Source organism: Narcine bancroftii, chromosome 7, assembly GCF_036971445.1.
Source record: "Narcine bancroftii isolate sNarBan1 chromosome 7, sNarBan1.hap1, whole genome shotgun sequence".
In the NCBI taxonomy this organism is placed as follows: domain Eukaryota; kingdom Metazoa; phylum Chordata; class Chondrichthyes; order Torpediniformes; family Narcinidae; genus Narcine; species Narcine bancroftii.
In genome coordinates, this window is record NC_091475.1 from 216,029,844 (window position 1) to 216,142,099 (window position 112,256).

General features: G+C 45.2%; 3 protein-coding genes and 1 long non-coding RNA gene across 5 annotated transcripts in view; 2 read left to right on the top strand and 2 right to left on the bottom strand.

Moving 5' to 3' along the window:
• The first annotated feature begins 9,845 nt into the window (after positions 1-9,845).
• Positions 9,846-32,345, top strand: LOC138739719 (zinc finger protein 229-like). The gene is made up of 3 exons (XM_069892324.1): positions 9,846-10,177; positions 13,392-14,542; positions 29,532-32,345. The coding sequence occupies exons 2-3, from the start codon at positions 13,584-13,586 to the stop codon at positions 30,346-30,348; spliced, it is 1,776 nt and encodes a 591-aa protein (XP_069748425.1). The 5' UTR covers positions 9,846-10,177; positions 13,392-13,583; the 3' UTR covers positions 30,349-32,345.
• Positions 32,346-39,210: 6,865 nt separating this feature from the next.
• Positions 39,211-74,333, bottom strand: LOC138739717 (zinc finger protein 229-like). The gene is made up of 2 exons (XM_069892318.1): positions 74,095-74,333; positions 39,211-49,722 (listed from the first exon to the last, which is right to left on the bottom strand). Exon 2 carries the CDS (start codon positions 49,538-49,540, stop codon positions 47,981-47,983), a length of 1,560 nt encoding a protein of 519 aa, XP_069748419.1. The 5' UTR covers positions 49,541-49,722; positions 74,095-74,333; the 3' UTR covers positions 39,211-47,980.
• Positions 74,334-78,884: 4,551 nt separating this feature from the next.
• LOC138740102 (uncharacterized) lies at positions 78,885-81,022 on the bottom strand. The gene is made up of 3 exons (XM_069892517.1): positions 80,323-81,022; positions 79,381-80,085; positions 78,885-79,261 (listed from the first exon to the last, which is right to left on the bottom strand). Exons 1-3 carry the CDS (start codon positions 81,020-81,022, stop codon positions 78,885-78,887), a joined length of 1,782 nt encoding a protein of 593 aa, XP_069748618.1.
• A 21,102-nt stretch (positions 81,023-102,124) lies between these two features.
• LOC138740170 (uncharacterized) overlaps positions 102,125-112,256 on the top strand; it is a 53,638-nt gene continuing 43,506 nt past the window's right edge. For both annotated transcript variants that reach the window (XR_011342716.1, XR_011342717.1), the window contains exons 1-2: positions 102,125-102,210; positions 103,183-103,265. This is a non-coding gene — a long non-coding RNA (uncharacterized lncRNA). The remainder of the gene's footprint in view (positions 102,211-103,182; positions 103,266-112,256) is intronic.

Here is a 112,256-nt window from a genome sequence, read left to right on the forward strand (position 1 = left end):
CTTTTCCCCTATTTTATCTAATTCTAACCTAGTCCAATCTGGCTTTTCCCTTGTTTGATAAAAATCTGATAGGTATCTTAATTGCGCGGCTCTGTAATAATTTTTAAAGTTTGGCAGTTGTAAGCCTCCTTGTTTATACCATTCTGTTAATTTATCTAGTGCTATCCTCGGTTTCCCCCTTTCCATAAAAATTTCCTTATTATTTTCTTTAACTCCTTGAAGAATTTCTCTGTCAGTTGTATTGGCAATGCCTGAAATAGGTATAATATCCTTGGAAAAATGTTCATTTTAATACAGTTTATCCTTCCTATTAGTGTTAGTGGTAAATCTTTCCAATGCTCTAAATCGTCTTGTAATTTTTTCATTAGTGGATAATAATTGAGTTTATATAGTTGGCTGAGATTTTTGTTTATTTGTACACCTAGGTATCTTATTGCTTGCATTTGCCATCTAAATGGTGATTCCTTCTTAAATTTTGAGAAATCCGCATTATTCATAGGCATTGCTTCACTTTTATTTACATTGATCTTGTAACCCGACACTTCTCCATATTCCTTCAATTTCTTATATAATTCTTTTATTGATAGTTCTGGTTCTGTTAAGTACACTATAACATCATCCGCAAATAGACTGATTTTATATTCCTTGTCTTTTATTTTTATCCCTTTTATATTATTTTCTGTTCTTATCAATTCTGCTAGTGGTTCTATAGCTAACGCAAACAATAAAGGTGATAGTGGGCATCCCTGCCGTGTTGACCTGCTTAAGTTAAATTGCTTTGATACATGTCCATTTACTGTCACTTTCGCTAATGGTCCCTTATATAATGCTTTAATCCAATTAATATACTTCTCCAGTAAACTGAATTTTTGCAATACTTTGAACAAATAATTCCATTCGACTCTGTCAAAGGCCTTCTCTGCGTCTAAAGCAACTGCTACTGTTGGTGCTTTATTCCCTTCTACTGCATGAATTAAGTTAATAAATTTACAAATATTGTCTGTTGTGCGTATTTTTTTGATAAATCCAGTTTGGTCTAGATTTACCATTTTCGGTACATACTCTGCTAATCTGTTTGCTAATAGTTTAGCTATTATCCTATAATCTGTATTAAGTCTATAAGACGCTGGTGTGAGTGGATCTTTCCCTGTCTTTGGTATTACTGCAATTATTGCTGTTTTACATGAATCTAGTAAGCTTTGTGTTTTATCAATCTGGTTGATTACTTCCAGGAGGGGCGGAATTAATAAGTCTTTAAATGTTTTATAAAATTCTATTGGGAATCCATCCTCTCCTGGTGTCTTATTATTTGATATTTTTTTTATTATCTCTTGTATTTCTACTATTCCAAATGGCTCTGTTAATTTATTTTGTTCCTCTATTTGTAGTTTTGGTAGTTCAATTTTAGTTAGAAATTCATCTATTTTCCCTTCTTTCCCTTCGTTTTCAGTTCGGTATAATTGTTCATAGAATTCTCTAAAGTTTTCCTTAATTACTTTTGGATTATATGTAATTTGTTTGTCTTTTTTCCTTGATGCCAATACCATTTTCTTAGCTTGTTCTGTCTTAAGCTGCCATGCTAGGATTTTGTGCGTTTTTTCACCTAGTTCATAATATTTCTGTTTTGTCTTCATTATATTCTTCTCCACCTTATATATTTGTACTGTTTCATATTTTATTTTTTTATCCACCAATTCTCTTCTTTTAGTTGTATCTTCCTTCATTGCTAATTCTTTTTCTATATTTACTATTTCCCTTTCCAACTGCTCTGTTTCCTGATTATAGTCCTTCTTCATCTTGGTTACATAACTTATTATTTGCCCTCTAATGAATGCTTTCATTGCATCCCATAGTATAAACTTATCTTCCACTGATTTCGTATTTATTTCAAAATACATTTTAATTTGTTTTTCAATAAATTCTCTAAAATCCTGCCTTTTAAGTAACATGGGGTTTAATCTCCATCTATACATTCTTGGAGGGATGTCCTCTAACTTTACTGTCAATATTAAGGGTGAATGGTCCGATAGTATTCTAGCTTTATATTCTGTTTTTTTTTACTCTATCTTGCATACGAGCTGATAACAAAAATATTCTTGAGTATGTTTTATGTCTAGCCAAGTAATATGAATACTCCTTTTCCTTTGGGTGTTGTTTCCTCCATATATCCAAAAGTTGCATTTCTTCCATCGATTTAATTATAAATTTGGTTACTTTGTTCTTTCTGTTAATTTTTTTCCCAGTTTTGTCCATATTTGAATCCAAATTCAGGTTGAAATCCCCTCCTATTAATATGTTCCCTTGCGTATCTGCTATCTTCAAAAAGATATCTTGCATAAACTTTTGATCTTCTTCGATAGGTGAATATACATTGAATAGATTCCAAAACTCCGAATATATCTGACATTTTATCATTACATATCTCCCTGATGGATCTATTATTTCCTCTTCTATTTTAAATGGCACATTTTTACTAATTAATATAGCTACTCCTCTTGCTTTTGAATTATACGATGCTGCTGTTACGTGTCCTACCCAATCTCTCTTTAATTTCTTGTGCTCCAATTCAGTTAAATGTGTTTCTTGCACAAATGCTATATCAATTTTTTCTTTTTTCAGTAAATTTAGCAGTTTCTTCCTTTGAATTTGGTCATGTATTCCATTAATATTTAAAGTCATATAGTTCAACATAGCCATATTATACTTTGTTTATCTTCCCTTTCCGTTTCTCGATCATTACCTTTCCTTCTTATCCATTTCTGTTTTCTTGTTTTGAACCCTTTATAAGACAACATTCCTAAAACATCAAACATTTTCCTTATTCTCCTATTTAAAACTTCTTTAGCCCCAATCCCCCCTTCCCCTCCTGAGTTGTCCTTTATCCCTTGTCGGACAACCACATCTCCCCTCTCCATTTGGATTTGCGAATTCACTCGCAAGCGTCAGCTGATTTTGCAGTGACCGTAACTCCTCCCCACCCAGCCCCCCCAGAAAAGATTTCACTTTTCATATGTAACAAAGGTCACTCTTTTAATTCCCTCCTTATTCCCTCTATTCCATTTCCTTCCCTTACTAATTCTTGTCTATACTATCTATATTTTCCTCTAAATACGGATACATTCATGTATGCACATTATACATATACACACATATACCTCTTTACCCACATACATATAAATCGTGGTCATTTTTACTCTTATTACATGTCTTCATCTCTCTGTTTGTTTTGTAGTTGTTCTGCAAATTTCCTTGCTTCCTCTGGATCCGAGAATAGTTTTTTTCCATAAGATCGTTTTCGATGTATTGAACTCATTCCTCTTCTTCAGGAGTTCAAAACTTATGTGTCTTTTTAGTTCGCAGTCTTTTGTACTCTCGTTACACGTCTTCATCTCTCAGTCTATTTTGTAATTGTTCTGCAAATTTTCGTGCTTCCTCTGGATCCGAGAATAGTCTGTTTTGCTGTCCTGGAATAAATATTTTCAATACCGCTGGATGCTTTAGAATAAATTTATACCCTTTCTTCCATAAAATCGCCTTTGCTGTATTGAACTCCTTTCTCTTCTTCAGGAGTTCAAAACTTATATCTGGATAAATGAAGATTTTTTGCCCTTTGTACTCCAGTGGCTTGTTGCCCTCTCTTACTTTTTCCATTGTTTTCTCCAGTACCTTTTCTCTTGTAGTATATCTTAGGAATTTTACTAAAATAGATCTTGGCTTTTGCTGTGGTTGTGGTTTAAAGGCCAATGCTCTATGTGCCCTTTCTATTTCCATTTCTTGCTGTAGTTCTGGACATCCTAGGATCCTAGGGATCCAATCTTTTATAAACTCTCTTATATTCTTGCCTTCTTCATCTTCCTTAAGGCCCACTATCTTTATGTTATTTCTTCTGTTATAATTTTCCATTATATCTATTTTCTGAGCTAACAATTCTTGTGTCTCTTTAACTTTTTTATTAGATTCCTCTAATTTCTTTTTTAAGTCCTCTACCTCCATTTCTACTGCTGCTTCTCGTTCTTCCACCTTGTCCATTTTTTCCCCATTTCTGATGTCATATCTATTTTATTCATTTTCTCTTCTGTATTGTTTATTCTTCTTCTTAAATCATTAAATTCTTGCGCTTGCCATTCTTTAAATGACTCCATGTATTCTTTAATAAGAGAAAGTATATCCTTTGTCTTGCCTTTCCCTTCTTCTTCTATTTCACTGTACTCTTCCTCTTCCTCTGGGTTGGCCATCTGTTGTTTCTTTGTTGTCCTTTTCTTCTCTTCTTTCTTGTTTTCGTTGTCTTCTGTGTTCTCCTCTTGCTGCAGGTGTTCTGCAGCTGTCATTGCCGGCTGTGGAGATCGACTCCCCAGCTGGTCACCCCTCCCGTCGGTGTGTTTTTTTGCATGCGCGGTTGCGCACTTTTACTCAGCTCAGCGAGCCATTTTTGTAGTCCACTTTCTACCGACCTGAGGGAGTGGGTTTCTCTCTCCACCGTGGGCCTCTTCGAACAGGTAAGGCCTTCTCCTTCTTCTTCCGTTGTCTTCTCTTCCTCTCTTCTTACCGTTGGTTTTGATTTTTCTTTTTTCGTCGCCATCTTCTTTCCACCTTTATACTCACTTTACTTTAATTTTTATTTTTGTGCCTTTGTGTTTTCCTTTGTTTTTTCCGACTTTTCTGGAGAGGGCTGGAGTTCACCATCCGGCCACTACTCCATCACGTGACTCAAGTTTAAAACTTCTTGAAGAATGTTCTGTATCTCCTGATGATTGTTGGTGCTCAACAAACCACGACATCAGCCAATGAAGTATTTTGCCAAACAAACCTGCCACCTCTTGGGTTTTTCCTCAAAAGATAACCTCTACTTCCAGGTTACCACATGGAGTTCTTCTTTTTCCCCTAATCTAGGAGAAACACAATAACCAGCCACAGCCTCTGCAATTGACAACAAAGATTTCGAACAGGCTGAACTCAGAACTCAAAACCAGTCTTGAAAATGGGGTCTTGCAGCAGGTCTGCAAACTTCCTGTCTTCAAGACCAACTGCTGCTGAGTCTCTCAGTCACTCTCTTTCCACCACTTTCGGATTCAAATGCTGAGGATGAGGCCCATCTGGTCCAGGATATCACCTGGCTCAAGGGGATCACATAGGATGTGCCCTCACCCACATCTCCATTCCAGCCCTGCTCCTTCCCACCCCTCCCCACCACCCCTCCCCACCACCCCCCACAATATAACAAAGACAGGATTCACCTCGTCCTTACCTCCCGGCCCATATATTTTACACAACTCCTGCCAACCACAATGGGATCCCACCACCAGACACATCCTCCCCTTTATGTTGTGATTGCTCCATCAGTGACTTGAAGGGGGGTGAGGAGGGGGGAGGGATGAAAGGGGGGGGAAAAGAAGAAATGTCACTGTGTATATATTTGTGATAATAATTTGTGAATGTTGTTATTAATATGACTCATAGTGCAAAGAAATTTTTTAAAAATTTTGGAAAAAAAAGGATGCCATACAGATGATATGTAGACCACAATGATATGGGAAATTGTGCTCCATTGCATTTCTGTTCCTTCACCTGCCCTCCCACACCCTTCCACCCAAATCATCCTCCCAGCAGCCTGCCAACTCCTCCATTGTCCCAATGCAGGCCCAATTGCAATTCAGCCATTACCTGCAGGCCATCCCACAGCAGGAGGTCATTCCTGCTGCTGTGGTTGCCAACCAGTCCCAAGGGGAGATTGTCTACATCCTTTCCTCCTCCCCTCTTCCTTTCAGCAGTGCTATCATGGTCAGTCAATAAGAGTTTTGTATTTCAATGTCCTCTTGATGTGCAAAGTTGTTCATTATTAGCAGGTAATATGTTTACGTGGGGAAACAGACACACAGCGGTGTTGGCAAAACAAATGCTGGCTTTTCCTAGGTCCCATTGCTGCAACTACATGAAATGTATTGAGGTTCATAAGGTTTTGCGCTGGTGGGATTGAAATAATGCCCAGGTCAATTAAAGGAGGGAAAGTTGTGTACTGTATTCTGTTTAAATTTTATTGTGTATTACTTTTTACTGATCTTCTGCGCGGAGCATTAATGAGAGGAAAAGGTTTACTTGTCTGTTTTGTGAAATGACTGATATGCTCTGGTGTCAGATGCAATGTTTTTATTAGGTATCAAACATTTATTGAGGCACACGTAAAGAATGTAAGGCATTAAATCATCATATGTTTACATTAGATGTTAATTGTACATGGCAGTAATGCACAGTGAATGGAGACAGTGAATGGCCACTTTTCAATTGTACATTTGCACTGGTAGTTTAACACATTGCTCTACAAGCCTTGTTATTTACTCCAATAAAGCTGAACTTTGACTTGATCTCACAGGTTCCAATGACCAACGTTACATAGTTGACACAATGGCATCACTGATGGCATGGACATCACCCTCTGTAGAACCACACAAAGGATTTCTCTCTGGCTGAGGGAGCTCCTGCTCTGGAGTGATTTTCCACTCCAGGCAAGTAGTTATCCTTGTTATTCTCACAAAAGTTATACAGGACACAGCAAGCAAAAGCAACATCAGACACAAACAGCGTACTGACATCCATCTGCTTGCTCAAATGCCTCCATCACCCCTTGATCTGACCAAAGGCATTCTCAATCACTATCTGTGGCAAGTTCAGACAATGGTTGTACATCCATTTCTGGTGGTTGAGAGCATGATGCTGTGTGAACCCCTTCATTAGCCAGTTCCTGAGGGAGTAAGCAGGGTCCCTGACCAGATGTGCTGGAATCTCCATGTTGTCAACGTGCATCCAAATCAGATGTGTGAGTATCGCATTTAGCTCACCCATTGTTTAATACATCCACATATTTAATATCCATTCTGCTGTCTGTCCACGTGTGTCATGGTGGACCAATTCATTTCTTTCAGCCCCGCACACTATCTGTCCATTGTGGTCTAGATATGTACCTCCTGTGAGAAGAGATATCCACCTGCATCCTCTGCCTTCCTGTAAAGGGGTGAGCTGGCAAACACCCAAGCATGGTGAGTGCGGCTGGGCCATCCCACAAACACGTCTGTGAACCTGAAAGTAAACAGCTCAATGTAATGAGTGACAACCTGTGGGCATCTACTGCCGCAGGCAGACGAGATTACAGAGTGCATAACTCCCTTACTGTCCTTTGTGTTCCACAACAGCTTGAAGAATTGTAGAGTGCCATCCCTATGGTTGTAGGAGGATGATTTGTAATCTTTTGGGGCCATGATGGGAATATGTGCCAATGATGGCCTTATCACAAATTGGATATTCTTTCTTGCCATACTCCTGCAGGCGTGTCCCACTTGGTAGCTGAATGTAATGTTTCATGAGGGTTCATCTCAAGGCCCGAGTCACCTGTGTGATGAACTTCCACACATTGGATAAACCAACACCACCTCAAGGCAATGGCAAGTCAGACATGAGGTTCCAGAGCAACCTGATGCCTCAAATCTGGCTCAAGGGGATCACATAGGATGTTGAAGGGGCACTTTGACATTTGGAAATGAGTTTGCCACTCCACATCATCAAATTTGGTCACGATGTTCCCCAACAGTACTGGCCCCTGTACTCTATCTATCTTCCTCCTCTCACTGGTTTCGAACAGGAGGTGAAAGAAGCTTACATAAACCAGCAGCCTATGTGTCAGTCTGCCAATGGCAGTCTGCCTATCCCGTGTCCTCATCCAGCCATCTACTGCTCCTCAACTGACTGTAGCATTCACCTGACACCGGTGGTCAGTGTGGTGATATGACCACCAGTCGACTGCAGGGGACAATCTCTGTACCTAGAGGAAGTCCACCTAAGGGGCTGACTCCACCTGGCCAGCTGTCAATCAGTCGACCTGAATAGACCCCCAAGGGGGATGACTCCACCTGGCCAGCTGTCAATCAGTCGACCTGAATAGACCCCCAAGGGGGATGACTCCACCTGGCCAGCTGTCAATCAGTCGACCTGAATAGACCCCCAAGGGGGATGACTCCACCTGGCCAGCTGTCAATCAGTCGACCTGAATAGACCCCCAAGGGGGATGACTCCACCTGGCCAGCTGTCAATCAGTCGACCTGAATAGACCCCCAAGGGGGATGACTCCACCTGGCCAGCTGTCAATCAGTCGACCTGAATAGACCCCCAAGGGGGATGACTCCACCTGGCCAGCTGTCAATCAGTCGACCTGAATAGACCCCCAAGGGGGATGACTCCACCTGGCCAGCTGTCAATCAGTCGACCTGAATAGACCCCCAAGGGGGATGACTCCACCTGGCCAGCTGTCAATCAGTCGACCTGAATAGACCCCCAAGGGGGATGACTCCACCTGGCCAGCTGTCAATCAGTCGACCTGAATAGACCCCCAAGGGGGATGACTCCACCTGGCCAGCTGTCAATCAGTCGACCTGAATAGACCCCCAAGGGGGATGACTCCACCTGGCCAGCTGTCAATCAGTCGACCTGAATAGACCCCCAAGGGGGATGACTCCACCTGGCCAGCTGTCAATCAGTCGACCTGAATAGACCCCCAAGGGGGATGACTCCACCTGGCCAGCTGTCAATCAGTCGACCTGAATAGACCCCCAAGGGGGATGACTCCACCTGGCCAGCTGTCAATCAGTCGACCTGAATAGACCCCCAAGGGGGATGACTCCACCTGGCCAGCTGTCAATCAGTCGACCTGAATAGACCCCCAAGGGGGATGACTCCACCTGGCCAGCTGTCAATCAGTCGACCTGAATAGACCCCCAAGGGGGATGACTCCACCTGGCCAGCTGTCAATCAGTCGACCTGAATAGACCCCCAAGGGGGATGACTCCACCTGGCCAGCTGTCAATCAGTCGACCTGAATAGACCCCCAAGGGGGATGACTCCACCTGGCCAGCTGTCAATCAGGCATCTTGGGAGCCAGGAGGCATGAACTGGTGTTCAGACTTTTAGTGGAATAAAGCCTGTTACAGTTTTGTGTTTGCTCGCTGCTACTTCAGCACCACAATTTAGTCCAGTCACATTTTGAAGAGAAACCATGGGGAAGTTTCCGATTATCGGAAGCCTGGAGATGGAACCTCAACACCCGGATGCCCAGACATGCTTTGAGATCTGGAGGCACGCGATGGAGGAGATCAACGCGAAGCCAAACCGGCTCACGGTGCTGATCAGCAAGCCGGGCCCCTGAGCTGTGCAGGCCGTCGAGACTGCTGGACTAGGAAGCTGCGACAGCCATCCCAGAGAGCATGTACAAGCCCCTTGGGGGACCTGCTCAGCATCACGCTCCAGCAGCCAGGGGAGATGGCAGATGCCTCTCCGGGCCTTGCGGGCGCTCGCCCTCCCGTGCCTGACTGAGACCCGAGTGACCGAAGGGAGGTGGAGCAATTGATCCAAGACGCCTGCGTGCGAGGGCCGCACTCAAGGGGCTCAGGGCAGAAATCGCCTCACTCGCCAGGACAATGGAGGTGCTCCGCTCCCTGGAGCCTCCGTCCTTCATGCTGAGGCTTTCAATGCCCGACTCCCCTCACCCCAATGTGGCAGGTGCGGCCGAAGGGCTCGACGTGGAGGACGTGATGGCAGCTGCAGGTCCTGGTGCGGTCACGAACGCTGCCCAGCGAGAGCTCGTGATATTGCTGACGCGGGAAGAAAGTGTTCCTTACCAGGCCGGTCAGGAGTGCGGTGGCCACCGCCACCAGCTGGACAGGGTCACGTGTGCTGACGCGTCACCTGCGCCCGCACTGCCAACGTCACGGATGGCCCAGCCGCCAACCCTGCCCCGCCGACCGCCATCTCCCCCCCCCACGCTGATGACGTCACTTCCATCCACACCAACATGTCACTTCCGCTCGCTCAGATGACCTGACCTCCAGCTTCACTGCCGCTCGAGTCGCCCGACTGCACTGACGCCATGTGTGTCCACCAGGCCCCGTCATCTGGTGCCAGCCGGGCACTGACAGCTCATCGATGGGACAACGGGGTCAACGTGAGCGCAGACCTGAATTGCCGACCCGACGCACCCCATGCCTGGGAAGGAAGCTGCTGCCCACTGTTTCCCTCGTCCATGGGGGAGCAGTGACCTCGCGTCCACTACCTTAAAAAGGGACTTTCCCCAGGGACTTGGCTGCTGAATGATGGACATTGCTGTCGACAGGAAGGTCATAAAAGTCCAGTCCTAGAGGTCGTACCGAGAGCTTCATGCATCCGACAGTGGCCCTGACACGAAAGCTCAAAATCTAGCCCATGAACTTGCCCATTGCTATCGCAGCCTAGGACCACTCCATCACAGCCCTCGGATGCTGCTCATGGATTTGACCTTGGGTTCAGGCTCTTGGTCAATCCCCAGCTCTGTGGCCCAGTCATCTTAGCGCTGGATTTCCAGTGCCATCTCCAAAGCCTTACCCTCGCTTTCAGCAAGTCCCTTCCCTTCCCGGGTGGGATCTAGGAGGGATTGCGGGATCAGGGGGGGACCAGCGTGAGATCGGGGGGGGGGGGAACAGGGGAGACGCGGGTGAGATCGGGGAGGGGCGGGATCAGGGTGAGATCGGGCAGGTGGGCGACGAGGGGAGACCCGGGTGGGATCTGGGAGGGATTGGGGGGGATGAGGAGGGGACCAGCGTGAGATCAGTCGGGGCGGGGGGACCAGGGGAGACGCGGGTGGAATCTGGGAGGGAATGGGGGATCAGGGGGGGGGGACCAGGGTGAGATCGGGGGGGTGGACCAGGGGAGACCCGGGTGGGATCGGGGGGGGGGGGAACCAAAGGAGACCCAGGTGGAATCTGGGATTGGGGGGATCAGGGGGGGACCAGGGTGAGATGGGGGGACCAGCGTAGACCCGGGTGGGATCGGGGGGGGGGTGGGACCAGGGTGAGATCGGGGAGGTAGGCGACGAGGGGAAACCCGGGTGGGATCTGGGAGGGATTGGGGGAGATGAGGAGGGGACCAGCGTGAGATCAGTCGGGGCGGGGGGACCAGGGGAGACGCGGGTGGGATCTGGGAGGGATTTGGGGATCAGGGGGGGACCAGGGTGAGATCTGGGGGGGGGGGAACAGGGGAGACCCGGGTGAGATCGGGTGGGATCTGGGAGGGATTGGGGGGGATGAGGAGGGAACCAGCGTGAGATCGGTCGGGGCGGGGGGACCAGGGGAGACGCGGGTGGGATCGGGGAGGGGCGGGATCAGGGTGACAGAGGGAGATGATCTGAGGAGAGATCCGGGGAAGGTGACGTCACTGGTGGTTCTCAGCTCCACCTGCTGACCGCCTGCTGTATGTGCAGGTCAGGTTGACCATTTATCTGATTGGCCCATTGTGGTCACGTGTCTGAGCAGTCATGTTGGATCCCTGCAACCTGTGTGTGAGGAAGGGTTTGCTGGTGAGTCGGAAATTTGGGGAAGTTCTGTCCAGGCTGAAGACCATGAATATGTATGAGGGCGGAGAGCAGCTGCTGGGGCTGGAGCTGCTCCTGGGCCGTGTTTGTTGTGGAGGAGTCGCAAGAGCCAACAATGGGCCGGACCAGATTGGGGCCGAAAGGCCGGGAAACGGACCCATTGGGGCCAACGGGGACCAGCAGGAGGGGGGTGGGGGTGAAACCCTCACTGAGGGCAGAATCAATCATAATAATGGGGACAAAAGGCCCTGGTGTGGCAAGTCACAGGTTCCTGGTGGGGGTTGTCCATTGGTCATGGTTCTCTGGTGGGGGTTGTCCATTGGTCACAGGTCCCTGGTGAGGGTTGTCCATTGGTCATGGTTCTCTGGTGGGGATTGTCCATTGGTCACAGGTCCCTGGTGAGGGTTGTCCATTGGTCATGGTTCTCTGGTGGGGGTTGTCCATTGGTCACGGGTCCCTGGTGGGGGTTGTCCATTGGTCACAGATCCCTGGTGGGGGTTGTCCATTGGTCACATGGTCCCTGTTGGGTGTTGTCCATTGGTCACAGGTCCCTGGTGGGGGTTGTCCATTGGTCATGGTTCTCTGGTGGGGGTTATCCATTGGTCATGGTTCTCTGGTGGGGTTTGTCCATTGGTCATGGTTCTCTGGTGGGGGTTGTCCATTGGTCATGGTTCTCTGGTGGGGGTTGTCCATTGGTCACGGATCCCTGGTGGGGGTTGTCCATTGGTCATGGTTCTCTGGTGGGGGTTGTCCATTGGTCACGGGTCCCTGGTGGGGGTTGTCCATTGGTCACAGATCCCTGGTGGGTGTTGTCCATTGGTCACATGGTCCCTGGTGGGTGTTGTCCATTGGTCACAGGTCCCTGGTGGGGGTTGTCCATTGGTCATGGTTCTCTGGTGGGGGTTGTCCATTGGTCACAGGTCCCTGGTGAGGGTTGTCCATTGGTCATGGTTCTCTGGTGGGGGTTGTCCATTGGTCACAGGTCCCTGGTGAGGGTTGTCCATTGGTCACGGATCCCTGGTGGGGGTTGTCCATTGGTCATGGTTCCTGGTGGGGGTTGTCCATTGGTCATGGTTCTCTGGTGGGGGTTGTCCATTGGTCACAGATCCCTGGTGGGGGTTGTCCATTGGTCACATGGTCCCTGGTGGGTGTTGTCCATTGGTCACAGGTCCCTGGTGGGGGTTGTCCATTGGTCACGGGTCCCTGGTGGAGGTTGTCCACTAATTTGTCCTCGGCTGAGTTGGTATACAGGGCCCTTTTGATGCTCCCTGGAGAATTCCTCCCCACCACCAAGGGCACAGACACAGCAGGAGGGGCAGCACTGCAGAAACTAAGAGACAGGTTGGGCTCCCTCACATCCCAGCCACCCTCCCACAACAGATGCCACCCCACCTTGATTCCCGCAGACTTAAAGACAACTGTGTGTGTTCGTCAAGGGGGGCATTCCTTCTGCTCTTCAGTGACCCTATGATGGCCCCTACAAGGTGAACTACAGGTGCAGCAACGTGTTCAAACTCGACCTTAGGGGAACAATACTGGCTCTTTGGCCCTCGACATTGAGCCGACCTACATATTCTTACCAAAAAATACTAAGCACTTCCTACCTTGTAACCATCTATTTTTCTGTTACCCCTGTTGCACGTTCATTCCTTGCCGGGGACCTCATTTCTGTAAGAGGTGCTGGACAAAGTGGCGACTCTCTGTCTTCCTTATGGTTGACAAAGTTTACAAATTTCATGTGTGTTTAGAAGGAAAGAAAAGGCAGGGGGAAGAGGACAGACCAACAGACAAATGGTGATAATTGGATATAGTTGGCAGGAGAGGAGAGAGAAGTGGTGAGAATTGATTGGGGGAGGGGGATTTATGGTTCTGACATCATGTGTCTACTTGTCCATATTGATCCTCCTCACAGTTCAGGACCCTTTCATGCCTCCAGGGTCTGTTGTCCTGGAACACTGGCTGCAGAGAATGCCTTGCTCCCTCTCACTCTGCCATCTTCTCTCCACAGGGTTAAGAATGCGATGCGTTTCCAGATAGAAAGCATCAGACAACGCCAGGTTGTGGTCTGACACTCCGACTGGATGCCTCGGGACTGTACTATCAGCCAGATTTATCATTGGGTTGGAATCACTGAGATCACTGAACAGAGAAACCTCACACCCATTGAGTGTGTGAACTGGACTTCAGCCAATAGGCTGAAATGGAGGGTCAGCTGACCAGTGATCCGGCAGATAAAACATTCCAGAGTAAAGTGTGTGGTGAGGAGGGGCTTTCTCTGGACTTGTTGGAATCGCATCCCTGCGCTCACCCTGGAGAGAGATCATTCGCCTGTTCTGAGTGTGGGGAGGGATTCACCAGCTCTGACACACTGGAGCAACACCAGTGTGTCCCCACTAGGGGGAGATCATTCCCCTGTTCTGACTGTGAGAAGAGCTTTCAAACCTCCAAGGAGATGGAGGAGCATGGGTGTGTTCCCCCTGGGGAAGGTCCATTCACCTGCTGCGTGTGTAGGAAGGGGTTCACCCAATCCTCTAACTTGCTGAGGCACCAGAGAGTTCACACTGGGGAGAAACCATTCACCTGCCACATATGTGGGAAGCGATTCTCTCAATCCTCTAGCCTCCAGATACACCAGCGGATTCACACTGGGGAGAAACCATTCATTTGCTCATTGTGTGGGAAGGAGTTCTCTCGCTCCTCCGGCCTTAGAGCCCACCAGAGTGTTCACACTGGGGAGAGTCCGTTCACCTGCCGCGTGTGCGGGAAGGGGTTCTCTCGGCCTTCTGTCCTGCAGGCACATCAGAGAATTCACACTGGGGAGAAACCATTCACTTGCTCCCTATGTGGGAAGGGGTTCTCTGATCCCTCCAGCCTTCGGGCCCACCAACGGGTCCACACTGGGGAGAAACCGTTCACCTGCTCCCTGTGTGGGAAGAGGTTCTCTCAGCCGTCCAACCTGCAGGCACACCAGCGGGTTCACACCGGAGAAAAACCGTTCACTTGCTCCCTGTGTGGGATTGGATTCACTCGATCCTCTAGCCTACTGATGCACCAGAGGGTTCACACCGGGGAGAAACCCTTCACCTGCTCTCTATGTGGGAAGGGGTTCTCTCAGTCCTCCAATCTGCGGACACATCAGCGGGTTCACACCAGGGAGAGGCCTGTCTCTGGTAGCAAGGGATTTGCACAGTCCTCTCAACAGGACCACCAAAAAATTTAGATCAGGGAGTCTTTGTTCACCTGCTTCCCATGTGACAAGGTGTTCTCTCAGCTCTCGGGACACCAGTGAGTTCACATGGGGATAGTGAATATTCAGGATAGACAGTCAGCATTTTCTCTCTCCATTAAAGCATCACACGTTAATGTTTAACGTGAAGTGGGAAGGTTAAGAGTGATGTTCGGGGCAAATATTTTACCCTGAGGGCAGTGAACATTGGGAACGGGCTACCAGGTGTGTAGTTCTTGACAGACCTATGAATACAGAGGGAGGTGGACAATGTGCAGGGGGGCAGCAGCACTGAGTCACTGGTCAGAGGTCATAGGTGGATATTGGTGGGAATGGAGAAGAGAAAGAGGCTGAGAAGTGACAGGGAGAGGGCAGAGGGTCTCTGACAGGAGATGGAGGAAAGGGGGACAGAGAGATAGGCAAAGAGACACTCGGAAAGGGGTGAACAGAAATTGGAAGTCAATGTTCACGCAGTCTGGTTGAAGATTGAGGGGATGGAATATAAGTTTGCCGTGGGGTCAATAATTGGGGTCCAGATTGTTGTTCCGATGGCGATTTTCCTTGCAACTTCAGCTCTTCATGTGTTTGTATAATCCCCAAATGGCCTGTTACACCTGTTCATCGAATTTTTCATCTAAACTGCTTCATATTCACTTTGTACTTGCTGGGCTGGCTGGTATGGATGGACTCTGACCTGGACCTTGGTGGACATTGAATAAAAATGGCTGTGACCAGAAGATTTTGACCTCCTTCTTCTGTTCTGAGATGCCTTCTGGGTGACGTTATCTTCACATCCAATCAGAATTAAAATTTATTGTCATTAACAAGACAAGAAATTTGGTGTTTTGCGGCAGCATCAAAGTGTAAACATTCATATCATAACCATTTTACAGCATTCCGATAAAAAAGTAAAAATAACAGTGTACAAAAAGTTCATTGATCATTAGGAACCTGATGGCGGAGAGGAAGAAGTTGTCCTTGTGCTTGTCTTTAGGCTCCTGTAACTTTTCCCCGATGGTAACAGAGTGAAAGGGGGACGGCCTGGGTGGTATGGACTTTTAGGATAGAAGCCACTTTTTTAAGACACCTCCTCATGTAGATGTCCTTAATGGAGTGAAGTCTGGTCCCCATGATGTTGGCCAGGTTAATAACCCTCTGGAGTTTATTCTTCTCCCAAGAGTTGGCACCTCCATACCAGATAGTGATGCAACCAGCCAGAATGCTCTCCACAGTTTACCCGTAGATTAATGTTCTTGCAACAATGTGACAAGACCAAGGAGCTGAATGTAGACTTTAGAAGAGGAAAACCAGAGGTGATTGGTCAAGTTATCATTGGGGAAATCAAAAGTGAAAAGGGTGAGCAAATTTAAATTCCTGGCTGTCTCTATCTTGGAGGACATTTCCTCGACCCATCACACCAATGTCTTCTTGAAGAAAGCACTTCCTCAGATGATTGGGGAGGTTCAGCATTATGAAGTTGGAGTAGGAAGAGATCTAATGGGGCATCAGGGTAACCAGGGTGAGGGGGCTGAAGAACTCACAGCTGGAGGGGGGGGAAGGGACCAGGTGCCATCACTACCATGGACTCTTTCCCCCCCAACCTCCCTCCATCCCTCCCTTTCCCTATCCCCTCCCTTCCCCTTCCCCATGTTATTTGGGATGCATCTTAAATAACTTAGAGATGCAAGCTTCAAATAACAAAACAGATTTTACTTGCTGATCCCTTCCACCATCTCAGGAAAGTGTTCACACTCTCTCTCTCACTCTCACTCTCTCTCACACACCCGCGCGTACACACACACACACACACACACACACACAGAGTGGTGCATTATAGTTACTACAGTAAAAAGGTGTATTCTTATGCAGTTACAAAATAGTTCACATTAACCTGACTATATAACATCTATCCTTCTCAAGTTAAAGAAAAACTTTTCTTTACCTTTCTTTCCAGTGCAACTTAAGTAACTGAACTTGTACACTTGTTTATTTACACAAAACTATTTTTAAATAGTTTGTATCGATATTGCACTGTGTGTGTGTGTCTGCGTGAACTGATACTTCACCATCTGGTGGATTTGGCTGCGACCATCGGGCTCTGTGTTGCTGGTACACATGTAGGTGATGTGAAACTTGTTGTGCTTCACCTGACAATTGCTGTGTAGATGTTTCAGTGTTAATGGTTGTGGTCTCTTCACTTGATATTGGTGTTGCAGGCTTTGCTGGTATATCACACCTTGTGTTGACAGGATGTGAATTCTATTCCTCTTCAGCTGTTTGCCAGAGTCTGTCTTGACAATGTCTGATCTTGGTTTCTCAGCTTCACTGAAGACTTTTGCTCGGGTCCATATTTTCAACATCAGCTCTTGAATATGCACATGCTGCCCTCTGAAGAGTTCTGGCAATGTTTGTTATAATGCTGGCGTCCTTCATCTTGTGTGACAGCCAGTCTTCTTTTGGTTTCCTCCTGGTCTTCTGGAAGGTGTATTTTGCTTGACAGAGTTGTTTTATATCTCCTGCCATTTAGAAGTTCTGCCAGGGACTTCATGTCAGCCCTTAAAGGTGTTTCTCGTAATGAAGAGTCAGATATGGGTCTTCTTTTGTTTTGCGACACTTAACTAATGTGTGTTTCACAGTTTGCACTTGTCTTTGGAATTCTTGTTACGTGAACCGTGTTCCATTGTCACACATTACTTGCTCGGGTATTCCTTGTTCAGCAAGCAGTGCTCTCATTTCTGATGTGATACTTGACATTCTTTTGATGAATGGAACAGGCTACTATTAAATACCACTCTTGATTCTTGGTGAACAAGTCTGCTCCCACTGTGTGCCATGGCCTGCCAGGTACTTTTGTGGAAATCATTTCCTCTTTTTGTTGTGTGTTTCTGTACTTTTGGCATATTTGACATGTAGCCACCATATTTTTGATGTCATATATACCAGTCCAGTACATGGCTGACTTCATTCTGAGTTTGCATTTCTCCATTCCTATGTGACCTTCATGTATTTTCTGGAGAATCTCTTCCTGCATTGTTTCAGGTATAATCAGTCTTGATCCAGCCAGCAGAACACCATTCTCCAACGATATGTTGCCTCTCATAGACCTATACTGATGTCTTGAAGGCTGTATCTGCTTTATCTGCTCTGGCCATCCTTGTATGACTTGTTGAGAAAGCATTTCCAAAACATCGTCCTTTCTCTGATCTGGCTTAGTTTATTACTGGTCACACTGACGAGATCATGTCTCTTGATCCCCACGTCTTCCATTTCATATTTTCCATTCTGGAAAAGTTGTGACAAGGTTTCAGCAAGCACCATCTCTTTGCCTGGTATGTATTTTAAGTCGTAGTAGTAATCTCTGCAGTCGAACTGGTGCCTTGTTTAGGGTCTTTCTCTGGATATGTTCCAGTGGGCGATGATCATTTTCCACGATACACTTTCTTCCATACAGAAACTTGTGAAACTTCTCGCATCTGTATACGACCACCAATAGTTTTCTCTCAGTATTGGAATATCTAGTCTCTGCTGTTGTTAGTGTTTTTGAGCCAAAAGCTATTTGTTTTTCTTCTTGTACTAATGCTGTTAGGATGCATCTACTTGCAGATTGAGAGTTTTTTTAAATCTCAACTCCACTTCTCTTCAAATTATTTCTTTCAGCTGGTCAAATTTTCTCTGATGTGATGGTGACCAGTGAAAGTCCAGGTCATTTGGCCCATTTATTCTGTGGTGAAACTATTATTCGACCCAGTCCCATTGACTGTAAGGTGTGACAGATTATATTGTGTTTGTATTGATTTTATATATGTTTTATAACCATACAACAATTTACAGTACGGAAACAGGTCATATCAGCCCTTCCAGTCAGCACCGTTTTATGTGAAACTCCACTAGTTCTGCCTACCCACTCCCATGCCCATAACCCTCCAACCCCCTATCATCCATGTACTCATCTAGCCTCTTAAATGACAGAATTGACCCTGAAACTACCTCTTCCGGAAGTTCATTCCACTCAGCCACCACTCTCTGAGTGAAGAAGCATCCTCTTATATTACACCTAAAGTTTTGCCCCCTAACCCTTAATTTATAACCCCTTGTTCCAATCTTCCCTACCCTCAGGGGAAAGAGCCTAGTCACATCAACTCTATCTATTCCTTTCATAATTTTAAATACCTCTATCAAATCCCCCCTCAACCTTCTACGCTCCAATGAATAAAGTCCCAGACTACTCAATCTTTCTCCATATTCAAGATACTGCAATCCAGGCAACATTTTTGTATACCTTCTTTGCACCCTCTCAATCTTATTTAGATCCCTCCTATAATTTGGAGACCAGAACTGCACACAATACTCCAAACTTGGCCTCACCAAGGCCTTAAACAGTCTCAACATCAACCCCAGCTCCTATATTCTATGCTATGATTTATACAGGCCAGCAAACCAAAAGCCTTCTTCACCACCCTATCGACTTGAGAATCCACCTTCAAGGAATGCTGACCCATTATTCCAAGATCCCTCTGTTCCTCTGCATTTCTCAATGCCCTCCCCTTCACTGTATACATCCTATTTTGGTTATTCCTCCAAAAATGAGATAAATTGGGGCTGGTTTTTTAGTGTAGGTCACACTAACAAACACTTCAAAACAGATCTCATTTAAAATGCTGGAGCTCTGCTGAAGCCAGACAGGGTGGCTCCTGGGGGCTTTTGCAAAAACTTTGGGGAGTGTCCAAGAGACTTCACTAATAGATTGTTGTTTTGAAAAGCAACAGATGAAAGAGATTGGAGGAACTGCAGGCTCTCTGGAGTGCAGTTTGCTGTTCTAAGAGGGTCATGTGGATTTTGCAAGCAGAGAGAGTTGAACATTTTTTTCTCAGAGAGATCAGTTTTGTAGTGCTATTGTCAGCAGCAGTAGCTGGGACTGAAACAGGACAAGCTGGAAAGCTTGTGGAAAAACCCCATTTAGAAGCTGGGTTGTGAGTGCTTAGTTCAGCCTGGTCAAAGCCCTTGTGGTTTATGCAAGAGGAGAGGACTGCCTGCCTAATATTTCACTTGATGCAAGAAAAACAAAAAAGAATTCTCTTGGTGACCTGAAAGAATGAGGTTATCATCTGGAGAATCCTGATGGGGCAAGTTTCTTCAGCAAGACACTGAAGTGGCTGATTAAAATAAATCAGTTGTGGGTATCCAGCAAACAACAAATCCCCAAAAATGTTACAAGCCCAAAGGACCCCAAAACCCAGCAGCAATAGATATTCACCAAGACAAATAGTTACTTAAACAAAAGTTGCTTTTAATTATCCTTAAACATGAAATCAGAATCACACTTTAACATATCACTATTAACTTAACTACCCTAACTTAACCCCCTTCTAATTCTAAGTGCACATGTATGTAATGTGTGTGTAAGTTCAGAAAAGTTCTTTGGTTCAAAGTCCAATCTCACTTCTCATTCCTCCAAGTTCACTGGTGTCTTGGGTAAACTTATACCTCTCATTTTGTTCATTTTAGATTGGTCACAATGTTTGAGCTACTGAAAGAAAATAGACACACACACTGAGAGCAGTTCAGTTTATACAAGGCTTTATTAATAAATCTAAAGCTGAATACAATATGCAAGCCCTTCCCAATTATACTTATCAACACCTGGACTGGTCCCAACTGCTGAAGCGAGGCAAGGACTGCACACTTGTAGTAGGTTGTCTGGGTGCCGATAGCAGCTTCTCCACCTCCCCGGACCGGGACGTTGGTTTGGAATCTTGAAGTTCTTCTTCTTGCTGAGAAATGTTGCCACCTCTTGGAGAGTCTCCAACTTCAGCAGTGGGACCATGGCTTATATTACCCAACAGTTGTTTACTTCAGATCTTATCTCTTTGAACACATGATTTAATTTTCTTCAAGGTCTCCTGACAGTCTGCGACCAACAAAAGACAACTGCATCTCTTGGCCTCATGGTGGAAGTTGGATAATATCTACTGATTCATATGCATCCCTGGGCCCCATAGTGTAAATTTAGATAATGTCTTCCTATCAACTGCATCCCTTCTTGCATAAGTTGGTCTAAATCCTCCATTACAACTGGTTGCAGGCAATTCTTAGACTGCACAGAATTGAATATTTATAAAGTTCACCAGGCTTTAGCGCCTGAAGGGAAATGATTACCGCTCAGGAAGGTTCTATAAACATAACAAAAAAGGAATATTACATACAAAAGAAAACAAAACTTCCTTTCCCCACTCCCCTCATCTAAACTATCCCCTCCCAACCCACCCCCCTCCCTCAGAGCCTTAAATTGTTTTTATCCGGGTATTTAATATTAACTGTTTGGTGTGCCAACTCTGTACATATCATTTACTTAAGATCTATGGCCATATGTTCTAAATATAAGCTCCACATTTTAACAAAAAAAGTAATTATTTTGCAAATTATAAGTTATTTTTTCCTAATAAAATCACGATTGTAATTCACTATGCCATCTTTGTCTATTCAACTCTGCGCTGTTTTTCCATGTAACAGCTATACATTTTCTCGCTACTGTAATGGATTATAAATATTTGGGATTTTGGTAAGATTACTAGGTTACATATATACACACATTTTAAAACAGATCTTATTTGAAAATCTGAAGGATTCATATTCAATAACATTGCAGGATCTCTGGAGAATGTGATGCACATTTCGCAAGTAGGTGCTAATTGAACTGATGTCATAAAATGAATGGACTAGAGACCCTCTGGCTGTTGGAAGCTCTTTTCAAGGGTTTTGACAGAGTGCACAGAAAAGTCGGTCCTGGGTTTTGTTGATCTAAGACAACATCTTGACCAAGGAGAAGAACTCCTGTTGTTCGCTGAAGAAGGTGGGGGTTTTGCAAGTGAGAGAGTCACATGGCCTCTCTGGCAGTTCAGATGAAATAAAGAGAGGGAGAGGAGGAGAAAACAAGCCCTCTCAACTAGTGGGTGTGACACTGAACAGTCACGGTTGAACCAAGCCAGGAAGAGCTGATTGGAAACAGAAAGTTCCAAAGCAGTGGATGGCTGGAAGCGCTATCTGTCTGATGTTTCTCTTAGAATAAGAGGAATAAATGGAACTCTGTAGTGGTAGCCTACAGAAAGAGGTTACCATCTGGAAAATCCTGATGGGGCTAGTTTAATCAGCGAGAGCTTGAGGTGACTAATGATGGTACCTCAGTTGTGGAAATCCTGGAATAACAAACCTCTCTCTGCAAATGCCATTCTCCTGAATGGTAAACATTTATCTTTTGAGCACCAAAGCCTGGTGAACTTTATACATGTTAAATTCTGTGCACAGCATAAGCATAATCCGCATAAACCATTACCCCAAAATATTTAATTTTCTTAGCCCATCTAAACTGTGTAATCTGTTTACAAGTCATACACCGTAAGTATTCGTGTAGAATGTGAAAAATTTGGCACTGAATTCGAGCTCAAAGTAGGGGGCGGTCGCATTATACAGAAAGTTATTATTTAAATTTTTTTCTGCCAGGTTTAACAATAGGTAAGACCATCAGCAGCTGCCTAGTTTCGGGGGGGGGGGGGGGGGAGAGACAGCAGCATGACTCAGGCAGGTGAGGGGGGAGAGAGATGCCAGCACGACTTGAGCGGGTGAGGGGGAGAGAGACAACAGCGCAAATCAGGTGGGCAAGGGAGGAGAGTGACACATCAGCCCAACTCGGGCGGGCGAGTGGGGGATATGGCAGTACGAATCGGGCAGGCAAGGGGAGTGGGTCGTATTATACACAGGGTTAAAATTTTTCTCCCTTTTCCCCTAAAAAATGGTGGAAGGGTCGCATAATACATGAAACATGCATTATACACAAATATTTATGGGATAATCTTCCTCTGTAATTGGTAATATTTCACTCTTATCTAAATTAACATTATAACCAGACATTTCTCCATATTGTACCAAACAGTTTTGCAGATATGGTAACGATTGTTGAGGATTTGTTAAATATATTAATACATCACCTGCAAACAAATTAATCTTGTATTCCTCTTCATTTTTTTTTAATCCCACTAATTTTATCATTTTGTCTTATAGCTTGGGCTAATGGTTCTATTACCAATGCAAACAAGGCTGGTGACGAAAGACAACCTTGCCTAGTAGAATGTGTTAAATTAAACGTATCCAAGATTTGCCCATTCATCACCCTAGCTGTAGGATTTTTATACAAAGCTTTAACCCAACCAATAAAAAAAAGGTTGAAACTGAAATCTTTCAAGTACTTTAAATACAAAATACCATTCAACTCGATCAAGTGCCTTTTCCGCATCTAATGCTACTATCAATGACTGATTCAAACAATGTCTTGACACATTAATCAACGTCAACAATCTAACAATATTATCGAAAGAAAATTTGTTCTTAATGAAACCTGCTTGATCAACATGTATTAAACACAGTAAATAATTCGCAAGTCTGTTTGACAATACCTTAGCTACTATCTTATAATCTACATTTAATAAAGATTTTGGATGATATGATGCAACTTTCATCAGATCTCTTTATTTGGAATAACTATAATTATAGCTCTAGAAAAGGTTTCTGGAAATGCTTGCTCTTCTGTAGATTGTTTAAGAACATCCATAAAAACAGGAGACAAAACATAAAATTCTTTATAAAACTCTACCATAAACCCATCTTTTTCAGGCGATTTTCCATTTGGCATATTCAATATAGCTTCTTTAATTTCTAAATCAGTAAAAGGAACTTCCAATTCTAACCTATCTTGATCGTCCAAAGCAGCTAAAAATGTTCCTCATCCTGACTTACTTCAGAAGCATATCTTTGGCTTGGCTTCGCGGACGAAGATTTATGGAGGGGGTAAAAGTCCACGTCAGCTGCAGGCTCGATTGTGGCTGACAAGTCCGATGCGGGACAGGCAGACACGGTTGCAGCGGTTGCAGGGGAAAATTGGTTGGTTGGGGTTGGGTGTTGGGTTTTTAAAATGAGTGAAAGTCATCATTAATTTTGTGAGGTTTAAAATAACTCCTGTATTATTTCTTATAGCATTTATTGTCCTCGATGCCTGTTCATTCTTTAATTGCCAAACTAAAACCTTGTGTGCTCGTTCTCCTAACTCATAATAATGCTGTTTGGATCTCTGTATTAATTTTTCATATTCATATGTTTGCATTGTATTATAATGTAATTTCAACTTAGTCAAAAAGCCTTTTTATCCTCAGTCAAGTTTCGCTGTAATTCCTTTTCTCTAATAGTTATCTACTTCTCCAAATTTTGATTCTCTGCCAAGTGTTGTTTCTTAATTCTTGCAGAATAACTGATCATCAGACCTCTTAAATAAGCTTTTAACGCATCCCACAAAACAAATTTACTTTGTACTGAATTTGTATTCTTTTGCAAATAAGACTGAATATGATCTTTAATATAACTTATTGCTATATAATTGTTTCAGAAACATCCCATTAAACCTCCATTGATAAAGGGTCTATACATTATCCAGACCCGAACATGTATTTAACAAAATCCTACTCTTATACTCCGCATATATAAATCTACCCTGCAACTATACTGAATCTAAGAAAAAGTCAATTCTAGAAAAAGAATCACGTCTGGGTGAATAAAAAGAAGTCTTTTTCTGTCAGATTTAAGTTCCTCCAAATTTCCACCACTTTCAAATCTTTCATAACATCTAACATCCGTTTAGCAGTTTTTGGAGATTTATCCAATAATGGATCCAACACACAATTAGAATTACCACTAACCAAAATATTTCCATTAGCTTGACCTAAATTTTAAAAAGTTTCAGAGATGAATTCTTCATCATCTTCATTGGGTGCATAAATATTCATCAAAAATTTCACCACAAGCACTCTACCCGATATGCCAGAGAATGATTCCAACTGAAATTGTATCTTCTTATGGTTTAAAATAGCAAACCTCTAGATTTAGAATTAAATGAAGATGCAAAAACATGTCCTACCCAATCTCTTTTCAATTTCATATGTTCTTTCTCAGTCAAATGAGTCTCTTGCAAAAAAGCAATATCAACCTTCATTTTCTTTATATATTGAGATTGACCCTTCACACAGCAATTAGTTAGATATATAAAAACCCTTAAAAAACCTTTCAAACAATAAAAAAAAAACCTTCTAAAACAATTTTTAAAATGTACTACTACAATAGTAGGACCTCCCTCTGTTAACCAGGTGCAGTCAATACCGCAAGTGGCAATTGAGTTTAAAAGGAGCAGAATCAACCCCTCCCCCCAAACCGAACATTAAAATACACAAGTCCCTTTTATTCATCCCAATGATTCCACGCTACATCAAGCTTCATCTTCAACATCAATCAGCGATTCTGATTCCAACTTCTTTTTCCCATTCCTAATCTTAATCTCAAACATTTTCCCCACCGATTTCTTCAAATCTGGTAAGGAATTAACAAAAGTTAATGCACCATAAGGATTCTCAAAAAATTGAGACTGATTTGGCACACAAAACACCTTAAGTGCCACCAGATACCAAAAAGTAAACTTATACCCTTGCTTCCACAGCACTGCTTTGACCAGATTAAACTTTTTCCATCTCTTAATAATCTCCTGACTTAAATCAGCATAAAAAAAAGATCCTATTGCCCTGAATCATCATAGGGCCTTTGATCAAGGTGAGCTTTCTGAACTGCATAATCATTTCTCTATCCTGATATTGCAAACATCTGAAAAGAACCGTTCTCAGCAATTGATCCAGAAAAGGTTTTCTCCTTAACACTTTATGAGCTTGATCTAATTCCAGTCTGTCCAGAAAAAAAATTCAACTCCCAACATTTCTGGAATCCATTTCCGAAAAAAATCTAACAGGATCTGAACCTTCAATATCTTCCGGCAGTCCAACTATCTTAATATTATTACGACGACTTTGATTTTCCAACGAATCAATTTTTTGTAGCAGATCTCTCTTCTGAACATCCCAGCCTGTAAACTAATCCTCAATATGGTCCATTCTCTCCACATAATGGTCCACACGGTACTTAGAGTCATAAAAGCTTCTTCTATCTTCTTAAATTTATCTTGTGCAGTGTCCACTGCTGTTAAACACTTATTAACATCAACTTTAACAGATGTAATTTCTACACATATACCAGCCATTTTTTCCTTCATACCAGAAAATTGATCATTTAAAGTTTCAAAGCCTTGAGTCATACAAGACATATTTTCATTTTGTTTGATAAGTTCTTCAAATATAAGATTAACTTCCATCCCTGCTACAGGGGCCTTTAAGACTGGGGAAGATGTCTTTGGTGAAACAACAACTTTAATTGGAGAAGTAGGTTTTCCTAAAGCCTTAGGCCTAGGCCTACCTTCAATGAGTCTAGCTGCAGAAAGTAACAATTCTTCTTCTTCTAAAGCTTCTGGGTTGTATTCATCTTCCTCTTCTTCTTCCACCTCATACCTGACAGCCCTACTGTGGGTTTGGACACACTGCCACACCGCTCCGACCTCGCCGGATTGATGTGTCGGGTCCCCCCGCAGTTCAGGCCTGATCCAGAATCTCTGTGGCCCAGTCATCTTAGGGCTGGATTTCCAGTGCCATCTCCAAAGTCTTACCCTCGCTTTCAGCAAGTCGCATCCCTGCTCACATTCAACAGCACACTGCCCAGTGACTGCCCCCATCCACGCCAAAGGTAACCCCTTCCGCAGTCTTCAGATTGCAAGCCCATAGCCACCAGGAGCAGGTGCCATTGCGCGGCCGACAGGGCCTTCATTAACGCAGAAGTGAGGGATCAGGGTGTGACCAGGAAGGATCAGGATGGGAACCGGGTGGGATGGGGATGAACCAGGGGAGACACGGGTGGGATCAGGGGGGGACCAGGGGAGACCCAATGGGATCTGAGAGGGATTGGGGGATCAGTGGGGGACCAGGGTGCGATCGGGGGGCGGACCAGGAGAGACCTGGGCGGGATCTGGGAGGGATTGGGGGAATCAGTGGGGAACCAGAGTGAGATCGGGGTGGGGGACCAAGGGAGACCTGGGTGGAATCTGGGAGGGAATGGGGGATCAGGGGGGGGGACCAGGGTGAGATCGGGGGGGTGGACCAGGGGAGACCCGGGTGGGATCGGGGGGGGGGGGGGAAACCAAAGGAGACCCAGGTGGAATCTGGGATTGGGGGGATCAGGGGGGGACCAGGGTGAGATGGGGGGACCAGCGTAGACCCGGGTGAGATCGGGGAGGGGGGGGGGGAACCAAAGGAGACCCAGGTGGAATCTGGGATTGGGGGGATCAGGGGGGGACCAGGGTGAGATGGGGGGACCAGCGTAGACCCGGGTGAGATCGGGGAGGGGGGGGGGGAACCAAAGGAGACCCAGGTGGAATCTGGGATTGGGGGGATCAGGGGGGGACCAGGGTGAGATGGGGGGACCAGCGTAGACCCGGGTGAGATCGGGGAGGTAGGCGACGAGGGGAAACCCGGGTGGGATCTGGGAGGGATTGCGGGATCAGGGGGAGACCCGGGTGAGATCGGGTGGGATCTGGGAGGGATTGGGGGAGATGAGGAGGGGACCAGCGTGAGATCAGTCGGGGCGGGGGGACCAGGGGAGACGCGGGTGGGATCGGGGAGGGGCGGGATCAGGGTGACAGAGGGAGATGATCTGAGGAGAGATCCGGGGAAGGTGACGTCACTGGTGGTTCTCAGCTCCACCTGCTGACCGCCTGCTGTATGTGCAGGTCAGGTTGACCATTTATCTGATTGGCCCATTGTGGTCACGTGTCTGAGCAGTCATGTTGGATCCCTGCAACCTGTGTGTGAGGAAGGGTTTGCTGGTGAGTCGGAAATTTGGGGAAGTTCTGTCCAGGCTGAAGACCATGAATATGTATGAGGGCGGGGAGCAGCTGCTGGGGCTGGAGCTGCTCCTGGGCCGTGTTTGTTGTGGAGGAGTCGCAAGAGCCCACAATGGGCCGGACCAGATTGGGGCCGAAAGGCCGGGAAACGGACCCATTGGGGCCAACGGGGACCAGCAGGAGGGGGGTGGGGGTGAAACCCTCACTGAGGGCAGAATCAATCATAATAATGGGGACAAAAGGCCCTGGTGGGGCAAGTCACAGGTTCCTGGTGGGGGTTGTCCATTGGTCATGGTTCTCTGGTGGGGGTTGTCCATTGGTCACGGGTCCCTGGTGGGGGTTGTCCATTGGTCACAGATCCCTGGTGGGGGTTGTCCATTGGTCACATGGTCCCTGGTGGGTGTTGTCCATTGGTCACAGGTCCCTGGTGGGGGTTGTCCATTGGTCATGGTTCTCTGGTGGGGGTTGTCCATTGGTCATGGTTCTCTGGTGGGGTTTGTCCATTGGTCATGGTTCTCTGGTGGGGGTTGTCCATTGGTCATGGTTCTCTGGTGGGGGTTGTCCATTGGTCACGGATCCCTGGTGGGGGTTGTCCATTGGTCACGGTTCTCTGGTGGGGGTTGTCCATTGGTCACGGGTCCCTGGTGGGGGTTGTCCATTGGTCACAGATCCCTGGTGGGTGTTGTCCATTGGTCACATGGTCCCTGGTGGGTGTTGTCCATTGGTCACAGGTCCCTGGTGGGGGTTGTCCATTGGTCATGGTTCTCTGGTGGGGGTTGTCCATTGGTCATGGTTCTCTGGTGGGGTTTGTCCATTGGTCATGGTTCTCTGGTGGGGGTTGTCCATTGGTCATGGTTCTCTGGTGGGTGTTGTCCATTGGTCACGGATCCCTGGTGGAAGTTGTCCACTGGTTGTCCTCGGCTGAGTTGGTATATAGGGCCCTTTTGATGCTCCCTGGAGAATTCCTCCCCACCACCAAGGGCACAGACACAGCAGGAGGGGCAGCACTGCAGAAACTAAGGGACAGGTTGGGCTCCCTCACATCCCAGCCACCCTCCCACCACAAATGCCACCCCACCTTGATTCCCGCAGACTTAAAGACAACTGTGTTTGTTCGCCCAGGTGGGCATTCCTCCTGCTCTTCAGTGACCCTATGATGGCCCCTACAAGGTGAACTACAGGAGCAGCAACATGTTCACACTCGACCTTAGGGGAACAGTACTGGCTTTTGGCCCTTGACATTGAGCCGATCTACATATACTTACCAAAAAAATTCTAAGCACTTCCTACCTTGTAACCATCTATTTTTCCGTTATCCCTGTTGCACGTTCATTCCTTGCCGGGGACCTCATTTCTGTAAGAGGTGCTGGACAAAGTGGCGTCTCTCTGTCTTCTTTATGGTTGACAAAGTTAACAAATTTCATGTGTGTTTAGAAGGGAAGAAAAGGCAGGGGGAAGAGGACAGACCGACAGACAAATGGTGATAATTGGATATAGTTGGCAGGAGAGGAGAGAGAAGTGGTGAGAATTGATTGGGGGAGGGGGATTTATGGTTCTGACATCATGTGTCTACTTGTCCATATTGATCCTCCTCACAGTTTAGGACCCTTTCATGGTTTGTCATGTTACTGGCTATGCCTCCAGGGTCTATTGTCCGGGAACACTGGCTGCAGAGAATGCCTTGCTCCCTCTCACTCCGCCATCTTCTCTCCACAGGGTTAAGAAAGCGATGCGTTTCCAGACAGAAAGCATCAGACAACGCCAGGTTGTGGTCTGACACTCCGTCTGGATTCCTTGGGACTGTACTATCAGCCAGATTTATCATTGAGTTGGAATCACTGAGATCACTGAACAGAGAAACCTCACACCCATTGAGTGTGTGAACTGGACTTCAGCGAATAGGCTGACATGGAGGGTCAGCTGACCAGTGATCCGGCAGATAAAACATTCCAGAGTAAAGTGTGTGGTGAGGAGGGGCTTTCTCTGGACTTGTTGGAATCGCATCCCTGCGCTCACCCTGGAGAGAGATCATTCGCCTGTTCTGAGTGTGGGGAGGGATTCACCAGCTCTGACACACTGGAGCAACACCAGTGTGTCCCCACTAGGGGGAGATCATTCCCCTGTTCTGACTGTGTGAAGAGCTTTCAAACCTCCAAGGAGCTGGAGGAGCACGGGTGTATTCCCCCTGGGGAAGGTCCATTCATCTGCTGCATGTGTGGGAAGGGGTTCACCCAATCTTCTAACTTGCTGATGCACCATAGAGTTCACACTGGGGAGAAACCGTTCACCTGCCACATATGTGGGAAGCGATTCTCTCAATCCTCCAGCCTCCAGATACACCAGCGGATTCACACTGGGGAGAAACCATTCATTTGCTCCTTGTGTGGGAAGGAGTTCTCTCGCTCCTCCGGCCTTAGAGCCCACCAGAGTGTTCACACTGGGGAGAGTCCGTTCACCTGCCGCGTGTGCGGGAAGGGGTTCTCTTGGCCCTCTGTCCTGCAAGGACATCAGAGAATTCACACTGGGGAGAAACCATTCACTTGCTCCCTGTGTGGGAAGGGGTTCTCTGATCCCTCCAGCCTTCGGGCCCACCAACGGGTCCACACTGGGGAGAAACCGTTCACCTGCTCCCTGTGTGGGAAGAGGTTCTCTCAGCCGTCCAACCTGCAGGCACACCAGCGGGTTCACACCGGAGAAAAACCGTTCACTTGCTCCCTGTGTGGGATTGGATTCACTCGATCCTCTAGCCTACTGATGCACCAGAGGGTTCACACCGGGGAGAAACCCTTCACCTGCTCTCTATGTGGGAAGGGGTTCTCTCAGTCCTCCAATCTGCGGACACATCAGCGGGTTCACACCAGGGAGAGGCCTGTCTCTGGTAGCAAGGGATTTGCACAGTCCTCTCAACAGGACCACCAAAAAATTTAGATCAGGGAGACTTTGTTCACCTGCTTCCCATGTGACAAGGTGTTCTCTCAGCTCTCCGGACACCAGTAAGTTCACATGGGGATAGTGAAGTCAGCCTGAAGAAAACTGAGGTCCTCCATCAGCCAGCTCCCCACCATGACTACCAGCCCCCCCACATCTCCATCAGGCACACAAAACTCAAAACGGTCAACCAGTTTACCTATCTCGGCTGCACCATTTCATCAGCTGCAAGGATCGACAATGAGATAGACAACAGACTCGCCAAGGCAAATAGCGCCTTTGGAAGACTATACAAAAGAGTCTGGAAAAACAACCAACTGAAAAACCTCACAAAGATAAGCGTATACAGAGCCGTTGTCATACCCACACTCCTGTTCAGCTCCGAATCATGGGTCCTCTACCGGCACCACCTACGGCTCCTAGAACGCTTCCACCAGCGTTGTCTCCGCTCCATCCTCAACATCCATTGGAGCGCTTACATCCCTAACGTCGAAGTACTCGAGATGGCAGAGGTCGACAGCATCGAGTCCACGATGCTGAAGATCCAGCTGCGCTGGATGGGTCACGTCTCCAGAATGGAGGACCATCGCCTTCCCAAGATCGTGTTATATGGCGAGCTCTCCACTGGCCACCGTGACAGAGGTGCACCAAAGAAAAGGTACAAGGACTGCCTAAAGAAATCTCTTGGTGCCTGCCACATTGACCACTGCCAGTGGGCTGATAACGCCTCAAACCGTGCATCTTGGCGCCTCACAGTTTGGCGGGCAGCAACCTCCTTTGAAGAAGACCGCAGAGCCCACCTCACTGACAAAAGGCAAAGGAGGAAAAACCCAACACCCAACCCCAACCAACCAATTTTCCCCTGCAACCGTGTCTGCCTGTCCCGCATCGGACTTGTCAGCCACAAACGAGCCTGCAGCTGACGTGGACTTTTTACCCCCTCCATAAATCTTCGTCCGCGAAGCCAAGCCAAAGAAAAAAAAAGTGAATATTCAGGATAGACAGTCAGCATTTTCTCTCTCCATTAAAGCATCACACGTTAATGTTTAACGTGAAGTGGGAAGGTTAAGAGTGATGTTCGGGGCAAATATTTTACCCTGAGGGCAGTGAACATTGGGAACGGGCTACCAGGTGTGTAGTTCTTGACAGACCTATGAATACAGAGGGAGGTGGACAATGTGCAGGGGGGCAGCAGCACTGAGTCACTGGTCAGAGGTCATAGGTGGATATTGGTGGGAATGGAGAAGAGAAAGAGGCTGAGAAGTGACAGGGAGAGGGCAGAGGGTCTCTCTGACAGGAGATGGAGGAAAGGGGGACAGAGAGATAGGCAGCTGGAGGGGGGGGAAGGGACCAGGTGCCATCACTACCATGGACTCTTTCCCCCCCAACCTCCCTCCATCCCTCCCTTCCCCTTCCCCATGTTATTTGGGATGCATCTTAAATAACTTAGAGATGCAAGCTTCAAATAACAAAACAGATTTTACTTGCTGATCCCTTCCACCATCTCAGGAAAGTGTTCACACTCTCTCTCTCACACACTCTCACTCTCTCTCACACACTCGCGCGTACACACACACACACACACACACACACAGAGTGGTGCATTATAGTTATTACAGTAAAAAGGTGTATTCTTATGCAGTTACAAAATAGTTCACATTAACCTGACTATATAACATCTATCCTTCTCAAGAAAAGGGGGTGAACAGAAATTGGAAGTCAATGTTCACGCGGTCTGGTTGAAGATTGAGGGGATGGAATATAAGTTTGCCGTGGGGTCAATGATTGGGGTCCAGATTGTTGTTCCGATGGCGATTTTCCTTGCAACTTCAGCTCTCCATGTGTTTGTATAATCCCCAAATGGCCTGTTACACCTGTTCATCGAATTTTTCATCTAAACTGCTTCATATTCACTTTGTACTTGCTGGGCTGGCTGGTATGGATGGACTCTGACCTGGACCTTGGTGGACATTGAATAAAAATGGCTGTGACCAGAAGATTTTGACCTCCTTCTTCTGTTCTGAGATGCCTTCTGGGTGACGTTATCTTCACATCCAATCAGAATTAAAATTTATTGTCATTAACAAGACAAGAAATTTGGTGTTTTGCGGCAGCATCAAAGTGTAAACATTCATATCATAACCATTTTACAGCATTCTGATAAAAAAGTAAAAATAACAGTGTACAAAAAGTTCATTGATCATTAGGAACCTGATGGCGGAGAGGAAGAAGTTGTCCTTGTGCTTGTCTTTAGGCTCCTGTAACTTTTCCCCGATAGTAACAGAGTGAAAGGGGGACGGCCTGGGTGGTATGGACTTTTAGGATAGAAGCCACTTTTTTAAGACACCTCCTCATGTAGATGTCCTTAATGGAGTGAAGTCTGGTCCCCATGATGTTGTTGGCCGAGTTAATGACCCTCTGGAGTTTATTCTTCTCCCAAGAGTTGGCACCTTCATACCAGATAGTGATGCAACCAGCCAGAATGCTCTCCACAGTTTACCCGTAGATTAATGTTCTTGCAACAATGTGACAAGACCAAGGAGCTGAATGTAGACTTTAGAAGAGGAAAACCAGAGGTGATTGGTCAAGTTATCATTGGGGAAATCAAAAGTGAAAAGGGTGAGCAAATTTAAATTCCTGGCTGTCTCTATCTTGGAGGACATTTCCTCGACCCATCACACCAATGTCTTCATGAAGAAAGCACTTCCTTAGATGATTGGGGAGGTTCAGCATTATGAAGTTGGAGTAGGAAGAGATCTAATGGGGCATCAGGGTAACCAGGGTGAGGGGGCTGAAGAACTCACAGCTGGAGGGGGGGGAAGGGACCAGGTGCCATCACTACCACGGACTCTTTCCCCCCCAACCTCCCTCCATCCCTCCCTTTCCCTATCCCCTCCCTTCCCCATGTTATTTGGGATGCATCTTAAATAACTTAGAGATGCAAGCTTCAAATAACAAAACAGATTTTACTTGCTGATCCCTTCCACCATCTCAGGAAAGTGTTCACACTCTCTCTCTCACTCTCACTCTCTCTCACACACCCGCGCGTACACACACACACACACACACACACACACACACACACACACAGAGTGGTGCATTATAGTTACTACAGTAAAAAGGTGTATTCTTATGCAGTTACAAAATAGTTCACATTAACCTGACTATATAACATCTATCCTTCTCAAGTTAAAGAAAAACTTTTCTTTACCTTTCTTTCCAGTGCAACTTAAGTAACTGAACTTGTACACTTGTTTATTTACACAAAACTATTTTTAAATAGTTTGTATCGATATTGCACTGTGTGTGTGTGTCTGCGTGAACTGATACTTCACCATCTGGTGGATTTGGCTGCAACCATCGGGCTCTGTGTTGCTGGTACACATGTAGGTGATGTGAAGCTTGTTGTGCTTCACCTGACAATTGCTGTGTAGATGTTTCAGTGTTAATGGTTGTGGTCTCTTCACTTGATATTGGTGTTGCAGGCTTTGCTGGTATTGAAGCTTTCTGCTTCATCACACCTTGTGTTGACAGGATGTGAATTCTATTCCTCTTCAGCTGTTTGCCAGAGTCTGTCTTGACAATGTCTGATCTTGGTTTCTCAGCTTCACTGAAGACTTTTGCTCGGGTCCATATTTTCAACATCAGCTCTTGAATATGCACATGCTGCCCTCTGAAGAGTTCTGGCAATGTTTGTTATAATGCTGGCGTCCTTCATCTTGTGTGACAGCCAGTCTTCTTTTGGTTTCCTCCTGGTCTTCTGGAAGGTGTATTTTGCTTGACAGAGTTGTTTTATATCTCCTGCCATTTAGAAGTTCTGCCAGGGACTTCATGTCAGCCCTTAAAGGTGTTTCTCGTAATGAAGAGTCAGATATGGGTCTTCTTTTGTTTTGCGACACTTAACTAATGTGTGTTTCACAGTTTGCACTTGTCTTTGGAATTCTTGTTACGTGAACCGTGTTCCATTGTCACACATTACTTGCTCGGGTATTCCTTGTTCAGCAAGCAGTGCTCTCATTTCTGATGTGATACTTGACATTCTTTTGATGAATGGAACAGGCTACTATTAAATACCACTCTTGATTCTTGGTGAACAAGTCTGCTCCCACTGTGTGCCATGGCCTGCCAGGTACTTTTGTGGAAATCATTTCCTCTTTTTGTTGTGTGTTTCTGTACTTTTGGCATATTTGACATGTAGCCACCATATTTTTGATGTCATATATACCAGTCCAGTACATGGCTGACTTCATTCTGAGTTTGCATTTCTCCATTCCTATGTGACCTTCATGTATTTTCTGGAGAATCTCTTCCTGCATTGTTTCAGGTATAATCAGTCTTGATCCAGCCAGCAGAACACCATTCTCCAACGATATGTTGCCTCTCATAGACCTATACTGATGTCTTGAAGGCTGTATCTGCTTTATCTGCTCTGGCCATCCTTGTATGACTTGTTGAGAAAGCATTTCCAAAACATCGTCCTTTCTCTGATCTGGCTTAGTTTATTACTGGTCACACTGACGAGATCATGTCTCTTGATCCCCACGTCTTCCATTTCATATTTTCCATTCTGGAAAAGTTGTGACAAGGTTTCAGCAAGCACCATCTCTTTGCCTGGTATGTATTTTAAGTCGTAGTAGTAATCTCTGCAGTCGAACTGGTGCCTTGTTTAGGGTCTTTCTCTGGATATGTTCCAGTGGGCGATGATCATTTTCCATGATACACTTTCTTCCATACAGAAACTTGTGAAACTTCTCGCATCTGTATACGACCACCAATAGTTTTCTCTCAGTATTGGAATATCTAGTCTCTGCTGTTGTTAGTGTTTTTGAGCCAAAAGCTATTTGTTTTTCTTCTTGTACTGATGCTGTTAGGATGCATCTACTTGCAGAGTGAGAGTTTTTTTAAATCTCAACTCCACTTCTCTTCAAATTATTTCTTTCAGCTGGTCAAATTTTCTCTGATGTGATGGTGACCAGTGAAAGTCCAGGTCATTTGGCCCATTTATTCTGTGGTGAAACTATTATTCGACCCAGTCCCATTGACTGTAAGGTGTGACAGATTATATTGTGTTTGTATTGATTTTATATATGTTTTATAACCATACAACAATTTACAGTACGGAAACAGGTCATATCAGCCCTTCCAGTCAGCACCGTTTTATGTGAAACTCCACTAGTTCTGCCTACCCACTCCCATGCCCATAACCCTCCAACCCCCTATCATCCATGTACTCATCTAGCCTCTTAAATGACAGAATTGACCCTGAAACTACCTCTTCCGGAAGTTCATTCCACTCAGCCACCACTCTCTGAGTGAAGAAGCATCCTCTTATATTACACCTAAAGTTTTGCCCCCTAACCCTTAATTTATAACCCCTTGTTCCAATCTTCCCTACCCTCAGGGGAAAGAGCCTAGTCACATCAACTCTATCTATTCCTTTCATAATTTTAAATACCTCTATCAAATCCCCCCTCAACCTTCTACGCTCCAATGAATAAAGTCCCAGACTACTCAATCTTTCTCCATATTCAAGATACTGCAATCCAGGCAACATTTTTGTATACCTTCTTTGCACCCTCTCAATCTTATTTAGATCCCTCCTATAATTTGGAGACCAGAACTGCACACAATACTCCAAACTTGGCCTCACCAAGGCCTTAAACAGTCTCAACATCAACCCCAGCTCCTATATTCTATGCTATGATTTATACAGGCCAGCAAACCAAAAGCCTTCTTCACCACCCTATCGACTTGAGAATCCACCTTCAAGGAATGCTGACCCATTATTCCAAGATCCCTCTGTTCCTCTGCATTTCTCAATGCCCTCCCCTTCACTGTATACATCCTATTTTGGTTATTCCTCCAAAAATGAGATAAATTGGGGCTGGTTTTTTAGTGTAGGTCACACTAACAAACACTTCAAAACAGATCTCATTTAAAATGCTGGAGCTCTGCTGAAGCCAGACAGGGTGGCTCCTGGGGGCTTTTGCAAAAACTTTGGGGAGTGTCCAAGAGACTTCACTAATAGATTGTTGTTTTGAAAAGCAACAGATGAAAGAGATTGGAGGAACTGCAGGCTCTCTGGAGTGCAGTTTGCTGTTCTAAGAGGGTCATGTGGATTTTGCAAGCAGAGAGAGTTGAACATTTTTTTCTCAGAGAGATCAGTTTTGTAGTGCTATTGTCAGCAGCAGTAGCTGGGACTGAAACAGGACAAGCTGGAAAGCTTGTGGAAAAACCCCATTTAGAAGCTGGGTTGTGAGTGCTTAGTTCAGCCTGGTCAAAGCCCTTGTGGTTTATGCAAGAGGAGAGGACTGCCTGCCTAATATTTCACTTGATGCAAGAAAAACAAAAAAGAATTCTCTTGGTGACCTGAAAGAATGAGGTTATCATCTGGAGAATCCTGATGGGGCAAGTTTCTTCAGCAAGACACTGAAGTGGCTGATTAAAATAAATCAGTTGTGGGTATCCAGCAAACAACAAATCCCCAAAAATGTTACAAGCCCAAAGGACCCCAAAACCCAGCAGCAATAGATATTCACCAAGACAAATAGTTACTTAAACAAAAGTTGCTTTTAATTATCCTTAAACATGAAATCAGAATCACACTTTAACATATCACTATTAACTTAACTACCCTAACTTAACCCCCTTCTAATTCTAAGTGCACATGTATGTAATGTGTGTGTAAGTTCAGAAAAGTTCTTTGGTTCAAAGTCCAATCTCACTTCTCATTCCTCCAAGTTCACTGGTGTCTTGGGTAAACTTATACCTCTCATTTTGTTCATTTTAGATTGGTCACAATGTTTGAGCTACTGAAAGAAAATAGACACACACACTGAGAGCAGTTCAGTTTATACAAGGCTTTATTAATAAATCTAAAGCTGAATACAATATGCAAGCCCTTCCCAATTATACTTATCAACACCTGGACTGGTCCCAACTGCTGAAGCGAGGCAAGGACTGCACACTTGTAGTAGGTTGTCTGGGTGCCGATAGCAGCTTCTCCACCTCCCCGGACCGGGACGTTGGTTTGGAATCTTGAAGTTCTTCTTCTTGCTGAGAAATGTTGCCACCTCTTGGAGAGTCTCCAACTTCAGCAGTGGGACCATGGCTTATATTACCCAACAGTTGTTTACTTCAGATCTTATCTCTTTGAACACATGATTTAATTTTCTTCAAGGTCTCCTGACAGTCTGCGACCAACAAAAGACAACTGCATCTCTTGGCCTCATGGTGGAAGTTGGATAATATCTACTGATTCATATGCATCCCTGGGCCCCATAGTGTAAATTTAGATAATGTCTTCCTATCAACTGCATCCCTTCTTGCATAAGTTGGTCTAAATCCTCCATTACAACTGGTTGCAGGCAATTCTTAGACTGCACAGAATTGAATATTTATAAAGTTCACCAGGCTTTAGCGCCTGAAGGGAAATGATTACCGCTCAGGAAGGTTCTATAAACATAACAAAAAAGGAATATTACATACAAAAGAAAACAAAACTTCCTTTCCCCACTCCCCTCATCTAAACTATCCCCTCCCAACCCACCCCCCTCCCTCAGAGCCTTAAATTGTTTTTATCCGGGTATTTAATATTAACTGTTTGGTGTGCCAACTCTGTACATATCATTTACTTAAGATCTATGGCCATATGTTCTAAATATAAGCTCCACATTTTAACAAAAAAAGTAATTATTTTGCAAATTATAAGTTATTTTTTCCTAATAAAATCACGATTGTAATTCACTATGCCATCTTTGTCTATTCAACTCTGCGCTGTTTTTCCATGTAACAGCTATACATTTTCTCGCTACTGTAATGGATTATAAATATTTGGGATTTTGGTAAGATTACTAGGTTACATATATACACACATTTTAAAACAGATCTTATTTGAAAATCTGAAGGATTCATATTCAATAACATTGCAGGATCTCTGGAGAATGTGATGCACATTTCGCAAGTAGGTGCTAATTGAACTGATGTCATAAAATGAATGGACTAGAGACCCTCTGGCTGTTGGAAGCTCTTTTCAAGGGTTTTGACAGAGTGCACAGAAAAGTCGGTCCTGGGTTTTGTTGATCTAAGACAACATCTTGACCAAGGAGAAGAACTCCTGTTGTTCGCTGAAGAAGGTGGGGGTTTTGCAAGTGAGAGAGTCACATGGCCTCTCTGGCAGTTCAGATGAAATAAAGAGAGGGAGAGGAGGAGAAAACAAGCCCTCTCAACTAGTGGGTGTGACACTGAACAGTCACGGTTGAACCAAGCCAGGAAGAGCTGATTGGAAACAGAAAGTTCCAAAGCAGTGGATGGCTGGAAGCGCTATCTGTCTGATGTTTCTCTTAGAATAAGAGGAATAAATGGAACTCTGTAGTGGTAGCCTACAGAAAGAGGTTACCATCTGGAAAATCCTGATGGGGCTAGTTTAATCAGCGAGAGCTTGAGGTGACTAATGATGGTACCTCAGTTGTGGAAATCCTGGAATAACAAACCTCTCTCTGCAAATGCCATTCTCCTGAATGGTAAACATTTATCTTTTGAGCACCAAAGCCTGGTGAACTTTATACATGTTAAATTCTGTGCACAGCATAAGCATAATCCGCATAAACCATTACCCCAAAATATTTAATTTTCTTAGCCCATCTAAACTGTGTAATCTGTTTACAAGTCATACACCGTAAGTATTCGTGTAGAATGTGAAAAATTTGGCACTGAATTCGAGCTCAAAGTAGGGGGCGGTCGCATTATACAGAAAGTTATTATTTAAATTTTTTTCTGCCAGGTTTAACAATAGGTAAGACCATCAGCAGCTGCCTAGTTTCGGGGGGGGGGGGGGGGGGGAGAGACAGCAGCATGACTCAGGCAGGTGAGGGGGGAGAGAGATGCCAGCACGACTTGAGCGGGTGAGGGGGAGAGAGACAACAGCGCAAATCAGGTGGGCAAGGGAGGAGAGTGACACATCAGCCCAACTCGGGCGGGCGAGTGGGGGATATGGCAGTACGAATCGGGCAGGCAAGGGGAGTGGGTCGTATTATACACAGGGTTAAAATTTTTCTCCCTTTTCCCCTAAAAAATGGTGGAAGGGTCGCATAATACATGAAACATGCATTATACACAAATATTTATGGGATAATCTTCCTCTGTAATTGGTAATATTTCACTCTTATCTAAATTAACATTATAACCAGACATTTCTCCATATTGTACCAAACAGTTTTGCAGATATGGTAACGATTGTTGAGGATTTGTTAAATATATTAATACATCACCTGCAAACAAATTAATCTTGTATTCCTCTTCATTTTTTTTTAATCCCACTAATTTTATCATTTTGTCTTATAGCTTGGGCTAATGGTTCTATTACCAATGCAAACAAGGCTGGTGACGAAAGACAACCTTGCCTAGTAGAATGTGTTAAATTAAACGTATCCAAGATTTGCCCATTCATCACCCTAGCTGTAGGATTTTTATACAAAGCTTTAACCCAACCAATAAAAAAAAGGTTGAAACTGAAATCTTTCAAGTACTTTAAATACAAAATATCATTCAACTCGATCAAGTGCCTTTTCCGCATCTAATGCTACTATCAATGACTGATTCAAACAATGTCTTGACACATTAATCAACGTCAACAATCTAACAATATTATCGAAAGAAAATTTGTTCTTAATGAAACCTGCTTGATCAACATGTATTAAACACAGTAAATAATTCGCAAGTCTGTTTGACAATACCTTAGCTACTATCTTATAATCTACATTTAATAAAGATTTTGGATGATATGATGCAACTTTCATCAGATCTCTTTATTTGGAATAACTATAATTATAGCTCGAGAAAAGGTTTCTGGAAATGCTTGCTCTTCTGTAGATTGTTTAAGAACATCCATAAAAACAGGAGACAAAACATAAAATTCTTTATAAAACTCTACCATAAACCCATCTTTTTCAGGCGATTTTCCATTTGGCATATTCAATATAGCTTCTTTAATTTCTAAATCAGTAAAAGGAACTTCCAATTCTAACCTATCTTGATCGTCCAAAGCAGCTAAAAATGTTCCTCATCCTGACTTACTTCAGAAGCATATCTTTGGCTTGGCTTCGCGGACGAAGATTTATGGAGGGGGTAAAAGTCCACGTCAGTTGCAGGCTCGATTGTGGCTGACAAGTCCGATGCGGGACAGGCAGACACGGTTGCAGCGGTTGCAGGGGAAAATTGGTTGGTTGGGGTTGGGTGTTGGGTTTTTAAAATGAGTGAAAGTCATCATTAATTTTGTGAGGTTTAAAATAACTCCTGTATTATTTCTTATAGCATTTATTGTCCTCGATGCCTGTTCATTCTTTAATTGCCAAACTAAAACCTTGTGTGCTCGTTCTCCTAACTCATAATAATGCTGCTTGGATCTCTGTATTAATTTTTCATATTCATATGTTTGCATTGTATTATAATGTAATTTCAACTTAGTCAAAAAGCCTTTTTATCCTCAGTCAAGTTTCGCTGTAATTCCTTTTCTCTAATAGTTATCTACTTCTCCAAATTTTGATTCTCTGCCAAGTGTTGTTTCTTAATTCTTGCGGAATAACTGATCATCAGACCTCTTAAATAAGCTTTTAACGCATCCCACAAAACAAATTTACTTTGTACTGAATTTGTATTCTTTTGCAAATAAGACTGAATATGATCTTTAATATAACTTATTGCTATATAATTGTTTCAGAAACATCCCATTAAACCTCCATTGATAAAGGGTCTATACATTATCCAGACCCGAACATGTATTTAACAAAATCCTACTCTTATACTCCGCATATATAAATCTACCCTGCAACTATACTGAATCTAAGAAAAAGTCAATTCTAGAAAAAGAATCACGTCTGGGTGAATAAAAAGAAGTCTTTTTCTGTCAGATTTAAGTTCCTCCAAATTTCCACCACTTTCAAATCTTTCATAACATCTAACATCCGTTTAGCAGTTTTTGGAGATTTATCCAATAATGGATCCAACACACAATTAGAATTACCACTAACCAAAATATTTCCATTAGCTTGACCTAAATTTTAAAAAGTTTCAGAGATGAATTCTTCATCATCTTCATTGGGTGCATAAATATTCATCAAAAATTTCACCACAAGCACTCTACCCGATATGCCAGAGAATGATTCCAACTGAAATTGTATCTTCTTATGGTTTAAAATAGCAATACCTCTAGATTTAGAATTAAATGAAGATGCAAAAACATGTCCTACCCAATCTCTTTTCAATTTCATATGTTCTTTCTCAGTCAAATGAGTCTCTTGCAAAAAAGCAGTATCAACCTTCATTTTCTTTATATATTGAGATTGACCCTTCACACAGCAATTAGTTAGATATATAAAAACCCTTAAAAAACCTTTCAAACAATAAAAAAAACCTTCTAAAACAATTTTTAAAATGTACTACTACAAAAGTAGGACCTCCCTCTGTTAACCAGGTGCAGTCAATACCGCAAGTGGCAATTGAGTTTAAAAGGAGCAGAATCAACCCCTCCCCCCAAACCGAACATTAAAATACACAAGTCCCTTTTATTCATCCCAATGATTCCACGCTACATCAAGCTTCATCTTCAACATCAATCAGCGATTCTGATTCCAACTTCTTTTTCCCATTCCTAATCTTAATCTCAAACATTTTCCCCACCGATTTCTTCAAATCTGGTAAGGAATTAACAAAAGTTAATGCACCATAAGGATTCTCAAAAAATTGAGACTGATTTGGCACACAAAACACCTTAAATGCCACCAGATACCAAAAAGTAAACTTATACCCTTGCTTCCACAGCACTGCTTTGACCAGATTAAACTTTTTCCATCTCTTAATAATCTCCTGACTTAAATCAGCATAAAAAAAAAGATCCTATTGCCCTGAATCATCATAGGGCCTTTGATCAAGGTGAGCTTTCTGAACTGCATAATCATTTCTCTATCCTGATATTGCAAACATCTGAAAAGAACCGCTCTCAGCAATTGATCCAGAAAAGGTTTTCTCCTTAACACTTTATGAGCTTGATCTAATTCCAGTCTGTCCAGAAAAAAAATTCAACTCCCAACATTTCTGGAATCCATTTCCGAAAAAAATCTAACAGGATCTGAACCTTCAATATCTTCCGGCAGACCAACTATCCTAATATTATTACGACGACTTTGATTTTCCAACGAATCAATTTTTTGCAGCAGATCTCTCTTCTGAACATCCCAGCCTGTAAACTAATCCTCAATATGGTCCATTCTCTCCACATAATGGTCCACACGGTACTTAGAGTCATAAAAGCTTCTTCTATCTTCTTAAATTTATCTTGTGCAGTCCACTGCTGTTAAACACTTATTAACATCAACTTTAACAGATGTAATTTCTACATATATACCAGCCATTTATTCCTTCATACCAGAAAATTGATCATTTAAAGTTTCAAAGCCTTGAGTCATACAAGACATATTTTCATTTTGTTTGATAAGTTCTTCAAATATAAGATTAACTTCCATCCCTGCTACAGGGGCCTTTAAGACTGGGGAAGATGTCTTTGGTGAAACAACAACTTTAATTGGAGAAGTAGGTTTTCCTAAAGCCTTAGGCCTAGGCCTACCTTCAATGAGTCTAGCTGCAGAAAGTAACAATTCTTCTTCTTCTAAAGCTTCTGGGTTGTATTCATCTTCCTCTTCTTCTTCCACCTCATACCTGACAGCCCTACTGTGGGTTTGGACACACTGCCACACCGCTCCGACCTCGCCGGATTGATGTGTCGGGTCCCCCCGCAGTTCAGGCCTGATCCAGAATCTCTGTGGCCCAGTCATCTTAGGGCTGGATTTCCAGTGCCATCTCCAAAGTCTTACCCTCGCTTTCAGCAAGTCGCATCCCTGCTCACATTCAACAGCACACTGCCCAGTTCAGGCCTGATCCAGAATCTCGTGCATGCGTGAACTTCCAATCACACTCCAGCGCCTGCCCCGCGGTCCTCAGTCAAACCTGGTGCGCGTCGAACCCCACGCTCATGCTCCTCCTGGCCTGCCACCAGACCAAGGATGTCAGTGCCATCTTGTGTTTCCTGATGCATAAAGACTCCAACGTTTCTTCCAGCTGATCCCGACTTCCACATTGAGGTTTCAGATCCATCTCCAACTGCTCCCAAGGTTCCTTCTGTAAGGTAGGCCTTTCTTCTGCACTTTTCACAGGCTTAAAAACTAATTTTTTATAAGCTGCTTTTTTCCTTTTTTCATTTCCAAGATCCTCAGATATTAAATTACTGCTCAAAATATTTATAGTTATGTCAGTGTCTCCTCATGTCCTCTTCCTATGCCATCTTGCCATGCCCCCATTAAGGGAATTCTTATGGATAGGCAGGAAGATATTGGGGGGGGGGGGGGTAAGCCCTGTTGATTCAGGGGGAGATGATCTAGTTTGTGGGGAGATGAGGGAGGTAGGGAAGCCCTGTCGATTTAGGGGAGATTATCTAGTTTGTGTGGAGAGATGAGTGTTGGATATGGGGAAGCCCTGTTGATTTAGGAGATCAGGGTGACCTTGGGAGATGATTTAGTTTGTGGGGAAGTGAATGTTGGAGATGGAGGGTGGGGAAGCCCCATTGATTAAGGATGAGAATAGGGTGACAGTGGGAGATGATAGTTTCTGAGGAGCACAATGTTGAATGATTTGGGTAGAGATGAGGAATAATAAGGGGATATAAATCACTGTGGGATTAGCCCACTGGTCACTAAATAACAGCATCATGGTGGCACAGGTTGAAGTGTTTTACAGCAAATTCAGGCAGCGATATGCTGTTGAGACTGGAGATAATGTCACCCAGAAGGTGTTTTGGAAGTCAAGAATGAGGCCAAAATCTTCTGGTCGCAGCCATTTTTATTCAATGTTCATCCATACCAGCCAGCCCAGGAGATCTAATACAGTTTAAATTAAAAATCTGATGAACATAAAAACATAAGGGGAATTAGCAATCCTGCCCATCTGATCATTGACTGAACTCCACCTACCTGCCTTTTCCCCAAATCCCTTTTATATGTAAAAATGTAACTGAATCTTAAATATGTTTAATGAAGTCACCTCAACTGCTTCCCTGGGCAGAGAATTCCAGATTCACAACTTTCTGGGAGAGGTTTTCCTCATCTCCATCTTAAATGTACTCCCCTGAATCTTCACCCTGTTCTGGTCACACCTACCAGTGAAAACAAATTTCCTGCCTCTATCTTATCAATGCCTTTCATAATTTCTATAAGATCTCCTCTCATTTTTCTGAATTCGAGTGAGTATAATCCCAGGTGATTTAGTCTCTCCTTGTAGGTCAACCCCCTCATCTCCAGGATCAACCTGGTGAACCTCCTCTGGACTGCCACCAAGGCCAGTATATCCTTCCTCAAGTATGGAGACCAGAACTGCACACAGTTCTCCAGGTTCAACCTCACCAATACCTTGTACAGTTGTAGCATGACCTCCCTGCTCTTGAATTCAATTTCTCTAGCGATGAAGGCCAACATTCCATTTGCCTTTTTAATAACCTGTGGTACCTGCAACCCAACCTTTTGCAATTCATGCACGAGCCCTCCCCAGTCCTTCTGCATGACACCATGCTGCAGTCTTTCACCATTTAAATAATCTGCTATTTTTCCTGCCAAAGTGGATGACCTCACATCTACTAACGTTGTCCTCCATCTGCCAGACCTTTACCCACTCACCTAACTTAACTAGATCCTTCTGCAGCCTCTCCACATCCTCTGTACAATTTGCTTTTCCACTCAATTTAGTATCATCTGCAAACATGGCTACATGACCCTCTGTCTCCTCTTCCAAATCATTAGTGTAAATGATGAACAGCTGCAGGCCCAGTATTGACCCCTGCTGCACTCCACTTACCCCTGTCTGCTAATCAGAAAAACACCCATACATCCTGACTCTCTGCCTTCTGTCAGTGAACCAATCCTCACTCCATGCCAATAGACTTCCCCTGACTCCATTCATCTGTTATCTTATTGATAAGTCTCTTGTGTGGCACCTTATCAAACTCCTTCTGGAAATCCAAATATACATCAACCTGTCCCCCTCTATCTACCACACCCATTATCTCCTCAAAGAACTTCAGCAAGTTTGTCAAACAAGACCTGGCCTTTCTGAAACCATGCTGGGTCTGCCTGATGAAACCCCCTCATTCAAAATGTCTCACTATTTCATCCTTAATGACAGCTTCAAGGATTTTCCCGACTTCAGACGTCAAGATAACTGGCCGACAGTTACCCATCTTCAGCCTACATCCCTTTATAAAAAGTAGTGTGACATTTGCTGTCTTCCATTCTGCTGGGACCTACCCAGAATCCAAAGAATTTTGATAAATGACGAGAAACGCATTGACTATAACTCCTGCCATTTCCCTCAGTTCCCTGGGATGCATCCCATCAGGACCAGACTTGCCCACTTCTAGTCCCATTAGTTTGCTCATCACTCTCTTTTGTAACAATTATTTTATTGAGGCCCTCACCTCCCTTTGCATCCTATGACCCTTTCACATGCTGGATGTGTCTTCCACCATGAAGATTGACACAAAATATCTGTTCAATGCAAGGGACCTAGATTGACTCGTCATTCTCTTCTGTTTTATATATTTATAATTTTTTTGCTATCTGTTTTGATATTTTGTGCTAATTTACCTTTATAATCTTCTTCCCTTTCCTTATTTTCCATTTAGTTGCCCATTGCTGCCTTTTAAAACAGATGCAACAGGCCTTCCGGGGATTATACAAACACATGGAGAGCTGGAACTGCAAGGAAAATCACCACCGGTACAACAATCTGGGTCCCAATCGTCGACACCACCCACAAACTGGAGGGACCTTATATTCCATCCTCAGTCTCTAACTAGGCAGCATGAACATTGACTTCCAATTACCATTCACACCCTTTTCCGAGTGCCATTCCCTTATCTGCTGCCTTTTCTCCAACTCCCCTCCTCCTGTCAGAGAAACCCTCTGCCCTCTCCATGTCACTTCTCAGCTTCTTTCTCTCCCCCCCCCCCCCCCACCCATCTGTATCCACCTACAACCACTTACTAATTAAATGGTAATGGTTCCATTATTGTCAGGTAATACTACATTTAGAAGAAACATACATGAAGTTCTTTAGTCTGCTGAAAGAAAGTCGCCACTTTGTCAAGCACCCCTCACAGAAATGAGGCATCAGGAACTCATGGCCCCTGGTTTATAAGACCTGTCCTCTAACCACTAAGCTAGCTAGCCTGTCCTGCTCACTTCATTTCCAGCCCTCCTGGGGAAGGGCTCAGGCATGAAATGTTGACTGCCTTTTGCTTCCTGTGGATGCTGTGTGACCTTCTGAGTTTCTACAGCTCTTGTGCCCTGCGTTAGACCCAGCATCTGTACACCCTCATCACCGGAAAATCCAGAGGTTGCAGCGTCAAGTTTCAAACTTCATCAATTTCAAACACCAAAGGGAACTTTCACAGCAAAATCTTGTCCAGCAGTGAACGATGCTGACATCTCCTGGCTGGTTTATGATCCTGTCACAAAATCTAGTCACACAGGCACTGGGGTCAGAGGTCACCCCCACAGTCACCTCAGCAGCAATGCACAAAATGCTGGAGCAATTCAGCAGGTCAGGGAGCATCCATGGAAGGTGATAGATGGCAGGATCCCCACACTCAGAATAGCAGGGAGAGGGCAGAAGCCCAAATAATAGAGTGGGGAGAGTGAGATGGGGAGGAGCTCAGGCTGCAGGGAAAATCCCCATCAACAATCGTGAAACCTCTGAAACAATGACTCTTTGGTTCATGTGTCTGTACTGAACAGGATTCCCTTCGTATTCATGGATCTGTCAAAACCCAACTTCACCTCTTCACACGTTCCAGGCACTCACCACTCGCTTGGTAAAATATTTGCCCCATATTCCTTAATCTTCCTCCCTTCCCCCTAACCTTAGACACACACCCTTTAACGTATGACACTTTCACCAGAGAGGAAAGATGCTGTCCGTGTTAAACGCAGTCTCTCCGCATGTCAACAACCCAGACTAGAGAGCTGAGTGAATTCCCCTGTGTGAACGCTCAGATGGCTTTAGCATGATAGAGGACTGAGTGAAACCAATCCCATACAGGGAGCAGATGACCGGATTCTCCCCAGTGTGAACCCATGGTCTCCCTGCTGAGAGAACCCCTTCCTGCACAGGGAGAAGTGACAAGTTATTTATGGGTGTGAACTCTCTAATGCCTCAGCAGGTTGGAGGATCCAGCTAATTCAATCCCCCTCAGCAAGCAAGTGAAAGGTTTCTCCCCAGTGTGAACCTGCTGGTGTGCTTGCAAGCTGGAGAGCTGAATGAACCCCTTCCTGCATAGGTAGTAGCTGAATGGTTTCTCCCCAGTGTGTACCCACTGGTGTACTCACATGCTGGAAGAACAACAGAACCTCTTCCCACCCAGAGAGTAGGTGAAGAGTTTCTGCCCAGTGTGAACTCGCTGATATGCCCACAGGCCAGAGGACTGACTGAATCCAATCCCACAAAGGGAGCAGGTGAATGGTCTCTCCCCGGTATGAATCCGCTGGTGTACTCACAGGCCGGAGGTCTGAAAGATCCCCTTCCCACACAGAGATCAGGTGAATAGTTTCTCCCCAGTGTGAATTCTCTGGTGCCTCAGCAGGTACGAGGATCGGGTGAATCCGATCCCACACACTGAGCAGGTGAATGGTCTCTCCCCAGTGTGAATTCTTCGGTGGCCCTCCAGAGAGGAGGACCGGGCGAATCCCTTCCCGCACTCACTGCAACAGAACGGTTTCTCCCCGGTGTGAACTCTCTGGTGCCTCAGAAGGTACGAGGACCGGATGAATCCAATCCCACACACTGAGCAGGTGAATGGTCTCTCCCCGGTGTGAATTCTTCGGTGGCCCTCCAGAGAGGAGGACTGGGCGAATCCCTTCCCACATGTGTTGCAAGAGAATGGTTTCTCCCCAGTATGACCTCTCTGGTGCCTCAGCAGGTTGGAGGAATGAGAGAACCCCTTCCCACACAGGGAGCAGGTGAACGGTTTCTCCCCGGTGTGAACTCTCTGATGTCTCAGAAGGTACGAGGACCGGATGAATCCGATCCCACACACTGAGCAGGTGAATGGTCTTTCCCCAGTGTGAATTCTTCGGTGGCCCTCCAGAGAGGAGGAATCGGCGAATCCCTTTCCACACTTGCTGCAAGAGAACGGTCTCTCCCCAGTGTGAACTCTTTGATGCCTCAGCAGGATGGACGAGTGAGAGAACCCTCTCCCACACAGGGAGCAGGTAAAAGGTTTCTCCCTGGTGTGAATTCTCTGGTGCCCCAGCAGGGTAGAGGACTGAGTGAATCCAAGCCCACACAGGGAGCAGGTGAACGGTCTTTCCCCAGTGTGAACCCGCTGGTGTATCTGCAGGTTGGAGGATCTAGCGAATCCAATCCCACACAGGGAGCAAGTGAACGGTCTCTCCCCAGTGTGAACCCGCTGGTGTATCTGCAGTTGGGAGGAGTAAGTATATCCGACCCCACACAGGGAGCAGGTGAATGGTTTCTCCCCAGTGTGAACTCTCTGGTGTACCTGCAGGTTGGAGGACTGAGAGAACCCCTTCCCACACAAGGAGCAGGTGAACGGTTTCTCCCCAGTGTGAACTCTCTGGTGTACCCGCAGGCTGGAGGACTGGGAGAACCCCTTCCCGCACAGGGAGCAGGTGAACGGTTTCTCCCCAGTGTGATTTCTCTGGTGCCTCAGCAGGTCGGATGATCGAGAAAACCCCTTCTCGCACACACTACACTTAAAGCCTCTCTCCCCAGAGTGAGTGTTCTGGTGCTGCAGGAGGCTGGAGGACTGGGTGAACCCCTTCCCACATGCACGGCAGGTGAACGGACCCTCCCCAGGGGGAACACACCCGTGCTCCTCCAGCTCCTTGGAGGTTTGAAAGCTCTTCCCACAGTCAGAGCAGGGGAATGATCTCCCCCTAGTGGGGACACACTGGTGTTGCTGCAGTGTGTCAGAGCTGGTGAATCCCTCCCCACACTCAGAACAGGCAAACGGTCTCTCCCCAGGATGAGCGCAGGGATGTGATTCCAGCAAGTCCACAGAAACCCCTGCCTCACTGCACGCTTCACTCTGGAGTATTTTATCTGCCGGATCACTGGTCACCTGACCCTCCATGTCGGCCAATCGGCTGAAGTCCAGTTCACACACTCAGCGGTGTTTCATTTATCCTTGAAATTACTGAGCTCCGTATCCAGTGAAAAAGCTGCCTGATATTACGAGGAATCCAGTCAGAGTGTCAGACCATAACGTGACGCTGTCTGAAGCTTCTTGCCTGGAAACGCACCACTTTCTTAACCCTGTGAAAAGAAGATGTTGGAGTGAGAGGGAGCCAGGCATTCTCTGCATCAGGATCAGGATTTATTGTCACAAAATTCAATGCTTTGTAGCAGCATCAGAGCAAACATGCATATTATAAACAATCTTACAACATTACTATGAAAATAAAATAATATTTGTTTCTTTACTTTTTTCTCTCCACTACATTTGAAGAGAAAGGATGAGTGTGAAAGCAGTTTGCTGTTCTCAGTGTTAGATGTGGGAGGTTCTGGTGTCTTCTGGCCTCCCGGATGTCCATATCTGAGGCAGGTGTGCTGAGCTCCGGCTTCTCAGGAACTGTTAGGGAACTGGAGCTGCAGCTCGATGACCTCGCTCTGGTCAGGGAAAGTGAGGATGTCACAGACAGGAGTTACAGCCAGGTGGTCACACCAGGTCCACGGGAGGGGGGACAGACAAGTGAGTCATAGTTAGGGGAGGGAAGAAGAAGAGTAAAGTGCTAGGGAGGACCCCTGTGGCTGTAACCCTCAATAATACTGAGTACTGCAGGGGGGACAGCCTACCTGGGGAAAGCAATAGTGGCTGTACCTCTGGCACTCGGTCGGCCCCTGTGGCTCACAAGGGTAGGGAAAGGAAGAGGGGACTCAAAGTTAGGAGGACAGATAGGGGATTATGTGGACATAGTAAGGAGAACAGGATGGTTGTTTACCTCCCTGGTGCCAGGGTCCAGGATGTTGCTGCTCATGTCCAAGATATCCCAGATATCTTGGGAGGGAGATAAGAGGTTGTGGTAAATGTAGGTACCAATGACATAGGGAGAAATAAAGAAGAGGTCCTGAAAAGTGAGTACAAGGAATTAGGTAGGGGGTTGAAAAGAAGGACCGCAAAAGGAGTAATCTCGGGATTACTGGCTGTGCCATGCGACAGTGAGGGCAGGAATAGAATGAGGTGGAGGATGAATGCATAGCTGAAGGTGTGGAGCAAGGGGCAGGGATTCAAGTTTCTGGATCACTTGGACCATTTTTGAAGAAGGTGTGACCTGTATAGAAAAAATGGTTTGCACTTGAATCCCAGAGGGACCAGGATCCTGGCGGGGGCATTTGCCTAAGGGTAGTCAGGAGACATTAAACTAGAATGGTTGAGGAGAGGGAACCAAATGGAAGCGAACAGCAAGGAGAAGGTTAGAGTGCAAATAGAGAAAGTTAGCAGAGGATGGAAAGGCAGGTGATAGAGAAGGGAGATGCTCTGTACAAAGATGGAGGGGAGATGATAGAAAAAGAATATAATTGATAAAGGTAGGGAGAAACATAGTAAGAAGTGGGAAATCTCTGAAATGCATATATTTTAATGCTAGGAGCTTTGTAAGAAAGGTGGATGAGCTGAGGGTGTGGATAAACACTTGGCAATATGATGTGGTAGTCATTAGTGAAACATCGTTACAGGAAGGATGTGATTGACAGCTAAATATTCCTGGATTTCGTTACTTTAGGTGTGATAGAATCAGAAGGGCAAAAGGGGGTGGTGTACCATTGCTTGTCAGAGAAAATATTACAGCGGTGCTTCGGCAGGATAGATTAGAGGGCTCGTCCAAGGAGGCTATTTGGATGGAATGGAGGAATGGGAAAGGGGTAGTTACATTTATAGGGGTGTATTATAGACTATCTAGTGAGGAGAGAGAACTAGAGGAACAAATTTGTAGGGAGATAACAGATATTTGTTATAAGCACAAGGTTGTGATTGTGGGAGATTTTAATTTTCAAATATAGATTGGGAATCCCAATCTGTGAAAGGGCTGGATGGGTTCGAGTTTGTAAAATGTGTGCAGGATAGTTTTTTAAAGCAATACGTAGAGGTACCAACTAAAGAAGGGGTAGTGTTAGATCTACTGTTAGAGAATGAAGTAGGTCAGGTGACAGAGGTATGTGTTGGGGAGCACTTTGGATCCAGTGATCATGGTACCATTAGCTTCAATGTAATTATGGAAAGGGATAGGTCAGGGGCTAGGGTTGAGATTTTCAAAGGATTTAAGAGGAATGGATTGGGACAATTTGTTTTATGGGCAGGATGTAGGAGAGAAATGAAGGTCTTTTAAAGGTGAGATTTTAGGGTATAAAATCATAATGTTCCTGTTAGGTTGAAAGGCAGGGTCAGAAGTTTAAAAGAGCCATGGTTTTCACGGGATATTGGAAACTTAGTTCGAAAAAAGAGGGAGACCTACAATAAATATAAGAAACAAGGAAAAAAGGAGATATTCGGAGAATACATTGAATGTAAAAGAATCTTACGAAAGAAATTAGAATTGCTAAAAGATACGAGGTGGCTATAGCAAGCAGGGTGAAAATAAATGCAAAAAGTTTCTATAAATATGTTAATAGCAAAAGGAGAGTGGGGGATAAAATTGGTCCCTTAGAGAATCAGAGTGAGTCAAAGGAAATGGGGAAGATCTTGAACAATTTCTAAGCAGTCCAAATCCCTCTGCAATCTTTGAAAACCTTAATTATCCACAAGTTCTTTTCTTTGGTATTCACTAAGAAGGATATTGAATTGTTCAGGGTAAAGGAAGCAAAGAGGGTAATTATGGAAACTGTAGTGATTAAGAAAGAGAAAGTACAGGAGCTTTTGAAGCATATTAAGGTGGATAAGTCTCCAGGTCCCAACGGGATTTTCCCCAGGACCTTGAAAGAAGTTGTCCTGGGTAAACTTGTACCTCCAGTTGCTCTCTCTTGTGCTGGGATTCTACTTCTCACTGAACTAATTCTGCTTCACACTGAACGGCACGGCGTAAGGCTGTGGCCAGCAGCCAAAAACCGTCCATCAGCATCCCAAAACCGTCCATCAGCATCCCCTTTTTAACAGGAAATTTACTTTCTCGAAGGAGAGTGGCAACCTGCTCTCCCAGAGATGCAGTTGATGGATCTAACTTCTCATCCCAACTAATGGGTGGTCCCAACAAAGACAGGGTATTGGCCAACATGCCAAACCCATCATCTTTGGATGTCCATCCCAGAATCAAGAACTGCTCAGTGCTCACCTCTTTCTTTCAGCGAAACATCTCGAGACCAATCCTGCTGACTACCCCAATTGTCCTGGGTAAACTTGTACCTCTCACTTTGTTCGTTTTAGATTGGTCACAGTGTTTGAGCTACCGAAAGAAAATAGACACACACGCCGAGAGCACAAGTTTATACAAATCTTTATTACAAATTCTAAAGCTGATATCAAACTACAATATGCAAGCCCTTCCCAATTATACTTATCAACGCCTGGACTGGTCCCAACTGCCGAGGCAAGGCAACGACCGCACACTTGTAGTAGGTTGTCAGGGCGCCGGTAGCAGCTTCTCCACCTTCCCTGACCGGGACGTTGGCTGGACTCTTGGAGTTCTTCTTCTTGCTGAGAGATGTTGCCACCTCTCGGAGAGTCTCAAACTTCAGCAGCGGGACCATGGCTTATATTACCCAAAAACTGCTTACCCAAGCACCTATTCCCAGCACAAAAAGAAAGATAAGCGAGCAAGCGAGCATGCCTAGGCTTCTATCGAATAACACAACTTTCTAGCTTATAATTTTGAATACAATGGTTTATTTTGCGTCAAGGTTAGGTCTCTGCCTGAAAGACTGTGACCAAAACAAGCAAGAAGATTAAATGTTCTTGGTACACAGATGTCTTTTTGTCAGATAACTGCATCTCTGGGCCCCATGGTGGAATTTAGCTTATGTCTGCTAAGTCTCAAGCGGATTACTGAGTCTCAGCCTTGCAGGAGCAAAAAACATGGTTTAAATCCTCCAATACAGAAGTTAGTGAGGAAATAGCAGAGGCTCTGACCTGTGATTTTTCAAATGTCATTAGAGATGGGTATAAACCAAAGGAATGGCGAGTTGCACATGTGGTTCCATTGTTTAAAAAGGGTTCGAGGAGCAAGCCTCGCAATTATTGACCTGTACGTTTGACGTCTGAGGTAGGTAAATTAATGGAAAGAGTTCTTAGAGAAAGTACATACAAGTATCTGGAGAGATAGGGTCCGATCAGGAACACTCACCACGGATTTGTACATGGAAGGTCATGTTTGACCGATCTTGTTGAATTTTTTGAAGAGGTGACTAGGAATGTTGATGAGGGTAGCGCAGTGGATGTTGTCTATATGGACTTTAGGAAGGCCTTTGGTAAGGTTCCGCATAGAAAATTAGTTAGGAAGGTTCAAGCACTAGGTATTAACTTTGAGATAGTCAAATAGATTCAACAGTGGCTGGAAGGGAGATGCCAGAGTTGTTGTGGTTAACTGTTTGTCAGGTTGGAAGCTGGTGACAAGGGATCTGTATTGGGTCCATTGTTGTTTGTCATTTACATTAATGATCTGGATGATGGGGTGGTAAATTGGATTATTAAATATTCAGAAGATACTAAAATAGGTGGAATTGTGGATAATGAAGGTTTTCAAAGATTGGAGAGGGATTTGGACTGCTTAGAAAAGTGGGCTGAAAGATGGCAGATGGAGTTTAATACTGAGAAGTGCGAAGTGCTTCATTTTGGTAGGAATAATCAGGACAGGACGTACGTGGTGAATGGGAGGGGATTGAGGAATGGAGTGGAGCAGAAAATCTAGGAATAACGGTGCATTGTTCCCTGAAGGGAGAATCTCATGTGGATAGGGTAGTGAAGATGGCTTTTAGTATGCTGACCTTTAGAAATCAATGAGTTGGGAAGTGATGTTGAGACTGTTCAAGGCATCAGTGAAGCCAAATTTAGAGTACTGTGTGCAGTTCTGGTCACCAAATTATAGGAAGAATATTCAACAAGGTAAGGGGTGGAGGGGTGGGGGGGGGGTGGCGTGCCACATAACAACATAGGGTTAGTCTGCAAATCCCTTCTCTCTCTGATAAAGTTTTAAAAAAAGAGTTAATAAAGGTTGTAGGTAAAAAAGGAAAAGTTTTTGGAATATCTAGTAAACTGTACAAAATGTCACCAAAGAAAGACAAAGCAGCTGTAAGATCACAAGAAATTGAACAAGAAAAAGAGACAGATAAAGAGAGGCCTTCCTTGAAGAAGGATCCTGGATCCATGTTGAAAAACCTGGAGCTGGGGAGACCTTGGACACTGCTATACAAAGTCTCCCCCAAAAAGGCCGCCTTCCATGGGAGAAGTGACTCTGCACGTGCGTGAGGAGTTGTGCATGCTCAGAGCACAAAAGAATGGAGGCAATTAAAAAAAAGCCCAAGAAGCCTCCAGCTCCTGTGATCAAGGATGAAGACCAAATAGAACAGGAATTACATCTAGAACAGGCAGCTATGGCTAAAAAGTCAGAAAAAAATGAAAGAGACATATAAATACAGCTGAAATGAAGAAATACATGGAAACTTTTCAGAAATCTTTGGTGCAATTAACAGTAAAAGTTAAAAAGAGTAAGGCGAGTATAGTTTAAAATAAGAATTTTACAAAGAAGGTGGAAAGAATGATGCAACAAGTGGATAAGAAATTTGAAGTTGTGAAAGAAAAAAATTAAAGGAAATGTATTTGAAATTCAAAGTGTTAAAGAAAAGATTAAAAGAATTCAAGCTGAAGTGGCTGCAGCAAAAGATCAACTAACTCAAAAAATTGAAATTTTAGAAGAAATAATATAAAAATTGTCGGACTTAAAGAAGACGAAAAAGTTCAAGATATGAAGAAGCTTTTGCAATGTTGGATTCTGCAATCTTTGGAGGATAACTGAATTTCAAGATATTGAGATTGAAAGAGCTCGTAGAGCATTACAACCGAAGCCTCAACCAGATCAAAGTTCACATCCGATATTGGTCAAATTGCTTCTCTATGAAGTGAGAGAAAAGATCTTAGAACTGGCGATGAAACAAGTGAAAGAAAGACCATCACCATTAATTTATAATGGAAATAAGATCTTCTTTTACCCTGATATAAGTTTTGATTTGTTGAGAAAAATAATTCAATGCTGTTAAAAATGTGTTATGGAAGAAAGGTTACACTTTTGTCCTAAGGTATCTGGCAGGATTGGAAGTCTTTGTTCCAGAAGGGAAAAGTAGATTTTTTCGGAACCCAATGAGGCAAAGGTGTTTGCAGATTCATTGCCTGAGAGAGGCGAGAAGTGAGAGATGTTTGATACGATAATACAGAATGATTATAGCTGATAATATAGAGAGGGAAAGAGCAAATATTAAAAACAAAAGATTTTTTAAAAACAGATAATATTAGGGAGGAAGGTTTTTAACCTGAAGGATCTATAAATAAGTAAACATTTGTAATTGGAAAAGACTGTATAGATCTAATACAAGAGACTACAGTAATTCGAGAGAGTTAGTCGGGAGTAAAGGACCAACTTCTAAGGAGTCATGAGTGCTGGTGTGGTTTTGACCGCAACTCATAGATTAGGGTTATAAGGACATATCATTAATAATGTACACCTTTGGTGGGAGGGTTCTCACATTTGACAGAAAAAGAACATGGAAAATTAAAAAGAGATTGGGTAGGAACTGTAATAGCATCTTCATTTAATTAAAATGCAAGAAGTACAACAATATTGATAAATAAAAATTTACCAGTGAAAATATTAGATGTTATGGTAAATTGCCAGATTTATTCGGAAAAATGGATCTTAATGAATGTATATGCACCTAATGTAGATGATGATAAATTTGTACAAGATATTTTTATGCAATTATAAAATGCTATGGGAAAAATCATATTGGGGGAGATTTTAATTTTACTTTAGACCCTAAATTAGATAGATCAGGGGATTTCAAGGTTTGAGTTACAGGGAAAGGTTGTGCAGACTAGGGCTTTTTTCTCTGGAGCAAAGAAGATTGAGGGGGGACTTGATAGAGGTGTTTAAGATTTTAAAAGGGACAGACAGAGTAAATGTGGATAGGCTTTTTCAATTAAGAGTTGGGGAGATTCAAACTAGAGGGCATGGTTTAAGATTGAAGGGTGAAAATTATAAGGGGAACATGAAGGGAAATTTCTTTACGCAAAGGGTGGTAGGGATGTGAAATGAGCTTCCGGCAGACGTGGTTGAGGTGGGATCATTGGTTACATTTAAGGAAAGACTGGATAGTTACATGGAGAGGAGAAGACTGGAGGGGTATGGGACTAGGAGGGTGGGGATTTGTTACGGAATGGACTAGTAAGGCCGAATTGGCCTGTTCTGTGCTCTAAGTGGTTATATGGTTAAAAACAAAGTAGCGAAAATAGAAATAGGTTTAATGAAATACATGGGGTTAGTCGATATATGGAGAAGAATTCATCCAAGTGAAAGATTATTCTTTTTACTCTTTTTGACATTAAGAGAGTTTTTTTGACTTGGGTAAGCCCAGCCGCCATTATGATGCTGCAAAAGATGGAATCGGAAAAGGCGGAGAATGAGCAGTGGGAGGAGATAGAAAGTGTTGGAGACTGGGGAATATAGATGAGTATGGGAAACAGGCAATGAGAAAGTAGCCGATGGAGGGTAGGGACGAGTGTACAATGTCCCCTTTGTTGGGATATGCCACTTATAAACCATCACGACTGCTTAGGGAGTTGTGACGAAATCACAAAAGGGGGAATGAGAAAGAAAGGGTTAACAGCTAGTGATAATGTAGCTAGGTTTTGCAGTATTCTAGTAAGGCGGGCATGGAAATTCAAAAGGACCAATTACCACGACGACTTACTATAGGAATTTACTCTGAACCAATCAATGAGCAGGTCTGATAAGAGGCTGTCAATCATCTGTAGTAATGGAATTTGTACTTAGTGGCAATTGCATTGGGTAAGAATGTATTGTGTGAACTTTAGATTGAGCCAAATGTAACCTGACCTATATGTAAACTAAAAAAAGGCAATCTGTGAAACACGAGGTCAGTCTCTCTGCTAGCTAGCCTTTATAGAGAGAGCATCATTGTGAGGCCTTGTGCAAATAACTCACAATTCTGCAGAATAAAAGAGTCTGACCAGGACAAAAGTTTGGGTATAGTCATTTTGTGTGATCCACCAAAAGAACCGGAATCCACAGGTTAGGGCAACGTACATCAAGGGGAGAAGCGACAACATAAAATAGAGTAAAAACACAATATTGGAGAACCTCAGCAGGTCAAACAGTGAACATTACTCCATCATTGTGTTTTTACTCCATCCACGGTATTTGCAGATTTTTGTGTTTTACCTTCAACATATAATAGAGGTGCACCAAAGAAAAGGTACAAGGACTGCCTAAAGAAATCTCTTGGTGCCTGCCACATTGACCACCGCCAGTGGGCTGATAACGCCTCAAACCGTGCATCTTGGCGCCTCACAGTTTGGCGGGCAGCAGCCTCCTTTGAAGAAGACCGCAGAGCCCACCTCACTGACAAAAGGCAAAGGAGGAAAAACCCAACACCCAACCCCAACCAACCAATTTTCCCTTGCAACCGCTGCAATCGTGTCTGCCTGTCCCGCATCGGACTGGTCAGCCACAAACGAGCCTGCAGCTGACGTGGACTTTTTACCCCCTCCATAAATCTTCGTCCGCGAAGCCAAGCCAAAGAGAAGAGATAATAGAAGCAGAATTCTTAACCTGGTACAAAGCCAGAGAGAAGATGTCAGCATTTTTACCCACAATGCAGAGCAGTCTAGAAAACGTTCCATCTAAACCGCCTTCAAAAGGAGACACAAACTTCAACTAAAGTACGTGATCTCCCTTTATGATGTCATCGCACCCACTGCCTGCCCACCTTCCACCAGTGCTCGACTTCAGAAACCTGTCATTCTCTCGGACCCATCTCCAGATCAACCACCGAATTGTTTGCCCTTACTAGGCCCTGCATAAAAGGAAAGAGAATATCACTTAATATTTATACAGACTCTTGCGATGCGCATGAAAAAAAACACACCGACGGGAGGGGGGACCAGCTGGGGAGTCGATCTCCACAGCTGGCAACGACAGCTGCAGAACACCTGCAGCAAGAGTAGAACACAGAAGACAATGAAAACAAGAAAGAAGAGAAGGAAAGGGCAACAAAGAAACAACAGATGGCCAACCCAGAGGAAGAAGAAGAAGAAGAAGAGGAAGAGCACAGTGAAATAGAAGAAGAAAGGAAAGGCAAAATAAAGGATATACTTTCTCTTATTAAAGGATACATGGAGTCATTTAAAGAATGGCAAACACAGGAATTTAATGATTTAAGAAAAAGAATAAACAACACAGAAGAGAAAATGAATAAAATAGATATGACCTTAACAGAAATGGGAAAGAAAATGGACAAGATGGAAGAGCGGGAAGCAGCAGTAGAAATGGAGGTAGAAGACTTAAAAAAGAAATTAGAGGAATCTAATAAAAAAGTTATAGAGACACAAGAACTGTTAGCTCAGAAAATAGATATAATGGAAAATTATAACAGAAGAAATAACATAAAGATAGTGGGCCTTAAAGAAGATGAAGAAGGCAAGAATATGAGGGAGTTTATAAAAGAGTGGATCCGTAAGACCCTAGGATGTCCAGAACTACAGCAAGAAATGGAAATAGAAAGGGCACATAGAGCATTGGCCTCTAAACCACAACCACAACAAAAACCAAGATCTATTGTAGTAAAATTCCTAAGATATACTACAAGAGAAAAGGTACTGGAGAAGACAATGGAAAAAGTAAGAGAGGGCAACAAGCCACTGGAGTACAAAGGGCAAAAAATCTTAATTTATCCAGATATAAGTTTTGAACTCCTAAAGAAGAGAAAAGAGTTCAATACAGCAAAGGCGATTTTATGAAAGAAAGGGTATAAATTTATACTAAAGCATCCAGCGGTATTGAAAATATTTATTCCAGGACAACAAAACAGACTATTCTCAGATCCAGAAGAAGCACAAAAATTTGCAGAACAATTACAAAAATAGACTGAGGGATGAAGACGGGTAATGAGAGTAAAAATGATCACGATTGATATGTATGCGGGTAAAGAGGTATAAGAGTGAATAGAGACAATGTGCATACGTGAATGTATCTGTACTTAGAGGAAAATATATATAGTATAGACAAGAATTAATAAGGGAAGGTAATGGAATAGAGAGAATAAGGAGGGAATTAAAAGAGTGACCTTTGTGACATATGAAAAGTGAAATCTTTTCTGGGGGGGGATGGGTGGGGGGAAATAGCGGTCACTGCAAAATCAGTTGACGCTTGCGAGTGGATTCGCAAATCCAAATGGAGAGGGGAGATGTGGTTGTCCGACAAGGGATAAAGGACAACTCAGGAGGGGAAGGGGAGATTGGGGATAAAGAAGATAGAAATAGGAGAATAAGGAAAATGTTGGATGTTGTAGGAATGTTGTCTTATAAAGAGTTGAAAATAAGAAAACAGAAATGGAAAAGGAGGAAAGGTAATGATGGAAAAGCAGAAAGAGAAGATAAACAAAATATAAAATGGCTACGCTGAACTATATGACTTTAAATATTAATGGAATACATAACCAAATTAAAAGGAAGAAACTACTAAATTTACTGAAAAAGGAAAAAAATTGATATAGCATTTGTCCAAGAAACACACTTAACTGAATTGGAGCACAAGAAATTAAAGAGAGATTGGGTAGGACATGTAAAGGCAGCATCGTATAATTCAAAAGCAAGAGGAGTGGCTATATTAATTAGCAAAAATGTGCCATTTAAAATAGAAGAGGAAATAATAGATCCAGCAGGGAGATATGTTATGATAAAATGTCAGATATATTCGGAGTTTTGGAATCTACTCAATGTATATTCACCTAACGAAGAAGATCAAAAGTTTATGCAAGATATTTTTTTGAAGATTACAGATACGCAAGGGAACATATTAACAGGAGGGGATTTCAACCTGAATTTGGATCCAAATATGGATAAAATGGGGAAAAAAATTAACAGGAAGAACAAAGTAACCAAATTTATAATTAAATCAATGCAAGAAATGAAACTTTTGGATATATGGAGGAAACAAAACCCAAAAGAAAAGGAATAGTCATACTACTCGACTAGACATAAAACATACTCAAGAATAGACCTATTTTTGTTATCAGCTAGTATGCAGGATAGAGTAAGAAAAACAGAATATAAAGCGAGAATGCTATCGGACCATTCACCCTTAATACTGACAGTAAAGCTAGAGGACATCCCTCCAAGAATGTATAGATGGAGATTAAACCCCATGCTACTTAAAAGACAGGATTTTAGAGAATTTATTGAAAAACAATTAAAAATGTATTTTGAAGTAAATACGGAATCAGTGGAAGATAAGTTTATACTATGGGACGCAATGAAAGCATTCATTAGAGGGCAAATAATAAGTTACGTAACCAAGATGAAGAAGGACTATAATCAGGAAACAGAGAAGTTGGAAAGGGAAATAGTAAACATAGAAAAAAAATTAGCAATGAAGGAAGATACAACTAAAAGAAGAGAATTGGCGGATAAAAAAATAAAATATGAAACATTACAAACATATAAGGTAGAGAAGAATATAATGAAGACAAAACAGAAATATTATGAACTAGGTGAAAAAACGCACAAAATCCTAGCATGGCAGCTTAAGACAGAGCAAACTAAGAAAATGGTATTGGCAACAAGGAAAAAAGACAAACAAATTACATATAATCCAAAAGAAATTAAGGAAAACTTTAGAGAATTCTATGAACAATTATACCGAACTGAAAACGAAGGGAAAGAAGGGAAAATAGGTGAATTTTTGACTAAAATTGAACTACCAAAACTACAAATAGAGGAACAAAATAAATTAACAGGACCATTTGGATCAGTAGAAATACAAGAGATAATAAAAAAATTACCAAATAATAAGACACCAGGAGAGGATGGATTTCCAATAGAATTCTACAAAACATTTAAAGACTTATTAATACCGCCCCTCCTGGATGTAATCAACCAGATTGATGAGACACAAAACTTACCAGATTCATGTAAAACAGCAATAATTAAAGTAATACTAAAACAAGGGAAAGATCCACTCTCACCAGCGTCATATAGACCAATATCTTTGCTAAACACAGATTATAAGATAATAGCTAAACTATTAGCAAACAGATTAGCAGAACAGGTACCGAAAATGGTAAATTTAGACCAAACTGGATTTATCAAAAAAAGACGCACAACAGACAATATTTGTAAATTTATTAACTTAATTCATGCAGTAGAAGGAAATAAAGCACCTACAGTAGCAGTTGCTTTAGACGCAGAGAAGGCCTTCGACAGAGTAGAATGGAATTATTTGTTCAAAGTATTGCAAAAATTCAGTTTACCGGAGAAGTATATTAATTGGATTAAAGCATTATATAAGGGACCGTTAGCGAAAGTGACAGTAAATGGACATGTATCAAAGCAATTTAACTTAAGCAGGTCAACGCGGCAGGGATGCCCACTATCACCTTTATTGTTTGCGCTAGCTATAGAACCACTAGCAGAATTGATAAGAATAGATAATATAAAAGGAATAAAAATAAAAGACAGGGAATATAAAATCAGTCTATTTGCGGATGATGTTATAGTGTACTTAACAGAACCAGAACTATCAATAAAAGAATTACATAAGAAATTGAAGGAATATGGAGAAGTGTCGGGTTACAAGATAAACGTAAATAAAAGTGAAGCAATGCCTATGAATAATGCGGATTTCTCAAAATTTAAGAAGGAATCTCCATTCAGATGGCAAATGCAGGCAATAAGATACCTAGGGGTACAAATAAACAAAAATCTAGGCCAATTATATAAACTCAATTACAATCCACTAATGAAAAAATTACAGGACGATTTAGAGCATTGGAAAGATCTACCACTAACACTAATAGGAAGGATAAACTGTATTAAAATGAACATTTTTCCAAGGATACTATACTTATTTCAGGCATTGCCAATACAACTGACAGAAAAATTCTTCAAAGAGTTAAAGAAAATAATAAGGAAATTTTTATGGAGAGGGCGGAAACCGAGGATAGCACTAGATAAATTAACAGAATGGTATAAACAAGGAGGCTTACAATTGCCAAACTTCAAAAATTATTATAGAGCCGCACAATTAAGATACCTATCAGATTTTTATCAAACAAGGGAAAAACCAGACTGGACGAGATTAGAATTAGATAAAATAGGGGAAAAGATACCTGAACACATATTATATAAATGGGACGAAAAATTGGTACAACATAGAACTTCTCCAGTATTACATCATCTCCTCAATATTTGGAAGAAGATTCATGTAGAAAGAAATAAAATAAATTATCAATTACCAAAACTAATATTGACGCAAAATAAGCTACTCCCTTTTACAATAGACAACCTTTCCTTTAGAAAATGGGAAAAAAAAGGGATTAAAAGAATAGAAAATTGTTTTTCAGGAAGTAGATTCTTATCCTTTGAACAAATGAGAGATAAGTACAATATAACTGGAGATACAGCACTGGCATATTACCAACTGAGATCCTACTTGAAAGATAAATTAGGAAGCAATTTGAGTTTACCAGAGGGAAGTAACCTTGAATATGTGATTACAGATACAATGTTAATCAAAAGATTTATAAAAAATATGTATATTAAACTGCAAGAAAAGGAGAATGAGGAAACAAATGGTAAAACTAAACAAAAATGGGAACAAGATTTAAATATAAAGATAAAAAAGGAAACATGGGAGAAATTATGTTCTGGAACGATAAGAAATACAATAAATACGAGGCTACGTATGATACAATATAATTGGTTACACAGACTATACATTACACCGCAAAAGTTAAATAAATGGGACCCAACAGTATCTGATAGATGTTTTCGATGTAAAAAAGAAATGGGAACAACAATTCATGCAATCTGGACATGTGAGAGAGTAGAAAAATTTTGGGATGATCTCAATCAGATATTAAATAAAATAACAGAAAACAATATACCAAAGAACCCAGAGATCTTTCTCCTAAGCAACATAAAAAACAAAGAATTTGGAATTGATCTGGAGGATGCACAAAAAAGATTTGTTAAGATAGCCCTAGCCGTAGCAAAAAAATGTATTATGTCAACCTGGAAATTGGAAGACAATCTGAAAATACAACAATGGTATATAGAAATGAATAAATGTATTCCATTAGAAAAAATAATGTTATATATAGAGAATTTAGGTTAAAATGGCTTAAGTTAAAATGTGATGATTAATCATAAAAAGGGAAGCCAGAACGGACAGGGAGCTTACTAGCAGCCAAGGACAAAAGGTTCAGCTGGATATGTTTTTTTAAAACATATCTTTTCATGGTCATAGTGAGAGACATGCAGGAGACAAAAGATTGATAAGAAGGGTGAGAAACAGAATTTAGTGTATGTAGAGTTCGCAGCGTACGTAACGAACGTGATAATTAAAAATGCAGTTATACTTAGAATGCTTTTGCAATACTAACCAATTAAAACAGTATTAATAAGAAGGGGAAGGGCAAACAATAAGGGTATAAAAATCAATGCACTGTAAGTATCGGGGCTTAACTGGTGAGAAGCCAGTTGAGTCCAACTCTGCAGACTTGAAAATAAAGCTTGTCGTGTCATCAGTTTTAAAGAGACTCATGTGTGAGAAGTTTTATTTCTGACAAATGGGGGCTCGTCCGGGATCTACACTCCGGCCGTGAGGGGAGGCGAGAAGAGGGACATCGGAGGTGGTGCACCCCGCTGAGTTCAGCGGCTCCTAGTCCCTTGCTCGTCGCTTCGGGCGGCTTGAGCGAGTGGTATCCGGACAAGGTGACACGACAAGACGGAGAGGAGAATGGTGACGGTTCAATCCCCGGGAAGACACCGGTAAGTGACGACTTATGATTGTGGTGTGGGGATTGGGTAACAGGTGTAACGGGATACACCTGTTTGGATAAAAAAAACCTAACGTAATAGATCAGGTATAGAGCTTTTGTCGTGGCGTGAGGACCCTGTCGTGGGACTCTAGGATAGACCCCAGGGAAACCTCGGCGGTAACCGAAGGAGGGACAGCACCTCCGACGAAGTGCCGAGAAGAGAGGGGTCAACCCCAGGGAAACCTCAGCGGTAACCGAAGGAGGGACAGTACCTCCGACGAGGCGTCTGAGAAGAAGGGAGTAGGGTCCAGAACGAGAGGGTCCTCAGCAACGATAAACAGATCTAGGTGGGAAAATGGGAGGATCAAAATCTAAGGGCTCGTCTGAAAATTCAGGACAATTCCTGGGAGTTCCCCTTGACAGCCCTTTGGGGAGAATGTTTGAAAATTGGGATAGTAAAAGATATCAAGACAAAAACAAGAAAAAGATGATCCAATATTGTCTCCTTTGGTCGAAACAACCTATTAAAGGTTCCTCGGTCTGGTGGCCGAAATTTGGATCTGATGAGGATTGGGTTAGACAAAAATTAAACATATATGTAAATTCGAGACCAAAGGTGAATCAAGAAGAGTCAGCGTATGCATTTTGTTGGGTTCCCTGGCCAGGATCCTTAACAAAATGTTTTAAATTGAGGGTAGTGGGAGAAAAGAAGTGGGAACCTCTGGACAACCTTCCCCCTCCTTATATTCCCCCGGTGCCTACTGCGCCCGAGGAAAGCTCATTACCGGAGGGGAAAGGTGATGAATGTGATTGCCCCGAAAGGGGCCGGGAAAAAAAAGGATGAATTAAGGGAGTCGGACCCTAAACTTCCACCGGTAAACCGACCCTGGACAAGATCCCAGACTGGTCCAGGACCATCAAAGTTTTCAATAAGCCTAAATCCCCTGAGAGAAGTTCCTATGGGAGGACCGGGAGGGGGAACGGGATATGTGAATGTTCCCCTAACTAGTACAGAGGTGCGGGAATTTAAGAAAGAAATGAAAAAGTTATTGGAAGATCCTATAGGACTGGCTGAACAGCTCGACCAATTCCTGGGACCAAACACATATACGTGGGAAGAGATGCAGGCAATAATGGGAACATTATTCTCACCCCAGGAGAGGCAGATGATTCGACGGGCTGCCCTCCTCACGTGGGAATATGAACAACCTGGGGACCCCAGACCCCATGAACAAAAATATCCCTTAAAAGAACCCAGGTGGGACAAACGAACACCCGAGGGATTGGAAAGTATGAGACAATATAGAGAATGGACAATTAAAGGGATACGGGAGGCTGTGCCAAAGGGTCACAATTTTACCAAGGCATTTGGGAACCACCAGGGGAAAGACGAGTCCCCTACTGATTTTTTGGAGAGGGTGAGAAAGAATGTCCAACAGTATGCGGGCGTGGACCCTAGTACACCAATGGGTGAACAGCTTATTCGAATTGAATTTGTTTCCAAATCATGGCAGGACATTAGAAAGAAACTAGAAAAGGAGGAGGACTGGAGCGAAAAACCCCTAAGCGACCTGTTAAAAAAGGCGCAAAAAGTATATGTGCAGAGAGAAGAAGAAGATCAAAAGAGGGCGACAAAGGTTATGGTACAGACTATCCGACAGATGAATGCCGAATCCAGAGGGGAAAGAAAACAAAACCTTCCTCTAAACAATCTAAGATATCCAAGAGAGGGAAGACCCCGGAGGTTCGTTAAGTGCTATTACTGCAATGAGGAAGGACACTTTAAGAGGGAATTCCCCCGATACAAGAGGGAATTGCGTGCCCTCGAACTTATGGAAGAAGATTAGGGGGGTCAGGGGTTCCAAATGTTAGGGACCAAGTATAAGAGGGAACCCCTGGTAAAACTAAAAATTGGTCCCAAGGGAGAAGAGGTGGTGTTTATGGTGGACACAGGAGCGGAACGAAGTAGTGTAATAACTGTGCCAATCGGAACTGAGCCTGTAAAAAGTAATTTGACAATTTCTGGGATAGAAGGAGCTCCCAGAATGGTATCAATAATTCCCCAAGTAGCAGTGAAACTGGAAGAAAGAGAAGGGGTACAAGACCTCTTGTTGTTACCGTCGGCTGGATTTAACCTCCTAGGAAGGGACTTACAGGCTCTCCTAGGTTTGGGTGCTCTCCCTGTGGACAGAGAAGTGCGAGTCCACCTCTGTGCTTTAAAGGAAGAGGATGAACGGCAGATTGATGAGAGAGTCTGGTATAAGGAGGGAAATCGAGGAGGTCTGGACATCCCACCTTTACATTTCACATTAATACCAGGTCATCAGCCGGTAAGGAAACGTCAGTATCCTATTTCTTTGGAAGGGAGAAAAGGGCTACAGCCGGTAATTGAGACTCTAATACGAGACGGACTATTAGAAGAATGCATGTCACCTTATAACACCCCTATACTCCCACTGAAAAAGTCAGATGGATCCTATCGCCTAGTTCAGGATCTAAGAAGTTTGAATGCTATTGTTCAGGCCCGCCACCCAGTGGTGCCTAATCCCTATACTATTATGAGTCGGATTCCCCCAGACCATGAGTGGTTTAGTGTTATCGACTTGAAGGATGCCTTCTGGACGTGTCCATTAGAAGAGGAAAGTAGAGATATGTTTGCGTTTGAATGGGAAAATCCATGGACAGGTAGACGGAGACAGCTTCGGTGGACTGTATTGCCCCAAGGGTTCACTGAATCTCCGAACCTGTTTGGACAAATGCTAGAACAAATCCTGGTGGACTATCCACAATCTGATGATTCCCAACTAATGCAGTATGTGGACGATTTACTATTATCAGGACCCAAGGAACAAGAAATGAGGGGAGATACAATTAGACTCTTGAATTATCTGGGGAAAAAGGGTCTATGGGTGTCCAGGAACAAGTTACAGTTCGTTGATGGATATACCCAGATGTGGTATATCTGGGACACCAGATAAGTAAAGGACAGAAACGGATTACCCCTGAACGGATTGCGGGAATCACTAGAATGCCGTTACCCCGTAATAAGAAGGAAATAAGACAATTCCTGGGACTCTTAGGTTACTGTAGGTTATGGATAGAGGACTACTCAGCTTTGGTGAAGTTTATGTATGAAAAGCTGACAAATGAAAATGAATATCCATTGAAATGGACCCAGGAGGAGGAGGGATGGTTTGAGGACTTGAAGCATTGCCTGACACGAGCCCCAGTACTCACTCTGCCCTCTTTAAAACAGCCCTTCCAGCTATTTGTCACTCATAACCAAGGAACAGCTGTGGGAGTTTTAACACAGGAAAAAGGCGGTCAGCGACACCCAGTGGCTTTCCTTTCCAAAATGATGGACCCAGTGTCTCGCGGATGGCCGACGTGTATCCAGGGAGTAGCGGCTGCTGCTCTGTTGGTAGAGGAAGCATGTAAACTTACTTTTGGAGGAAAGATGACTGTGTACACCTCCCATTCTGTGAGTGTTTTATTAACACAAACTGCCCATCGATGGCTGACTGATTCTCGCATATTAAAGTATGAAACCATTTTAATGGTCGGAGAAGATCTACAGTTTGCAAAGATTAATAGCTGCAACCCAGCTCAGTTTTTATACAGCAGTGAAACAGAGAGAGAGGTGGAGCACGACTGTGTCGAGTTGACAGATCTTCAGACCAAGACCCGAGAAGACCTTTGCGATACTCCGCTGGGAGAAGGATATGAATTCTACATTGACGGCTCCGCCAGATGTGTTGACGGAATGAGAAGAAGTGGGTATGCTATAATAGAAGGAAATACTTGGAAAGTAGTAGAATCCACGAGACTACCCGGAAGCTGGTCAGCACAGTCCTGTGAACTATATGCCTTGCAGAGAGCCCTCAGAATACTGGCAAAGAAAATTGGAACGATTTACACTGATTCCAAATACGCATACGGGGTAGTGCATACCTTTGGTAAGATCTGGAAGGAGCGTGGTCTAATTACATCAAGAGGAAAGGAATTGGCACACGAACAGATGATTACTCTGACATTAGAAGCCTTGACATTACCCCAGGAAATAGCAGTGGTCTACATACCAGGCCATCAGAGGGGAGATACCCCGACAGCAATTGGAAACAGACTGGCTGATGAAGAAGCCAAAAGGGCAGCCCTGCAACAAGAAGTCCGTTTGCTGACCTTAATCCCAATAAGACAAGGCATAAAGAAGGCTCCCATTTTCACTGCTAAGGAAGAAAAGGACATGGCTCAGCTGATGCACTACCCAATACCCCATCCCCCAAATAGACTGTCTCCTGACTCACTGTTCAATTCTCCACCCCCCAACAGACTGAGGTTCCCAACTCACTGTCCAGTTCTCCCCCCTCAACAGACTGAGGCACCTGACTCAGTGTCCAATTCCCCCCCCCAATTGACTGCCTCTGACTCACTGTCCAATTCCTCAATCCCCAATAGACTGAGGTCCCTGATTCACTGTCCAATTCCCCTCCCACCACCCAATAGACCGTTCCTTGACTTGCGGGCCAATTCCCAATTACACCAGTCGATTGAGTTCAACCACACTCGCTGCCCAATCATTCCCACTGATGAACGACGGAGTTATGGAGCTCACTGCCCAATTCCCGAATAGACTGAGTTCAGTTCAATTGACTGATTACCCTGAACTTGCTGCCCAATTAAAACACACTAACCCCATGCAATCCGTATTCCTTGCAGCTCCTTTTGTGGATCCCATTAAAGCATACCAGTCAACTTCAGGCGAGGGACTGGACCACCAGGGACGATCAAGGTAAATTTACACTGGGGGCCTTATCTCCCTCTGTTTCTCAAACACCAGCCCAGCCATTTATTCAGCCCAAACATGATCTGTGATTCCTGTCTTGGGATCCTGGCAAGTATGCCAAATGCTAAATTGGACAGGTTGCTCCAAAATAAACATAGAAACATAGAAGATAGGAGCAGGAGTAGGTCATTCGACCCTTCGAGCCTGCTCCGCCATTCAACAAGATCATGGCTGATATTAAAGTTCAGTACCCCGTCCCCACCTTCTCTCCGTAACCTTTAATACCCTTATACTGAAGAAATAGATCTAATTCCCTCTTAAATATATTTAATGAACCTGCCTCTACTGCCCTCTGTGCCAATGAATTCCACAGATTCACCACCCTCTGGGTCAAGAAATTCCTCCTCATCTCGGTCCTAAATGGTTTGCCTATTATCCTCAAACCATGGCCCCGGGTTCTGGATTTTCCCATCCTTGGAAACATCCCATCTGCATCCATTCTGTCCAGTCCTCCCAGAATTTTATATGTCTCTATGAGATCCCCTCTCAATCTTCTAAACTCCAGCAAGTACAATCCCAATTTGCGCAATCTTTCCTCATAAGTCATTCCTGCCATTCCAGGTATCAGCCTGGTGAATCGCCTCTACACTCCCTCCATTGCAAGAACATCCTTCCTTAGATAAGGTGACCAAAACTGCACACAATACTCCAGGTGGGGTCTCACCAAGGCCCTGTACAGCTGCAGTAAGGTATCCTTGTTCCTATACTCAAACCCTCTTGATATGAAGGCCAACATACCATTTGCCTTTTTAACCGCCTGCTGTACCTGCATGCTTGCCTTCAGAGACTTGTGTACAAGTACCCCTAGGCTCTCTGCACTTCCCCATCTCTTAATCTATTGCCATTCAAATAGTAATCTGCCCTCCGGTTTGTATTACCAAAGTGGATAACCTCACATTTATCCACATTGTAGTGCATTTGCCATGCATCTGCCCAGTCCCTCAATTTATCCAAATCACACTGGAGCTTCCTGACCCCCTCTTCCATGCACACAACCCCTCCTAGCCTAGTGTCATCTGCAAATTTGGAGATATTACATCCAATCCCCTCATCCAGATCATTAATGTAAATTATGAACAGCTGGGGTCCCAGTACAGATCCCTGTGGCACCCCACTGGTGGTCACTACCTGCCACTCAGAAAATGAGCCATTTATCCCAACTCTCTGTCTTCTACCTGCCAGCCAGTTCTCAATCCACATCAATACTTTGCCCCCAATCCCATGAGCCTTGATTTTGTAAGCCAGTCATTTATGCGGGACCTTATCGAAGGCCTTTTGGAAGTCCCCGCTTTTTCTCTACCCCCCTTTTTAAATAGTGGGGTAACATTAGCTACCCTCCAATCCATGGGTACTGATCCTGAGTCTATTGAGTTCTGGAAAATAATTCTTAAAGCATCTGCTATCTGAATGCCCACTTCCTTAAATACCCGAGGATGTAGATGATCAGGCCCTTGGGATTTATCTGCCTTCAATCCCATCAATTTCCCCAAGACCATGACCTTAGAGATATGATTTCTTTCAGTTCCTCCCTTGCATTAGTCTCTATGTTTCCCAACATCCTTGGGAGGTTATTTGTATCCTCTCTTGTAAAAACAGAACTAAAGTAAGAATTTAATTGGTCTGCCATTTCCTTATTCCCCATTATATATTCCCCTGATTCCCCATGAATAAAGATGCATAAACAAACATTTAAAGTCTTTGGAAAGTGTGTGACAGCATAAAAACACAGCCACAAGCTGCCAACTTACTGTAAAGAACAACTCGTGGCTTACAAAATCACAGAATTTATCATTTCTCATCCCTCGTTTATGGACCATTCAAAGGGACTGCTCCTTTTAAGGACATACAGATATCCCTTAACATTCTCACAGAACTCCACCAGATAAGGTGCTCCTTATCAGGTCCAAAGCTGCAGAACAAGACAGGAACATGGCCACAAATGCAGCCTCCCTGTGTCCCTTCCAATCCCTATTTACAAATTTCAATTTCATTCTATTTTGAAATATCCTTTATCAGTTTATTGCCCTGTGGACCACCCCCACCACGGACCTGTGGACCACCCCCACCAGGGACCTGTGGACCACCCCCACCAGGGACCTGTGGACCACCCCCACCAGGGACCTGTGGACCACCCCCACCAGGGACCTGTGGACCACCCCCACCAGGGACCTGTGGACCACCCCCACCAGGGACCTGTGGACCACCCCCACCAGGGACCTGTGACCCCACCTGAAACCTGTGACCAATGGACAAACCCCACCTGAAACCTGTGACCAATGGACAAACCCCACCAGGGACCTGTGACCAATGGACAAACCCCACCAGGGACCTGTGACCAATGGACAAACCCCACCAGGGACCTGTGGACCACCCCCACCAGGGACCTGTGACCCCACCTGAAACCTGTGACCAATGGACAAACCCCACCAGGGACCTGTGACCAATGGACAAACCCCACCAGGGACCTGTGACCAATGGACAAACCCCACCCTGTGACCAATGGACAAACCCCACCCTGTGACCAATGGACAAACCCCACCCTGTGACCAATGGACAAACCCCACCCTGTGACCAATGGACAAACCCCACCAGGGACCTGTGACCAATGGACAAACCCCACCAGGGACCTGTGACCAATGGACAAACCCCACCAGGGACCTGTGACCAATGGACAAACCCCACCAGGGACCTGTGACCAATGGACAAACCCCACCAGGGACCTGTGACCAATGGACAAACCCCACCAGGGACCTGTGACCAATGGACAAACCCCACCAGGGACCTGTGACCAATGGACAAACCCCACCTGAAACCTGTGACCAATGGACAAACCCCACCAGGGACCTGTGACCAATGGACAAACCCCACCAGGGACCTGTGACCAATGGACAAACCCCACCCTGTGACCAATGGACAAACCCCACCCTGTGACCAATGGACAAACCCCACCCTGTGACCAATGGACAAACCCCACCAGGGACCTGTGACCAATGGACAAACCCCACCAGGGACCTGTGACCAATGGACAAACCCCACCAGGGACCTGTGACCAATGGACAAACCCCACCAGGGACCTGTGACCAATGGACAAACCCCACCAGGGACCTGTGACCAATGGACAAACCCCACCAGGGACCTGTGACCAATGGACAAACCCCACCAGGGACCTGTGACCAATGGACAAACCCCACCAGGGACCTGTGACCAATGGACAAACCCCACCAGGGACCTGTGACCAATGGACAAACCCCACCAGGGACCTGTGACGTGCCCCCACCAGGGACCTGTGGACCACCCCCACCAGGGACCTGTGACCCCACCTGAAACCTGTGACCAATGGACAAACCCCACCTGAAACCTGTGACCAATGGACAAACCCCACCAGGGACCTGTGACCAATGGACAAACCCCACCAGGGACCTGTGACCAATGGACAAACCCCACCAGGGACCTGTGACCAATGGACAAACCCCACCAGGGACCTGTGACCAATGGACAAACCCCACCAGGGACCTGTGACCAATGGACAAACCCCACCAGGGACCTGTGACCAATGGACAAACCCCACCAGGGACCTGTGACCAATGGACAAACCCCACCCTGTGACCAATGGACAAACCCCACCCTGTGACCAATGGACAAACCCCACCCTGTGACCAATGGACAAACCCCACCCTGTGACCAATGGACAAACCCCACCAGGGACCTGTGACCAATGGACAAACCCCACCAGGGACCTGTGACCAATGGACAAACCCCACCAGGGACCTGTGACCAATGGACAAACCCCACCAGGGACCTGTGACCAATGGACAAACCCCACCAGGGACCTGTGACCAATGGACAAACCCCACCAGGGACCTGTGACCAATGGACAAACCCCACCAGGGACCTGTGACCAATGGACAAACCCCACCAGGGACCTGTGACGTGCCCCCACCAGGGACCTGTGGACCACCCCCACCAGGGACCTGTGACCCCACCTGAAACCTGTGACCAATGGACAAACCCCACCTGAAACCTGTGACCAATGGACAAACCCCACCAGGGACCTGTGACCAATGGACAAACCCCACCAGGGACCTGTGACCAATGGACAAACCCCACCAGGGACCTGTGACCAATGGACAAACCCCACCAGGGACCTGTGACCAATGGACAAACCCCACCAGGGACCTGTGACCAATGGACAAACCCCACCAGGGACCTGTGACCAATGGACAAACCCCACCAGGGACCTGTGACCAATGGACAAACCCCACCAGGGACCTGTGACCAATGGACAAACCCCACCAGGGACCTGTGACCAATGGACAAACCCCACCAGGGACCTGTGACCAATGGACAAACCCCACCAGGGACCTGTGACCAATGGACAAACCCCACCAGGGACCTGTGACCAATGGACAAACCCCACCAGGGACCTGTGACCAATGGACAAACCCCACCAGGGACCTGTGACCAATGGACAAACCCCACCAGGGACCTGTGACTTGCCCCACCAGGGCCTTTTGTCCCCATTATTATGATTAACTCTGCCCTCAGTGAGGGTTTCACCCCCCACCCCTGACACCCACAGGGCCCATGAGAGGAATTCCCCAGTGATGAGGAGAGAGCGGGTTCCCGTCCCCCCTCCTGCGGGTTCCCGTTGGCCCCAATCGGCCCGTTTCCCGGCCTTTGGGCCCCACCTCATGCGGCTCCTCCACAACAAACACGGCCTCGGAGCCACAGATCAGCAGCTGCTCCCCGACCTCATACATGTTCATGGGCTTCAACCTGGACAAAATTTCCCCAAATCCCCGACTCACCAGCGAACCCCTCCTCACACACAGGTTGCAGGGATCCAACATGGCGGTCCAGACACGTGACCACAACAGGCCAATCAGATGAATGGTCAACCTGAACTGCACATACACCAGGCGGCCAGCAGGTGGGGCTGAGAATGCGTCTCCATGACGTCACCAGCTCTCAGCTCTCCGGAACCAGGAGGATCAGGAATTACTGTGTAAACAAGGCCCGAAACTCGGGTTTTGCGGCGGCTTCACAGGGCAAACCTGCACATTCTAACCGTCTTCCCACATCACTGGTGCAGTGAGGCCATGTTGGGTTCACTGATCATCCCAGAGTCTGGTGGCAGAGGGGAAGAAGCCGTCCTTGTGCCACCGGGAACTCGTCTTCAGCCCCATGGGAGCAGAGTGAAGGGGCCTGGCCTGGGTGGGGGTCTTTGAGGACAGAGGCTGCTTTATTAAGACCTCGCCTCATGTAGATTTGCTCGATGGAGTGAAGTCTGGCGCCTGATGTCGCAGCCAAGTTCACAACCCTCTGGAGTTTATTCTCGTCCTGAGAGTTGGCACCTCCATTACCAGGCCATGATGCAACCAGCCAGAATACTCTCCACGGTTCACCTGTACAAGTTCACGAGAGTCTTTGGTTACATATTGAACCTGCTTAGATACCTCGCAAAGTACAGCCACTGGAAAACCTTCTTTGTGTTGCATCAACGGGGAGGGTCCAGGACAGATCCTTGGAGATGTTGGCCCCCCAGGAATATCAAGTCCATGACCCTCTCCACTACTGAGCCCTCGATGAGGACTGGATCGTGTTCCCCTGACTTCCTCCTGAATATAGGCAGAAAGCAAAGGGTGGGAATAAATGGATCCTGTTCTGAGTGGTTGTCAATGACTAGTGGTGTTCCACAGGGGTTGGTGTTGGGGTGGCTTCTTTTTACAATGTATATCGATGATTTAGAGTTGGGATTAAATGGTTTTATGGCTAAGTTTGCAGATGATGCCAAGATGGTTGGAGAAGCAAGAAGTGTTGAATTGGAGTGTGAGATGAGTAAAACTAATATGAAAATATGAAAGATGAAGAAAACTAGTATGGATATATGTGTAATGAATAAAGCCAGTATGAATAGGATAGGGATAGATAATAGAATGTAGAAGTAAAGTTAGTCTGAATAAGATAAGTCTTCTAGCCTTTTAGACAGAATCAGCAAGTTCCGCATATAAGAAGTTAGTAAGCCCTGAGAGTCAGGAAGGTGTGAATAAGGACAATGACATGATGGGACACCATGGTCCTCCAAGTTCACAGAAACAGCAGGTAGGCAGACAGGATTGCCTAATGCCAAACTCATCCAGGAGGCAGAAGAATGTAAGGGGGAGGGTACTTCTATACTGAAATAAACTGTATAAAAGTTGGGTGAGCCCCAGTGTATGTGTGTATTCCCAGGGTAAGGGGAAAGCTCCCAACATTGCATTGTTGTATAATAAATGTTCTTTGTTCTCAATTTTTGTCTCGAGCAAATTCTGTAAAGCTACTTCTGTTTCTCACAGGAGTATACAGAGGTCATGTAATGCAGAGGAACTGAGTGGACGGATTCATGGGAGCTCCATATCACAACCTTGAAAATTGTCTAAAAACATCAAATTAGTTAAAAATAAGCCTCCAAAATCCTACTGTGATGGGAAAGAACAGAGCAGCCCTTCTGGAATCAGGTGAGACCAACAGGCAAGATCAAAGACCGTTGGAGCCATCGCCAAGGAATGGTGAGAGGAGAGAGGAGTCTGGCACAATGTCGGAGGGCTCAAGCCCAACAAGAGACAGATTAATGCCAACAATTGGCAATGTTATGAGCACCATACAGACACTACCAAACAGGGTTGAGACACTGGACAGGTGTATGCAGAAGATAGTGGAAGGAGTGGGTGAGTTGAAAACTGCACTCGCCACTTGATGCACGATCAGTTATGCAAAGACTGAAGTTACTGGAACTGAAGGCTTTTATTAGCATGAGATGGACAGCATCCCTTGTGTTGCTGGCTCTCCCTGATCTGGACTCGAACTGGGGGCAGGATTGTGACAGCCTTTATGGGAGATAAAGGGGAGGAGTCACGAGCCGATCAGTGAGATCAGGATCAAACATAAAAGGTCATATCATTTACAGACACAATAGTGGTTTCACCAAATTCACCCCCTCATTTAAAAGAAGTCCCAGGGGTGGGATGGGGGTGTTGTGGTCAAGTGACCTCATAGGTTCAGACTTTCTGGTAGCCTCCTTTGGTGTTGTGACTGGCATACTCCTGACCTCGGGTCTGTGGTGGTCTCTGCTGTGCTGCTCCATCTCGGTTAGCCTGGCCAGGGTGTTTAGTTGAGCTGGGAGGCTAGGAGTGTGTGTATGTTGGCTGGTGGGTTGGCCAAGTTTGTGGGGGTAGGTGACTGAGGCACTGGAGAGCTTGGGGTAGGGGCGTCCAAATGCTCCCGCATGATTCAGATACCAGGAAGAATACTGTGTCCTCACATCCATCCGGGAATGCCATGTAGGTAGGTTAGGGTTAGGTTAGATTAGCATGGCTGAGGTGGTCGGGGACCCAGAAGGGTAAGGGGGACCAGGACCCAGAAGGGTGAGGGGGACCAGGACCCAGAAGGGTGAGGGGGACCAGGACCCAGAAGGGTGTGGGGGACCAGGACCCAGAAGGGTGAGGGGGTCCAGGACCCAGAAGGGTGAGGGGGACCAGGACCCAGAAGGGTGTGGGGGACCAGGACCCAGAAGGGTGTGGGGGACCAGGACCCAGAAGGTTTTGGGGGACCAGGACCCAAAAGGTTGTGGGGGACCCATGAGGTTGGGTGGGGTCAAAGACCTGCAAGGCTAAGGTGGTCCGGGGACCTCAGGCTGAAGGGAATGGGGATCCAGAGGGTAAGGGGTACCAGGACCCAGAAGGGTGTGGGGAACCAGGACCCAGAACGGTGTGGGGAACCAGGACCCAGAGGGTGTGGGGGACCAGGAACCAGAAGGGTGTGGGGGACCAGGAACCAGAAGGGTGTGGGGGACCAGGAATGAGAAGGGTATGGGGGACCAGGACCCAGAAGGTTGTGGGGACCCACGAGGCTGAGGGGGGGTCGGAGACCCGCAAGGCTGAGGCAGTCCGGGGACCAGTAAGGTTGAAGGGATCTGGGATCCAGAAGGGTGAGGGGAACCTGCAAGGTTTTTTTTTTTTTTTTTTTTAAATTTTTTATTTTTCACACCATAAATCACAATAGCCATGATATACACTTTTTCTTTTGGGAACCTGCAAGGTTGAGGCGGTCGGGGACCCAGAAGTGTGAGGCGGACACACAAGGCTGAGGAGGGTCAGTGACCCGCAAGGTTGATGAGGGTCGGCGACCTGCGAGGCTGAGGGGGACGGGGATCCAGAAGGGTGAGGGGGACACGCATGGCTGAAGTGGTTGGGGATCCAGAAGGGTGAGGGGGACTTGCGAGGCTGAGGAGGGTTGGGGACCTGCGAGGGTGAGGAGGGTCATGGACCTGTGAGGATGAGGAGGACGGGGATCTATAAGGATGAGGGGGACCCGCAAGGCTGAGGTAGTCGGGGACCCAGAAAGGTGAGGGGCACCCAGAAAGGTGAGGGTGACCCAGAAGGGTGAAGGGGACCCAGAAGGGTGATGGGGACCCAGAAGTGTGAGGGGCATCTGTGAGGCTGAGTGGGGTCGGGGACCCTCAAGGCTGAGGGGGAAGGGGATTCAGAAGAGTGAAGGGGACCCAGAAGGATGAGGGGGACCCAGAAGGGTGAGGGGGATCCGGAAGGGTGAGGGGGACCCAGAAGGGTGAGGGGGACCCAGAAGGGTGAGGGGGGATGGGGAACCGCGAGGTTGAGGGGGACGGAGACCCGCGAGGCTGAGGGGGACGGGGACCCGCAAGGCTGAGGGGGACGGTGACCCGCAAGGCTGAGATGGGATGGGGACCCACGAGGCTGGGGTGGTGGGGACCCGCGAGGCTGAGGGGGAAGGGGATCCAGAAGAGTGAAGGGGACCCAGAAGGGTGAGGGGGACCCAGAAGGGTGAGGGGGACCCAGAAGGGTGGGGACCCAAAAGGGTGAGGGGGACCCGCGAGGCTGAGGGAGGATGGGGACCCGCGAGGCTGAGGGGGACGGGGACCCGCGAGGCTGAGGGGGATGGTGACCCGCGAGGCTGAGGTGGGACGGGGACCCACGAGGCTGGGGGGGGCGGAGACCCGTGAGGCTGAGGGGGGATGGGGACCCACGAGGCTCAGGGGGACGGAGACCCGCGAGGCTGAGGGGGATGGGGACCAAGAAGGGTGAGGGGGATGTGGACCCAGAAGGGTGAGGGGGATGAGGACCCAGAAGGGTGAGGGGGTTGAGGATGCAGACGGTGAAGGGGACCAGGACCCAGAAGGGTTAGGGGGACCAGGACCCAGAAGGGTGGGGACCCTCGAGGCTGAAGGGAGGGGTGGGAACCCACGAGGCTGAAGGGAATTGGGCACCCATGTGGTCGAGGAGGCTCGGGGACCTGCGAGGGTGAGGTGGACCCGCAAGACTGAGGCGGTCCCGAGACCAGCGAAGCTGAGGGGGATGGGGATCCAGAAGGATGAGGGGGACATGCATGGTTGAGGTGGTCAGGGACACAGAAGGGTGATGGGGACGCAGAAGGATGTGGGGGACAAGGACCCAGAGGGGTGTGGGGGACCCTCAAGGCTGGGGGGGGGGTCGAAGACCTGCGAGGCTGAGGCAGTCCGGGGTCCAGCAAGGCTGAGGGGGACGGGGATACAGAAGGATGAGGGGGACATGCATGGTTGAGGTGGTCAGGAACCCAGAAAGGTGAGGGGGACCCAGAAGGGTGAGGGGGACCCGCAAGGGTGAGGGGGACCCGCAAGGGTGAGGGGGACCCGCAAGGGTGAGGGGACCCGCAAGGGTGAGGGGGACCTGCAAGGGTGAGGGGGACCTGCAAGGGTGAGGGGGACCCGCAAGGGTGAGGGGGACCCAGAAGAGTTAGGGCGACCCAGAAGGCTGAGGGGGACCCGCAAGGCTGGGGGGATCCCGCAAGGCTGAGGGGGACCCGCAAGGCTGAGGGGGACCCACAAGGCTGAGGTGGTTGGGGACCCAGAAGGGTGAGGGGTACTCGCGAGGATGAGGAGAGTCAGGGACCCACGAGGCTCAGGTGGGTCAGGGACCCGCGAGGCTGAAGGGGATGGGGATCCAGAAGGGTGAGGGGGACAAGCATGGCTGAGGTGGTTGGGGACCCAGAAGGGTGAGGGGGTGCCAGAAGGATGAGGGGGTGTCAGAAGGGTGAGGTGGTGCCAGAAGGGTGAGGTGTGCCAAAAGGGTGAGGGTATCCCAGAAGGATGAGGGGGTCCCAGAATGGTGAGGGGGTCCCAGAAGGCTGAGGGGGACAAGCATGGCTGAGGCAGTCAGGGACCCAGAAGGGTGAGGGTGACCCAGAAGGGTGAGGGTGACCCAGAAGGGTGAGGGGGTCCCAGAAAGGTGAGGGGGTCCCAGAAGGGTGAGGGTGTCCCAGAAGGGTGAGGGGGACAAGCATGGCTGAGGCGGTCGGGGACCCAGAAGGGTGAGGGTGACCCAGAAGGGTGAGGGGGAACCAGGACCCAGAAGGGTGAGAGGGGACCAGGACCCAGAAGGGTGAGGGGGGACCAGGACCAAAAAGGGTGAGTGGCATCAGGAACCAGAAGGGTGAGGGGGAGCAGGAACCAATAGGGTGTGGGGGACCAGGAGCCAGAAGGTTGTGGGGGACCTGCGAGTCTAGGGTGGGGGGGTCGGAGACCCCCAAGTCTGTGGCGGTCCGGGGACCAGTGAGGCTGAAGGGAACGGGGATCCAAAAGGGTGAGGGGGATGAGGACCCAGAAGGGTGAGGGGGATGAGGACATAGAAGGGTGAGGGCACCAGGACCCAGAGGGGTGTGGGGGACCAGGACCCAGAGGGGTGTGGGGGAACCACAGGCTGGGGGGGTCGGAGACCTGCAAGGCTGAGGCGGTCCGGGGACCCGCGAGGCTGAGGGGGATGGAGATCCAGAAGGGTGAGGGGACCTGCAAGGCTGAGGTGGTCGGGGACTCAGAAGGGTGTGGGGGATATGCATGGCTGAAGCGGTCGGGCACCCAGAAGGGTGAGGGGGACCCAGAAGGGTGAGGGGGACCCAGAAGGGTGAGGGGGGCCCAGAAGGGTGAGGGGGACCCAGAAGGGTGAGGGGGACCCAGAAGGGTGAGGGGGACCAAGAAGGGTGAGGGGGACCCAGAAGGGTGAGGGGGATCCAGAAGGGTGAGTGGGACCAGGATCCAGAAGGGTGAGGTGGACCAGGACCCAGAAGGGTGAGGGGGATCAGGACCCAGAAGGGTGAGGGGGACCAGGACCCAGAAGGGTGAGGGGGATGAGGATCCAGAAGGGTGAGGGGCACCAGGAACCAGAATGGTGAGGGGCACCAGGAACCAGAATGGTGAGGGGGAGCAGGAACCAGATGAGTGAGGGGGAGCAGAAACCAAAAGGGTGTGGGGGACCAGGAGCCAGAAGGTTGTGGGGGACCTGCGAGTCTAGGGGGGGAGTCGGAGACCCACAAGTCTGTGGCGGTCCGGAGATCAGTGAGGCTGAAGGGAACGGGGATCCAAAAGGGTGAGGGGGATGAGGACCCAGAAGGGTGAGGGGGATGAGGACCCAGAAGGGTGAGGGGGATGAGGACCCAGAAGGGTGAGGGGGATGAGGACCCAGAAGGGTGAGGGGGATGAGGACCCAGAAGGGTGAGGGGGATGAGGACCCAGAAGGGTGAAGGGGACCTGGACGCAGAAGGGTGGGGACCCACAAGGCTCAAGGGAGGGGGTGGGGACCCGCAAGGCTGAAGGAGTGTGGGCACCCGTGTGGTCAAGGAGGCTCTGGGACCTGTGAGGGTGAGGTGGACCCGCGAGGCTGAGGCGGTCCGGTGACCAGATGAGGGGAACATGCATGGTTGAGGTGGTCAGGGACCCAGAAGGGTGTGTGGGACCAGGACCCAGAGGGGTGTGGGGGACCCGCGAGGCTGAGGGGGACCCACAAGGCTGAGGTGGTTGGGGACCCAGAAGGGTGAGGGGTACTCGCGAGGCTGAGGATGGTCAGGGACCTGTGAGGCTCAGGTGGGTCGGGGACCCGCGAGGCTGAGGGGGACGGGGATCCAGATGGGTGAGGGGGACAAGCGTAGCTGAGGTGCTCGGGGACCCAGAAGCGTGACGGGGTGCCAGAAGGGTGAGGGGGTGCCAGAAGGGGAGGGGTCCCAGAAGGGGAGGGGGACCTGTATGGCTGAAGGGGACCCGCAAGGCTGAGGCGGACCTGCAAGGCTGAGGCGGTTGGGGACCCAGAAGGGTGAGGGGTACTTGCGAAGCTGAGGAGTTTGAACTGCTACACAACCATCAGGATCAAAGAAAACCCTAGTTTGCATTGTTAAAGTTTTCAGCTGTCATAGACCACAAAAGCCTTTCAAGCCAAAATTGAAAGGACAAGCCCCAAAAACAAACAAATCTCTCATAAACCAAAGCTCTAATACTCCCCTATCTAGAAGCATCATCTCCTCTCAATGCCATAGGTGAGAAAACTGTTTTAACTTCCATCTCCGAATTAAAAAGGTGCTATTGCAGCTCTCTTGAAGTTCGGAGATGGGCCTTGTTTAAAGGGCAGCCACAGTTTACTGAGATATTTCACACCTGAATTAATTGTCCTCCTGATTCCAGCTCAGGGTTTAAAACAGGAGAGTTTCCCCACTCTCGTCACTTGCAGCTTTCAGGCAGAGATGAGGTGATGCTGCCATCAGAGGAAGGTAGGAAGCCTGGTTTTACTGTGGCTGCTTTTTCTGGGGTGGTTCTTTGAGTTGTTGGGGTGAAAGGAATCTTGTGTTTGTGGAAGCCCCTGTTTGTGGGTAGTTTGCAAACTGGTGTTCCATGTGGTTCGTGGGTATAGAGCCAGAGAAATGTGTGCTTTAATGTGTGTGGTTTACGGTGCCTGCAACTTTAGCTCTTGTCTTGGGATGATGGTTTTGGGATGTTTGTGCCTGAGGTTTGGCTCTGAAGTGTAGGCTGTTGATAGTTTGATCCCAGAATGGGGGGGGGGGGGTGTTATTTGTGGGCAAGGGCTGGGTTGGAGGTTGCAGGGAATTCTTTTGCTCTTGACTGCAAGAAGCATTTCATTTAATTTTTGCTGATGTAACCATCTTACCTTATGTGTGTGTAATATTGCACTTTGTCCAAAGGCGCTATTTGCCTTGGCGAGTCTGTTGTCTATCTCATTGTCGATCCTTGCATCTGATGAAATGGTGCAGCCGAGATAGGTAAACTGGTTGACCGTTTTGAGTTTTGTGTGCCCGATGGAGATGTGGGGGGGCTGGTAGTCATGGTGGGGAGCTGGCTGATGGAGGACCTCAGTTTTCTTCAGGCTGACTTCCAGGCCAAACATTTTGGCAGTTTCCGCAAAGCAGGACGTCAAGCGCTGAAGAGCTGGCTCTGAATGGGCAACTAAAGCGGCATCATCTGCAAAGAGTACTTCACGTACAAGTTTCTCTTGTGTCTTGGTGTGAGCTTGCAGGCGCCTCAGATTGAAGAGACTGCCATCCGTGCGGTACCGGATGTAAACAGCGTCTTCATTGTTGGGGTCTTTCATGGCTTGGTTCAGCATCATGCTGAAGAAGATTGAAAAGAGGGTTGGTGCGAGAACACAGCCTTGCTTCACGCCATTGTTAATGGAGAAGGGTTCAGAGAGCTCATTGCTGTATCTGACCCGACCTTGTTGGTTTTCGTGCAGTTGGATAATCATGTTGAGGAACTTTGGGGGACATCCGATGCGCTCTAGTATTTGCCAAAGCCCTTTCCTGCTCACGGTGTCGAAGGCTTTGGTGAGGTCAACAAAGGTGATGTAGAGTCCTTTGTTTTGTTCTCTGCACTTTTCTTGGAGCTGTCTGAGGGCAAAGACCACACAGACTACACAAAAGAGTCTGGAAAAACAACCAACTGAAAAACCTCACAAAGATAAGCGTATACAGAGCCGTTGTCATACCCACACTCCTGTTCGGCTCCGAATCATGGGTCCTCTACCGGCACCACCTACGGCTCCTAGAACGCTTCCACCAGCGTTGTCTCCGCTCCATCCTCAACATCCATTGGAGCGCTCACACCCCTAACGTCGAGGTACTCGAGATGGCAGAGGTCGACAGCATCGAGTCCACGCTGCTGAAGATCCAGCTGCGCTGGATGGGTCACGTCTCCAGAATGGAGGACCATCGCCTTCCCAAGATCGTATTATATGGTGAGCTCTCCACTGGCCACCGTAACAGAGGTGCACCAAAGAAAAGGTACAAGGACTGCCTAAAGAAATCTCTTGGTGCCTGCCACATTGACCACCGCCAGTGGGCTGATAACGCCTCAAACCGTGCATCTTGGCGCCTCACAGTTTGGCGGTGTTAGGTCTGCTTTGTTCATGAATGAGTGAGACAAACACCAGGCTGAGTCGAAATCAGGGTTCTTTGTTCTTTATTACCGGATTGTAACACTTGCGACTAACGATGTTAGCCGGAGAATGCATTCTGCCGTTATCAGCAAAATGGTGATTTTTTATACCCTTGGATACATGCTTAGAACATCATCATATCATTACTTGTCCAATGACTAAAACTGTTGCTATCCTTTCCCTGCTAGCTTCCTGCCTCTCAATCCATCAATGTCTCTCTTATCTTGTAAGTACAAGGATGCATTCTGTTACTCCTTAGTACTGGGTGACTCCTTCTCCGGTCCCATCTCATGATGTTTTACCTAACAGGAGTACAAGGACACCTCCCCTTCTTGTTACTGCCCTGTACAGGGTAACTCCCTACACATTCCCATCTCATGATGTTTTACCTTACAATCCCTCCTTTGTCCTCTTTAGAGGACAATCTCGCCCTGACTATGCTACCACCGCGTTACATTATTTCGCCTATTATTGCCAAGCTCTATACGGGTTCTGTTCACAGGGTAGTTCGGCTGGTGGGCGAGGGCTCCCCCAACCCTCCTTTGCGTACACCCCCCATCCGTCACCCCGATCCCATTGCCCGTTTACAAGTTTCATCCCATTTGCCCCCAAGCAAAAAACTAGCTAACCCCCCGTACATTAGTAAATTCCCAAGTTAACATATGGTCTACAATCTAATTCATAATACTTGTTCTACAATCTGATTAATAATGTTTGTGTTACAATCAATGTTATAATATTTGTTCTACAATCAAGGTTATAATATTTAGGTTACAAGCAAGGTTAAAATTATATGTGTAACAATCTAATTCACAATCCCTCCTTCCCATCACATTCCCCTTCAGACTCCAGATCGATCTCAGCAACTTTCTCCGTCTCCTGTAATGTGAGATAGTCTTGCTCCACAGCCTGCACAGCTTGATATTTCGGAGGCAGTTCATCACGGTCAGCAAGGGCTGTCTCTATGGTCCTCGTGACCAGCGTTCGAATGCATGGAATACAACAACAGCCACAAGTGATAAAAATTGATACAGAAATGAACAAACCCAGCAAAAGTTGTCCTAACAATGTGCTCCATCTCCCAAACACTCCCTGTAACCAGGATAAAACAGGATTGGAGACTCCAGACTGGGCTTTTAATTCTTTCGCCAATGCCCTAAGTTTCGTTAACCCCTTAGTGAGTGATCCATCTGGCCCTGTGTTATTAGAGATAGAAGTGCAGCATAGATCTCCAAACATAGCACACACTCCACCTTTCTCTGCCAGGACCATATCAATCGCTATCCTATTCTGAAGTGTCATAAGGGAAGTTTCTGACAGTTGTTGATGTATTGCCTCAACAACGTCCCTGGTCAAATTTGCAAGGCGCTGGACATTATAGTGAATAAGGTTGATCCTATTAACATTCTTATTTACAGTGATGGGAAATATTGCACTAAAAACAGGAAAGCTTTCAAACCCAGCTGCAATCTCATCGGCTAATTTAAATTCGTCCGGAATATTCCGGGCTTGGCCAATGGCATCAATCCATACCCCATCAGGGTTCCTTCCTCCCGGCCCCAAGAGTCCAACACTCCTCCTTTTTCTCCACAGCCAACTCTCTGTGTGGCGCAATTCTAAGGAATCCTCGTCTCCCTCCTGCATTTTGACAATCAGCACTGGCGCATTAAGGGTTACTAGAGCACACCGACCATCCCAGTTAGCGGGGAGCCAGTTGTACAGCACTCTTCCTCCACAAAACTCATCTGTGTAGTCATTCAATCTGCTACAAGTCTCCTTAGTTTCAGATTCATTTTTTTTGTTATGGGACCTCAAAATCATGTTCATGATAACCAGTAACCTGTTTGGCTGCCCTGTCAGGCACCCATGTGGCGTTTTCCCTGCTAATAGTAGGTCGTCTACATACTGAATCAGTGTAACATCTTCCGGGAGCTTTAATTTCATTAGGATTTCGCTAAGGGCCTGATTGAACAGTCCTGGACTGTCCTTATAACCCTGAGGTAATCTAGTGTATGTGTACCGATGTGCTTGGTAAGTGAAAGTGAACCAGTCTTGGCATTCCTCAGCTAATTTCAAGCAGAAGAATGCGTTTGCCAGATCAATGACAGTATAGTATTCGTGCTCCGGACTCAGAGCCCTAAGTGCTACATATGGGTCTGGGACTGGTCTCCCGATGGTCTTGGTAGCCAAGTTAATCTCCCGGAGGTCGTGTACCATCCTCCAGTCTTTTCTACCCTGTTTGGGAACAGGCATGATGGGCGTGTTCCACATACTGTCAGGTGCCGCCCTAAAAACCCCTGACTCCATTAACCCTTCTATCGTTCCTTTAATACCCTCCTCCTGACTGGGCGACAAGCGGTATTGTTTTCTCCATATTGGTTTCTGCCCGGGGTTGGCCAATTCTAGAAATACCTCTCCTTTTATTACTCCCACATCATAGGGCCCCGTTGTCCATATATGTGGACTCAGATTAGAAAGATATTTGTCTGAGTCTCTGTGATCAATATTTTCTCCTTCTATGGCTCGGTCTCTTTCTACTTTCTCATTCACAACCTGGTCCCATGCTTCAATATTCAGTCTGACAAATTTTCCTCCCTCCGAGGTGGAATATCCCGGGATTTCTGTCTGCCTGTATTCACACCCTATCGCTTCCTTTACCATCGGACCCAGCTGTCGAGCGTGATGATCTTTGGCAATACCCAAGGTCACATGAGGCACACTTTCTACTCCTAAGCAGAACCACTCCATTTGTTCTTCTGTCATGACAACCATAGCAGCTATTCCCTCCTTACCTACAAAGATAAATGGACAATGTATCGTTTCTGTCTTCCCTTCTTTTAGAGAGTCCCACCTCTCCTCATATTCCTGGTCCGGGTGGATGGTGTAGTTTAATGTAACATGCATAGGATCTAGTGGATAAAGGTAATCCCCATACCGAGGAATACTGGCCCTCCACTCAAAAAACTGTTTAATCAGCCCTGGGCCTGGTTCATCATACAGTAGCCGACTCCAGAAAATACTAACCTCCACAGAGTCTTCTGAAGCGTTAGATGGGGTCATTACTATAAACTGTCCTCCCCTTCTTATTGTATCCCCTGGGTATGTTAACCGAAGGCCCTTCTCAGAACATTGTATGGTTATTCCTAGTTTGGTAAGAATGTCCCTTGCTAATAAATTAATGGGGCAACTTGGCACAACCAGGACAGGCGTTTTAACCCTTTGTCGTCCAAATGTCATGTCGATGTTATCTGTATAGGGCTGTGTTTCCCTTATCCCGGAGAATCCTATTGTAGATAATGTTTTGCCCGAAAATGTGCTCCCTGGGGGTTTTTTAATCACTGTCGTAACTGCTGCCCCTGTGTCAACCATAAATTCAATTTTTTCTCCATTTACCGTCCCCCAAATTTTTGGTGGCTCCCAGGGAGGCGTGATTTTTGAATCTCCAGGGCACCTTCAATAATCAAATTCAGCACTTTCCTCAATATAGTCATTACACTGAGGTGCCTGGACTTGTTGATCACTCTGCCACCCCCCGATTCTCTGGGGCCCATCAATGTGTCCATCCCTACCCCTTGCTTGTCCTCTTAAGTTTCCTCCTCTTCCCCGATAGCCTCTCATAGAGGGTAATCTTTTTCCCCTTGCTCTCCCAGCCTCCGGACAGTTCCGCTGGTAGTGTCCAGGATTTTGGCAGTACCAGCATACTGCATGTTCCCCTCTATACATTGTACCTAGCTGTCTTTCCCAACCATTTCTTACTTGGGGTCCCGGATTTATCACTGGCCCCATGACCTGTGGGACTATCTGTTGGGCCGCTAATTTAACCCCTATATGTTCTATGGCTCTCACCAATTTATCGGTTGTTTTGTCCACCTCCTTCTGGGACGCACTTTCTGACTTAGCATGCTCTGATTGACGATGTCGTTTGATTGCATGTGTCAGGTGTCTTTTCCACAAATCCTCTGACATTGTCTCTAATCCCACAATGTCCCTTAATTTTGCTTGAACCGTAGCAGGTAGTCCGTTTATTATCCCATTACGAAAGTGAGCCCTTCCTAAGGGGCTGTGGTCGGGTCTTTCTCCAGTCCCTGTTTCCCATAAGTCCCATGCTCGAGTGAAATACTCGTGTGCAGTCTCTCCTTCCTTTAGTTGAAGGGTTACCAAGGCATCCAAACTATAGGGTGTAGGAAATGTTTCTCTAAGTGCTTCCCAAAATTTATTCCGAAGTGGGTTAAATTCTATTTCATCCCCCAATTTACTGCTTCTTACAATTTTCTCTATTTGCTTCAGGGCCCCTTCTGCCTTTAATTTTATCATGATAGTTCTGACATCTGCGAGTGCTAATTGTTCTTGGCAGGTTTCTCGCTCAAAACAAGAAATCCATGGACTAGCCCCATTACTCAACGGAGGTAGTTTTTTCATTAAACTCTCTAAGTCCATTCGTGACCAGGGTACATATTTTTGAGTTCCCCGTCCCGTGATCAGTAATGGGCATTGATATCTCAATTTTGGGGATTTCTGCTCCTTCTTTACTCTTGGCATGCATTTATTTATCCCACCTTGTTCTGACTCTTCTTCGTCACTGTCACTGTCCCTATCAGTTTCCAATGTCTCAGGGTCAAAGGTATATTGGTCACGTTCATCTCTAAGATAATCTTTTCGGCCATAGTTTAGTTGTTTCACATCTTTCTCTTTTGTTCTAACTATGTCCAGGTAGGCATGTCTATTTTTCTCCCTCCCGAGTCTTTTCCTTTTACTTTCCTCCCATGGTGGATCGTATCTCGTTTCCTCATCTGTACTACACTTTTCGTCCTTTACTCCTATTACCATTCCTTCAGCTTTAATTTCTCCTGACAGTGTTGTAGTTATATTTTCCACTTCCTTCAATACACCTACCATTAATTCTTTTTGATCCTCACTGATCTGCCCCAGCACATTAATATCTCTGTTTAAGTTTTTAATGTTATCCTGAACCTTTTTCATGTTCCATTTCTGTATCTCTAACTCCTTTTCTATTTTCTTAGACTCCAGAGGGGTCTCTACATCTATTACTCCCCCTTCTATTTTTATTAAAGGGGCCTGTACCTCGTCTGATGTGTCCCTATTCCCGAGGTTCTTGTCACACCCCAGTGTCTCAATATCTGGATATAAGGGACGTGACTCCAGGATCCCATCTGGGGTGCCAGAGAGAGAGAGAGAGAGAGAGCATAGCGAGAGAAAGAGATAGAGAGGCAGATACACAGAGCACAAGAGATAGAGAGAGAAAATGCCTTGCACTGGCCCCACTGGGAGAAAAGTCTTCAGATTAACACTTTCGTTTCAAAGGTTTTAAAAGGTTCTCATCCTGTGATCACTGGTCTGGATCAGATTGGGTCTCCCACCACTGGGAACTATCACTCCTTCCTTCCCTCCCACCTCGAGTGAGCTACACGTCAGCCCACAATGTCTGCCCTGATCCCGCAATGGTGGGGGTGCGGGAAAAAGGGAGGGAGAGAGGATAAAACAGGATCCCATTTGATGCGGAGCTGGAATTGTGGGCACAAAATTAAAACCAAATTGTATTTCTCTGCCCTGCCCAACCTGGGGATTTCAGGGCAGCACCGCCACAGATTGGGATTGGGAGGGGGACTGGGTGAGAGAGGAGGGGGGGGGAGAAGAGAGAGAGGGGGAGAGAAGAGAGAGGGGGGAGGGTGAAAGGAGGGAGGGAGAGAGCAAACCCGGACACTTCGTGGCTGGAAACTGGAAACAGGCACTTTTCCTTTCCCTTCTGTGTTTTGTTTCTTCCAGCTTATCTAAGCCTCTACGTTTTAAAATTTTTTTCCTCACCTGTCAGGAACATCTCAGTGCCCCCGGGTAACCAACCCCTCTTCCTCCAGCGGTCTACACATTTTCGGAGCATTTTTTGTTTTTCCAATGCCGCATTACTGGTATTTCGCTCCTCTAATTCCTGATTAATTTCCTTAATAACTTGGTCAAAAGTCTTAGCAGGCAACTGTACAGCCATAGCTGCGGGACCGCTTTCTAATGCCTGTTTTAATTTAGGTTTTTGTCCGTTTAGGGGATCTATGTCAACGAAAATTGCTTTTAAAAATGTCTCCTTGCAAGCTGGATGACTAATATCTTTTAAAAGAACAGTCTCTAAGTCTTGTCCTCCAATTGACTTCAGACTGTCCTGTATACTCTGATTGCTCGTTTTCCACTCTCTGTTTTCCCAAAGGGGTCTGAAAGTTAAATTACAACTAGAAAACCAAATATTTGGGCTATACTTTTGTCCTGTTTCCCTGTACCAATCTATGAATTTACGTAACTTTATCTCCTTGGTGATGTTGGGAATACCCTCATTTAACTTATCAAAAGTATTTCGAATAAACTGGGTGTCTCTTAGGAGTTTGTCAACTTTTTCATTAATATCTCCTACCTGATCCGGACACAGCTGTCGCAGCCTTCTGTCGTCGTTCTTGTTCACCAGGCAGGCGTCCCTGAGTACTTTTTTTGTTGTCTCAAGGTCTCTAGTGTCTGCTGTGGTATTCCACCACGGCGAATTGGGGAAATAAATTCTTAACTTCTCAAGTGTACAGACATTATCATACCTACCGGACATTTATAAGTCAGTCTCTCAGATACAATTGAGGCCAATAAGCCTGAACCTTTGTTTTCTTTCAAAGCCCAACCTTCACGTGGGAGATTTCTCCTCTTAATAACCAGTTTAGGGCAGAAAACTCAGGTCCTCAATTGTTTATAGACCACCTTCTCACTCTATTGGACTTTGCAACGACACAATAAAGACTTTTAAACTCTAGTAGTTTCTTGCGAAGCACTTAATAAATGTCATTCAAACACCTTAAGGACTTTTATCTTGTCTGTAATCACTTACGTGTTACAATCCTGGCATGCGACCTTCAATTGTGGTCGTCTAATTTGTCCGATCTCCAGTTCTTACTGACAATCATAAAGATTTTTTAAAAAAAAAGAGAATTTTGTTAAAACAGGCTTCTCTGGACCTTTTTATCAGCCGGCTGAGATGATTGTCAGAAAAAACAGAAACCGTCGTCCAGTGTTCACTCACCCATCACGTCGGGGTCACCAAATTGTTAGGTCTGCTTTGTTCATGAATGAGTGAGACAAACACCAGGCTGAGTCGAAATCAGGGTTCTTTGTTCTTTATTACCGGATTGTAACACTTGCGACTAACGATGTTAGCCGGAGAATGCATTCTGCCGTTATCAGCAAAATGGTGATTTTTTATACCCTTGGATACATGCTTAGAACATCATCATATCATTACTTGTCCAATGACTAAAACTGTTGCTATCCTTTCCCTGCTAGCTTCCTGCCTCTCAATCCATCAATGTCTCTCTTATCTTGTAAGTACAAGGATGCATTCTGTTACTCCTTAGTACTGGGTGACTCCTTCTCCGGTCCCATCTCATGATGTTTTACCTAACAGGAGTACAAGGACACCTCCCCTTCTTGTTACTGCCCTGTACAGGGTAACTCCCTACACATTCCCATCTCATGATGTTTTACCTTACAGCGGGCAGCAGCCTCCTTTGAAGAAGACCGCAGAGCCCACCTCACTGACAAAAGGCAAAGGAGGAAAAACCCAACACCCAACCCCAACCAACCAATTTTCCCTTGCAACCGCTGCAATCGTGTCTGCCTGTCCCGCATCGGACTGGTCAGCCACAAACGAGCCTGCAGCTGACGTGGACTTTTTACCCCCTCCATAAATCTTCGTCCGCGAAGCCAAGCCAAAGAAGAAAAAAAAAAAAAAAAAAATTGCACTTTGTTATGTTGGACTCTGGCTTTAACTTACTCTTAATTTAGTCTATGTGTAGTCTGAGTCCAGCGCGTTCTTTGAATGAAGTGATAGGAGAAGGTATTCGGTTCAACAGTCAATTTATTACACAGCACAAGAATAAAACTTAACAGAGCTCTGGGTCAGTCTGTTAGTTCATAGGTCACCTGCCAGTGAGCTACTCCCCGAGACTGACCCCTATTGTCCAGTTGGCACAGTTTATATAGGTCAATCTTATCACACAGAACAAAAGTTGTTTTCCCTGCTAGATCTTTTTGCATAAGGGTTATCACAAGTCATCTCCTGTTTTGCAGATTTCTGGGGTGTAGCATTCCCATGTTAATCCTCCAGGCCAGACTATCCTGTTGTTTAGATCTGAAATTAATTCATCCCCAGATATTTCTAATCACCATTCGGTCCCTGTCTGGCCAATTTCTGCTGTTCTCTTTAACACCTCCTCGTGCCTTAATCTTCCTCCTAGACTGGTTTTCCATTCCCTTTGATTCTTGCGGGCCATTCTTTGTTCTGATCTGGCCTGTGTCTCCTGTGCTACTTCCCACCTCCTTCAGTTGAGCATTCCTCCTAAATCGTTTTATGCATATCCTCTCCCTGTATCTTGGGAGCAGCCAATTTTGTTCAGCCAACTTTGCTCCATGCTGTGACAGCCACTTAGCCACATTCCTCTTTCCCTGACTCATGCAGTCCAAATAAACTTATTGATTAATCATTTATTTCATACTGTTTTAACCCCTAGATTCCAACAGTCCCCCTTTTGGTCTCATGAAAATGAGACCAACCACCAGTTAACTTATTAGATAGAGAAATCCGGGTTACATGCCAGGGTTGGCATTTCTGATCCCTTGTAATCATTACACTCTTGAGAGGGCAGTAGGGACAAATACATGCCTTGGGGTCTGGGGATGTCTCTCTGTGACAGCGCTCGTTGAATGAGGCACTGGAGGCAGGGAAGGATGCATGGGATCAGAATCAATGCCAAAACCACAAATCCAGCAACTAGCACTATAGTATGTATCCATCCCCAGTCTCCAGAGAACAAATTTCCCAGCCATGCGCTGCCCAAGGGTCGCCAGGTCTGAACCGGGACGTGAGCTAATTTGCGAATACCTGAAGAAATCTCCTTTACTGCTTGCCCATTGTCATTGATTTTTAAACAACAATAGATTCTACCATCAACAGTCCCCGGAGTCCAATATGTTCTTTAAAGGGACCCGTTCAGAAAGTTCTTAGTCCGTAGTTGCTCACAGGTTCTCAGTCGCCGCCGTACGAATCTGTTCCAGTGTCCGTGCTGGTGGGTCCGTGGCTGCACACTGACTCCAATGATACCACGTCTCGCCTTTTCCCTGTAGTCGAACCGCGTGGGACGTCCTCTCCACCCCTCGGTAGGGTCCTGTCCACCTGGGCTCCGACCACTTTCTCTTGATGACCTTTAGCAGAATCCATTCCGCGACTGAAGGTATCGGTGTTTCCCCTTCTCTGTTGGGACTTGTGACCTGTTGTGAAAAATCTGACACCAGAGCCGTTAGTTTATCATAATACAGCTTGCATCCCATTGAACTTACCTCATTCTTCGTAGTCTGACTTCCGGCTCCCGGTCCCGGGAACTGGTGCCCCGTTCGTAGTTCATATGGAGTGAATCCTGTCACAGAACTTACCGAACTCCTTATTGACATTAATGCCAGAGGCAACGCATCCACCCAATTTAGTTTGGTCCGTGCCTGTACTTTCCCGATCTTACCTTTTATTGTTTGGTTCATCCTCTCCACTATTTTCTGCCATGTTAATGCCTTCATGGGTAAACGTAACATTTGGAGCATTCAGGATCTTTTCTAGTCTCGTCTGCCTTAACGAAGTCATTGTAAATGCTGTGGAGCTCACAAATGCTACAATACTATGTGTTGTTAATACTGTCAGGCCATGTCCCATTACTATGTGTGCCACCTTTTGTAGAATCTTTGCTACTCCTGCTGCATGTCTTGTACATGGTGGGTGTCTGTCTTCCGTTGGGTCTAGTGTGATACTCCCATACATGAGCACACATCTTCCACCCCCTTTTTTCTGAAAAAGAACACCATCAATTGTGTGTGCTTTTTCAGAAACATCCAAAAAGAAAGGTAGTTTATAATTTGGAATCGCCAAATCTGTAGCTGTTGTAAGAGCTTGCTTCAATAGAATAAAACTCATCTCAGCCTGTGCAGTCCAATCCAGTGTAGCTCCCAGGTTCCTCATCCCCTGCTCATTCACCAAAGTTCGCAGTGGATGTGTCAATTCACCATACGATGGGATAAACTGCCTACTATAACCTGACAAACCCAAAAACGAAAGCATCTCTTTAACTGTCTTTGGTTTTGTATGATGTAGTATCGCTGTTTGATGTGCAGGGGAAATCCCTGTGCCTTTCGCTGAGACCATTCTCCCTAAAAAGGTGACCACCTGTCTGCAGCATTGCAGCTTTGAGCGAGAGACTTTAAAGCCTGCCTTAAACAGCTGCACTAGCAGGAGACAGGTGGCCTCCAAACAGGAAGCATGATCAGGTGCTGCTAATAGGATGTCATCTACATACTGGATCAGAACTACCCCACCTGGCAGTGCTAGCCCCCCCAGCTGTTCTTTCAACACCTGATTGAAAATCCCTGGAGATAAAATAAAGCCCTGTGGAAGCCTAGTATACCGCAACTTTCTACCTCTATACGTGAACGAAAACACATCTCTTAATGGTTCTGCCAGCGGCAAGCAAAAGAAAGCATTCGCTAAATCTATGCAAGAGAACCACTTGTGGTTGGGGGTTAAAGCAGTCATGGCAGTATATGGGTTTGGTACTGGAACTGTGGGTGTACTCACAATACCATTGATGCGCCTTAAGTCATGGGCCATCCGATATTTGCCCGTGTCTTGTTTAGGAACCAGTAAAATGGGTGTATTCCAACTAGAACGCGAATGTTCCAACACCCCTGAATACCTAAGGCCATCAGTGGTCTTTGCCAAACCTTCCTCAGCATCAGGTTTGTGGGGATACTGCATCTGCCAAATAGGGGTGAAATCTGACAGTTCGAAGGTTATGGGATCAACCTGCTGACAAAAACCCACATCTGCTGGTCCCACTGACCACAGGTTCTCAGGGAGAGAATCTAGCATAGGGGCCGAGTCGGGGTGATCCATCTTCTCTCTACCATGAAAGCGTTCAATCTGTCTATGCTCAAGGAGGACTTGATCATGTGTCGGAGACAAAATTCTGTATGCCTGACCAGATGAGGAGAACTGCACTGTCGGTATTTGGGTGTCAGACCAGTCCCTTAGGGACTTCAAGTTCCGACACATCGGTCCCAAATCTTTTGCCTGATGAGTAGTGCCAATTGCAAGGGTGACATGAGGAATGGCCTCACCTGCCATCTCATACCATTCCAGCTGTTCAGATGTCAGTGCCACCGCAGCGGCCACTCCCTCCTTTCCTATCACTATGTAGTCCGAATTAATTTCCCATTGCCTGCCCTCTACCTCTTCATAAAAGGCATGCTGATACATTTCATCCCCATCCCTATCGTAAAAGAGGGTCATATGGGGAGGGTCCGAGGGAGGGGTATACGGGTGTAACGTCTGGATCCACGGCTTCCATTGATTATAAAGCTTTAGCAGCCCTCCCTTCTGTGGGTCCTCAGGTTGCAGCAGCCCCCAGTAAATGTCAGCCCATTGTCCCTCAGACGCGGATCCTCCAGCTGCCGCCAACAACATCTGAGAACTGGAATGCAGTGTAGTTATTGAACAGTTCATAGACTATCCATTTGGAAAGGTGACCTCTATTCCGCTGGGTCCACAAAGGATCGATGCTCCGCACTTGACCAACAGGTCTCTGCCCAAGAGATTGGTAGGGCACCTGGCTGACAAAATGTACTGATGTGTAAAAGTCTGTCCTGCCACAGAAGTGACTAGTGGTGTAGAAAACGGCAGATTTTCTGGTGTACCCGAGAACCCTAACAGCTGGACGCTAGAGGATGATGTTTTATCTTGAAATTCAGTGCCAGTGAGTGTTGAAAATCTGGCTCCCGTATCCACTAAAAAGGATACTTCCATGTCCATAACTTTAATCTGCAGGAAAGGGTCTGCCAACCTAGCCTGCTCGTGGGTGCTCGGGCTCCGTCACTGTGGGCAATATTGCTCCTCCTCTGTCAGCAAAGGGAATTGTCTCCTCGGAGCTAGAGCCGCATAGGGTGCCTGATGTACCGGGGGTGGCACTGACGATCTCTGGGGCTGGACCCAAGGCTCCTGTTGTGGTGGTCCATAGCCCCTTGCCCCCGGGTCCCGAGGCTCCCAAACTAGGGGACAGTCTCTCTTCAAGTGTCCTGGCTGACCGCATCCAAAACATACGGCTGGCTGCCTTCGTGGAGCACTCCGAACTCTCCCTCTTACTCGGAATCCCCCCATTGGACCTCCCATTCTGCCCCCATCGGTGGGACCCGGTGCCCAATATGGGGCCGGGTGCCAATTAGTATCATTCCCTTGTGGTGGCTGCGGTGGCTGCGGAATCATCTGGTGCGCACCCTTTGAGGAAATCTTTTTTTTTTCCTCATTTGCCTTTTGCCTAGCCTCTGCCAATTGAAGCTTAAGGAGTTGCCAGACTCCGTAGTTTGTTTGTCCTCCTTTTGCTTAGCCCTGTAACGTTTCATGTGATGGGTCAAATGTTTTTCCCATTGCTCATTCGAGCAGCCAGGAATATCAGGGTTATTCTCTAATGCCTCCCTAACTACAGCTGGCAGTCCACTCGTTACTGCAGCCCTAAAGAGTGTAGTCTGCAAGGGATCTGTGGCTGGGTGTACTCCTGCCTTATCAGTCCAACTCTCCCTACACTGACTCAAAAAAGTCGAGATCTCCTCATCCTCCTTTATGGAAAAGGTCAGGGACTGCATGACACCGGGGGGAACGGGGAACTTATCTCTCATTGCCCCTCCTATTGCCGTAGCATGGTTGGCAAATGGCTCAGCATCGAGGCACCTAGTGATTCCTGCGATCATTTCTACCTGCTGAATCTCCCACAGCCCAAGCTGTTTCCCCAATAATGCTCTCCAATCCCCTATGGCTATCTTATGTCCCATCGTAACTTGGCAGAACTTTCCCATCCACGCTCCACCTCCCTCAGTCGGAGGTGGCATTTTATCCAAAATACAATTCATGTCAGTGAATGAGAAGGGTTGATACCTCTCCCCAATTTGCGGACCCTTATAAATTAGCGGCATCTGTCTATATCTTTCTGGAAGCCGTACTTCCCCCCCCTTTCCCGCAACGCATATCCCAAAGGGAAGCGAGGGTTCTCCTGACCCTGTCTTCTGTGTGTGATCATGCTTCCCTCTCTGCTTCTCCTAAGTACAGTAACAGCCGGATTTTTTCAAACCCTCGTGGTACCTTCCCCTGACTCTGCAGCTCTTTCCAAATCTGTTCGTACCGTTCCCTAGCCTGTCCTTCCTCTCCCTTCGGTCATCCTCCCAGTAATTGATTCCTTGTATTTTCCCACTGTCTGTCTACAGATGGGGGAACTCCTCTGTCTTCCCCGAACTCTTGCCCTACATCCCTTATTACTCCTTCCATCTCTGTTCCGATTTTTATCCCTTTAGACCTCGTACTCCCTGGCTCTCTCTCCTGGTAGGATTTTGACACCCTGCACTCTACTTCGACCCTTTCCACGTTATTATAACCACCAGATGACCAGCAGCTCCCTGAAAACAGGTGTTCCCCTTCAGGGATGATCAGAGAGAGAGAGCCAGCTGGGGGATTATGTGTCTCGTGGTTGTGTGAAGTGTCTATTGTTTGTTTTGCGGTTAGTCTGTGTACACTGATGCCTCACTGTGTGACTGCCTATCCCCACTGTGTTTCCCTGATCCGTATTCTAAATACCTTGCCTCTATGCCCTCTCTACCCTGTAAAACAGTACAATCTGTAACCTCTGCTGCCCCTTTTTCAGAAGTACTTAAAACATCGAGAGTAATACAGTGATATACACAGCAACAATACCAGCGTGCATGAAAAAACAGTTAAATGCCGAACACCTTATACAGATACTTATTACTATTATGGTACACGATTCTTAAACAAATACTTATTACACACTATAGAAACAAATAACTATAACACAATATACCTTATACGGATACTTATTATACACTACTATGGTACACGATTCTTAAACAAATACTTATTACACACTATAGAAACAAATAACTATAACACAATACACCTTATACGGATACTTATTATACACTACTATGGTACACGATTCTTAAACAAATCCTTATTATACACTATAGAAGCAAATAACCATCACCATACACCTTATACTAATTGGCCAAGTGTCTAAAGCTATCTCTCGAGATCGCTACGAGGGGACTCCAACCCCGTTCTACTAGGAGGACTCCAACCCCCTTTCTACTAGGAGGACTCCAACCCCCTTTTACTACATGGGACTCCAACCCCGTTCTACTAGGAGGACTCCAACCCCCTTCTACTACAGGGGACTCCAACCCCGTTCTACTAGGGGGACTCCAACCCCCTTCTACTACATGGGACTCCAACCCCGTTCTACTAGGGGGACTCCAACCCCCTTTTTGTTTTATTCTTTGGCTTTAACGAGGGCTTTTGCAGAGTAGTGACAACACACAATTTATCTTTGCCAATAGCAGAACTTCGTTAAAACAGGCGTCTGCTTACCTCCCTTTGTAGGATGGTCACTTGTTGTTATCACCACACCACAATCGACCGGTGTTTCGTATCTTTTTCTTCCGTCACTTCTCCATCTTCATCACGTCGGGGTCACCAAATTGTTGGACTCTGGCTTTAACTTACTCTTAATTTAGTCTATGTGTAGTCTGAGTCCAGCGCGTTCTTTGAATGAAGTGATAGGAGAAGGTATTCGGTTCAACAGTCAATTTATTACCCAGCACAAGAATAAAACTTAACAGAGCTCTGGGTCAGTCGTTAGTTCATAGGTCACCTGCCAGTGAGCTACTCCCCGAGACTGACCCCTATTGTCCAGTTGGCACAGTTTATATAGGTCAATCTTATCACACAGAACAAAAGTTGTTTTCCCTGCTAGATCTTTTTGCATAAGGGTTATCACAAGTCATCTCCTGTTTTGCAGATTTCTGGGGTGTAGCATTCCCATGTTAATCCTCCAGGCCAGACTATCCTGTTGTTTAGATCTGAAATTAATTCATCCCCAGATATTTCTAATCACCATTCGGTCCCTGTCTGGCCAATTTCTGCTGTTCTCTTTAACACCTCCTCGTGCCTTAATCTTCCTCCTAGACTGGTTTTCCATTCCCTTTGATTCTTGCGGGCCATTCTTTGTTCTGATCTGGCCTGTGTCTCCTGTGCTACTTCCCACCTCCTTCAGTTGAGCATTCCTCCTAAATCGTTTTATGCATATCCTCTCCCTGTATCTTGGGAGCAGCCAATTTTGTTCAGCCAACTTTGCTCCATGCTGTGACAGCCACTTAGCCACATTCCTATTTCCCTGACTCATGCAGTCCAAATAAACTTATTGATTAATCATTTATTTCATACTGTTTTAACCCCTAGATTCCAACAGTTACAGGACAGTCAGTCGAATTTTGATCTTGGCATGTTTAGCAGAAAGTGACAGTGACCCAGGTTCAAATCTGTCCCTGTGTCAGGATTTTTCCTCCCTCACCTTTTACAAAATGGCAAGGTGAACAGAGGCATTTGTGTGGGTCAGGGGTTTTAAAAAAATTAATTTTTAAGAGTTCAACCCACAGTAAATGTGTTAATTTTACAAGAATATAATTCAAATCCCGATACATGTGGTTGATTAATACAAATCGAGATCTGCCCAGACCCACCCTCTCCACATCCCATATGAGAGATCAGAGATCTTCAACAGGTTTTTTTTAACCATAATATTGTGAATATTTCAAAAATTCACTTAAACCCACCTTGAGGAAATGTGGGGTCCAAAGATAGAATGTTCATCTCGTGAATTATACGTTATTTTCTTGTGGTGAACAGCTCCGAACCTCAGCCAGTTTGCAAGATATGGCCACGCACTTTCTAGCTGGACAATTTGCAGCAATTTAAACCTGATAAATATTCAGTTTTAATTTAAATTTAATTCCTTTAACATCTCTTTCTAATGGATCCTGTGGGAATTTTTAAAAAATACTTATTTTCAACCAAGCGGCCCAACTTTAGACATTTCCAAGTCAAATGCAGAAAAGTACAAATGACTTGTTAACATTTAAAACAAATCCGATTTCATTTATTTTCTTTTGAGGTGTCTGGTGAATAAAATTGTATTGAACCAGTCTGTATCTCATTTATAATGATCAGTCCATTTTCTATGTTCAAATCTCCATCCCATCTTTGCCTCAATTTATGAATTCCTAATTTCTCAGCTTTTGCAGTCATTTGTACATTACTGAATAAATTTATATTCCCATGACCTGTTTCAGATGGTCAGGGCTTGTTATGACCTGTTACTGTTCTATCTGCCACTGTGTTTTACATTTTGCATATCCTCTTCCTAAAGACATGGAGATGACTTGTTGTTGGTCATCTAATCTTGTGAGATGAGTAAAACTGATCTAAAAATATGGAGATGAGGAAACTAGTATAGATATATGTGTAATGAATAAAGCCAGTATGAATAAGATAAGGATAGATATTAGAATGTAGGAAGTAGAGTTAGTTTGGATAAGATAAGGGTCTTCTAGCCTTAGACAGAATTAGCAAGTTCTGCATGTAAGAAGTTAGTCAGCCCTGAGAGTCAGGAAGGTGTGAATAAGGACAATGACATGATGGGACACCGACAGGATACCCCCTGGTCCTCCAAGTTCACAGAAACCGCAGGTAGGCAGACAGGATTGCCTAATGCCAAACTCATCCAGGAGGCAGAAGAATGTAAGGGGCAGGGTACTTCTATACTGAAATAAACTGTATAAAAGTTGGGTGAGCCCCAGTGTATGTGTGTATTCCCAGGGTAAGGGGAAGCACCCAACTTTGCATTCTTGTATAATAAATGTTCTTTGTTCTCAATTTTTGTCTCGAGCAATTTCTGTGAAGCTACTTCTGTTTCTAACAATCTCATGTACCAGTTAGGGTTAGGGAACACAAAAAAATCAACGGGAGTCTGGAAGAGTTGCTCACAGTTCAGATTAGTAATCATTCTCTGCCTGCCTGATTTCTGGTTTCCAATTTACCCAAGTGTCTTAATTTCATAGCAGTCTTAAATTCTTCACTTCAAAGCAGAAACAATGCCATTCAGGGTCTGAGTGGTGCTGGGGGCTTATTGCAGCCTTTGGATCAGGTCTAACAATTTGCACCATTGTTTTGAAGATCAGGCAGGCATTTGGATATGTATGGCTCAGTAGAGGAGGTGAGAATTGATCCCTGTCTGGAATGTGCTTTTTAACTCTCTTTCCCAGCTTTCTGGCAAAGTCTGTGTGATGGTTTCTTCATCATAATTCCCAGAACAAGATATTCTACAGCTAATATTCCACACACTTCACCAAATGGGGGTAGTTGTGTGAAAAAGTTGTGTGGATGGACAGTTTAAGGGTGAAAAAATGTCCTGATGTCCACATATAGTAACTCAACCAAATTCTGTAAGGACACAAATGCTGGAGGAGCTCAGCTGATCAAGCAGTGAACCTTTATAGAGTACAGATACTCGTAGCCCTGATAAAGGGCTCAAGCCTGAAACACTGGTTGTGTATCTTTTTTTAAACTTTATTTATGAATATATAAAATACATAGTAAACAAAAGAAACCAACCTCCCAAAAAAAACTATATTCCAACCCCCTCCCCATAATTCCCCCCCCCCAAACTCCCTCGACTGAGGGAGAGAAAAATCATATCAATTCGTTGCGGCAGAATGAAAACACCAAACCTAATTTTCCACGTCATCGCAATGCATTTACTGGCCACTGCTAATACTAACTGAATAAACTCAATTTGAGGTTTATCCATTCTTAATCCCGTTGTTCAAGTTGTAATATACCGCATTAGAAAAAGCAGTGGATCGAACATAAAAAGAGTTTCTTTAAAGTAGTTTCAAATAAATCCTCAAAGGCTTAACTTTATCACACAACCAGACAGACAAAAAAAAGTATTAATTTGAATCCCACAATGAAAACATAAATCTGAATTACTAAATCCTTATCTTTTTTTCCTGGAGTTAAATACAACTGATGTAAAAAAAATTATAATTCACCCAATTATATCGCACATTAATCAATTTAATCCACCATCTTCACACATAGAAAGTAGTGCGTTCTTCTTGGGTTAATTCTAAAGAAGAATCTCCCATTTAATCTAAAGATGGTTTAGCCATTTTCTGTTGTCACAAACATTTCTGAAATAGATCCCTTTTTTTGCCCCATTTACAATTTTCAATTTTAGTTAACTTGGGTATCTTCAATTCCCTCCCAAATCCACCTGTGACAGCACTTACATGGAATGACACCTGTTTACCATGTCCCTCTGTTCAACCTCACTCCTCAGTGCCCGACCGTTCACCATGTCTATCTTTTTTTGGTTTGCCCTTCAAAATGTGACACCTCACACTTGTCTGCATTAAATTCCATCTGCCCTTTCTCCAGCTGGTCCAGATCCTTCTGCAAGCTTTCCTGGCTGTCCACAACTCCTCTGTTCTTGGTGTCGCCTGCAAACTTGTGAATCCAATTCACCACATTATTGTTCCAGCACCTATCCCTGAGGCACATCTCTCATCACAGGCCTCCAGTCTGAGGAGCAATTGGCCACAGCCACTCACTGGCTTCTCCTGCACAACCGTTGTTTCACATTCAAAATACGGAGGACATATGGATGGATGTTAAAATTCTCAAAGGTACATTAGTTAAAATGGTGTCAAATCACAAGGAACAGAAGTTGGCCATTCAGCCCACTGTGTCTGCTATCCCCTGATCTAAACAGTTCTCGCCTCTCATTCCAAGTTCTGGCTTTTTCCCCTGATCCCTTGATACCCTGACTCATTAAACATCTATTAATTCCACCCCCCCCCCCCCCCCACTTAAACTCCCTCAACAATCCAGCAACAAATTCAATGACCTTCTGGTGAAATAAATTTCTGCTTTAAATAGGTATCTTCTAATTCTAAGACAATTTCTTTTTATCCAAGGGAAACATTATTCACATCTACTGTCCAATCCTTTCAGCATTGGAAAGGTTTCTGAGATCTCCTCTCCTTCTTCTATACTCCAATGAAAAGTGGAGATATATCATCCTGGTAAATCTCTGCTCTCTCTCCAACATCAGCACATCCTTTTTAAGATAAACTTTGCAGTTCTCCAAATGAGGTCTCTCCCATGCCCCATCAACACCTCCCTACCCTTGAAACAAAGGCCAACATAGAATTTGCTTTCTTTTCCTGCCGATCCAAACTGGTGGTTACCCACTCACTATGTTTTCCTGAACGAGAACCCCCCAAGTCCCTTGACACTTGAAATAATTACCTGTAATTTATGTAACAAATTTGAAATTTTTGGAAAGATTTGGGAATCCTATTTATAAACTGTAGGAATTAAGTTGTAATCGCCCAACCTGAACCTTCTGACTCCGAAAATCAAGAAAATTTGTTAGATTTTATTTGATAGTTTTTTAGTAATTTTTTAATAAATACTTTCCAGATGTTTTCTTTCTTTTCTATTGGGTTGTTGGGCAGGGGGAATTAAAAAAAATACTATGTATTAATTTTTCATTATCTTTGAATGAGAAATTTATGTACGCATTTAATGCACGTGAAATTAAAATTTTCAAAGAGAAGCTTAACATAACGTAATACATTTTGCTTATTTTCAAGAGTTGTGGAGAGTGAGGAGGGTTTTCATGGACTACAAAAGGATTTGGACTGTTTGGAAAGATGGCAGATGGAGTTTAATGTAGGTAAGTGTGAGGTGCTTTATTTTGGGAAGAATAACCAAGATGTATGCAGTGAAGGGGATGGCATTGAGGAACAGAGGGATCTTGGAGGAATGGTTCAATAGACAATAAACAATAGGAGCTGGAGTAGGCCCTTTGGCCTGTCGAGCCTTCAGTGACCGCCATTTTACAGAGCATGGCTGATCACTACTATCAGTACCCCTTTCCAGCCGTATCCCCATAACCCTTAACTCCTTTGCCCACTAGAGTCTTATCTAACTCTCTTTTGAACATAATCAGCGAATCTGCCTCGACCACCCTCTGTGGCAGAGCATTCCACAGATTCACACTTCTCTGGGTAAAAAAATTGTTTTCTCATCTCCGTCCTAAAGGGCCTACCCTGTATTCTTAAACTATGCCCTCTAGTCCTCGTCTCCCCCATCATTGGGAACAAGTAATCATGTCCCCCCTCATCCTTCTAAACTCCATCGGATACAAGTCCAGTTTTTCTAGCCTTTCAGCATATGTCAACCCCGCCATCCCTGGAACTAACCTTGTAAATCTGCGCTGCACACCCTCTATAGCTAGTATGTCCTTCCTCAAAATTGGAGACCAGTACTGGACGCAATACTCCAGGTGGGGTCTCACCAGGGCCCTGTACAACTGCAGAAGGGCGTCTCTGTTCCTATACTCCAATCCCCTCTTTATGAAAGCCAACATGCCATTTGCCCTCTTCCCAGCTTTCTGAACCTGCATGTTAGCCTTCAGTGACCGGTGAACAAGTACACCCAGATCCATTTGCACCTCCCCACTCCCTAGCTTGTCTCCATTTAAATAATTCTCAGCTTTCCTATTATTGCCCCCAAAATGGATAACCTCACATTTGCTCACATTGAACGTCATCTTCCATTCAGCAGCCCACACCCCCAACCTGTCCAAGTCCCTCTGCATTTTCCTGACATCCTCCTCACACCCCACACCGCCACGCAGTTTAGTGTCATCTGCAAATTTGCTCATGTTATTAATAATCCCCTCATCCAAATCATTTACATAAATTACAAACAACTGAGGACCCAATACCGATCCCTGCGGCACTCCACTCGTCACATGCTGCCATCCTGAAAAAGACCCGCTTACTCCAACCCTTTGTTTCCTATTTCTTAACCAATTTCCTATCCATGTCAGCACCTTACCTCCAATACCATGCTCCCTGATCTTGCCCACTAGTCTCCCGTGCGGTGCCTTATCAAAGGCCTTCTGGAAGTCCAAATACACCACATCCACTGGCTCTCCCAAGTCCACCCTCTTTGTCACATCCTCGAAAAATTCCAGAAGGTTAGTCAAGCATCACTTACCCTTAAGGAATCCATGCTGACTAGCCCTTATACTATTATTTCTGCCTAAGTGTTCTGCTATTACTCCTTTTATGATAGATTCCAATATCTTCCCCACCACTGACGTCAGGCTGACCGGTCTATAATTTCCCGTTTTCTCCCTCCCTCCCTTCTTAAAAATCGGCACCACATCAGCCATTCTCCAATCCTCAGGGACCTCCCCCGAATCTATGGAACTTTGGAAAATGTCGACCAGTGCTTCCACAATTTCCATAGCAACTTCTTTAAGCACCCTGTGATGCAGCCCATCAGGCCCTGGGGATTTATCAGCCCTCAGTCCCAACAATTTACTCACAACCTCCTGCTTCTGGATCCGGATATCCATTAGACCATGGAAAGTTCCCCAAGTCTCTTTGGGGCATGACCACTACCCCCTAACTGACCATAACCTATATCCTCCTTGGTGAAGACAGATGCAAAGTATTTGTTAAATTCCTCAGCCATCTCCTTGTTTCCGGTAATAATTACACCCTTTTCCATTCTTAATGGACCAATTTTAGACCGAACCAATTTCTCCCTCTTCACATATTTAAAAAAACTTTTGCTATCCTCCATGATATTATTTTCTAATTTCCTCTCGTACTTCATTTTCCCCTCCCTTATGACTTTCTTAGTTACCCTCTCATGCTCCTTGAAGGTTTCCCAATCCTCTAACTTCCCACTCCGCTTCGCTATCTTACACTTACTCCCTTTGGATTTGATATTGCACTTGATTTCATTAGTTAGCCATAGCTGCCATTTGCATCTCCTAGAGCCTTTCCTCCACTTGGAATAAATTTGTCCTGAATCCTGTGGAAAATGTCCAAAAGCACCTGCCATTTTTCCCGAGTTGACCTCCCAGCTAGTGTATCTTTCCATTTTATTTTGGCTAGCTCCTCCCTCATAGCTGCATAATCCCCTTTATTTAACTGCAGTACAGATGCTTCTGACTTCCTTTCTTTTTCCCTTCCTAATTGCAGCTCAAAAGTAACCATACCATGGTCACTATTCCCTAATGGCTCCCCAACATCGAGGTCACTTATTAACTCTGCGTCGCTGCTCAGCACCAAGTCCAGAATCGACTTCCCCCTGGTAGGCTCCTCCACTAGCTGCTCCAAGAAAGTATCTCGTAAACATTCAATAAACTCACTCTCTTGTGTTCCGGCCCCCGTCTGATTATCCCAGTCCACCTTCATGTTGAAGTCCCCCATAACTACCGTATTGCTACCACTTTGACATGCCACTCTTAATTCCTGATTTATACTTCTACCGATATCTGAGCTACTTTTCGGAGGCCTGTAAATGACCCCCATTATGGTCCTCATGCCTTTACAATTTCTTAATTCTATCCAAACAGACTCTACCCACCTGCTTCAATGTCTTTCAAATGCCTGAATTTCATTTCTTACCAACAGAGCTACCCCAGCCCCTCTTCCTAACTTTCTGTCTTTTCTATAGGACGTGTACCCGGGAACATTGATTTCCCAATCCTGCCCTTCCCGCAGCCATGTCTCTATAACTCTGACAATGTCATAACCTCCCATTGCCATTTGCACCTCAAGCTCATCCATTTTATTCCTTACACTCCGTGCATTCATACACAATACCTTGATACCATATCTCCTTTCTCCCTCCACCTTTGTTCTCGATGCACTTGCCCCTACTCTCCTATCACTTTTAGTTCCCTTTTTCCTTATTGTTTCACCGTCTCACGAACTACCCCTATATTCACTCTCCTATCTGCTTCCCTATCAGTCCTGTTCCCTTCCCCTTGCCAAATTAGTTTTAAATTTGAAGGTGGATTCCCATGGAGATAGAAGGCTTTGGGTACGCTGGCCTTTATAAATCATAGCATGGAATATAGGATCTGGGGAGGTGATGTTCAGAGTGTTGGTGAGGCCAAGTTTGGAGTATTGTATGCCATTCTGGTCTCCAAATTATAGGAAGGATATCAATAAGGTAGAGAAAGTGCAAAGAAGTTTGACGAAAATGTTGCCTGGATTGCAGTATTTTGAATACGTAGAAAGATTAAGTAGACTGGGACTTCATTCATTGGAGCGTAGAGGGTTGAGCGGGGATTTGATAGAGGTATTTAAAATTATCAAGGGAATAGATAGAGTAGCTGTGAATAGGCTCTTTCCCCTAAGGGGAGCAGAGATTGGAACAAGGGGTCATAAGTTAAGGGGCAAAACTTGAGAAGTAATACAAGAGGATCCTTCTTCACTCAGAGTGGTGGCTGAGTGGAATGATCTACTGGAAGAAGTTGCGCCAGGGTCAATTCTGTCATTTAAGATGAGGTTATATGACTACATGGATGCGAGGGGGTGGGAGGGTTATGGGCAAGGGAAGTAGGTAGGTGGAACTCGTGGAGTTTCACGTAAATCGGTGCTTTAGGTGCCATAAGCAAGTTGGCTCTTTCTTGCACTCGACTTGATTACGTGAAACCTTTCTGGGATAGAATCAAGGAACTTATTAAAATTTAAACTTTCACTTGATCCTAAGGTATTTTTATTGGGATATATGAAGAAATTGAGTTTGGACTTAAAATTAGATGAGTCTCAAATTGCTCTTTGAGATTGGCTTTAGCTGTGGCTAGAAAATGACGAGTATTCAATGGTGGAATTCAGAAAGGAGGTCTTGTATTCCATTGGAAAAGATAACGTATAATACAAGCCTCGTCTACCAGTGGAAATATTAAACAGGCAGAATACTATTCATAGTCTGAAAATGAGAGGTTATCCATATAAAAGAGATCAGGAAGAACTTCTTTACCCAGAGGGTCGTGGATGTGTGGAACTCACTGCGGCATACAGTAGTGGAAGCCAGATCGCTGGGAGTATTTTAAAAAGAATGACAAATATCTCATTAGTGAGGGCATCAAGGGATTATGGGGGAAAGGCCAAAAATGAGAACTAGTGTAGAGTAGCTTAGTGTAGATTTATGGAACAGACTTGATGGGCCTAGTGGCCTGGTCCTGTTCCTTTGTCTGTGATCACTAATGGAGTTATTTCAGAAATGTACAGAAAAAAAGCTCCTAAATTAGAAATTCATAAATCAAGATTAAAATGGGAATCTGATTTGAAAGTTAAAATATGAAAATCATTAAGTACAACTAAAATTATTAATGTCAGGTTGAGACTGGTACAATATAATCTTTTTTACATCGATTATACTTGACACCCAATTTAAATAAATTTAGTTTGACATTATCAGATTTGTCTTGGATGTAATAAAGTAGGTTCTTTTATGTGGATAAATGTGAGGTGATCCACTTTGGAGGCAAGAACAGGAAAGAGGACTATTATCTCAACGGTATCTGTTCAGGAAATGCAGAGAGACTTGGGTGTTACTGTGCATCAGTCGTTAAAAGTGGGCGTGCAGGTGCAACAGGCAGTGAGGAAGGCATTCATAGCAAGAGGATTTGAGTACAGAGATCCTGCTGCAGCCGTACACGGCCTTGGTGAGACCACACCTGGAGTACTGCGTGCCATTTTGGCCTCTTTAATCCGAGGAAGGACATCCTCACCATGGAGTGGGTGCAGAGAAGATTCACTAGACTGATACCAGGGATGGAAGGACTTGCAGATGAAGAAAGGTTGGATAGACTAGGCTTGTATTCTCTGGAATTTAGGAAATTGAAGGGGAATCTTATAGAAACAAAATTCTAAAGGGTTTAGACAGATTAGATGCGGGTAGGTTGTTTGCAATGCTGGGAAAAACAGAACCAGGGGTTACAGTTTAAGGATAACCATACTATAACCATATAACCATTTACGGAGCGGAAACAGGCCATGTTGGCCTTTCGAGTCCGCACCAGTTCACTGATTTTATGCGCCCTCTTCAGGCATTGGGGGAAGGTTTTCAGTACCGAGATGAGGAAAGATTTCTTCTCTTGGAGGATGATGGATCTATGGAATTCTTTGCTACAGAAAGTAGTTGAGGCTGGTTCCTTGTCAATGTTCAAGAGTAGGTTAGAATTGGCCCTTGTGGCTAAGGGGATCAGGAGGTATGGAGAGAAGGCAGGAACTGGGTACTGATCAGCCATGATCGTATTGAATGGCAGGGTAGGTTTGAAGGGCCAAATGGCCGAATCCTGCACCTATTTTTCTATGTTTATATATTCTACTTGGGTTTGTCCAAAATATATACATTTTGGTCCAAAATTAAAAATTTGAACACTCCCAATGGATCCTAGAATATTTTTCCTGGAAGAGACTAAAAATATTTGGATTAAACGGGATTTTTACAGGTTGCTTTAGCTGTTTCATATTTGGAGGACCAAGGTACCAAATTGCAGAATCCATGTGATTGAAGAAGTGCAGAGATTGGTTAGGATATTGCTGGGACTTGAAGGTGAACCCACCAGGGCCTACAGCTGGTCCTCAATGTTGTCGACACATTCTTGGAAAGTGTGACTTGAAGTGAAATGAAGGTTTTACCATGGGCTCAATGATCAAAAATAAGAGAAGTTCCTATTGGGCGATCCTGTCTCTCAATCCACCACAATCTCTGAACCTCTGAATTGTAGTTGTGGCCTCCCCGTTCTTTTCTGAGCTGAGACCAATATTGACGTTTAGGTCATGGTTACTGATGGGCTGGAAATACTGAAGAAGTTTCCTCTTGCCTTACTCAGTTGCAGTGTCCATACTGGATGGGTAACCCTGGCCATTGATCAGCAGATCCAGAGAACACAGCACAGTACAGGCCCTTCAGGCCTTGATGTTGTTCTAGCCCATATATTCACTCCTTAAATATAACGTACTAAACCAATGGTTCTCAACCTTTTTCCTTGCACTCACATACCACTTTTAGTGGTAAGTGGGTGGAAAGAAAGTTCAAACCCTATTTTAAAATAATCATATGAACAATCTAGAACCGTCATTCTCAACCTTCCCTTCCCACTCACCTACCACATGAAGCAATCCCTTAATGTTCAGAGATTACTTAAGGTGGTACGTGAGTGAGAAGATGAAGGTTGAGAACCTCTTTCTGCAGGCAAACTAATTCTGAATCCACACAACCAAGGTTCCACAGATCCTTTGCCTCCTGACTATCAGAATGAATCTACCCTGGGCAACCCTGTCAAAGGCCTCACTAAAATCCATACACCCCACATCCACTCCCCTGCTATTCATTTGTTATTTCATTGTTTTCAAACACTTTCTTTCCACCCCACTTTTAAGTCATCCCTGACTAATCACGGAACCAACAGTCAAAGGACAAGGCCAGTGCCATTTTTATAAATGAGATTTGATATTTGCTTAAGTTGTCGTTTGTTTCCATGAAATTACCTCAAAGATATTGCTGCGGGTCGCCTGTGGAGGCTACTCCTGTGATTGCGGTTAGTTTTACTGCGCTTTTTTGGCCAAAATGGCCACACTTTCATGCACGACCACGCGGTACATAGAAAGATTAATGATGCTTAGCATCCCATTGGCCTGAAATATTCTATCAGCCTGTGTGGCAACGTTGAGGGGTGTTTGGATTTGAACCCCAAGGCACCTCTGTTCATCCACACTCTTAAGTAACTGACCATTAACCCTGTACCCAGCTTTCCGGTTTGTCCTTGCAAACTGCATCACCTCACACTTTGCCAGATTGAAGCCCATCTACTTTTCTGCCCAACGCTGCATCCTGTCTCTATCCTCTTGTAACCTTTTTCAACCTCAGCTCCATCCACAACTCCTCCATCCTTTGTATCATCTACAGATTTACTGACTCATCCTTTTGCCTTGTCATCCAGGTCATTTATAAAAATCACCAAGAGCAGGCATCCCAGAACAGATCCCTGTGGCACTCCACTGCTCTCTGCTTTCTTCCTACAAGACACTTTTTTATCCACAGCCAAAGTGACTCTGATCCTTTGCCAAATTACGTTCTGGATGAGTCTCGTCAAATTCTTGCTAAAATCTATGTAGACCACATCTACCACCCTATCTTCATTGATTTCCTTTGTTACCCCCCTCAAATAAAACTCATTTAGACTCATGAGGCATGACCTTCCCTTCACAAAGCCATGCTGACTGGCCTTGAGTAGTTTGTACTTCTCTCCAAATGCTCATAGATCCTATACTGGTCTATAATTCCCAAGAATCTCCCCATTACCTTTTTTAAACAAGGCGACTGCATTTGATGGTTTGGGCTGGATTGGGGGGCGTGGGGGCAGTGGCTGGCTGCTTGTGGGCAAGGGCTGGGTTTGGGGGCTTCAGGGTCTCATGGAATTCTCTTCTGACTGAAAGAAGCACTTCATTTAACTTTCTGCTCATGTATCTCTGTTTTATGTCTGAATGAAGTGAATTTTGTGTAATATTGCACTTTATAACATGATAATTGAATTTTGACTTTGGCATGTTTGGCAGAATGTTCTCAGTGACAGTGACCCAGGTTCAAATCTGTCCCCGTGTAAGGAGTTTGTGTGGGTTTGTTTTTCCACCCTTGTTAAAGTTGAGCTTCTTTAAGGGTACAAAAAAGGTCCAGTAATGAACCACAAAGTCCAAAACACAGTCTTTATTGAGTTACGCAGCGGGAATGAAGGGTAGTAGTGGTGGGTGGACAGACTCCCCTCACTTGTTCTGTTTGAACCTCAGGTAAAGAACACAGTCACAGGGTACAGCGTTTAAGGCCTTTCCTGCAAACAAATTGGATAATATTTCTTGGAAGGTATTGCTACAGCTTATGTTTTACATTTTGCATATCCTCCTCCTGAAGACATGAAAAGGCAAATTTCGACAGAGATGTGGTGGAAAGTGTGCTGACTGGCTGCATCATGGTCTGGTATGGGGACACCAGTACCCCTGAGAATAAAGCCCTCCAAAAGGTCGTGGACACAGCCCAGGACATCACAGACAAAACTCTCCCCACTATTGAGTTTATCGACAGGGAATGGTGCTGTCAGAAAACATCAGCAATCATCAAGGATCCACACTCTCTCTTTCTCTTCTCACTGCTGCCATCAGGAAAGAGGTCTCGGTGCCTCAAGACTCACACCCCCAGGTTCAGGAACAGCTGCTCCCCCTCCACCTTCAGACTCCTCAACAACAAACTCAATCAGGAACTCATTTCAGGACTCTTGCAGCACTTTATTGATTTTCTTTGTTTTCAATTCTTTTATCTCTCCAGGTTTCCACTGACCCGTTTATTTTTGCACGACCCATTCGTGGTAATTCGGCCGTGTCCACAGGAAAAAGGGAATCTCAGGGTTGGATGCGATGTCGTGTATGTTCTCCGCCAATCAATGGGAAATCTCTAAATCTTCAAGCTTGGTGCAAGAGCCCACGAGGTACAAACCAACCATCTCCTGTCCAAGCTGCAGATTGCAAGGGCTGTAAAGTGCTGCCACCACCTGTTCACACCGAGTACTGCATGCATGAAGCGAGGGAAAGAGATCTAGGTATAATACCACCACCTGGTGTCCGGAATCGCAAACTACAGGGTACATGATTTTTTTTTCATGGGAGTGTTGGAGAATGAGAGGAGACTTGATTAAGGTTAACAAAATAGAGCAAGATGGATAATATGGAGCTCCAATGAACAGGGAGGTCTCACCTGTGAAGGAGCAAGTGTGAGATCTCCCAGTTCATTCTTGCTCGGGCAGTGGTGGCCAATTGCAAGACAGCTCCAATTAGGGGAAGAGAATATGCTG

Bases quoted from the DNA above. Each gene is read 5' to 3' on its own strand.
- LOC138739719 (XM_069892324.1), top strand. From the start codon at position 13,584: ATGGAGGGTCAGCTGACCAGTGATCCGGCAGATAAAACATTCCAGAGT. The intron at 14,543-29,531 runs GCCTGTCTCTGG...CACTAGGGGGAG, and splicing joins CGGGTTCACACCAGGGAGAG to ATCATTCCCCTGTTCTGACT.
- LOC138739717 (XM_069892318.1), bottom strand. From the start codon at position 49,540: ATGGAGGGTCAGGTGACCAGTGATCCGGCAGATAAAATACTCCAGAGT.
- LOC138740102 (XM_069892517.1), bottom strand. From the start codon at position 81,022: ATGTTCCCCTCATCTGGTCACCGGACCGCCTCAGCCTCGCGGGTCCAC. The intron at 80,086-80,322 runs GTCCCCCTCACC...CATCCCCCTCAG, and splicing joins GATCCCCCTCACCCTTCTGG to CCTCGCGGGTCCCCGGACCG. The intron at 79,262-79,380 runs GCACCACCTCAC...CATCCCCTTCAG, and splicing joins TGGCACACCTCACCCTTCTG to CCTCGCGGGTCCCTGACCCA.